Source organism: Vulpes lagopus, chromosome 6 (assembly GCF_018345385.1).
Source record: "Vulpes lagopus strain Blue_001 chromosome 6, ASM1834538v1, whole genome shotgun sequence".
Classification (NCBI taxonomy): domain Eukaryota; kingdom Metazoa; phylum Chordata; class Mammalia; order Carnivora; family Canidae; genus Vulpes; species Vulpes lagopus.
In genome coordinates this window covers 25,811,842-25,933,155 of record NC_054829.1, presented here as the reverse complement: position 1 = coordinate 25,933,155, position 121,314 = coordinate 25,811,842, and the positions used below count along the sequence as shown (strand labels likewise).

General features: G+C 47.5%; 3 protein-coding genes across 11 annotated transcripts; 1 reads left to right on the top strand and 2 right to left on the bottom strand.

Annotated features, from left to right (window-relative positions):
- Positions 1–7,228: 7,228 nt before the first annotated feature.
- On the bottom strand, positions 7,229–34,049 carry ABCD4 (ATP binding cassette subfamily D member 4). 9 transcript variants are annotated; one of them, XM_041759791.1, is made up of 20 exons: positions 33,933–34,049; positions 24,534–24,828; positions 19,880–19,998; positions 19,610–19,737; positions 18,332–18,471; positions 16,871–16,987; positions 16,388–16,513; positions 15,734–15,784; positions 14,224–14,318; positions 13,843–13,964; positions 13,644–13,735; positions 13,383–13,472; positions 11,417–11,625; positions 11,145–11,236; positions 10,584–10,620; positions 10,162–10,211; positions 9,478–9,530; positions 9,120–9,196; positions 8,374–8,489; positions 7,235–8,193 (listed from the first exon to the last, which is right to left on the bottom strand). In XM_041759791.1, the coding sequence occupies exons 3-20, from the start codon at positions 19,911–19,913 to the stop codon at positions 8,125–8,127; spliced, it is 1,698 nt and encodes a 565-aa protein (XP_041615725.1). In that variant the 5' UTR covers positions 19,914–19,998; positions 24,534–24,828; positions 33,933–34,049; the 3' UTR covers positions 7,235–8,124. The 9 variants fall into 9 exon arrangements, 7 of the variants coding, with proteins under 7 accessions (XP_041615728.1, XP_041615729.1, XP_041615724.1 ...); XM_041759790.1 differs by lacking the exons at positions 24,534–24,828; positions 33,933–34,049 and adding an exon at positions 22,505–22,637 and having other exon boundaries at positions 7,233–8,193; positions 13,843–13,894; positions 14,224–14,323; positions 15,738–15,784; XM_041759788.1 differs by lacking the exons at positions 24,534–24,828; positions 33,933–34,049 and adding an exon at positions 22,505–22,637 and having other exon boundaries at positions 7,239–8,193.
- A 25,719-nt stretch (positions 34,050–59,768) lies between these two features.
- On the top strand, positions 59,769–61,850 carry VRTN (vertebrae development associated). Its single transcript, XM_041758058.1, has one exon. The coding sequence runs from the start codon at positions 59,769–59,771 to the stop codon at positions 61,848–61,850; it is 2,082 nt and encodes a 693-aa protein (XP_041613992.1).
- A 22,548-nt stretch (positions 61,851–84,398) lies between these two features.
- SYNDIG1L (synapse differentiation inducing 1 like) lies at positions 84,399–102,609 on the bottom strand. Its single transcript, XM_041759479.1, has 5 exons — positions 102,485–102,609; positions 87,522–87,687; positions 86,855–87,336; positions 85,613–85,753; positions 84,399–85,456 (listed from the first exon to the last, which is right to left on the bottom strand). The coding sequence occupies exons 3-5, from the start codon at positions 87,272–87,274 to the stop codon at positions 85,298–85,300; spliced, it is 720 nt and encodes a 239-aa protein (XP_041615413.1). The 5' UTR covers positions 87,275–87,336; positions 87,522–87,687; positions 102,485–102,609; the 3' UTR covers positions 84,399–85,297.
- Between the last annotated feature and the right edge of the window lie 18,705 nt (positions 102,610–121,314).

The window sequence follows — 121,314 nt, the reverse complement described above, 5'->3', positions numbered from 1 at the left end:
CCTGGTGCTTGGAGGATTCCTGTCAGCCTCCAGACTTCTGTGACAGAAGCAGCAGGTGGCCTTAGTATAGCTCAACCTGCCTGGCTTGGACCTGGAAGGTTATGTCCAGCTCTTCCAGAACCAGCTCCAGTGCCAGCTGTAACACCAGATCCAGAGCTAGAGATGGCTTTGGCACCACGTCTAGCTGTAGACCCACAGGCAGAGCCGACTCTAGAGCTAGAACAAGCCCCTGCCCAGATCCAGTGCTAGCTCTACCACCAGCTCCAGAGCTAGAGCCAGCTCTGGTGCCAGCTGCAGAGCGACATTCAACTTCAGTGCCAGCTCTAGAGTTGATCAGCTCCAGATCCAGTGCCTTCTCCAAAGCTAGAGTGAGCTCAGATTTCCACTCCGAAGCTAGACCCTATGCCAGCTTCATTACCAGCATCTGACCAAGCACCAGTGCTAGTTCCAGTTTCAGAGCTAGAAATAGCTCTGGCACCTACTCCAGCACCAGATCTAGAACCTGCTCCCAAGCTACAGCCATACTGAGTGTTAGCTTTAGAGCTAGAATAAACTTCAGCACCAGCACTAGAACCTGTTCCCAAGCTACAGCCAAATTGAGTGTCAGAACCGGAGCCAGAGCCAGCTGCAGAGCCGGAGCCAGTTAGAGAGCCATTAACTGGACAGAGCTAGCACCAGCTCCAACCCCAGCTCTACCACCAGAGCCAGAGTCAGCTATAGGGCTAGAACAAGCTTCAGAGGTACAGCCAGTTCCTGGACCAGTTCTAGCATCAGGTGCAGGGCCACATCAGCTGTAGCTCCAGCTCCAGCATCAGTTACAAACCTAGAGCCAGTGCCAGCTCCAGAGCTAGAAGCAGCTGCAGCACCAAGTCCAACACTAAAGTCAGGTAGGTCCAGAGCTAGCTCTTGGGTTTCCTCTAACTGAGCTCTTGGTTTCTTGGGTTTCCTCTATCTGAGCAACTTAAGACAGTTGGTTTAAAGCTTTGTCTAGTAAGACCAATATCTGGACTGGGCTTCCTCATAGATGGTTTCTGTCATTCCCCCCCACCCCCAAATGGACCACAATCCTATTTCTTTGTATAATTTGTTCTTGTTGAAAACTGGGTATCTGAATATAGTAACTGGAACCCAGTTCCTTCCTTTAAAAAAAAAGATCTTAAAAAAAAAAAAAAGAAAAAAAAAAAAGGGCAGCCCCAGTGGCTCAGCGGTTTGGCACCGCCTTCAGTCCAGGATGTGATCCTGGAGACCTGGGATCTAGTCCCATGTCAGGCTCCCTGTATGGAGCCTGCTTCTCCCTCTGCCTGTGTTTCTGCCTCTCTCTCTGTGTGTCTCTCATGAATAAATAAATAAAATAATTTTTTAATAAATAAATCTTTTTTTTAGATTTTATTTATTTATTCATGAGACACACACACACACACACAGAGGCAGAAACACAGGCAGATGGGATGCCTGGGTGGCTCAGTGGTTGAGCGTCTGCCTTTGGCCCAGGTCATGATCCTGGAGTCCTGGGATCGAGTCCCACGTTGGGCTCCCTGCATGGAGCCTGCTTCTCCTCTCTCTGCCTGTGTCTCTGCCTTTCTCTCTGTGTCTCTCATGAATAAATAAATAAAATCTTAAAACACACACACACACACACACACACACACACACACACACACAGGCAGAGGGAGAAGCAGGCTCCATGTAGGGAGCCCAATGTGGGACTCTATCCCGTGAACCCCAGGATCATGACCTGAGCCAAAGGCAGATGCTCAACCGCTAAGCCACCCAGGCGTCCCACCCAGTTCCTTCCATTCCCTTCCTGAGTTTGCTGTTTTTGATTACTAAAGGCTGCAGACATCTATTTTGGAGACTTTCTCAAACTAGTTTTGCAAAGACTGTCATCCTTGTCATGTGTGGTTACTTAAAGTCTCTGTTCAGCCAGTATTTCTTTTTTAAAGATTTTATTTATTTGATGGGGGGGGGGGCCACGTGAGAGAGCAGGAGCGGTGGGTGAGGGAAAGGGAGAGGCAGAGGCAGACTCCCCACTGAGCAGGGAGCGTGATGCGGCTGGATCCCGGGTCTCCAGGATCAGACCCTGGGCTGCAGGTGGCGCTAAACCGCTGAGCCCCCCGGGGCTGCCACCTCAGCCAGTATTTTGACAGAGATTTCCCTTAATGCCAGGAGCCCAAAAAACGTACCTCTCTCCCAGTCTCTGAAGACTGGCTCAGTGCTAGGGTACCCCTAACACTGAGCCAGTTTAACTCCTTTAACTATACCTCAACTTCCTACTTGGAATGAGCCCAGAGACCAGCCAGAGGGGAAAGCTCAGGGTCTTCTCAGGTCTCTCCTGAGCATGCATCCTGTCCTGGCCATGCATGTGCCTTTCTAAATCCCCTAGGACAGACACATGGTCACATTTGGAACACCCTAATGTCCCAAAGAAACTCTCTCCCCAGCAATTCTTCATAGACTTTGGGTAGTCTGTTGTATGTCTCAATCATAATCTTTTGCTTCAGGTGGCTGCAAGTTTTGTGCACCTTTCAAACCTTTTGAGCAATGCCCACTACTTTTCTGCCCAGTGAGTTCTGAATCGGGCAAAACAGAGACGAGCACCTCATGTCTGTCTTCCTAGCACCAAACAGGTTAAAACAAACACAATCATTTGGGAATAAGGTCTGCTTTGCTTTCTCTGGAACCAGGGTCTAGGGTCCCACATGGGCAACATGAGCTGCCCTCTTCAAAACTGCCACGGAACCCAGGAACCCAGGAGATGAGGCGAGGGCAAGGAAAAGCACCATGAAGCTTTCCTACCACTTTAGTTTTTTTCTTGGTTGTTTGCTTGTTTCCTACAAACCTTGGACTATTCTCCGGTTCTGACAAAGTTGGTTCTGATGGTTTCTGCTCATCTTTCGATGTTTCTTTGGAGGGATGGATGTTTGGAGCCATCTAGTCCACTATCTCGCTGTCTCCTGATAGTGTCCTTTGATACACAAAAGCTTTAATTTCGATGAAATCCAATACGTTTTTCTTTTGTTGCTTGTGTTTTGGGCATATTTAAGAAACCATTGCCAGGGGATGCCTGGGTGGCTCAGTGGTTGAGTGTCTGCCTTTGGCTCAGAGGGTCATGATCCTGGGGTCCTGGGATCGAGTTCCTCATCGGGCTCCCCACAGGGCTCCTGCTTCTCCCTCTGCCTATGTCTCTGCCCCTCTCTGTCTCTCATGAAAAACATAAAATCTTAAAAAAAAAAAAAAGGAAACCATTGCCAGATCCAAAGTCATGACTTTTTTTTTTTTAAGATTTTATTTCTTTATTCATGGGAGAGGGGCAGACACACAGGCAGAGGGAGAAGTAGGCTCCATGCAGGGAACCGGACGTGGGACTCGATCCTGAGGTTCCAGGATCACGCCTGGGCTGAAGGTAGCGCTAAACCGTTGAGCCACCCAGGTGTCCCAATACAACTCTTAAAACATCTTCATCGGGCAGCCTGCGTGGTTCAGAGATTGAGCATCCGCCTTTGGCTCAGGTCATGATCCCGGGGTCCTGGGATTGAGTCCAGCATCGGGCTCCCCACATGGAGCCTGCTTCTCCCTCTGCCTATGTTTTCTGCCTCTCTGTGTCTCCCATGAATAAAGAAAATCTTTAAAAATTTTTAATTTTCATTCATTTTGAGTTTTTGCATCTGGTATAAGGGTTCACTTTCATTCGTTTTCATGTGGATACTGTTTTCCAGCCCCATTTGTCAGACTGTTTTTCCCCCATTGAAAGGTCTTGGTACTTTTGACAAAAATCATTTGACCACAGATGTATGGGCTTATTTCTGGACTCTTAATTCTATCCCATTGCACGGCATGTCTCTCTTTATGCAAATACTACAATGTGTTTTTTGTTTTGTTTTAAAGACTTTATTCATTCATGAGAGACACAGAGAGGCAGAGAGGGAAGCAGGCCCCATGCAGGGAGCCCGACATGGGACTCGATCCCAGGTCTCCAGGATCAGGCCCCAGGCTTAAGGGGATGCTAAACCGCTGAGCCACCTGAGCTTCCTGCAAATACTACAATGTTTTAGTTACCATAGCTTTGAAGTAATTTTTGACATCTCAAAGTGGAGAGTTCTCCAACTCTGTTCTTTTTCAAAGATTGTTTTGCCTATTTGCGATCACTTGCAATTCTGTGTGAATTTTAGGATCCGCCTTTCCATTTCTGCAAAAACAGGCCATTGGGATTTTGGTAGGGATTGCATTTAAGCTGTAGATGGCATTAGGGAGTATCACTATGATAAACAGGCATGTGATGGGGATGACAAAAGACTGCTTTCCTGCCGCATCCCACAGCCCTAGGAATCCTAAGAGGGACAAAGGGAGAGAATAACCTTTCTATGTACCATCTACTGGATCTGTGTAGTTCCCTGAGGTAGAATGAAACTTTAAGTTTGGGAGATTATTGGCCTGGTTGATCTGAAAACATTTTTTTATTATTATGATTTTTAAAGATTTTATTTATTTATTCATGAGAGACACAGAGAGAGAGAGAGAGAGAGAGAGGCAGAGACATAGGCAGAGGGAGAAGCAGGCTCCATGCAGAGAGCCAGATGTGGGACTCAATCCCGGGTCTCCAGGATCACGCCCTGGGCTGAAGGTGGCACTAAACCGCTGAGCCACCTGGGCTGCCCTATTTTTATTATTTTTTTAAAGATTTTATTTATTTATTCATGAGAGACACAGAGAGGCAGAGACATAGGCAGAGGGATAAGCAGGCTCCATGCAGGAAGCCGGATGTGGGACTCGATCCTGGAACCACAGGATCACGACCTGAGCCTAAAGCAGACACTCAACCGCTGAGCCACCCAGGCGTCCTGAAAACATTTAAAATAAACATTTTGGGGGAATCCCTGGGTGGCTCAGCGGTTTAGCTCCTGCCTTCGGCCCGGGGTGTGATCCTGAGGTCCCGGGATCAAGTCCCACATCAGACTCCCTGCATGGAGCCTGCTTCTCCCTCTGCCTGTGTCTCTGCCTCTCTCTCTCTCTCTATCATGAATAAATAAATAAATCTTTAAAAAAATAAAAAATAGGGATCCCTGGGTGGCGCAGCGGTTTGGCGCCTGCCTTTGGCCCAGGGCGCGATCCTGGAGACCCGGGATCGAATCCCACGTCGGGCTCCCGGTGCATGGAGCCTTCTTCTCCCTCTGCCTGTGTCTCTGCCTCTCTCTCTCTCTGTGTGTGACTATCGTAAATAAATAAAAATTCTAAAAAAAATTTTTTTAAATAAAAAATAAAAAAAATAAATAAACATTTTGTCCTTGTTCTATCCCGAGGACACATAACTTGACTTCTTCATGCAGGTGTGTATGGATTGATCCGAAACTCTCAGTAGCCTCCTTCTGAGACGAATGATAGGTAAAGGTGGGGTCTGCCCCTAAGAACAGCTTTCTCCTGGCAGAGCTTCTACAAGAGTGAACACTGAGCATTCACAACAGAAACAGTACTAGGAACAAGTCTGAGGTGGAGGACACAGAAAATACTAAGACCTCAAGTTAGGTACCAACTTAGTCCCTCAAGTCATCTGCTAGCAGCAGCAACTGCAGGAAGGCTCTGGAGCTAAACCATCTAGTGAGGAGAAACCAGGTCAGTAAGGCAATGCTATCAGCAAAAAGGCTAGAGGGGAGCTTCAGCTACATTGAAAAATATACAGAAATTAAATTATTGAGGAGGATCCTTCCACACCCGGCCCTCACAATTTAACACACACCCAAGGGGAGACAGGTTTCCCATTAACCTAAGCAAGAACTGTCTTCGTTAGAGGGGTCCAAGGATGGGTGGTCCCGTGTTAGATGTGTTTGACCAGGGGCCAGAAGATTGCCTGGTGGGATGCCGTTGGGAGATTCAAGGACGGGAAGGCTCCCGGAGCAGATGCCAACCTTGAGGTCCCTCTCAGCCCTGTGAAAGGGCTAGATACTGGCTGCAGGACTTCCATGGGCCTTTGTAAAGCTGATAATCCTGTAGGTCCCTGAGAAGGCTTCACTGGGGATCTGACCAGCCATCAAATCTGGTCAGGGGGCCACCTTAGCTCTCTCAGCAGGGTACCTTGATGCACTGCTCTAGCGCCCCAACAGGCCTATGGGCTGGAGCTGAGGAGGAACAGACTCCTGGCCTACAACACTAGTGGCCTACTTGCCAGCTGAACCAGGCTGGAGAGGCTTCAGCAATCCAGACAGCACTTCCCCAATTTCCATTTATAATTTCCCTCCCACCCCACATCTGGCATAATTTTCAGCAATACCAAGGCAGTAAATAACATCAAGACTTAAGAGTGAGTGGGGAACCTGGGCCGCTCAGTGGTTGAGCGTCTGCCTTTGGCTCAGGTCCTGATCCTGCATCAGGCTCCCCACAGGAAGCCTTCTTCTCCCTCTGCCCATTTCTCTGGTCCTCTGTCTCTCATGAATAAATAAATAAAATCTTAAAAAGAAAAACAGGCTTAGAGTAAGAAACTTGTTTCCTTACAGTTCCTACTCTGGGTTTTTAACTTTGTTTTTTTTTTTTTTTTGGTTTCTAACTTTATTAAGAAAATTCTAAAAAAAAAAAAAAAAAAAAAAAAGAAAAAGAAAATTCTAGGGCAGCCCCGGTGGCGCAGTGCTTTGGCGCCACCTGTAGCCTGGGGTGTGATCCTGGAGGCCTGGGATCGAGTCCCACGTCGGGCTCCCTGCATGGAGCCTGCTTCTCCCTCTCCCTCTGCTTGTGTCTCTGCCTCTCTATGAATAAATAAATAAAATCTTTAAAAAAAAAAAAAAAAGGAAAGAAAATTCTCACTTGGGTGCCAATGTCTGACTCCCCTATGACATCTCTTACCCTCCCCCTCTATGAAAACAGAACAAGACTCAGGCTCAGAGTCTTTGCAGGCACAGTATCAAACTGCAATTTCATGACATTATTTACATTCATTTTTTTACATTCTATTTATATCAAGTATAAATTTTTCCTTTAAAATCAGTTAGGTTAAAAAAATAAAAATAAATAAAAATAAAATCAGTTAGGTTTGAAGACTGAGTTAATTTTAAAAATATTAAGTGGGCAGCCCGGGTGGCTCAGCGGTTTAGTGCTGCCTTCAGCCCAGGGCCTGATCCTTGAGACCCAGGATCAAGTCTCATGTCGGGCTCCCTGCATGGAGCCTGCTTCTCCCTCTGCCTGTGTCTCTCTCTCTGTGTCTCTCATGAATAAATAAAATCTTAAAAAAATAATAATAAATATTAAGTAATTCACAGTATAAGAAGTACAGAGATCTGACAAAAATCATGAATGTACTACTCTGACAACTCAACTCTGGGGAACACTATTCTAGAATAAGGGCTTTGGGTTCAATCTTTTTCCATCTCAAGTCTTCATGCTTCCTGGATTTTGTCTGTTCCCTTTGGTTGTTGCTATTCCCTAACAAAGATTATTTTTGAAAAATCTCTAACCTTATTTTAGCTGACTGAAGGGAAAAATTGATTTTTACCTTGGTTAGGACAAGAAAAACAGAAGGGCCTGGAGGTTAGTGACTCAGGGATAACTGGCAATAGGAAAGTGCAGGTATGGAATGGAGTGAAAAGCCAGGTGCAGAAGGTTCCAGTATAGTGGAGAGTGCTACTCCCTTCCCCCGAGGCTCCTAAACAAATGTCTGGGGATTCATTGTAAAAGGTCACCTTAAAGTGGAGAAGAAAAGGAAAGGGAGAAAACTGCAATCTTTAATAAATGTTTATCTTTTCTTTAAAAAAAAAAAGTTATAAAATGTAAATAGTTGATTAAAGGTAAAAATATATTGTTACAAAATTTAACAGATTTAAAAGATTTCTGGATCTCTTGACTTTAATCCCAATATCCTCTCTCCATTTGATTCTACATTTCTCATAGATCCCATTTTCAGGTTTTTCTTTAGCAAGTGTAGGGAGCTCTGGCGGAGGTAGCAGGAGGTGCCCTGGCAGGACCAGGTGGCCATCGCCCCAGGTGTGCCCCCCCTATTGCCAGCATTCTCCAAACAGGGCATGTGAGGCAGGTCAGGGGTCTCCCGTGCCCTGCAGGCCCCTTTTCTCACCCCTTGTCTCTCTGGGGGAGTGCCAATCTGCCCTGAGCTTGGCACCTCCCCAGCAGCCAGCCCCACACATGGCTTCACTCCACTTTGATTCTGCTCAGTTCCCATCTTCCTTCTCCGTAGAGTTTCAGAACCAAGGAGTGAAACTGCAAGAGACCAGCATGACACAGAGATCAGGCTGCCTTGGCCCCAACAACAGGAGGCCATCCATCCCCTGCCCTCTCTGCCACCCATATCCCCTATCTGGAAAGGCCCTTGGACTTGGTCAGGCCCCACCGTTGGGCTCTTCTTCCTCCTCCTGAGACCACCTGTATGAGTTTGGGTACCTTCTCAAGGCTATGTCGATGTCCCACACTGATGAAAGTCAGGCCCAGCTGCTGGCCAATGCGGTAGAGCTCACTCTCTACCTCCTCGGTCAGGGCACTGGTGGCTTCATCAAGCACTGAGGGAAGAATCCGGGGGGAAGAGATGGGGTTCTGCCTCTGGCCCACCTCTGCTCCTCCTCCAAATCACACTCACCTCTGGCTGGTACCCAGGGGGAGACGGAAAGCTGCTCTTAGGAGACCCCTGCCGTCGAAAGAGCACGGGCCAAATGAGCAGGGGGCTAGGCTTCACCCAGGAAGCCTTCTAGCAGCAGTAGGACAAAATTCCCCAGCTGCCTACAGTAAGCACAGTACTGCCTAGAACCGCTCACAGCAGGGATTCTCACCTCCCCCAAGGATGTCAGGCCCTGAAGAAGTTCACACCTGCCATTTCTCTGCCAGGCAGAACTGGGAGTGTTGCCCACTTATGAATGGCAGAGCCTGAGGCGCATAAAATCACAAGCTTTCAAGGCTGGCTCCAGCTGCTGCAATGGTGATGCTTATGGACTGGTGTGTAACACATCCAGAACTGCTCTGAGGATGCCAACCTTGCTGCCGCGTGGGCAGAGCCCTGCCATCCTCTCCTGTAGGGACAGAGATGTCCAGCCATGCACAGCGGTGCTCTCCTACCCATCTGAATGCCTCCCCAGTTATACATGAACACACACACGCGCCCTTGTGAGCACACAGTACCTGGCATGCACACTTACCTGCATACTTTGGCTGTAGGTAGAAAAGCCGGGCAAAGGAGAGCCTCTGCATCTCTCCTGGGGACAGAACATCATACCTGAGGAACGGGAGTAAGAGGACTGCTAGACGAGGCTATAGCTTGGCTTTTGTATAGAATGTGTCTAAGCAAGAAGAGGTTCTTGTGGCAGGGAGGCTGGCCCCAGGACAGATGGACATCACCCTCCTCTTTCAACCACTGTCTAGACCTGTTGCCCACATGAGATGAGGCCAAAACATTGCTCCTGAAGGCATGAACATGTCCCTGATGGAGCAGCAAATACCTGGAACCCACTGTCTTTCGGGAGAACTGGCTCTGGAGCACCCCGACTCCCTTCTTACCAGTTCCAATCGACTTGCTTGTCCAGACCCTCTGTCCTTGTCACCAAACTGGACTGTAACACACCCAAAAGGAATGCTGTCCGTGAGAGGGCCCATCCCTGCTTCCTGGCATCCCATCACACACATCTCTGAGACAGAGCTACACCCCTGTGGGGCACTAGCAATCCTCCTCAGGCAGAGAGGAATAGCCCATCTACTACATTGTTTACATTTGCTGGGGCATGATGACAAGGAAAAGCAGACTGACTTAGTTTTATTGTCATTTTAAAATTTGATTGGGGGGGGATCCCTGGGTGGCTCAGTGGTTTGGCGCCTGCCTTTGGCCCAGGGCGCAATCCTGGAGTCCCGGGATCAGGTCCCACGTCAGGCTCCTGGCATGGAGCCTGCTTCTCCCTCTGTCTGTGTCTCTGCCTCTCTCTCTCTCTCTCTCTCTCTGGATGTGTCTCTCATTAATAAATAAATAAAGTCTTTTAAAATAAAATAAAATTCGATTCAGAGAATGTACCCCCTTTGTTGCCTGTAGCTGGCCAACTGCTGCCATCACCACTTTATACCCCCACTCCCACCGTCCAGGCTCATACTTCTAGTCTGGGGCCCAGAGCAGTATGCCAGCTCTGCTGGACCAGCACTCGTGGTCAGGGCTACCAGGTGAGCTCGGACCTCAGGGACCCTGCCCGTACTCACCAGGCCTGCCAACTCCAAAAACCTCAGGATCCTCTCATCATCAGTAGAACCTGCAAAACAGAGAAGCCTTCCTCAAGAAGTCATCTCCTTCTGGGTACCCAGAATAGATGGGATACATACTGCAGGGGGCAGGGGTGGGGGCGCCAGAATCAGGGCTAAGGCTCTGCAGTGACAGGGTCATAGCACTTAATACATAAGGGCCAGGCAAAGGAAGTAACCCTTCCCTTCCTCCAATGGGTGTCTCTCCTCAAGGAGGGGAAGACAGAACAAGATGAGGTCAGGGTACAGACCCCAAAATCATAAGCACTTGAAGGAGGAGAAGAAAACGGACCTCAAACTAGAGGCCTTGCTGGAGCCTCTGCCAAAAGGCAGAGCAGGGGCAATTTAGTTGGGAGGACATGCCCCAAGGAGGCCCAGCTCACCTGAGTCCGGGTAGATCTCCTTCAGGGGATATATCACCTGATAAAACAAAACCACACAGGCCTAAGGTGAGGGCAGAGAGCTGGTGCTGTACACAGCCTAACCTCCCTCAGAAACAGCCCCAGGGACTGCCAGAGGCCAGGCTCCTCTCCCCCTGATGACGGTAAGGAACACCCTGGCCAAGGGTCCAGTGGGAGAGGCTGGGCCAGCAGACAGTGAGACAGGGTCACTGCAACCTTTGGATGTGTGGCTGCAGAGAAAGGGTCTGTGAGACTCCTAAGGACCTGGCCGCCAGAATCCAACCTTGGTGTTGAACAAACGTATGTGGTATTTGGTTTTGGGCTCCACAGGTTAACCCTGCCCCCAGGAGCTGCTCTAACTACATGGCCCAATCCACGGATGTGAATAAAATGTTCTTAGAGCCAGGGAGTTCCTGGGCAGGGAGAGCTTTATTACCTCACCTTCGGCCTCATAACTCTCTAGAGCTGAGACCTGGGGCCCAGGGCAGTCATATTGCCAGAGGTCTTAGTTACAGTAGAGGCAGGAGAGGGCCCCAGGCTGACCTGCTCCCGCAGGGTCCCATCAGTGAAGAATGGTTTTTGTGGCAGGAACAGCACCCCATGGGGTCCAAAGTCCGTCAGCATCTGCACTGAGCCTGTAAAGCCCACAGAAACCTCTATTTTGAGATCTCCCAGAGAAAGGAAATGCCTCTCATTTCCTTTCCCCGACAAAAATGCCTGGATTTTTACAGATCCACATACACACACACGTACAAGCACACACATGCACGCCACCCGGCCACACCGGCTCAGAGGCAGGGAGGGCCGATTCTCACCCTGTGTGCTTGCCCAGAGGCCACCTAGAACCCTGAGCAAGGAGCTCTTGCCGGTGCCTGTGTTGCCCGTGATGAGCAGGCTCTGCCCCTCAGAGATCTTCAGGCTCAGATCCTTGATTAAGGGCTTGTGAGAGGAGGGGGCACAGACGGAAACCCGCTGGAGGAGAAAAGCTGTGTCTGCTGGCTCTGCGGCTGGCCACCCTGGGGCCCTGTGTTCAGAAGATGAGGGGAGTGTGGGGAAGATAAGTGGTGTCAGTGCTGCCAAGGGGCAGGGTCTTCTCCTTGGGGGCCTCACCTCTCTCTGGACAAGGGGTTGTTATGGGCTTAACTGTGTCTTCAAAACAGCAGGCAAGTCTCAACCCCTAGTGCCTCAGAATGTAACTGCATGTGAAGATGAGGTATTTAAAGGAATGATTACATTCAAATGAGGCCATTAGGGTAGAGCTCTAATCCAATACAGCTGATGGCCTTTTAAGAGGAGGGAGACACCAGGGACGCTCGCACACAGAGAAAAGGCCAGGAAAGGACATAGCGAGAAGACGGCCATCTGCAAGCCAAGGAGAGAGGCCTCAGGAGAAACCAACCCAGCCAACACCCTGATCTTGGACTTCCAACCTCCAGAACTGTGACAAAATAAATATCTGTTGTATAAGCCACCCGGTCTGTGGTATTTTGCTGTGGCAGCCCAGGCACACTAACACAGAGGTAGGGCTGTGCGGTAGGTAGGGCTGTGCGAAGCCCCATCGTAACTGATGTTAATCACCTAGAGATCACAAATATTCTCCCTACTTCGCAGATGAGGAAACCAAGTCTGGCAGCTAAGTAACTCACTCGGTGTCACGGAGCTGAAGCTGTCTAACTTAAACACTAGTGGGTTTGCACAGCGCGTGTGACCAGCAGGTATAGCAGGATGGGCGTGGTGGTTGTAAAAGGACCTGGAGTTCCTGGCTCTGCACAGATGCCCCTCTCCCCCAGAGAACAGAGCCTCTGGTCTCCTGTGGTCTCCTTACCATCTCCCCAGGCCCAGGCCCAGAGTGGCATAAAGCCTGAATTCTAAACAGGGACAACAGTTAAGGCTTTAGTCCTTAAGGAGAGAGCTGTGTGTAGCCCTGGACCTCAGGCTGTTTCCATTTTCAAAAGCTTACTCTGTGGCCACTGTCCAAGCACTTTCCATGGACTATGGTATCTAATCCTCACAACCACCCTGAGAGGAAGGTTCCATTACTGTTCCTCTCACAGAGATGAAGAAAGTGAGACACAGAACAGTTGGGTAATTAGCCCAAGAAAGCGAGGATATGGGCAGCCCGGGTGGCTCAGTGGTTTAGTGCTGCCTTCAGCCCAGGGCGTAATCCTGGAGTCCCAGGATCGAGTCCCACGTCGGGCTCCCTGCATGGAGGCTGCTTCTCCCTCTGCCTGTGTCTCTGCCTCTCTCTGTGTGTGTCTCATGAATAAATAAATAAAATCTTAAAAAAAAAAGAAAGAAAGAAAGAAAGAAAGAAAGAAAAGCGAGGACATGAAACAAATCCTCAGTGCACAGAAAGGTCAGAAACATCAGAGTGCATGCAATGAGACACGGGTAAGGACACATGTGGGTGTGAGCCAGGCCTGGGAAGGAGAGAGCTGGCATACCCCAAGGCGAGGGGCAGGTGGCAGGGCTCAGTGGGAGATACCACTCAGATTTGTTTTCTCATCTCAGGTCCAGGCAGGTGTGTGCACTGTGCTTCCAGCAGCTGGGGGAAGGTGTAAATGACCACAACAGGTGCCAGATGCTGGAACACATGCTGGAACAGTATCACTGCCTATGAATACCTGTAACGTGCCTGGCACTAGGCAGGCAGCCCTGGCATCTGCTCCACAAAACTCTTCTGCCCAGCTGGAAAGGGCACAGCTCCAAGGCAACCCCAAGCTGAGGGCACCCAGAGTTGCCTCCCCCACCACCGTGCTGCCCTGCCAGCCTGGCACCCACCTGTCCATGTTCCACTCACTCTCATCCAGGATCTCGCCACCCTGTAACTTCAGGGACATGTCCAGCAGGGTCTCCTGGAGTTCCCCAATCCTAGGCAAAAAGTGAAAACCTGAGTTTTCGGGGGGAGGGGGGGGGCAGGCAAACATGTTATTCCTTCTCACACCCACTAGCATATGGTTTCCCTCTTTCTTTTTTCATTCAGTTACTTCTCACGGCACATGCTTTCCTCAGGACCTGGAGAGGGGCCGGACACAGCCTTACCTGTGTGTGTAACCAGCCACATCTGAGAGTGTACTGGAGAGGTCGATGAGCCGGGTGAAGCAGCTGATGAGGTAAATGCACACAAAGGCATTCTGCACAGGACAGTGAACAGTGAGCGCAGGCCTTGGCTCCAAGGCCCTGGGCGCCAGGCCAAACGGCAGAGGGGATGGCCTGGAGGGTCACTAGAAGGGATCCTCACCTTGCTGACCAGAGTGCTAAGCTCTGTGGGGCTCAGGTCTCCATAGACACCACTGAAAATAGGGATGGCGATAACAACGTAACTCAGGATGCTGCCCAGATAGTCAAACGTGTTGACCCCGACTGCAGAGGACAAAAACACCCAGGGTAAGAGACCCAGGGACCATCCTCATGCTCTGAGGGAAGAGGAAGCCAAGGAGGACCAAGCTATTCCCTGGATCCTCGTTCTCCCAAAGATGCTCATGGCAAAGGCAGTGGCTCCCTCTGCTTAATTCCTTCACCACAGCTAACAGTAGTGCAGAGAGACAGCAGGGAGGTGTGCGAAGGGAAGTGGACTACCCCGCTCCTGTGGCTTCTGCCTCCCAGGGCTCCCTCTACCTACTGTACAGCCAGAGCTCCTTGGACATCAGCTCCCTCTGGGTCTGAAGGAGTCTCTGCAGCCTGCGATCTGTCCTTGTGTGCTCCACGTGCCCAGCTCTGAAGAGAAAGGCTGGGATGTGGACAGGGCCTGGAAAGCCTCAGCCGGACTGGGGGACACTCCATCCCTCATTACACTCTCCTTTAGGGACCAAGCTCATGCAAATGGTCTTCATCTCAGACCCTTTCTGAAACTAGCATCCATTCACTGCTTCATTTACTCAGCAGTATTGTCTGGGGAAAGAACATGAACTCTAGATTGGGTAGACCTGGTTCAAATCCTGGCTCTGGCCAATTACTAGCTGAGTGATACTGAAAAGTTACTTAAGCCTCAGGGTCTCAGTGTCTTCTGTAAAATGGGGCTAGTAATACCCACAAAGTAAGTTAGAGTGAGAATTTCTAGATAGAAAGCATCAGGCTGAAGAGGGGCCCTCAATAAATAGCACGTGTTATTAACAACTATACACGGAGCAGCTGCTATGTGGTAGGCTCTATGCCAGTTAGCCAGTGAGATAAACAGGTGGATAAAATAGTCCCTGCCCTTGATCTCCCAGTTTAGGTGGGCAGGCAGACGCACTGCATTCTTCACCTGCCATAGAAAGTGTTAGAGGGACAGAGAAGCCACGGAAGAAGCAATCCAGAGCTGCAAGAACCAACCTGCTTTCCCCAGAGCCCAGAACTTCACCAGAGGCTGCAGAACCCCAAAGCCATTTAGCACAGCCCGGGCTCTGTCATCACACAACCAAACCCCACCTCATAGATTCCTGTTATCCTTGGCGCCCCCAAGTGGTAGCAGCTGCAAAATGCAGCAGACATACAAGCGCAAAGGTCCCAGGGCTATTAGACCCAGGTGATCTAAGAACAGCTTCCAACTCCTTCAACACACACTTGTGGGGCCTGAGCTATTTTTCTGGGGCCAAACAATGATTCCAGAGGTCTCAAAGAAGGAAGGGCGCAGGGACCTGCCCTGACCTTGAGGGAAGGAATGAGATTTTACAATGCTGCTGTCAAGAGATCAGATATTTGTTCTACTTGGACAGTGTTTGTGGGGAGCAGGTCTCCTGATCTCCTGAGACTTCCTTTCCCTCCTATCCTACAGAGACAAAAGATCAGTTTTTGAGACTCTGATCAGCCAACAGGCACTGGCAGAAAGCCATTTTACAGATGGAAAAACAGGCAGAGGCAATGCCTTATAGTCATCACCAAGACAGGAAGCATTCACTTGTTTCATTCTTGGAACAAATTTAGGCCCCATGCTGAGCCACTGGAACAACCAGCTTCAGAAGCAAATACCTGGACCTAAGGATGAGGCAGAGACAGTGAGAGACATGGGGAGAGGGTCATAGCCAAGTGTAAGGACGCTCAGCCCCTGGGTTCGGCGGTGGTGGGAGAGCCACATGATTCACCTTTCCTTTTCTGCCATCTCCACCATCAGCTCTGATGAGACCAAAGGAAACTCTCCCCACCTGACTCACCTGAAAAAAGCAGCAGATTCAGCATTCACCCGGATTTGCATGTGCTTGAACCTGGGCAGACCAAAGGGAAATGTGTGCTGACAACGTGCAGTATTGGCCCCTGAGGAAGCAGACCTCCAAAGAGGAACCTGGTTCCACCTTGAAACTGGCTGCCTTAGCCCAGCCCCTCCTTGAGCTGTCACAGGCTGGGAATCCCAGGGCCTGGGTGGGGTGGCAGGAGCTCTGCAGACAGGGCAACCCCTCACCTCCCTAGAGGACAGGTGCATCCCTGCCCGTGCCACCTCCTCCCAGGGCCCATCCTGAAGGAGGAGGTCAAGAAGCACAGCACAGGGGCTGGATCTGTTGGCTGAGCCAAAACGGGGAGGTTGGAACAGAAACACACAGAAGGCCAAGGAATGATGCTGGCCAACCAGACACAGGTCTCAGTGCTGCACAGCTATAATCTCAGTAATGCCCCTCACAGTCCCCTCTGAGGGCAGTACTACCATCCCCATTTCAGAGATGGAAAAACTGAAGTTAGGGAGGTTCAAGACTCACCAAAGAGCACAAGGCTAGTAACTAGCACAGGCTGCGATTCAAAGAGGCTGTCTTACTCCGGATCCCATTCCTTAACCATTATGATCAGCCCAGAAACCTCAAGCAAGAGAGACACACCTGAAATCCCCCTCCAGCTTCTCCTGCTGCACCAGCTTTGCCACGATGGGCCCCATCAACGTTTTGTTCACCAGGGTTCCCAGGATGAAATACCCGAAGATGCTCACAGGCCCGAGCCAGCCTGTGCTGGAAGGCAGAGAGAGGGAGGGTTGGGGGTGTCACATATTCCCGCAGGCCTCAGACCGGCTTCTTGCTCACTTTCAAGTAGCCCTCATCCAATTTCAGCCAGCAGTCCTGTGGGACCTCTACTCCTGTGTGGGGGTATCTGGTACCCAGTCTAGGTTGTCAGAGTACCAGAACCCCTGACACTGAAATGCTACATGTCCAAAGGGAGCGTAGGGGCCCGAGCACAGGACACAGGAAGCCTTCCTAGGCTGCAGGTGGGAGGGAGGGAAGACCAGCCTCTTCTGGACCCTGACCTGGGGAGCGTGTTTGAGTGAGGGACCTCGGGGGAAGCAGCTGGCCAGGGAGGAGAAGCTTCACCTTTGGAAGCACTGGTAGGTGTAGTAGATGAGGGTGAAGGGGGAGATGATCAGCTTGCTGGCCATGCTGCTGAGCTGCCGGCAGAACCGTTCCACATCCTGGCTGATGCGCTGGTCCCTGGAGCCAAGAACACAGAGTCTTCCAGCACTGTTAGCCACAATCCAGGAGGAAGATGGACCCAGACAAGCACTGGTTTTGCTAGAGGAACTAAGATCCTTTAAGGGCCTTTAAATAGGGTTCTGAAGGGCAGCCCGGGTGGCTCAGCGGTTTAGCACTGCCTTCAGCCCAGGATGTGATCCTGGAGACCCGGGATAGAGTCTTGTGTCGGGCTCCTTGCATGGAGCCTGCTTCTCTCTCTGCCTGTGTCTCTGCCTCTCTCTCTCTGTGTCTCTCATGAATAAATAAATAAAATCTTAAAGAAAAAAATAAATAGGGTTCTGAAGAGTTGCTTCACAGGGTACCTCAGTTTACCCCTCAGGAATAGTAGCAAACAAAGGGCCAGTACTCAGGGGTCCTGAGCCGGTTCTGAGTAGCACCAGAGAAAGACCTGAGGGTAAATGAGCTGAGTTTCTGGATGAGCAGGAACGTTAGCCCCTCTATCTGGCTCCTCCAATCTCTTCTGTGAGCCTGAGCCTGCCCCTATTTTAGCTATCTGGCTGCAGAAGCTTCATATGGGTTGAGTTATGGAGAAGCCTAGAAGAGAAAGATAAGAGGCAACAGGAATCACAAGAATCTCTGCTGCAAAGCTCAGCTTTGGCTGATGAAAGGTCACCCCAGGCAACAAAGTGCCTGGGGTTGATGAGTGGAGAGAGAATGAGCATGAGGAGAGACCTCTTATGGCCCACTGCACCACCAGGGCCACACTGACTCCCATTTCCACTGAGACATGACCTTGGACAAGTCACTTGCATCCTCTGGGCCTTTTTCCTCGCCTGGAAAGTAACAAGTGCTCATATTGGAACACTTGCTACATGCCAGGCGCTGCATATATGTATTGCATGAATCTCATTTGAGATATTCTTGAGATAGGAACTCTCCTCCTCCCCACCCCCAAAAAAAGGGACTCTCCTCCCCATTTTCCAGAAAGGGAACCTGAGGCTCAGGGACAGAATGAAGATCTGAATCTTACATTGAGTCCTAGGCAGCAATAACTTTTTACTGCTGAAAGTCTAAAAGCTGGTTTGCTAGCAAGGATGCTTTCTTCAGAGGTTAGGTTTGCCTGGTTTGGAAGCACAGGATATAAAATGGACAAAAGGGAACTGCTCCTAGTTCTCAGTTCCCTATTCTCAGCCCTACAGCTGTTCCAGGGCTCCTCCACAGGCTCCCCTTGCCATAGGGTGCTGATTAATGTTTGCAAGTAACTGCAGAGGGACTCCAGGGGCCTGTCTCAGGGACTCTCCGGGGTTAAGCCGGACCAAGAGGACCCCGCAGAGGGCAGGGGGACTGAAAGGGGGCTCCTACGGGTTATCGACGTCATCCCGCAGCACGTTGAGGGTGTAGTACACGCGGCCCTGGAAGTAGAGGTGGTGAAGGTGCTCGGTGAGGTCCTTTCTCCAGCTCACATACAGCAGGTTGCAGGTGAACTGGTCAAAGCTCTTCAGCTGTGCAATGGGGGAAGCAAGAGGCAGTGAGGGAGAGCGAGAGATGGCTTACTGCAGGTCTCAGCGAGGAGCTCAGCGCTGGCAGAAAGCCTCTGCTGACCAGTCCCAGCCCACTCTGATTATTCTCCTTCCACTCAGCACTTCCGCTGGCTTAAAGTGTCAGGTCAGGGGATTCTTTCCTCTTATGCTCATTCCTCCACCACGGGCTAAGGGGCTTGCCAAAACTAAGGCCCTTTGGCCTCTTTATATTGTACTGTCTTATTCTGAGAGCAGGTGACCTTCTGGAGACTGGGGATGGCATCTTCTATGCCATTTATGTTCTTACTTTTCTGTTTCCCCAAACTTGGGACAGGCTTCTGTATGCGTGCTTAATGCCAGAAGACCCATCAAAAGCGCCCAAGGGTGATGAGGAGGGGCTTCCTGAAGGAAACAGGTAGTACAGGCAGACAGAACATTAGGCGTGAGTCCTAGCAGAGGCCTGACTCTCATGATTCACCACTGATGGAACACCTGCATGCTAAGCCCAAGGCAAGGCAAGGACAATAAGCTCAGTGTGGCAAGGAAACAATTACCTAGGTGTGAGGAGTGCTACAGCAGAGGTTAACTCAGTATTAGTTCCACAGAGAAGAGGGCAGAGTTTGGTGGAGGAAACATGGAGAAAGTTGAGTAGGACTTGAAGGAGGTGACAATAGCAGAACCTTGAACAGTGAGCAGGCATTGCCCAAGTGAAGGGGTGGGGAAGGAGGAGGCTGTGAGGGAAAGCAGCAGGTGCAGAGGCTGGGAGGGGTGCCATGGCACCAGGCTGAACCACGGCCTCAGCCCCAGAGAAGCAATAGCCCCCTGGCTCACCCCAGTTTTCAAGTGCTCGGAGTTCCCTGAAGCAAGACCTCTGGGAATGGAAGGGACGAGATCATTTCTGCTGTATTCTGAATTAAACCAGAACCTCATGGCCTAGCCCTGGGAGCTTGAAACATCCAAGGAATTGGGACCAACAGCAAAATCAATGCCCTGTGCACAGTTCTGACCTCCAGTTCCCAGAAAAAGGGAGGGAACATACTCCCATAGCTTGATTCCTGCTTCCTAGCATTCTGCTGACCCTAGGCTGGAGAGGAAGAGAAACACAGGGAGAAAACCTTACCATGGAGTTGAGAACGATGAGCATGACAGCCAGGAATGTCAGGGTTTTAAACCCATCCAAGTCTTTGTTTCCCAGGACCCCATAGTACTGACTGGGGATCAAGCCAACCTGGTATATCACCAGTTGTTCTGGGGTGGAGAGAGGGGCCAGAACTCAGTGATGAAGGGTCAGAAAGGCTTCCCCTTGAGTCCTTGCCTTATCAACTCCCCAGAGAGAAGGGACCCCAAACCAAGGCTGCCCTCCCTCTGGAGCCTGGGATCACTCACTCACCCAGTAGGGCCACAAACAATAGGGTCAGGAACATCAAGGCATTCTGTGATGACCAAGAGGGAAACAAAACCTTCTGTATCTGCAGGAACCGCTGGAGAAATTGCAGATCTAACCTGGGCCTGAAGAAGAGATGTAAGAGAAGTCGAGAGAAACCTAAGAGGGCAGTTAAGCCTTAAGGAGCAGTTACCAAGTTTATCAACATTGTTCTGGGGAGGGGTCCACACCATGCAGGAAGAATGGCTTATATGAATGCTGAAGGTAGTAGGCTGGAAACAGACCAGGGAGAAAAAAGAACTTCTTTAAGCTGGTAAATGCTATAAAAGGTTATTTACCAAAAATTTACAGCAAAAAACAAAAAAAAACAAAAACAAACATAGTCAATGAAGAAACTTTAGCCACATCCTCTTTATGGTCACAAACACAACAAGAAAGCCCATCAAGGATTTTAAGGTCCTGGCTAAATCAATAAAGGAAGAAAAATAAATGAAGCAAAAGAATTAAAAGGGAAGAGATTGTCTTTATTTGCAGATAATGTGATCATTTGTACAGCAAGCAGCAAATCAATAGACAAATGCTGGATATAAAACGAGCTCAGCTAGGAGCTGGGTGGCTCAGTCTGTTAAGCATCTGCCTTTGGCTCAGGTCATGATCCCAGTGTCCTAGGATTAAGCCCCAGGTCAGGCTCCCCGCTGAGTAGGGAGCCTGCTTCTCCCTCTCCTTATGCCCCTCCTCCCTGCTCATACCTCTAATAAATACATAAAATCTTAAAAAAAAAAAAAAAAAAAGGAGTTCAACTAGATACATGGTTAACATACAAATATCAATAGTGTTCTATACCAACAATAACCAACTGGAAAATACAAAGAAAATAAGATGTCACTTACAAAAGAAATGCATTAAAACAACCATGAAACATCCAGGAATTAACTTTTAAAAATAACGTATAAGGGATCCCTTGGGTGGCGCAGCGGTTTGGCGCCTGCCTTTGGCCCGGGGCGCGATCCTGGAGACCCGGGATGGGGTCCCACGTCGGGCTCCCTGCATGGAGCCTGCTTCTCATTCTGCCTGTGTCTCTGCCTCTCTGCCTCTCTCTGTGTGACTATCATGAATAAATAAATAAAATCTTTAAAAAAAATAAAAAAATAAAAATAACGTAGAAGATTTTTTTTTTTAAAGTAGGCCCCATGTCCAGCATGGAGCTCAACATGGGGCTTGAACTCACAACCCTGAGATCAAGACCTGAGCTGAGAGCAATAGTCAGATGCTTAACCGACTGAGGCACCCAGGTGCCCCACATATTTTTTTAGATTTTATTTTTAAGTAATCTCTATACCCAATGTGGGGTTCAAACTCACAATCCAAAGATCAAGAATTGCAGGCTCTACTGAGCCTGCCAAGTGCCCTAGTATAAAGACATCTTAGAAAAAAAATGAAAGCTCTATTATAGGATGTGAAAGAAGACTTAAATAGAGTTGGCATGACTTAACATTATAAAGACTTCATTTCAAACAAAAGTAGTCTATATAAATTTAATATAATACCAATCACAGGGCAGCCCAGGTGGCTCAACGGTTTAGTGCCACCTTCAGCCCAGGGTGTGATCCTGGAGACCCGGGATCAAGTCCTGCGTCAGGCTCCCTGCATGGAGCCTGCTTCTCCCTCTGCCTCTCTCTCTCTCTCTCTCTCTCTCTCTCTCTCTCTGTCTCTCATGAATAAATAAAATCTTAAAAAACAACAACAACCCAATCACAGCAGAACTTCTCTGAGGAACTTTATATGGAAATATATAAAGGCCCATAATAGCTAAGGGCAACTGTGAAGAATAGGAAAGGAAAAGGAGACCCAAACCATCAGTTGTAAAATAATCTGGGGTGCCTGGGTGGCTCAGGTGGGCATCTGACTCTTGATTTCTGCTTAGGTCGTGATCTCAGGGTCCTGAGATCCAGCCTCATGTCAGCCTCTGCACTAAGTGTGAAGCCTGCTTAAGAGTTTCTCTCCCCAGGACACCTGGATGGCTCACCAGGTGAGCGTGTGCCCTTGGCTCAGAGTGTGATCCTGGGGTCCTGGGACTGAGTCCTGCATCCGGCTCCTTGCATGGAGCCTGCTTCTCCCTCTGCCTGTGTCTCTGCCTCTCTCTCTCTCTGTGTGACTATCATAAATAAATTAAGGGATCCCTGGGTGGCGCAGCGGTTTGGCGCCTGCCTTTGGCCCAGGGCGCGATCCTGGAGACCCGGGATCGAATCCCATATCGGGCTCCCGGTGCGTGGAGCCTGCTTCTCCCTCTGCCTGTGTCTCTGCCTCTCTCTCTCTCTCTCTCTCTCTCAGTGACTATCATAAAAAATAAATAAATAAATAAATAAATAAAAGAGAAAAAGAACGAAGGGAGGAAGATGATAAATTAAAACACAAAGACGGGCCGTGCAGCGGACCGCAGTGTCAGGAACTGAGGAGGACCAGCCCAATTCCGTGCAGCGAGGCTCTGAGCGACAGGATCCCGCACCCCGAGCGCGGGAGGCCGCCGCGCATCGCCGGCGGGTCGGCGCCCCTTCCGGAGCTCCTCCTTCGCGGGGGCCGCGGCTCCTCAAGCCACCCAGCCCAGCTCGCCTCCCCAGCCGCCCTGCTCACCTGGCGCCAGCCCCGGCCGCGGGCCCCCGGGCCGCCATGAGCCGGGTTCCACCCTCGGCGCGGGTCCCGCTAGTCCGGAGTCGGCCCCGAGAAAAAAGTCCAAAGAGCACGCCTCCCGCCCAAGAGGGGCGGGGCCACGGCGACCACAGAGACGGGCGGATAGAGAGGACGGCGCCGGGAGACGCGGCCGCTCCCGGAAGCGACCCACGGAGGTCGAAAAGAACCAAAGAGGGCGGAGCGTCACATTCTGTCGACGCGGCGCCTGCAGCGCCCCCTGCTGGATCGGGGAGGTTTCCTTTTTGACAAGAATAGCTGAGGACCGGGACTATTTGATTAAAGTATTTTAGACTCGGAATTTTGTGTGTGTGTGTGGTTCGCTGATTCCTTTATTTATTTAGGAGGTAGGGGGAGGGACACGGGACAGAGGAAATTACCTACAGGGAAAGAGTTGGGGAGGGTCTGCAGGGGCTGGGCTAGAAAGCAGTAACACTGATTCTACAGTTGAAAAGGAGTAGTGCACATTTGTTAAGTACCTGGTGGGAAAAAAAAAAAAAAGTACCTGGTGGGAGTCTTGTAATAAAACCTACCTTATGAATAAGTACAGTGGAATACTACTTAGTACATTCATACATCTTTCTACCATCTTAACATTTTTATATATACAGTATATGATCGGTTTTTATAAATGTACAGCTTGAAAGAGAGATCCTTCTTGTAATAGGTACAGCATGAAACAAAACCAGCATGGGCCAGCCACATTCCAACTGAAGACCCAGAGTAAGCAAGGCCAAGAGCCCAGCCCCCCGCCCCTGCTCAGCCCTGCAACCCGAACCATCCTGGCGAAGTGGAAGCCAGCGCCCCTCTGCACCTATGGGGAATATAGATGTTTTGTATATTCTCCCAAAGCCACAGTGATCTTTTATCTTTTTTTTAAGATTTTATTTATTTATTCATGAGAGACACAGAGAGAGAGGCAGAGACACAGGAAGAGGGAGAAGCAGGCTCCATGCAGGGAGCCCCATGTGGGACCTGATCCCCAGACCTGGGATCAGGCCCTGGGGCCAAAGGCAGGCACTAAACCGCTGGGCCACCCAGGCTGCCCACCAACTAGATTTAAGTATGACCTCAACTATGAAAATATACATGTAAATACCTGCAAAGGAAAAAGGAATAACAAAATGCCATATATATCATATCATTCATTAATATATTAGTTCATATTTGTAAATTATCTACTAGATAATTTTCAACTATTTAATCCAGGAGTGGGGATAGTGGGAAACCCGACAGAACACTATAAAAAATTTTGAAGTAATTCCTTAATAGCAAATATACTGTCAAATTTCTAATTGTCCTCAGCTGTGATTTTTTTTTTTTTTTAACAGTTAAAAAAAATCAAGATCCAAGGGTGCCTGAATGGTAGTTGGTTAAGCCTTGGACTCTTGGTTTCAGCTCAGGTCATGATCTCAGGGTACTGAGGCTCCATACTCAGCAGAGTCAGCTTAAGATTCTTTTCCTCTGCCTTTTCCTCTCCCTTTGTACTTCAGCATTGTGCTCCGGCACTCTCTCAAATAAGTAAAAGCTTAAAATCAGGATCCAAATGAGGTCTACACATGGCAGTTGATTGAAGCATTTTTGGAGACTCTTTTACGCTATAGGTTCCTCCTCCACCACCTAAGGCCTCCTAACTGGTTTCCCCACTTAAATTCTTGTTCCTTGGCTAAACCAGTTCCTTCATAGCAGGAAAGAAATCTGCAAAAACAAAGGAGATCAACACCTCACTTAAACCTTTCAGTGCTTCAAAAGGCTCTAGGGCAAAAGAAAAAAACGTCTCTAGGGCCTTGGCCCCACCTACCACTCCAACTTCTTTAAGGGCCAGGAAACAATCCTGTTCCCCTCAACGTTTCTGTTAATTTCTACTCTTCCTCCGGTCTCCAGCTTAATGTCTCTTCCCCAGAAGGTCCTCTCCTGACCACCCTCTCTAAAGAAAGACTCCATTATTCCCTCCCATAGCACTCCATTTTCTCACCTGATAGCACTTATTGAACATTGTTGTTATACTTTCATTCTGTGTTAACTTCATTAACGCCTCTCTCCACAGACTGTCCGCTCCATGAAGGCACCCACCATGTCTGTGTGTTCACCATGACTCTGTCTCCATTGTCCAAACACACTCAGGAAGGGCACAATAAATATTTGTTGAGCAAAGATGAGCTAGGCAACTTCACCAAACACAGGTCAGTGTCTCTGTTCATCCTCTTTTCAGCTAAGACGGACCTTCCCCCTTTGTAGCTACTGGACTTCTGGGCTACTTCCTCATTCTCCTACATAGACAAGGGGAGAACAAATTGGTTAAATAAAACAAAGGGAAGTAACTTGGCAATAACTACCAAATTTTAGATGATGCAGTGGTTTCACTTCCAGGCTTCTCTTAGAAAACTATTTACTCAAGAGCACAAAGGGTTAATCACAGGAGTGTTTCCACAGCATGGTACTTAATTGCGAAATCCCAGAAGCAACCAGAATGCATATCAAAGGAGGACTGGTTAGATAAAGTGTGACACAATCACTTTGTAGAATACGCTTTGCAGCCCTTAACAGGAGAGCCCTGTCATCACCAAGATGGTTTAAGAGCATGGACTTCAGAGCCAGGTTACATGGGTTCAAATTCCTACTCCACCACCTAATATCTGTGTGACCTTGGGCAAGGTGCCTTAGTTTCCTTATCTGTGAAATGTAATAATGATTGAGTGTTGTTGTGGGAAATTGTACATGTGAAATATGTAAATATGTAAGGTACTCCATTCCCAGAGGCCAGGATCACACCCTGAGCCCAAGGCAGACACTCAACTGCTGAGCCACCCAGGCGTCCCTTAACTAGCTTTTTAATTGAAAATTTAAACTGAACACTTTCTATGTGCCAGGCACTAGTTAATTGGGGTGCCTGCCTGGCTCAGTAGAAGATGTGATTCTTTTTTTTTTTTTTTTTTTTTAAGATCTTTTTTTTTTTTTAATTTTTTTTTTATTTATTTATGATAGTCACAGAGAGAGAGAGAGGCAGAGACACAGGCAGAGGGAGAAGCAGGCTCCATGCACCGGGAGCCCGACGTGGGATTCGATCCCGGGTCTCCAGGATCGCGCCCTGGGTCAAAGGCAGGCGCTAAACCGCTGCGCCACCCAGGGATCCCAGAAGATGTGATTCTTGATCTCAGGTGTTACGAGTTTGAGCCCCACACTAGATATAGAGATTACAAAAAAGGGATCCCTGGGTGGCCCACACTAGATATAGAGATTACAAAAAAGGGATCCCTGGGTGGCCCAGCGGTTTGGCGCCTGCCTTTGGCCCAGGGCACGAACCTGCAGACCCAGGATCGAATCCCACGTCGGGCTCCCGGTGCATGGAGCCTGCTTCTCCCTCTGCCTATGTCTCTGCCTCTGTGTGTGTGTGTGTGTGTGTGTGTGTGTGTGTGTGTGTGTGACTATCATAAATAAATAGAAATTTAAAAAAAAAATCTGGATTTCCTCCCTCAAAAAAAAAAAAAAGATTACAAAAAAAAAAAAAAAGAGGTGCCTCGAGAGCTCACTTGGTTAAGTGTCTGCCTTTGGCTCAAGTCATGATCTCAAGGTCCTGGTACTGAGCCTAGCATCCTGACTCCCTGATCAGCAGGGAGCCTGCTTCTCCCTCTCCTTCTGTTCCTCCCCCTGCATGTGCATTCTCTCTTCCTTTCTCTCTCAAATAACTAAATAAAAATCTTAAAAAAAAAAAAAAAAAAAAAAAGGAAGAAAGAAAAATGTTAAAATGCATAGTGAAAGAGTTCATTCAGGATGATGGGGTATATAATGAAAAATAAGTCTCTTCCATCCCAGAGACAACTGTTTATGGTTTCTAGGAATTTTTCCAAAAGTGTTTTATCTCTATACAAACCTATGTGTGATTATTATTCTCTCTCTCTCTCTCACACACACACACCCATCTTTTCCTTTTAAATACTCTGTCTTGCAGTTTGCAGCTTACACTTTAAAAAAAAAGATTGATTGAGAGAGAGAGAACACACACATGCACATTGAGTGGGTGTAGGGGCAGAGGGATGGAGGAGAGAGAGAATCTCAAGTAGACTTACTGCCAAGCGTGTTAGCTTGACTTGGGGCTCAATCTCCCGACCCTAAGATCATGACCTAAGCCAAAATCAAAAGTCCCACAGTTAACTGACTGAGCCACCCAGGCACCCCAGCTTTTTACGCTTTATAGTTTGGAGATTGTTCCATACTGTTGTGCCCAAGATTGTGAATCCGAGAAACCACCAAGGAGCCGACACTGATGAGGGTTTATTTACAAGCTCGAGCTTGGGTCCAAGTATACCCGACACAGTGGAGCAGGGACTTGGACCCCGAGGTGGGTTTCAGCTTAGTTTTATGGGCTGGTCTAGGGGACCTCCAGAAGGGGTGGAGGAGTTTCTCAAGTTCTGCTTACATTCTGATATGGGGATTTCAAGGGCATTGAGCTCTGTTCTCATTGTAATATGGGGCTTCCTGCCACTGGCTTGGGCTCTGTTCTCATTCTAATATAGGGCTTTCTAGGGCGTTAAGCTGTAAACTGTTTTCTTCCTGTAACTGAAGTAATGTAAATTTCAGCTCTTATTCACAGGGGCCTGGGATGGCTGTACTTGTGCTAACACAGAACTTAAAGTGGAACGGCCTTCATGTTCTCAGCCTCCACACATACCATACATACCTATCTCATTTTTTTTCCACTGTAAAATATACAACCTAAAGAGGAATTATTTATGCAGCTTCCCACTGATGGACATTTTATTTTATTTATTTATTTAAGATTTTATTTATTTATCCATGAGAGACAGAGAGAGAGAGAGAGAGAGAGACAGAGACACAGGCAGAGGGAGAAGCAGGCTCCATGCAGAGAGCCTGACATGGGACTTGATTCTGGGTCTCCAGGATCATGCCCTGGGCTGAAGGCAGGTGCTAAACCACTGAGCCACCAGGGGTGCCCACTGATGGACATTTTAGTAGGCTATATTCTCTTACTAAAAAATAGACTGCAGCAATGACTATCCTTGGATATAGCCAAAATATGGTTAGGTTTAAAAGAAGCCATAGTCCATATTTTTTTTTTTTTTATGATACACTTTTCTGTGTGTTTGAGTATGTACCCATTGAAAATAATTGGAATCTGGGGCACCTGGGGGCTCAGTAGCTGAGCATCTGCCTTTGGCTCAGGGTGTGATCCCAGGGTCCTGGGATAGAGTCTTGCATTGGGTTCCCTACAGGGAGCTTGCTTCTCCCTCTGCCTATGTCTCTACCTCTCTCTGTGTGTCTCTCATGAATGAATGGATAAAATCTTAAAAAAAAAATAAAGAAATAGAAAGAGGACAGTTTGGGGCAGCCCCGGTGGCGCAGCGGCTTAAGGCCACCTGCAGCCTGGGGTGTGATCCTGGAGACCCAGGATCGAGTCCCACCTCAGGCTCCCTGCATGGAGCCTGTTTCTCCCTCTGCCTGTGTCTCTGCCTCTGTCTCTCTGTATCTCTCATGAATAAATAAATAAAATCTTTAAAAAAAAAAAAAAAAGAAAGAAAGAAGACAGTTTGAACAAAAGAGCCTGTATGTTTAAAGTGGGTTTTTAGGGCAGCCCGGGTGGCTAGGCGGTTTAGTGCCAACCTTCAGCCCAGGGCCTGATCCTGGAGACCCGGGATCGAGTGCCGCGTCGGGCTCCCTGCATGGAGCCTGCTTCTCCCTCTGCCTGTGTCTCTGCCTTTTTCTCTCTGTGTGTCCCTCATGAATAAATAAATAAGATCTTTAAAATAAATAAACAAAAATAAAGTGTTTTTTTTTTTTTAAATGTTACCCACACAATAAAACCTTCCTAAAAGTTGTCTCCCAATATAGAAACAACCACATCACCTTCTAGTTCTCCCAGCTCTCAGTTCACACCTCTGTTATAGACAGTGTTCCTTGCCTATCGCCCCTGCATGCCTGCCTCATGATCCTCATTTCCTGCATCACCCAGCCCAGTGCCTGGCACATAGAAGGTGTTCAGTAAATAGTAATAAATAAAGTTAATCATCTAACCCCTAATTTCCCTGTATATAAAATTAGGCTAGTAAAGTGGACCTGCAGTTCATAGACATGAAATCACTGAGCCATGTGAATGTTCTTGAAAAAGATGAGACAGTGTGTAAAAATACTCAAGAATTATCACTTAATCTGAAATGTATCCTATGGGCTGACAAGGTTGAAACACCTGCAGTGTAGCTGGTTCAAAGGCTGGAAGGCAGCTTTCCTGTATGACACCAGCATGTTAAATTTGTTTCCAGACAAAAAGAGGACAGAGCAAGAGGAATAACATTGTTAGTTGAGCAGAGCCCTGCTGTCAAGTCTTCTTGATTTGAAGCCATCTGGGCCTGTTCCCACTCCAGAAGTCAATCATATTAGGAAGATCAGATCATGCCCCTGAATGGCCATGTCTGTTAAAAAGTTGGAGCCTTCCTATTCAAAGTCACTCAAGGATTCCCTGACCCCAGAGTAATCTTAGAGTAGTGAGGAGCTAAGATTGGGGATGAGAATAATTCCTTCAGGGGTGCCTGGCTGGCTTAGCAGGGAGAGCATGCGCCTCTTCTCTCTGAGACAGGAGTTCACTGGGTATAGGGCTTACTTAAAAAAAAAGTTAGGGATCCCTGGGTGGCTCAGCGGTTGGGCACCCACCTTCGGCTTAGGTCATGATCCTGCAGTCCCGAGACTGAGTCCCATATAGGGCTCCCTGTACGGAGCCTGCTTCTCCCTCTGCCTGTGTCTCTGCCTCTCTCTGTGTGTCTCTCATGAATAAATAAACAAAATTTTAAAGAATGTTAAAGAATAATCCATTCAACATTCAATTTAGTGTTCACCTACTCTGTATATGTGCCTGGCATTGTCTAGGTGCCAGAGATACAGCAATTTCAAAATGAAGTTCCTGCCTTCACAGAGTTTCAGCAAATCATACAACAAACAAATAAAATGAATTAAATATAAGTCTAAGAAAACTGTGTGGGCGGGGGGCACTTGGGTGGCTAAGTGGTTGAGCATCTGCCTTTGGCTCAGGTCATGATCCCAGAATCCTGAGATCAAGTCCTGCATTGGACTTCCTGAGGGGAGCCTGTTTCTCCCTCTGCCTATGTCTCTGCCTCTCTCTGTGTGTCCCTCATGAATAATAAAATAAAAATGAAATCTTAAAAGAAAAAGAAAGAAAACTGCACAGGGTGTCATCGGTGGAGACCTCTGACACACAACCCCTGAGATGTTTGGCACCCTGAATACCCTTGTATCACACCTGTGCAAGGGGAGGAAGCAGGATGGGGCAGAGGGAGAAATCAAGCAGAGAGGCAGATCTAATGACAGCCTCAGCCAACTCCATGGGGAACTCCAGAGCTAAAATGACCCATCTGAGTTGCCTCCTTTCTACTTAACCCCAGTCAGTTCTTGGATGTGGGCTACCCAGGGAAGGTCATGAGCTTCGGCAACTCTCCTCTGGGGACTATGAGCTGAAAGCTGTCTGCTGACTGTACTCCCAGCAGCTGGGCAACAAGTCCCTCCTCAAGGAAGGGGAGCTGGGCTGCACATCTCCACATTCATCACACAGAGTGTGGGGATGGCAGTGCCAGTGGTCCTCGAGATAAGGTGGTCAGGGAAGTCCTCTCTCTGGAGGTTTAAGTGGCAACCCTCAATGAAGTGACGGAAGTGGCAGATTCTGAGGGATAGCACCCTAAATAAAGGGAACAGCAAATGCAAATGCCCCAAGGGAAGGATATTTTTAACATGTTCAAGGTGGAGCAAAGAAGTCAGCATGACTGGAGTATAATGAACAAAGGGGTGGGGTGGGGGAACCAGCAAGGGCCAGACCATGTAGAGTGTTACACACCATCATAAAGATGTTGGGTTTTATGGGTAAGGTTATAGTAAACCAATAGAAGGTTGAAAAGAGAGTGAAAAGAGTTGCCTTATGATTTAAAAAGACTACTCAGGGCAGGGGTCCCTGTCTGGCTCTAACAGTAAAGCATGCAACTTTTTTTTTAAGATTTTAATTTATTCATACACACACACACACACACACACACACAGAGGCAGAGGGAGAAGCAGGATCCACGCAGGGAGCCCACAGGGAGCCCGACGTGGGACTCGATTCAGGTCTCCAGGATCACACTCCGGGCTGCAGGCAACGCCAAACCGCTGCGCCACCGGGGCTACCCAGCACCTTTTTTTTTTTTTTTTTTTAAGATTTTATTTATTTATTCGTGACAGATACAGAGAGAGAGAGAGAGAGAAACAGAGACACAGGCAGAGGAAGAAGCAGGCTCCATGCAGGGAGCCTGATGTGGGACTCAATGTGGGACTCATCCCCAAGACCCCAGGATCACGCCCTGGGCGGAAGGCAGGCAATAACCACTGAGCCACCCAGGGATTCCCAAAAGCATGCAACTTTTTTTTTTTTTTTAAGATTTTATTTATTCATGATAGTCACACAGAGAGAGAGAGAGGCAGAGACACAGGCAGAGGGAGAAGCAGGCTCCATGCAGGGAGCCCGACATAGGACTCGATCCCAGGTCTCCAGGATCGCACCCTGGGCCAAAGGCAGGCGCTAAACCGCTGTGCCACCCAGGGATCCCAAAGCATGCAACTTTTGATGTCGGGGTCATGAGTTCATGATGAGCCCCACATTGGGTGTGGAGCCTACTTTAAATAAAGTAATTAAAAAAAAGATAACTCTGGTTGCTACTATATGGAGAAGAGGGAGCCAGAATGTAGGACAGAAAACCAGTTAGACTATTTGGTAAGAGATCATAATGGTCGAGACTATGGAATGATATAGCTCTAGAGATGTGGTTCTTAACCAAGGTGATTTTACCCCACCCTGTCCATCCCTTACTACACAGGGACATTTGGCAATATCTGGAGAGATTTTTGGTTGTCACAAATAGGAAGATGCTAGCAGCATTTAGTGGGTAGAGACCAGGGATGCTGCCAAGCATCCAACAATAATGCATAGGGCAGTCCTCACAACAAAGAGTTACCTAGTCCAGAATGTCCAATGTATCAAAGCTAAGAACCTTGCTTCATGGGACGGCTGGATGGCTCAGTGGTTGAGCCCTCTGCCTTTGGCTCAGGGTGTGATCCTGAGGTCCTGGCATCGAGTCCCACGTTGGGCTCCCCGCATGGAGCCTGCTTCTCTCTCTCTGTCTCTGCCTCTCTCTGTCTCTCACGAATAAATAATAAAATAAAATAAAAAAAAGAAAAGAATCTTGCTTCAGAGAAAGTGAGAAGTACTAGATTTGGGATATTTTTTGAAACTAGAGTGAACAGAATCTGAGTTTGGATGTGGGGAATGAAAAAGGAATTAAGAGTGATTTTAAGGCTTTTGGTCTGAACTACTGAGTGAATGATGACATGGGAAACTCTGAAGGAAGAACAGATTCTGGGTAGGGACAGGTGGTAAGTCATGAGTCTGTTTATGGACAGGCTGAATCTAAGATGCCTACTGAACACCCAGTGGTGATGTTACATAGGCAATTGACTGCTTAGTCTTGAGTTCAGGAGAGATATGAGCTGGTGCTATCAATGTGGGAATCATCAGAAGAAAGGTGGGATTTTAAATCAGTAGATTACAAAAGATCACCAAAGGAGTGGATATAGACAAGGAGGAGAAGAGGTCAGAAATTGAGCACTGCAGGACTTCCACATCTAGCAGTAGGACCAGGAGAGGAGGAAAAGCCATCAAAGGAGATGGAGAAGAAACAGCAGGGAAGGAGGAGGAGAGAACCAGGTGACTGTGGTGTCCTGAGAGCCCAGGGAAGCAAGCACTTCATAAGGTATGGCCAGATCAACTGTGTTGAATACTGCTATAGAGTTTTAGAGATAGAAACAGAATTGCCCACTGGGAATGCATTGTGAAGCTTATCTGCAACTTTGCCAAGAACAGGTTCAATGGAGCAGGTTCAGGAGAGAGGAGGCGAGGAAGTGGAAACTGGCAATGAGGAATACGCTATTCTTTCTGAGTTGTGCCAGAAAAAAGGAACAAATGATGTACCAGTAGTTTGAGGAGGATATGAGGTCAAGGATGGGAAGATATTACAATACATTCACACACACACACACAAAAGATATTACAATACATTTGTAGGCTGAAGGAAAGATCTAGTAGAGAAGGGGAAATTGTTGATGGGAACCTCCATTGCATACTTACTACTTTTCAGGAGCTGCGTTAGGCAATTTACATAGATTGCATAATTATACACCAAACCAATGAGGAGGATAATGTTGTTATCTCCATTTCATAGAAGACAAATTGAGGCAGGGAGAGGACAGGTTAGTCATATGGCCACAGTCTTAAGGCCAGTAAGTCAGTGGAACTTGTATGTTAACCAAGATGTCTGACTCTGGACCCCTTGTGCTCACTTTCTTCTTCATCTGAATTTATTTCTTATTGCGAAGCATATCCATTATCCTGTGTTATATCCCTTCAGAGGAAAACAAAACTATGGATGCTTCAAGACTTGGCTAAAGGGATGCCTGGTTGGCTCAGTCAGTTAAACATCTGCCTTTGGCTCAGGTCATGGTCCCAGGGTGCTGAAATTGAGCCGTGTCAGGGCTCCTCACTTGGAAGGAAACCTGCTTCTCCCTCTTTCTCTGCCTGCTGCTCCCCCTGCTTGTTCTCTCTCTCTCTTTTTTTTTCTCTCTCTAATAAATAAATAATGTGTTAAAAAAAAAAAAAAAAGAAAAAAAAAGACTTGGCTGAAGCAAATCTCCTAGAATTTGTATCTGACTGCTCCCACCCCCACGTCCTCTGTTTTGGACCAAACCTCTGTCATGGTCTCCACTATGCTGCTGCCCAACCCAGCCCCCAGCCCCTGCCTCCAGCCCCCACCGTAATGTATCTGTTTAGTTATCAGTCCCTGCAGTGTAGCAGGGCCTCTTCAAGGACAGGAGCTGCATCTAATTCATCTTTCTATCTCTGGCTGGCAGGACAGGCCCTCCAACAGTAAATATTTGTCAAGGAGTTGAATGGATGGATGATTGAATGAATGTAAAGAGTCACTAGCAAAAAAAAAAAAAAAAAACTAGCTCTAGTCACTAGCAAAGTTGGTAACCACAAGACAGTAGAATACGGGCATCTAAATTTGCAAGCTGGATACTACTAGAGTGCTCTCAAAATTCAGAGTGCAAGGGACTTCCTGAGGAGTAGGGGATTGTAGTTGAGGGTGCTTGTTATGGATATTCCACCCCCAGACATTTTATTCAGCATATCTGAGGCGGGGCCCAAAAGATAATACAAGAGGGGAATTCTTCCCTTTTCAAAGAATTCCATGGAAGTACTCTATGGTCTTAACCACTGGAACACCGGGGAATCAGGAGACTTGGATTCCAGTCCACATTCCCCACTTACCATGTGGATAGGGTTGCCAGATAAAATGTTGCAAGTAGGATGCCTGGTGCTCAGTCAGTTGAGCATCTGCCTTCAGCTCAGGTCATGATCCCAGGGTTCTGGGATTCAGCCTTATGTCGGGCTCCCTCCTCAGAGTCTACTTTTTCCTCTCCATCTGTGATCTCTCTTGCTCTTGCTCAAATAAACAAATGAAATCATAAATATATATACACACACACACATATATATTGCATGCAATATTTGTGGTAGGCTATACTAAAAAAATCATCATTGATATGAAATTCAAATTTAGCTGGACCCCTACCTGTTTTTTCCCCCCCACCTGTTTATTTGCACAATCTGGCAACATTCTAGCTTGGTGACCTTGGCCACACTACATAATAACCCCTTTGATCTTTAGGCTCCTTATCAATAAAATGGAGATGTTTGAGCTTTCCTCATTATCATGAGGATTAATAAAGGTATTTATGTAAAGTGCTTCATCAGCGGATGACACATGATAAATGCCCAAAAAATGAGCTAGTAGAATTTATAACATTTATTTTAGCTTCCTTTTCTCTTAGAGTATTAAAATACAATCCATCAAATTAGATTTATACACAGCTTCTCAAAAATGCATCAGGTAAATGGTCAGTTAACGTGAATGCCTACAACTGGCTGGGATGGTGAGGTACGGAGAGACACAGTCAGCCATGGGGCCCAAAGAGAGGGTTAATGGAGGACATCTAAATTTTCATTCAGCTGCTAATTTCTCAGTCAGATCTTGGAGTTTTCCCAAATCAGTCAACCAGTAAAAGAAAGATGTGATCCCTCCAGATACCAGTAGGTGGGAGTGTGTGCATTTGGGCACAGAAGTCAGACGTGGCAGGTTTTTACATTTATTTAGAGAACAAAGGAGGATCTGCGAAAGCCCTGGGTAGAACACTGGTCAAGGGGAGAGTTCCTGAGGTCCCCAAACTGCCAACTCAATCAACCTATAGAGGACTCACCCTTATGGGCAGGTTTGGACATACACCATGTAGAAAGAAAAACAGACTCTGTATGTTGAAAGACAACAAAAAGCCCAAAGCAGGGTACCTGTCTGGCTCGGTTGGTAGAACACTGGCCTCTTAGTCACAGGGTTGTGAGTTCAAGCCCCACGCTGAGTGTGGAAATTACTTTAAAACTTAGGGAAAAAAAAAAGCCAAAGCTAGTGACAGACCAAAAGAAAAAATCTGCAAACTGTATTAACAAAGAATTTCAGAATGTATAAAGATGTCCCACTGTCCCACCGATCATTAAACCAAAGACCAGGGCAGCCCTGGTGGCGCAGCGGTTTGGCGCCGCCTGCAGCCTTGGGTGTGATCCTGGAGACTCGGGATCAAGTCCCACATTGGGCTCCCTGCATGGAGCCTGCTTCTCCCTCTCCCTGTGTCTCTGCCTCTCTCTCTCTGTGTGTCTATAAATAAATAAATAAATAAAATCTTTAGAAAAAAAGAAAGAAATACAAATGGCCAACATACATACGAAAAAGACTGATCTCTCTAGCAACAGGGAAACACAAATGGAAACCAGACCGTATGATTATTAAGGGGAATAACTTAATACTCACTGAGCACCCATTCTGTGCCAGGTATTGTGCTAAGAGCTTTCGAAACATTAACTTAGCATTTATTTTGTACAAAAACTTTGAGAAGGAGGAACAAAGGGAATTCCCATTTTACCTACAGAGAACACGAGCTTGGAAAGGTTAGTGACTTGCCTTTTCTGAAAGCCCTCAGCTGGGAAGGGCAGAGCAGGATTCGGACTCAGGTTTGCGTGGGTCCAAGTCCTTTCTCTCCCCACACTGCTTTTTCTGAGACTTCAGAAACATCGAATGCTTGAATGCTTGAATGTGGTGCTTTGGAGAAGGCCCTGGAAGCCAAAGAGGAGCGGAAAAAGAAAAACAAACAAAAACCTTAGAAAATCAAACAGGCTTGGGAATGGGCCTGGCGAAGAAGCAGCGTTCTTTGGCAGAGCGTGCAAAGCTGGGATTTGGGAACTGGGGAGAGGGGAGCTGGGAAGGCCAATTGGGGGGCGGGGAACCAGTTCAGGGCCACATTCAAAGCAGGATGGAGTCTGGCTGGCCTGAAGGTTCACAGCCTTAGAGGCTGGAAGCTGAGGAATCTGTTTGTCAGTCCACTGCATGCTGAGTTGCAATTCTTATTTCTAAACCTTCCAGGCCAGAGTCCGCATCTCCCTCCCCCATTCTCGCACCTGCTGGCAGCAGGGGGCTCCAATGAATGGACAAGTTCCACAAATCCTTGCCCCTTCCCCCACCTTTTACATAGCCAAGACCTGGGACAAAAGGCGCCCGGGGTCTAGGGCTCCCTCCTTGGGCTCTTGCCAGCTCCGGTGAGTGCCAGACAGCTGGAGCCATGCCCCACACCGCACCATTTACATTTTTTACAGCTTCTCCACCGGCATTAGCACTCTCCTCTTTTCCCTCTTGGCCACGGCCAGGGCCACAGGTCCACCAGACCTCAAGACCCTCATCACAGTTCTCTGGAGGTTGAGGGTACTTGCCTGAAAAACATAGCCAGGGCAGCAGGAATACTGGCAGGGACTCCATGCTCAGGTCCCCGTGCTAGAATCCTGGGCTGAGAGAGCAGACCCTTTGTCCAGGATAAGACATCCCACCAGCAGCAGCACATGTTAGTTGCCTTCCTATTCCTGGAGGATATTGGTCCCTATATTTTTGCATGGCTTCTTAAGCCACTAATAAATGCAGCTGCTATTTATTAAGCACCTCCTGTGTACTAGGACAGTGCTGAATGACTTTATATCTCTTCCCTCCTGTATATCTCAAAACAATCCCAGGTGAAATGAGTAGGGGCCACATTTTCCAGATGAGGCCAGAGGCTCAGAGAGGAAAAGCTTGCCCCAAGCCTCCGCACAGTCAGCTGGCAATCAGCCAGACAGGCCAGGAAAAGTGACAGTTATTCCTTACCTCCTGGGAGAAGTCCTGTCAAGATTCAAGCATGGCTCAGATTTGCTGCTCCCTGGCCCTCTACATTTCTTTTAGACCTTGTCCCTGTGGACAGGGCCTACCTTCAGTCCAAATAAGTGCTGGTTGATTCTTACTGGCATATCCCACCTCTTATGGTAATTCCCAAAGTGCCTCCAACTTCCTAGGTCATGGGCTAACACATCAAAAGGCACCCTGTGGGGAAAGGAAGGAAAACTGCACCCTGGCCACTTCCTGCCTCTGATAGAAGAGCTGAAGCATAGCCCTGGATGTGGTCAGTGGTCAGTAGACTGGCAGCTTTCAACCTCAAAGGGCCAAGGACCCCATCTTCAAAAGCCACTTTAGGGAGGGGATCTCTGGGTGGGTCAACAGTTTAGCACCTGCCTTGGGCCCAGGGCATGATCCTGGAGTCCTGGGATAGTGTCCGTGGGCTCCCTGCATGGAGACTGCATCTCCCTCTGCCAGTGTCTCTGCCTCTCTCTCTCTGAGTGTGTCTCTCATGAATAAGTAAATAAAATCTTTAAAACAAAACAAAACAAAAAAAAGAAACACAGAAATAGATACATAAGTATGTAAATACTCATCTACATATTATGTTCTTTGACTAAGTAATTCTACTTCATGAATCTTATAAAAATATTTGTACAATATGTGCAAATATGTCTCCTGCATATTGTTTATAATACAGAATGACTGGAAACAACCTAAATGTCCAATTGCAAGGGATTGCTTAAATACATTATTGTAATCCCTACAATAAAGTATCTGGTAGCTGGGGTGTCTGGGTGGTACAGTCAGTTAAGCATCTGACTCCCGGTTTCAGCTCAGGTCATGATCTCAGGGTCCTGGGACAGAGCCCTGCCTCCAGCTCTGGCTCAGCACAAGTCTGCTTGGGATTCTTTCCTTCCCCTGTCCTTCCCCTATATATATTCCGTAGCTGTTAAAAGCGTGAGATAATTGGGGCATATGGATGGTTCAGTAGGTAGAGTATGTGACTCTAATTTTTTTTTATTCATGAGAGACACAGAGAGAGAGGCAGAGACACAGGCAGAGGGAGAAGCAGGCTCCATGTAGGAAGCCTGATGCGGGACTCGATCCCAGGATCACACCCTGAGCCAAAGATACTCAACCGCTAAGCCACTCAGGTGTCCCAGCTCACATGTTCTATTATCTCTAAGCAGAATGACCCCAGATGACTTTGGTCACATCCTCCCTTTCTCTGGAGGCATATGGAGAGTGCATCTGAAAATGAGAGGGCTAATCACAGTTATTTCCCAGCCCCAAATATACCTAACAAGTGACAGTGTAGGGGTGCCCAGCTGGCTCAGTTGGTAGAGCATGCAACTCTATCTTAGGGTCTTGAGTTCGAGCCGCATGTTGGGCGGAGATATTACTTAAAAAAAAAAGATGTCAATGTTTGCCTCCAAGGTTTGTTTGGGAGGATTATGGGATAGAATGTACAAGTCCCTAGTACTCAGAGATCATCTCTGAGCTCCCTCCATTCCTGAAAAGTCATCTGGGGTGCCTGGGTGGCTTAGTCAGTTGAGCATCTGCCTTCAGCTCAGGTCATGATCCCGGGGTTCTGGGATGGAGCATTGCATCAGCTCTCTGTTCAGTGGGGATCCCGGTTTTCCCTCTCTTCTCTCTTCCCCTTGCTTGTGCTTTGTCTCTCTTTCTCTCTCTCTCAAATAAATACAATCTTTTTTTTTTTTTTTTAATGTATGATAGTCACAGAGAGAGAGAGAGAGAGAGAGAGAGAGGCAGAGACACAGGCAGAGAGAGAAGCAGGCTCCATGCACCGGGAGCCCGATGTGGGATTCGATCCCGGGTCTCCAGGATCACGCCCTGGGCCAAAGGCAGGCGCTAAACCACTGCGCCACCCAGAGATCCCCTAAATACAATCTTTATATATATAAAGCATGTATGATTTATTTTTATTAAGAGAGAGAGGGCAGCCCAGGTGGCTCAGCAGTTTAGCGCCACCTTCAGCCCGGGGCCTGATCCTGGAGACCCGGGATGGAGTCCCACGTTGGGTTCCCTGCATGGAGCCTGCTTCTCCCTTTGCCTGTGTTTCTACCTCTATCTCTGTGTCTCTCATGAATAAATAAATAAAATCTTTTAAAAAAATAAAATAAAATAAAATAAAATAAAAATAAAAATAAAAGAGAGAGAGAGAGATTGTGCTAAAATGTGATTCTAGAAGACCTGAAGTAGAAGCCGCACCATGAAAGAAAGGGAGACTTCTATCTCTGAGCCCAAGAGGAAGTTTTTTTGTTTTTTTTTTTTTAAGATTTTATTTATTTATTCATGAAAGACACAGAGATATAGGCAGAGGAAGAAGCAGGGTCCATGCAGGGAACCTGACGTGGCACTCGATCCTGGGACTCCAGGATCACAACCCTGGGCCGAAGGCAGGCGCTAAACCACTGAGCCACCCAGAGATTCCCCCAAGGAGAAGTATTAGGGGCTTTGGGCATTTGTTCTGCACTGCAGATGGATCTGGACAGAGGAATCCTCCCATTTTCCAACCCCAAACCTTCCATTCCCTCCTCCCTCAAAACATCTGCTGCTTAACCTGGCGTTCACAGCTGTTTCCTGGCCTGGCAGGCAAGTTGATCTTGCCACCTTAGAGGATTTGGTTCTGCTGATACTCTCACTTTTCTTGAAAAAGGAAGGTGCCCTTGGGGATTGTCCTATTGTCTCTTCCTACCCCTTTCCACACTACTAGAATAGAATAGTCAAAAAACTGGGCTTTATTGAGCACCCTCACCAGACCCCAGCAGTGTGGGTAGGATGTCAGCTCTGGAGAGTCTGTCTTGGATCATCCATGGCTCCCTCCACCTGGAAACCCTGCTCCGTCATCCATGTCTCCTGGGCAGTGTGGCTCCCATGCCACCTTCTCTGGGAACCCTCCTTATATCTCAGCAGCTCTGTGTCCTCATGGCACTTGGACATCTTTCAAGCATGGCTTACCATATTCTGTACTTAGGTTATAGCTATGTGCATGTGTGTCTCCCCCACTAGACTGAACATTTCCTTGAAGACAGAAATTACCTTTTGTTTATCCTTGTATTTTTTAAGCACTGAACACAGTGACTGGTATATTAAAAAAATATATTTTTAAAAAATATATTTAAAACATATATATTTATGTAGTTGTTTGCTTATATTTTTTCCAAAAAAAGATTTGAAATATCTTACTAAAATACATATAGAGTTGCAGAAATGGGGCTGAAGAAATGTGAGGGTAGGGAAATCCGAGAATGAGAGCCAATAAGAACAATAACAATAATAATAATAACAATATCGGGCCCCTGGGTGGCTCAGTTTGTTGACAATCTGACCTTTGAGGGATCCCTGGGTAGTTCAGCGGTTTAGTGCCTGCCTTCAGCTGTGATCCTGGAGTCACAGGATCGGGTCCGCATCGGGCTCCCTACATGGAGCCTGCTTCTCCCTCTGCCTGTGTCTCTGCCTCTCTCTCTCTCTCTGTGTATCTCTGATGAATAAATAAATAAAATCTTAAAAAAAAAATCTGACTTTTGACTTTGACTCAGGTCATGACCTCAGGGTCGTGGATTCCAGCCTCACATTGGGCTCTGTGCTCAGCGGGGGAGTCTGCTTCTCTCTCTCTCTCTCTCTCTCTCTCTCTGCTCTCCCTCTGCTCCTCCTCTGGCTTGTGCTCTCTCTCTTTCTAAAATAAATAAATAAATACATCTTAAAAAATATATAAATAATATTTGGGTACTTAGTATATGCTGAGTACTGTTCTAATTGCTTTATTTTTTTAATATTTAGAAAAGTTTTTTTTTTTTAAGATTTTATTTATTCATGAGAGACACACACAGAGAGAGAGGGTGGGGGGGAGAGACACAGGCAGAGGGAGAAGCAGGCTCCATGCATGGAGCCTGACATGGGACTGGATCCCAGGTCTCCAGGATCAGGCCCTGGGCTGAAGGCGGTGCTAAACCGCTGAGCCACCGGGGCTGCCCAAAAAGTTTTCTTAAGTAAATTTGAACTTGTGACCCCTGAGATTGAGAGTTGCATGGCCTATGGACTGACTCAGCCAGGTATCCCTGTTCAATTTTTTTTTTAAGATTTTATGTATTTTTTTTTTAACTGTTGCATCAGGTACAGAAAAAAAAAATCGTTCATCAACTTTGGCGTGATTTGTGTAAATGGCTCACATTTACACAAATGTAAGTGAGAGACCCACAGAGAGGCAGAGACACAGGCAGAGGGAGAAGCAGGCTCCTCATAAGAAGCCCAATGCGGGATGTGATCCCGGCACTGGGATCATGCCCCAAGACGTTCAACCACTGAGCCACTCAGGCATCCCCAGGCACCCCTGTTCTAATTGCTTTAGATGCTGGGGCATCTGGCTGGCTCAGTTGGTGGAGCATATGACTCTTGATCTTGGGATTGTGCGTTTGAACCCCATGTTGAGTGTAGAGATTATTTCAAAATAAAAATTTAAAAATAGGGATCCCTGGGTGGTGCAGCGGTTTGGTGCCTGCCTTTGGCCCAGGGTGCGATCCTGGAGACCCGGGATGGAATCCCACCTCGGGCTCCCGGTGCATGGAGCCTGCTTCTCCCTGTCTCTGCCTCTCTCTCTCTCTCTCTCTCTCCCCCCGTGTGTGACTATCATAAATAAATAAAAATTTATTTATTATTATTATTTTTTTTAATAAATAAAAATTAAAAAAAATTTTTTTAAAAATAATAAGAATTGCTTTGGGGGGCACTTGGGTGACTTGGTTGAGCTTCCAGTTTTTTTTTTTTTTAAGATTTTATTTGTTTATTCATGAGAGACAGAGAGAGAGAGAGAGAGAGAGAGAGAGAGAGAGAGGCAGAGACACAGGCAGAGGGAGAAGCAGGCTCCATGCAGGGAGCCTGACCTGGGACTCGATCCCGGGTCTCCAGGATCACGCCCTGGGCCAAAGGCAGGCACCAAACTGCTGAGCCAGTCAGGGATCCCCTCATTTTATCTTTTGATCTAATAACTATTTCTTTAAGATTCCATTTTTAACCAATCTCTATACCCAACATGAGGTTCAAACTCATAACCCTCATATCAAGTGTCCCATGCTCTGAGCCAGCCAGACACCCCCTAGTAGAAACCATTTTAAAGGACACCAATATTAACTGAGCCTTTTGTCACAGTCACTGTACTAAATGCTGTTATTTGCATTTCCTCATTTAATCCTTATCACAATCTATGAGGTAATTATCATTATAATCACCATTTTACAGATGAGGAAACTGAGCTTTAGAGAGATTAATTTGTTCCTGGGGCTAGAGCTGGGTTTAAACTCTGGTTTATTAGGCTCTGAAGCCAGTGCTTTTTTTTTTTTTTTTTTTTTTTAAAGATTGATTTATTTATTTTCAGAGAGAGGGAGAGAGAGAGCATGGGTGAGCTTGAGGGGAGGGGGCAGGGAAAAGGGAGACAGGCTGACTCCCCGTTGAGCGGGGAACTGGCCAGGGCTGATCCTAGGACCCTGAGATCAGGACCTGAGCGGAAATCAAGAGTCAGAGACTCAACCAACTGGGACACCCAGGTGCCCCTAAAGCCAAGTGCTTTTAATCTTAATCTCTACAGCCTCAGAAATTCTGAATACAAGGGCACCTGGTTGAGTTGGTAGAGCATGAGATGCTTGATTTATGCTTAGGAGTTCGAGCCCCACAGTGGGCACAGAGTTTACTTAAGTGTTAAAAAAAGAGAGAGAGAAATACTGAATATAGATGGCTCTAACCAGTAGTTTCTCATCTTTTTTTTTTTTTTTTTTTAAGATTTTATTTATTTATTCATGGGAGAGAGAGCGAGAGGCAGAGACTTCCATGCAGGAAGCCTGACGTGGGACTTGATCCGGGGACTCCAGGATCACACCCCCGGCTGAAGGCGGCGCTTAACCACTGAGCCACCTGGGCTGCCCAGTTTCTCATCTTTTACAAATCTTTTTTATTTACAAAAAGAATGTGTACTTATGGTAAAAAATGCTAACCAAACTGAAGTGTGCGAGGTAAAAAAGCCACCTCTTCCCACAAATATGCTCACCACGTTATTCCCCTATTAGTTTGCTCTCTTTAATGTTTCTTCTCACTGAACAAGTGTAGGTACATATCAATTAGATAGGCTTTGCAAAAACGGGACCAGAAAATACATTTTACTCTGAACTCCCTCTTTAACATGGCTATTTTTCTGAATAGGTTTACATAGACCTATTTACACATTAGAATCAAGTATCATGGGACGCCCGGGTGGCTCAGCGGTTGAGCGTCTGCCTTCTGCCCAGGGGATGCTCCCGGAGTGCTGGGATCGAGTCCCGCATTGGGCTCCCGCATGGGATCCGCTTCTCTCTCTACCTGTGTCTCTCTTTGTGTCTTTCATAAATAGGTAAATAAAATCTTAAAAAAAAAAAAAAAAAGAAGAAGCAAGTACCACAATTAACGACTTAACTCCTTTCTTCTTAAAATAGTTCTCTCAAGGGTAGCCCAGGTGGCTCAGGGGTTTAGCGCCGCCTTCAGCCCAGGGCGTGATCCTGGAGAGTCCCTGGATGAAGTCCCACGTCAGGCTCCCCTGCATGGAAGTCTCTGCCTCTCTCTCTCATGAATAAACAAATAAAATCTAAAAAAAAAAAATCTCTCAAAAAAGAAATACCTCTCTCTTGATTTTTCCTTCACTTTGTTTTTTCTTCTCCAGCCGACTCTATGGGGTGGTCCCTTTCCTTCCTCTTGTTCCTCCTATCTTCTTCCATTACCTGTTATCACTTCCACTCCCTTGGCTTTAGATCTTATCTAAAGTTGTTATCTACATGCTAACAACTCCCAGGCTTGGCTTTTTACCTGGAACACTTAGCAATTTTCCTTAATTTTCAATTTAGTTTGTTAGTTTTAAGCCTATCCGAAACATACTTGGAGGGTGTTTGTGTTTGCTTGTAATTACAAAAAGAAACTCTGGAAGGAAACTCATAAAAGTGTTTACCTGAGTGTGATGGCGGCAGTGGAAGGCATTGAGAATTGACCCAAATCAAGGGCATCTGGCCTGAGATTAAGACCAAAACAATTGAGTGACCTTGGGTTCGCCCTCTTTCCAGATGAAACAGAGGTGATAGAAGAAATGCAATGAACTTGTGGGGAGAGGACCATGAGCCCTTGAAACCTTGCTTGAGGCCGGGCTGTTCTCCTAGTTGGGTGCCTGAGCTTGTTCCCTTGGGGCCAGGGGAGGGGCTAGTTATCCAGAAGCCTTCTTCCGACTCCAGGTAAATTCCCTAAGGACAGCTGCTGTGTGAAGCCCATTACTCTAAGGGCACCTAGCAAAGGCCCTACAAAGTAAATGTCAATCCCTAAAAAAAAAAAAAAAAAAAAAGTCAATCCCTGCAGCCAATGACCAGTGATTTCTTTTTTAAAAAAAACTGTTCAATTAAAAAAAATAAAATAAAATAAATTGTTCAATTTTGCTTTTTTTTAATACAGATTTTTATTTATTTATTCATGAGAGACACAAAGAGAGAGAGAGAGGCAGAGACACAGGCAGAGGGAGAAGCAGGCTCTGAGCAGGGAGCCCAATGTGGGACTTGATCCTGGGACTCCAGGATCACGCCCTGGGTTGAAGGCAGGTGCTAAACTGCTGGGCCACCCAGGGATCCGCATATTTCACCTTTCTATTATAAAATCTATGAAATACACTAAAGAATAGCATAATGAATCACTCTGAATGAATGGTAAAAACAAAGCTCTGATTAATTTTTTAAAGATTTTATTTATTCATGGAAGACACAGAGAGAGAGGCAGAGACACAGGCAGAGGGAGAAGCAGGCTCCCCTAGAGGAGTCCAATGTGGGACTCAATCCCAGGGCCCCAAGATCATGACTCGGCTGAAGGCAGATGCTCAACCACTGAGCCACCCAGGTACACCAAAGCACCTGATTCAATAATAACTATCAGCCCTTTGACATATGTAGCTTACCCTTTCCCCTTCTTTTACTATGGGCTTAAAAAGCAAATACTTGAGGTTCTATCATTCCATCCCTAATTTCTTGTATGTATATCTGAAAATTTGTGACATATTTTACTATGATCGCTTTGAACAAATTAACATTTTTTTAAAAGATTTTATTTATTTATTCATGGAAGACACAGAGAGAGAGAGGCAGAGACACAGGCAGAGGGAGAAGCAGGCTCCCCACAAGGAGCCCGATGCTGGACTTGATCCTGGGCCAAAGGCGGAGCTAAACTGCAGAGCCACCCAGGCTGCCTGAACAAATTAACATTAATTCCTTAGTATATGCTAAGATACAGTCCATATTCAAACCTACCACAAAACTGAATGACTTTAAAGATATAGATAATTCCAGACTGGAGTTGCAAATGAAACCAGAGAAGCCAGCAACAGCCTGACAGCCTACTCAGCACAGGTCTCTGAGCAAGTCCAGTGTCCAGGAGTGAGCAGCTCAAAAAACACTTGTTCCTTTCTTTGGTAATAACAAGTAATGGCAGCTCTTCTGGGGTACTCACTATGTCCCCACCTGGGCTGTGGCTTCTGCCTGGAAGAAACTACATTAGCCCCTTATGTGTCTTTCATAGCACTGAGCACATCTGCATAGAGTAGTTGCTCAACCCATTGTGATTTGAATTGATAATCCTATCTCCCTGGTACTAAACATTTTTTGACAGCCAAGGAGTGACATCATGGTTTAATTCAATCATTAGAATAAAGTAGATACCATCTTCATTTCACAGATGAGGAAACTAGGGGTCAGATTTGTTTAAGTTTCCTTAACTTGGAAGTAGAGGAGCTGAGAGTCAACTCTGATGGGCTGGACTCCAGAGTCTGAGCTGTTATCTGTCTTTTGGTAATCACCAGGGGACTCTGGTAATGGTAGAAAAGGCCTGGGCAGAGGCAGAGGAAGAGTAGAAGGGAAGAGTGATGGGGCGGATGTGGAAGGGGGAGAAGAAAAGGAACCAAAGGTGATGGCTGAGTGGCTCAGTGGTTGAGCATCTGCCTTTGGCTCAGGTCATGATCCTTGGGGCCCAGGATCAAGTCCTGAGTTAGGCTCCTCACCAGGAGCCTGCTTCTCCCTCTGCCTATGTCTCTGCCTCTCTTATGAATATATCAATAAAATATTAAAACAAAAAGAAAAGAAAAGGAACCAAGGAAAAAGAAAGGAAACTGGGAGATTATGACATCATGGAGTAACTGCTAGCCATTGGATGTAGGGCTTTCTCGTACAGTAAATGCAAGAATAGGTGTTTATGGTGGTATGTGTGGAACACTCGAAAAGATTGTTGAGCCTCAACCCTTGGACTCTAAAGTCTAGAGGCAAGTCTGTAGACATCACTATCCCTGTATCCTGGCATACAGTAGGAGCTCAGATATCTGCCAGTATATGAGCAAACATATGAGTAAGTGAACAACAGAATAAAAAATGATTGAATGCATGATGAACTAGTATATAAATTATTTAATAAGGTACTGAGTGGTTAAATTAATCGAATGGAGAGGGATGAATCCTTTAAATCTCTGTAGAGAATGAGTAGTATAGCTAGATGGAATAGCAGTGTCGTTTGCTGAGTCTTTATCATTAGACGTGTGCTAAGAATTTCATAAGCCATTTTTCATTTAATCCTCATAGCAACCTCTCCAGTATTATTCTCATCATTTTTTTAAGTGAGGAATTAGATCTGGATACATGAGAAAACTTGTTCAGCAGCACACAAGGGTGGAGCTGGAATTTCAACCCTTCGGTGACATCCCACGGCTCTATTCGGTTATGCACTGCCTAGCCAGTGCTAAATAGATGCTCAGTTCAGAACTTATTTTTTTGTAGGTGAGGCAAATGCAGGTGACCCCCCACTTATACAAGTCCTGGACACCTCTATGTTTAAACCCAGTTAATTGCTTATCTCAATTCATTATTTGAAGGAAGCTTTTCTATTGTATGTCATTTATTTATTTGTTTGTTTGTTTAGTTTTTAAAAGGTTTTATTTATTTATTCGTGTGAGAGAGAGAGAGAGAGAGGCAGAGACACAGGCAGAGGGAGAAGCAGGCTCCATGCAGGGAGCCTGATGTGGGACTGGATCCCTGGTCTCCAGGATCATGCCCTGGGCCAAGGCGGTGCTAAATCACTGACCCACCCGGGCTTCCCTGTATGTCCTTTTATAAGTGAAGGATTACTCCCGACTCATCTGCTTCTTAAATCTGAATTTTGTTCCAGGCAAGGTACATATTAACTAAAGATGGCTACTTGTAAGGATTTGGTTTAATTATTGCTGGGAATCTGGGATTTTTGGTGTTTGGACACCTGATGACCAAGACTTTAATTTTGTAATACCTAATTTTGACAGTTTAAATAAAGGTAAATTAAAATTTCACCAAATCTAGAATCTATTAAAGAAAAGCAGGTATAGGGACGCCTGGGTAGTTCAGCGGGTGAGCACCTGCCCCCCCCCCCTCAGGGCATGATCCGCGGTCTCAGGATGAGTCTCTGCCTTTCTCTCTCTGTGTCTTTCATGAGTAAATAAATAAAATCTTAAAAAAAAAAAAAAGCAGGTATGGTCAATGGTCAATATATGTAAACATAAAAAGATTTCTTCAGGATAAAAACTACCATAAGCAAAGTCCAATTATAAACAACAAAATTTAAAAAAACACATTATTTATTCATTTGTTTATTAAAAAGTTTGTCTTAATATTTTATTTTATTAAAAAATATTTTAGGGATCCCTGGGTGGCGCAGTGGTTTGGCGCCTGCCTTTGGCCCAGGGCGCGATCCTGGAGACCCGGGATCGAATCCCACGTGGGGCTCCCGGTGCATGAAGCCTGCTTCTCCCTCTGCCTCTGTCTCTGCCTCTCTCTCTCTCTCTCTTTCTGTGACTATCATAAAAAAAAAAAAAAAAAAAAAAAAAAAATTAAATATTTTATTTTATTTATTTATTTTAAGATTTTATTTTTAAGTAATCTCCAGATCCAATTTAGGTCTTGAACTCACAATCCTGAGATCAAGAGTTGCATGCTTTACTGACTGAACCAGCCAGGTACCCCCAGAAAAAAATGTTTGTTGGGATGCTTAGGTGGCTCAGTGCTTGAGCATCTGTCTTTGGCTCAGGGCATGATCCTGGGGTCCTGGGATGGATTCTCACACTGGCCTCCCTGCATGGAGCCTGCTTCTCCCTCTGCCTATGTCTCTGCCTCTCTCTGTGTCTCTCACGAATACATAAATAAAATCTTAAAAAAAAGAAAAAAGAAAAAATATTTGTAATTTCTACCACGGACCAAAGATGATCTTTATACAAGACTCTCATTAAACGTAAGAAAAAGGTTTATAATCAATAGCAAAATGGGCAAATGAGATTGATTCATAAGGAGCATGGGATCCCTGGGTGGCGCAGCGGTTTGGCGCCTGCCTTTGGCCCAGGGCGCGATCCTGGAGACCCGGGATCGAATCCCACATCAGGCTCCCGGTGCATGGAGCCTGCTTCTCCCTCTGCCTGTGTCTCTGCCTCTCTCTCTCTCTCTCTATCATAAATAAATAAAAATTAAAAAAAAAAAAAGAGATTCATAAGGAGCAAAACCGAATTGGTTCAAAAATATATGAAAAACGTTCTCTTGAAAAAAAAAAAGAAAAGAAAAACGTTCTCTTGGGCAGCACTGGTGGCCCAGTGGTTTAGCTCCTGCCTTCAGCTCAGGGCACGATCCTGGAGTCCTGGGATCGAGTTCTACATCGGGCTTCCTGTATGGAGCCTGCTTCTCCTTCTGCCTGTGTCTCTACCTCTCTCTCCCTGTGTGTCTTTCATGAATAAATAAATAAAATCTTTAAGAAAGAAAAATGTTCTCTCTTATGATGAGGAAATGGACATTAAAACCACACCGAGGGGATCCCTGGGTGGCTCAGCAATTTGGCGCCTGTCTTCAGCCCAGGGTGTGATCCTGAAGAACCGGGATCGAGTCCCACATTGGGCTCCCTGCATGGAGCCTGCTTCTTCCTCTGCCTGTGTCTCTGCCTCTCTCTCTCTCTCTCTCCCTTTCTGTGTCTCTCATGAATAAATAAATAAAATCTTAAAAAAAAAAAAAAAAGAAAAAAGAAAACCACACCGAGAAACTAATTTTTCACCTATTAAACTAGCAAAGATAAGACAGTGATAACATTTTGTGCTGGCCCAGGGGTAGGGAGATTGCACTTCCATACTTTGTTTTTAGGGAAATATATTGGTGCAACTTCCAGGGAGAGAAATTTGGTGAAAATCTATACAAATTACTACAGTGTACTTTGAAAGTATAGCTATACCTACATATGTGCAAGATTACCCATTGTAGCTTGTTTTAAGAGCAAAAGATGGAAATGATCTTAATGTTCTCCAATAGAAGTCTGGATAGTACATTATGCTAATTCATAAAATGGAATTCCTGCTACATCTAGATATGTACTAGTACATTTGCTGCCAGCTACATATGGCTATAGAACATTTGAAATGTAGCTAATTCTACATGAGATTTGCCTCAAATGGAAAATACATTGAATTTTGAAGACTTGGTACAAAAAAAGAATGTGAAGGATCTCATCAATAATTTTATGTTAAAATAATTTTATATTGATTTCTGTCAAAATGATAATATTTCAGATACATTGGTTTAAATAAAATATATTGTTAAAATTAATTTCACCTGTTCAATTCAATGATCCCTCCGTCCATTCAGTTTAAGTCTTCTAACTGTGGCTACTAGAAAATGTAAAAGTAGTGTGGCTTTAGTGTGGCTACTAGAAAATGTAAAAGTACACGTGTGGCTCTATATCATTTTGTTGGACAAGGGTGACTTGATAAAAAAATAAAGTGAGGGACAGGACACCTGGGTGGCTCAGTGGTTGAGCATCTGCCTTTGGCTCAGGGTGTGGTCTTGGAGTCCTAGAGTCCTGGAGTCCTGGAGTCCTGGGATCAGGTTCCTCATTGGGCTCCCCTCAGGAAGCCTACTCTCTGCCTAGGTCTCTCTGCCTCTCTCTGTGTGTCTCTCAGGAATAAATAAATAAAATCTTAAAAAAAAAAAATAGGGCAGCCTCGGTGGCCGAGCAGTTTAGCGCCGCCTTCAGCCCAGGGCCTGATCCTGGAGTCCCAGGATCGAGTCTCTCTGCATAGAGCCTGCTTCTCCTTCTGCCTGCATCTCTGCCTCTGTGTGTCTCATGAATAAATAAATAAAATCTTAATAAAAAAAATAAAATGAGAAGAGCAGATGAGTAAAAGGATTTAGTGTACTACCCTTTGTGCTTCAAAGAGAGGAAAAAAGCACTCTCTCAGAGATTTGCTTGTTTATGCATATTTCTGGATGGTACCCTAGAAACAACATTGGCTGCTTTGGAGAGGGAAACTAGAGACAGGGCTGAAATTTGAATCCTGAATCCTTTTGTAAATTCTTGAACCAAAATTTACATGCATTTTGAATAATGTTATTTTTTAGGTATATAAAATATAATGTATATTAGTCAAAAGCAGTTTTTAAAAAATGTGTAATATAGAACAAAAATATGCATAGAAAGATCAGAAACTTATACGCGTTGTAAATGCACAGAAAAAGAACTGGCAGATAAGCATAGTGAAGAGAATGTGTTAGGAACCGAAAGGGAAGACTTGCTCAATTTACTCTATTTTTTACTCTGTACCATTTGGATTTTTTGGAAAGAGAATATTTAATTTGTTTAAGTCTAAGAAAAAAAAAAACTAGATTAGAAAGAAATATACCAAGATGTTCACAATAGCTGTCTTTGGACAATGAGATTATAGGTAACTTTTTGTTCTTTCTACTTTAGAAAGTTTCCCAATTATTCTAAATTTTCCCAATTAGTCTACAAAAAAGACTTGTACCTTGGTGATGGAAGCACCACACAAACCTTTAGTTCCTTTTTAAAATATTCTTTTAAAGATTCCATTAGCCTTTTAAAGAATTTGAAAATGATCTTCATTGCTTTTTAAAATGCTAGCAAGGAGCGTAGATGCCTTATAAAATGTCAACACAAGAATGATAATTTGGAAAGCTAAAGTATCCAATTCCTTCGACAAGATAACCACTATTTTCTGAAACTTTTAAAATTCCACATTTATATTAAGGACCTAAAAAATAATTAAAAATTAACTGGAGGGGCTGAGGAGTGCAACAGACTCTCGGAATGCCAAGCACGGACCTGAATGCTTTACATCCATCATCTCGTTGCATCTATGCCTGCAATTCTCTGCGGCAAAGGTGGTGCCCCGGTAACCTTTAAATCTGGGCTCCAAGGGTTGAAATGATTCGCCTAAGGCCATACTCCAGTAAGGGGCAGGGTTGGCATTCAAATCCAAGTCCAGGACAGGTCTAAGCCGCTGCCTGGGGCGGCTGCCATCACGACGGGTGGGGCTGGTGTGATTTTGATCCAGGGACTGGATTTGAGCTCACATCTGATGGGCCCCTTCCTTCTTCCCGTGCTCTTGGGAGCCAGTGATTGATAGGATTTTTGATCTAGGTGGTAAGTGTAGGGTTCAGGATTGGCAGAGGAGGAAATGATAATTGTGGAGCTCGGGCATAACCCACACTGGTTTGTTGTGTGTGGGGTGCATTTTACATTGGTAGCCAGGGGTCAGGCTGTAGAGGGGAGGTGGGTGGAATGAAAGCCCAGGAGGGTAGCAGCTAGCCCCAGCACTCCAAAGGGTTAAAGCTGGGCAGGAAAGCCCCTGGGGGGAGCTACCACCAAAGCCTGCAATCCGGCGGCCTTCACCTCCCCCATCAGCAGGGACTAGACGGGCGGATAGGACTGGTTCCTCTGGGATTATCTGAGGCCCCTAGGCTGAGATGAGCTGCAGGAGGGGACGGAAGCCCAGATACTACTCGCCCCCGCCTTCCTATGGGGCTCTGAAAACTAGGTGTCCTGGGATAGGCACCTTGACCCCCTGAGAGAAGCAGTTCTGGCCCAGTCAGGCTTTGGGAGTAAGAGGTGTTGAGCCCCACGCCTGGGGGATGCTCAGAGAAAGGTGGTGGGAATGGAGCCCTTGGAGAAAGTCCTTTCTGGAAGGAAAAGGGGCCTGCACTGAGGTGGGGGCAGTGAGCTCTCCAAAACCTCCCTATTCAGCACCACCAGGGATGGGGAGCTGCCTCAGGAAGAGATGCATCCTGGGGGTTCAGAAAGCCCCAAAGTCTACCCAGTCATCTAAGGCTAGTTTCTGGGCTCCAGCCATGCTCCCCCACCCCTACCTTCAAGGCTAGCCTATAGACTTTCTTTCCCTGGGTCTTTCTATCTGAACCTCCCCAACCCCTCCCCCCCAAACTCTTTGGAAATCTTTCAACTTTCTTTCAAGTTTTCCCAGGGCAGTTTGGGGTCTGTTTCAGAGCTAGGTCTGGGCGCTTTAACGCCCCCAGCTGGGTAGAGTGGACCAGACAATAGCTGCTATCACTTTACCATTGGAAGTGACCCCCGAATTTGCACTTCTTTCATCTTGGGACCAGAGCACTTGAGGGTGGGCGATTTCCTGGGGGGAGTGGCTTAAACTGCTTCTCCACCGGCCAGTTGGCTGTAGACGGTCCATGCTCAATGGTCCACTACAGATACGAAGCCAGTTCTGGAGTGAGAGTGGCGCTCGGCTGGGGACGCTGCCGCAGGGTGACTTAAATGTCCCAAGCTGGAAGCTGGAGAAAGAAGTGGACGCCCCCGGGGCTCTGGGCCACCCTCGAGGTCAGTAAACTAGCTTCCTCAAAATTCGGAACAGTGGGTGCCCTGCACGGCTTGGAGGCCCCAGGGGAGTGAGGGCTGGCCTTGGGACGGCCAAGGGCCCAAGAGTCAAGGAGTGACTCCGTGGACATGCTGCAAGCATGTGTGTATGCGTGCATAGGTGTGTGGGTGTGTGTGTGGAAGGGGGAAGTGAGGCATTGTTTCAAGTTCTTTCTCCCCACCCCCACCTCCAATCTCATCCCCACCCCCACCCGCCTGCCTAGCTCCCCTCCCAACCCTTACACAATTGTCCGTCCCCGGCCCCACCCCAGGCTCTCAGCTTCCCTGGTTGGGTCGCTTGACTCAAGCCCCGGGCCAGCCAGCTCTCTCCCTAGCTGCCCTTTGCCTTCCTGGCATCCTGAGGGGCGACTTTTGGCCTGCGCTGCTTCCCCTCGTGGGCCACACTCCCCCTTCTACTCCTCCGGACACGTGGTCCACAGGAACAGCTAAACTTGGAAACTCCAGAACTCCCTGAGGCATGGTTGACTTGATGGCCCCAGGCCCACTCTGGAGCCCCCAGGCACTCCTGTTACCCTTCCTTGGGAAGTCACAGCTGATGAATTCTCCTGCCACCAGCCAGCCCCCATGGCCGCCCCTGCCCTGCTGGGCCTCCTGGAAACCAGGGAGAGAGCCAAGATGGCTGGCGCTCCCTCGAGCCAGGGACCTAACCTGGGCAGCTGAGAGGGCAGGCCAGAGAGGCGCGGAGTCAGGCCAGGTGAGATGCCAGCCAGTTTACCATGGTCTTATCCGGTCTTGCCGAGGATTGAGGCCTGTGTGGCACTGCCTCCTACTTGTTGAGCCTGGTTGACTGTAGAGACTGCAGAGCCAGCCTACTTTATGAGGGATGAGGAGAAGGCGGGATGGGGAGAACATGGGGTACTTGGTGAGCAAACACAGAGCCCAGGGTGAAGCTGGCAGAGAAGCAGGTTGTTCTAGAGGCCAGAGGAGACTTAAAGCAGGATTGTGTTATCAGAGTCATTGGCCCTTCCTTCCCTTGCCCTGCCTAGAACCCTGGATGACCCCTTCCAAAATGGAAGGGGCAGAGTCCAGTCCTGGGTTCTGAGACCCCATCTGCTTGAAATAAGGAGATGGAGGGAAGAGGAAGCTGGCTTTGGTGAAGGTAAGGCTTTGAGTCTCTTGCAGAATTGCCGATGTCCCTTCAATTATTCCTTGGCTCCAGAGCCCTTTCTAAGTGCTAAGATGCTGGCGGGGTGCTTTTTGGATACCCTGTTTTTCCTCCTTCCAACCTCCAACGGGGAGATCCTGTAATCAGGGGGACTTGCCTCCTTGGTTTCATGCCTTTTCTGATTCCTTCCAAGAGCTGTGGGGGCCAGGGAGGCCAGTTGAACAAAGCCCATAGATTACCTTTCACCTTTTGCACCTCATTCCATGAATGCACCTGGCAATTGCCAGATCTGCTTTGCATTGCACTTCCAGGGAGGCATTGTTGAAAAGACTGTCGCACCTGAACCCCATCAACCAATTGTCTACTTAAGGATGATTAGATTCCCTGCACGGCCTCTGGCCTTTCCCTTACTGTCCTCCGGTCGTCCAGACCTTCTTGGATGGATGTGGGGTGCAGAGCTTCTCCAGGGAGCTGCTTTTTCTCAGTAAGCTTTTGAGGAGAATCAAAGTGGGGTATTACCTACTCACACCTCCTCTTACCTCTTTGGGGAAGAGGAAGTAATGAGCTTGGGTGAAGTGGAGCTGGGTGGGACTGGGACGGTACTGGGAAGAGTAGGTAGGGTGGGATAGGTTAGGGAGGGGGATGGGGGGTTTGTGCAGAAGGAAGTGTGGTATGTCTGGACATTTTGTTAGAAGATATCCAAATACTGCTGCTTGAATTCAGGCAAACCATCTGTACCTTTCTGGACCTCAATTTCCTCAAAGTTCCCAAGAATTCATGTGTTTCTGGATCCTTCAGCTAATAAACATTTTGGGTGACGCATTCCCCTGGGTGGTGGAATTACAGTGGTTAGGAGGGGCATTCTGGAATCCCTTCACTTAATTTTATAGCTTTAATAGCTGCGTGGTCTTGGGAAAGTTGTTTAATTTTACCCCAAGCCTCCATTTTTCCAGGTGTGAGCTCAGATTAGCCATTTTAGCAATGGTGCAGGTGTGATGGAATTGTGGTTCACGTGGAGGGAAGGTGAGAACCACATATAAACAAAATCACCTCTAAAAAGGCATGAAATCCAAACACTCACTCCTTGTAAAGCCCAAAGGAACATCATTGGAGGGAATATGGTGCTTTGCTCGGGAAAGAGACTGGGTGGCAGGGCAGGAAGAATCACTGAACAGTTTTTTTTTTTTTTTTTTTAATGTTTATTCATGAGAGACACAGAGCGGCAGAGACACAGGCAGAGGAAAAAGCAAGCTCCATGCAGGAGCCCATTGCGGGACTCGATCCTGGAACTCTGGGGTCAATTTCTGGGCTGAAGGCAGATGGTCAAACCGCTGAGCCACTCAGGCATCCCTAATTTTTAACTTAAAAAGAAAAAAAAAATTTAGAGTAATCTCTGTCCAGCATGGGGCTCAAACTCACAATTTTAAGAGTCACACCCTCTACTGACTGAGCCAGCCAGGTGCTCTGATTACTAATTTTTGAAAAGCTTTTTTGTGATTATCAGGTAAAATTCTAGTGGTACTCCTTTGGTGCTAAAACCTTTTTTTCAAAACTTTACTGAACCATCATTTATACTCATGCATTCCCTTTTAAGTGTGCAGATTGATGAGCTGACAAATGTATACACCCAAACCCAGTTTTTTAATTTTAAAAATTATTTAATTTTTAAAAAAGACTTTATTAATTAATGAGAGACACAGAGATAGAGAGAGGCAGAGACACAGGCAGAGGGAGAAGCAGGCTCCATGCAGGGAGCCTGATGTGAGACTCGATCTCGGGACTCTGGGATCACGCCCTGAGCCAAAGGCAGATGCTCAACCACTGAGCCACCTAGGAGTCCCAACCAAATCCAGTTTTTAGACCTCAGGCTAATCTAAAACAATTTATTGAATTCTGAGAACAAAGAACAGAGAGGACAATGGTCTCCTTTTTAATTTAAAACCAGTGTCCAAAAAAAAAAAAAAAAAAAGTGTCCGAGAACCATTACTTTGCTTTGCAATGCAACAATGAAAATGTACCAGTAATTAGGATCATTAGTTTTGTGTTGAAAAGGTGGCTGGCAGTTTAAACTGGAGATGAATCATAGACCTTAAAGCGTCTGAGTCCAAGCAAAGGTACTGGCTGCATCACTCGTATGACCCAGGGCAAATTAGCCTAGGTTGGGTTTTCTGTTTTCTCATCTCTAACCTGGGAATGATCATGTGCCTATACTTTAAAGTATGGCTGTCAGGCTTAGGACATTGCCTGGCGAATACTGAATGCTCAGTACATCCTAGTTATTAGATCCATGTTAGCAGAGTGACTAGGCTCCTGCCACCCCTTTGAAAAGGCTTTTTGTTTCAGGGCAATAGTTCTCAAACTTTTTGGTGTCAGAATCCCTTTAAAACTTGAGGACCGCCCTGGTGGCCCAGCAGTTTAGCTCTGCCTTCAGCCCAGGGCGTGATCCTGGAGACCTGGGATCAAGTCCCACGTCGGGCTCCCTGCATGGAGCCTGCTTCTCCCTCTGCCTGTCTTTCTGTCTCTCTGTCTCTCTCTCTTTCTCTCTCTCTCTCTGTGTCTCTGTCTTTCGTGAATAAATAAATAAAATCTTAAATAAAATGTATATTGTATTAAAAACTGAGAAATTTAGAAAATATGAAAAAACAAGTCTGTTACACAATAAAAAAATAACACAATTTTATGAAAAACAATTTTTCCACAACAACAAAAATGTAGTGAGAAGAGTGCATTCTTTTACATGTCTTCAAGCCTGTAATATCTGGCTTTTTTTTTTTTTAAATTTTTTTATTTATTTATGATAGGCACACAGTGAGAGAGAGAGAGAGGCAGAGACATAGGCAGAGGGAGAAGCAGGCTCCATGCACTGGGAGCCTGATGTGGGATTCCATCCCGAGTCTCCAGGATCGCGCCCTGGGCCAAAGGCAGGCGCCAAACCGCTGCGCCACCCAGGGATCCCTGTAATATCTGGCTTAAAAGGTATTCTCCTGTCTCTGTGTTCAGTTTGTTGTGATACATTTTTTAATATATTTTTAAAATATTTTATTTATTTATTCATGAAAGACACAAACGGGGGGTGCAGAGACACAGGCAGAGGGAGAAGCAGGCTCCATGCAGGGAGCCCGACGTCTGACCCTATCCCGTTGGACCCAATCCGGGGTCTCCAGGATCACGCCCTGGGCTGAAGGCAGCACCAAACCACTGACCCACCTGGGCTGCTCGTGATACATTGTTTTGATAGAAGTGTATGAAGAAAATTCAACTTTGTCCAGATATGTAGATGGAAAAAGGAAGAGCTTTTCTTTTTTCTTTTCTTTTCTTTTCTTTTCTTTTCTTTTTTTTTTTTTTTTTTTTTTTTTTTTAAAAACTTTTTTTTAAATTTTTATTTATTTATGATAGTCACAGAGAGAGAGAGAGAGGCAGAGACACAGGCAGAGGGAGAAGCGGGCTCCATGCACCGGGAGCCCGATGTGGGATTCGATCCCAGGTCTCCAGGATCGCGCCCTGGTCCAAAGGCAGGCGCCAAACCGCTGCGCCACCCAGGGATCCCTCTTTTCTTTTCTTTTCTTTTCTTTTCTTTTCTTTTTTCTTTTCTTTTCTCTTTTCTTTTCTTTTCTTTTCTTCTTTTTTCTTTTCTTTTCTTTTCTTTTCTTTTCTTTTCTTTTCTTCTCTTCTTTTTTCTTTCCTTTCCTTTCCTTTCCTTTTCTTCCTTCCTTCTTTATTTCTTTCCTTCTTCTTTCTTTCTCGATTTTATTTATTTACTCATGAGAGACACACAAGGAGAGAGAGGCAGAGACACAGAGGGAGAAGCAGGCTCCCTGCAGAGCCCAATATGGGATCCCATCCTGGGACTCCAGGATCAGGCCCCTGGACCAAAGGCAGACACTCAACTGCTTAGCTACCTAGGTGTCCCAGGAAGAGTATTTCAATAGCTTGTTCAGTGAATATTCTTTGAGAACTATATCAACACTTGATAAATAGTAGTTTTTTTTAACTAAGTTTTTTTTTTTTTTTTTTTTTTTAAGATTTTATTTATTCACAAGAGACACAAAGGCAGAGACTTAGGCAGAGGGAGAAGCAGGTTCCTCGCGAAGAGCCTGATGTGGAACTCCATCCTGGGACTCCAGGATCACTCCCTGGGCCGAAGGCAGGTGCTAAACCGCTGAGCCACCCAGGGATCCCCTAAGTAGTAGTTTCTTAAAGCTTAGTTGTAATGTAGAAGCTGAAACAACACTCATTATTTTTTTGTTCCTCGTTATAGTAAAATCCATTGTTTCCTTTTATACTTTGAGTGAATCTTTTTTTTTTTTAATTTTAATTTTTTTTAAGATTTTGTTTATTCTTAGAGACACAGAGAGAGAGAAGCAGAGACACAGGCAGAAGGAGAAGCAGGCTCCACACAGGGAGCCCGATGTAGGACTCGATCCTGGGTCTCCAGGATCACACCCCAGGCTGCAGGCGGCGCCAAACCGCCGTGCCACCGGGGCTGCCCTTGAGTGAATCTTTTACCTGTGTGTGACTTTGTAACATCACCCATTGGTTTTGGAAAATCTAGTTCATTGATTGATGTAGATCTTCAAATGTTGACAAGTCCATTACACAGTATAAAAAGTTACATTTGTTAGTGTCACTACTGATCCCATCAGAAAAGTCTTTAGGTATTGGGAAGCTGTCAAGCTCACTGTAGTGGATACAGGTTTTCCAAAATTACGGTTTTCAAATGAAAGTTCAAAATTTCACTGGCAGCAAATAGTCAACAGTTTTCTTTGAAGTGACAGGCTCGTCTTACTCATTTTTGAGAAAATGTCTGCCAAACATACCCAAGTCTAAAGAGTAATGTCTCAGTTTTTCTTTCAAGTTAAAGTGATATTCCATGATAAAAGTGACTAGTTCATCATATAAACCAAACAATTGTCATGTGAGATTTTTGTATGCAGCAGAAATGAGCATATCCTACTTTGCCTCTTGTAAGATTGAAAAGTCATATATTTAAGGGCTGTGATTAAATCAAAATAAAAATCTTTACTGCTTCATTAAGGACATTCTTGAGTACAACTAGTGGGGTGTTTTTTTTTCCCTGTGAGTACATGGTGGTACATAGCCACCCAGGTGCCCCGAGATTGTAACTCTTTTTTTTTTTTTTTTTTTTAATTTTTACTTACTTATGATAGTCACAGAGAGAGAGAGGCAGAGACATAGGCAGAGGGAGAAGCAGGCTCCATGCACCGGGAGCCCGACGTGGGATTCGATCCCGGGTCTCCAGGATCGCGCCCTGGGCCAAAGACAGGCACTAAACCGCTGGGCCACCCAGGGATCCCGAGATTGTAACTCTTAACAGCTATAGAGGTACAGGTACTATGGAATATGTAATGTGTAATAGCTAACTGACGCTTCTACAGTACTTTCCTGTGTGCCAGGCACTGTTCTAAGGAGTATATGTGTGTGTGTGTAGATCTATATATCTCCATGTGTTCATTGTCCCATTTATGCCCACAATAGTTGTATAAGGTGGATGCTTTTATCGTCCCACTTTACAGAAAACGAACTAAGTTTTTTAGAAGCATGGAGAGCTGAAGTAACTTGCTCAAGCTAATATTAGAACCAGGACTCAGAGCACCTAGGTGGACTCAGTCAGTTAAGCATCTGCCTTTGGCTAGGTCGTGGTCCCAGGGTCCTGGGATTGAGTTCCACATGGGGCTTGCTCCCTGCTCAGCTGGGAGTCTGCTTCTCTCTCTGCCCCTCTCTCCACTCATTCTCTCTGTCTCTCTTTGTCCCTCTCTCTCTCAGATAAATAAAATAAAAAAGAACCAGAACTCAAAGCCAGGTTGCAGAGACCCAGCTCTTCCTCACTACCACTGAGTGATTAAAGCCTGGGAGGCACTTAGACCCTATGGAGGAATGAGAGTAGGTGGGCACTATCTTTAGGTGAGAAGGTGCAGGTCTCCATTGCTGGGTGTCTGGGCACCCTGTCCTGACTCTGCCCTCTGTCCTCTGTCCTGGCAGGATGACCTCTCGGGAGCAGCTGATACAGCAGGTGCTGCAGGAGCTGCAGGAGGCGGTGGAATCAGAAGGCCTGGAGGGTCTGGTCAGTGCTGCTCTGGAGGCCAAGCAGGTCCTGTCGTCCTTCACCCTCCCCTCCAGCCGGGAGGGGGGCTCCAGCCCCCAGGTGCTGGAGGTGGACTCCGTGGCCCTGAGCCTGTACCCGGAGGATGCTCCCCGGAACATGCTGCCGCTGGTGTGCAAAGGCGAGGGCAGCCTGCTCTTCGAGGCGGCCAGCGTGCTGCTGTGGGGTGATGTGGGGTTCAGCCTGGAGCTGCGGGCCCGCACCGTGGTGGAGATGCTGCTGCATAGACACTACTACCTCCAGGGCATGATCGACTCAAAGGTGATGCTGCAGGCCGTGCGCTATTCCCTGTGCTCTGAGGAGTCCCCTGAGATGACCAGCCTGCCGTCTGCCACCCTGGAGGCCATCTTCGACGCGGACGTCAAGGCCACTTGCTTCCCTAGTAGCTTCTCCAACGTGTGGCACTTGTACGCCCTGGCCTCTGTCCTTCAACGCAACATCTACTCCATCTACCCCATGCGAAACCTCAAGATCCGGCCCTACTTTAACCGGGTCATCCGGCCTCGCCGCTGTGACCACGTGCCCGCCACGCTGCACATCATGTGGGCCGGCCAGCCCCTCACCAGCCACCTCTTCCGCCACCAGTACTTTGCCCCCGTGGTGGGGCTGGAGGAGGTGGAGGCCGAAGGTGCCGCTGGCCCTGCCCCGGGCCCTCTGGCCCCGCTGCCGGCCTCGGCCAACACCCTGGAGCTGCTCAACCGCGAGCCTGGCCTCCGCTACTCCCACCTCTGCCGGCGCTACCGCGTCACCAAGACCACCTTCTACCGCTGGCGGCGGCAGTCGCAGGAGCAGCGGCAGAAGGTGGCCGCCCGCTTCTCGGCCAAGCACTTCCTGCAGGACAGCTTCCACCGCGGCGGTGTCGTGTCGCTGCAGCAGTTCCTCCAGAGGTTCCCCGAGATCTCCCGCTCCTCCTACTACGCCTGGAAGCAAGAGCTCCTGGGCTCTGGCACCTGCCCGGCCCTGGCCCCCCAGGAGGAGCAGGGGGCCAAGGGGCTGGGAGGCTCCTCGCGGCCGTCAAGCCCTGGAGTGATCTTAATGCAGCGGGCCAAGTTGTACCTGGAGCACTGCATCTCCCTGAACACGCTGGTCCCCTACCGTTGCTTCAAACGCAGGTTCCCCGGCATCTCCCGGTCCACGTACTACAACTGGCGCCGGAAGGCCCTTCACAGGAACCCCAGCTTCAAGCCGGCACCGGCCCTGTCCACCCCGGGGGCTCCCCAGCCAGCCTCTGTTCCGGAAGAGGCTCTGCTCTCTTGGAAGAGTGAGGTGGGAGAGGGGGCAGGCAAAGCAACAGTGGGGGGACCACCCGCCCCCCACGAGTTTCTGCCCCCAAAGGTGCCCCTGTCCCGTTGGCAGAGGCGCCTGCGCAGGGCTGCCCGCAAGCAGGTGCTCAGTGGGCACCTCCCCTTCTGTCGCTTCCGCCTCCGCTACCCCAGCCTCTCGCCCTCCACCTTCTGGGCTTGGAAGAGTCTTGCCCGGAGCTGGCCCAGAAACCTGTCCAAATTCCAGATGCAGGCCCCCACCCTGGGCAAAGTGGGGATACAGGCAGCTGAGGAGAAGCAGGAGAAAGAAGCTGGTGGAGATGTGATTGCTGTGAATGCCCCCCCTGCTGGGGCCCCCCTGCAGGTGGGGGCTTCTCCAGGAGAGGATCCAGGGAAAGCCCAGGAAGGGCCTTCCAGAGAGGGGGCCATCACCCAGGGCCAGCCCCACAGCAGGTTCCTGTCCAGCCACCCTGTGGCAGAGGCAGCAGCGGGTGGCAGGGACGGCCAGGTGCTGGTGATGGACATGCTCGCCACCACAAAGTTCAAGGCCCAGGCCAAGCTGTTCTTGCAGAAGCGCTTCCAGTCTAAGAGTTTCCCCTCCTTCAAGGAGTTCAGCGCCCTCTTTCCGCTCACGGCCCGCTCTACCTACTACATGTGGAAGCGGGCACTGTATGATGGCCTCACTTTGGTGGATGGCTGACGAGGAGGTGTGAAGGGGGCTGGGAGGAGAGGGGGCCCATTTGGACAGGGTCAGGGACCTAAGTTCGCCTCTGGCTTGGCTATGATGCCCTTTGCTCTGGTTCCCACAGTGTCTACCTCAAATCCAAGGGTAGCTTTGTGCTATCTCCTGGCTCTAAGGCAGACGGAGCCAGAAATGAGCCATCTGGTCTCTTGCAGAGAGCTACAGGACCAGAATTGTTCTCTTCGGTTGTTTGCCATTGTTGCTTTTTATTGTCTTGGTTTTAGTTTTTTGTTTTGATTTAAGTGGGTGGGCTGCCCGCCCCACCCCCCAGCTGGTATTGGAAACTGTCTGTGTTTGGGGGTTCTGAGGGGGTTTGTTAGCTAAAGCTGCTTTCAACTTCTCCTGGGGATGAAGGAAGTACTGTAACCTAACATGGCTATCTGTCCCCTTAGGCAGAATATATGTCTTTGGTTTCTTTTGGGGGTTGACACCCTCATTACTCAAAGATGATTTCCAAAGAAACAATGGGAGTCAAAGGTGGAGCAGGTCAGTGGCTTCTTTCTGGTACCCCCAAGGAAGAGGGTGCCAGGCTCAGCATGAGAAGTAAGGGTATAGAGGAAGAACCTCTAATGGAAGGCCTTGAGCTAGATCACTGAGGTGCTGGCCTGTCCCTTGCAAGGAGCTGGTAAGGGGCTGGGGGAGAGGGTCGAGTCTCTGCTGGTGCTTGGCCCATCTGCTGTGGAGCCTCTAGTCCTCTGCCAGTCTGGATGGCTCTTGGGGACACTCGTCCTTCTGTTCAGCCTCTCCCCTGAGCCTGGGCCCCATCAGTGAGGGATCATACAGTGACCAGGCAGGCAAGTAACTGAATTTGCATTGTCCAAGAGTCAAGTTGGAAAACCAAAGAAATAAAGAGTTGTGGTACCCATAGCCCTTGGTCTCTGGTGTTTGATTAGTCAGGATGTGCCTGTTCATTTCCACATTCCTTTTGGTTTAAGGGCACCAACAATGACCATTTCTCTTTGGAGGGGACATTCCTGGGTCTAGGGCTTGGGGGATGGGGAGGGATTGCTCTGGGGATTCCGTTTAGAATCTGATCTAGAGGTGACCTGGGGGTGCATCTCCAGCTGGGGATAGGGCTATGGCCGCCTGGAAAAATACTCCGATGAGGTGTTCTCGCAGGCTAGGCCAGCACAAGGGTCAGGTCAGGTCCTTGTTAGGCATTCTCTTTAGTGTTCATCCTGCGCCCAAGCAGGCTAGGCCCAGGCCTAGGTCCAGGTCAGGACAGGACACTTGTGAGCCTCAGAGTGGCTAAACTGCAAACCCCCTCTGGTGGGCTGGATTTTAAGGCTTGTTGAGGTGTGGCATCATTGGGGAAGACATTTCTGCAATGGCTGTCATCCTCATCATCTTGGGGAGTCATTCTTGGTTCTATTTTTTTTTTCACCCCCACATCCAGTCTACCATCAAGGCCTGTTGACTGACTCCAAAGTGGCCCAGAACCCTCCCTCTGCTGTCGCCATCCCCACCGACTCACGTCTCCACCTCCTGTCTGTCTCCCTTCTGCTCTTTCCCAGTACAATTCATGGTCCTTAGAGCAGCTGGAGAGTGCTTTAAGTGAAATTGCATTCTTTCACATTCCTGTCTAATATGTGTCCGAGGCTTCCCCTTCACCCAGAATTCCCTGCACTGCCTGACAAAAAAAGCCTTTGTAGTCTGGCCCCTGACTAGCTCTGCCTGCCTCTTGTCCCACCGTGGCCCTTCTCCAGCCACACTGGCTACCTTGGGTCTTAAACATGCTGCACTTCTGTTAAGGGCCTTCTCATCTGTTCCTTTGGAACACCTTTACGTGGCAGGCTCCTTACCATTCAGATCTGAGTCTCTATTGCATTACCCTTTTAAATTCTCCATGTGGTGTTTATTCCCATCTGATAATTTTCTTGTTTATTTGCTTATTTGATTACTTCTTACCCCCACTCACCCCATTAGAGCATAAGCTCAATGTAAACCAGGGCTTTTTATTTATTTATTCACGAAAGACACACACAGAGAGAGACAGAGACATACATAGGCAGAGGGAGAGCAGGCTCCATGCAGGAAGCTGTATGGTGGCACTCGATCCTGGGACTCCAGGATCACGCCCTGGGCCAAAGGCAGATGCTCAACCGCTGAGCCACCCAGGTGTCCCCTAGCAGGAAGATTAGTTGCTGGCACATAGTAGGTGCTGCAGCGTGTTGAAAGAAGGGATGAACGTAATGGGGCCACTATGCTTTTCCTGCTGTTGGCCTTTGGGGTTAGTGTTACTAAATCTAATCAATTGTACTTCCTAAATATCTCTCATTGGCCATTTTTCTTCATCCCACAGCAACCCCCTAATCTAGGTCAGTGGCTGCTCTCCTCTCCATAACTGATTCTCTCCTTTCAAACTATCGCATACCGTCCATCCTGACAAATGCCAGAATGATCTGGCTAAATCTGTCCTGCGGTGGCCACCTATAGCCAGCAGGTGGCGATCTGGTGCAGCAAGAAACCAGTGAGTTGCTGGTAGACCCAGCCTGGTCTGGCTGATTGGAACCCCCAGCCTACAAGCCCTTACTGCCTTAGCTGTCAGGGTGGTACCAACCTCCCTCCTGAGAATTCCCCTAGCTGGGGCTCTGGATTCTGTTTGTCTTTCCCATGTGGTCTCAGAACCAGAGCAGATCTGATGCCTGAGCAATATCTCAATGGGATCTAAAACGCACCCGGATCTCAGTCCCTGGGGGAGGTGGTTAGGAACTCCGATTCCAGAGCCCCACCCAGACCTACTGATGATAGTCTTAGACATTGGAGAGACAGCATGTGCACATGGGTGAGCTATACCTTGCTGTACTTCACTTTTCCATCTGTAAAATGGGGATTACAGAGTAAGTCCTAGATGAGCATTTACTATGGGTAACAATCATGTAGAGTTTGAGACTCTAATTCCTGTTTTCTTGGAGTAAGGTAATGCCCAGGGAGATTCTTGTTCCAGATTGCCCAGCAAGATACTCCTGCTCCAAGACTGAAAGGTCCTTTAGTCCAAGGCCAGCCCTGAGTCTCAAGGCCACAGTGAGATACTTTAGCTTCTATTGGAAAAAAATAAGATAGACATGATATGTCAATATTTATTGATTTGGAGACTTTTATTAGTACAGTTAAATTATTTTTGTGTAGAAAAATCGTTTTCTCCATAATTGCTTAGAAAGGCAGATTATACCTAAACAGTGAGACTATATTTGCTAAGAATACTTCATGGTGGTTTTGAAGTTGACATTTGTTAAAGTTAGTTGTATGTTTTGCACCACTTTCTCAAAGGCAGATGTAGAAAGAAATTCCAGTGAAATGAACACTGTGAATAAAGGAAGAAAACAATATGTGAGAGGCTGGCTCTACGTCTTCTAACATTCTGTGCCATTGTAGGGTAATAGCTGGTTCTACAAATTTTGAATGTAAAAACTTCATCCTAAAAAGTGATTAGGTGAAAGGTGAATAAATTTTTAATTTTTTTTTAATTTTTTAATTTTTTTTAATGAAAATTTTTATTTAAAAAATTGTAATATATTTATCCCCTGGGGGAAGGAGTCCTGTATTTTGGTAGCGATTATCTTTCTACCTTGCTGCATGAGGCTGCTCTTCAAATATTTCTCTGGAGGCCAGCACTTGGGCCCTTGGGTGGCTCTTGAGCCCTGAGGAACCCTCACCTGCCCCTCCTGGATGTTTCACCAGCACCTCAGCCTCACTAACTGCCAATCTGGGCTCATTCCCCACCAACCTGCTCTTCTCTTGAGTATTTTTTAGGCTGGTTGCTGCTGGCATCAGGTTAGCAGTTGAACTGGACAGAAAGCTGGGGGTCTTCCTAGAATTTTCTCTCACATCTCCATCTTGCATGACCTGAGGAACACTGCAGACTTCATGTGGTTCCACACTGCTAGATTATCATGAGGAAGGGACTTGGACTGTCCAGGCCATCCTCATCCTCTCCTCTGAGCACATCTCTCCTGCCAGATCATATCTGAGGCTACTCCTTGCGCAAGTCTGGTCCAATTTTCTGGCTGTGCTGCTAGGTCATACTTGCTCACATAGGGTCTGGCAGATGTAACGGGCTCCTGTCCAGCAACCCAGGACAGGCTGAGCCCTATGCTGTGAGCTGAGGGTACAAGTCATTTGGCCTCAACTCTTGTCCTCACAAAGGCTTCCATTTGCTGGCAGCAATATGATAGACACTTCTCTACAGGATGCACAACAAAGTGCAGTGGGTTCACAAGGAGGCATATGCCGGCTTTGGCATCTCCTAGCTCATCCTGACCCCGCCAACTCATAGCTCCCAGGGTCAACTTTTCTCAGAAATGTTGAGTCCTTGGAGGGGTCTCTGGGAAATGCCTCAATTGCTCCTCAGATGACCTCGGTCGCTGGTTGTAAACACTTGTCCCAGTGTAGTGGCTGTCATGGGAGGATGAAGGACAGGTAATCCGACAAGGCAGTTATTAGGGTGGGGCTGGAAGGTGGAGAGGCAAAGCTCCGGAGTGTGTGCAAGTGCAAGGAGAGCCTGCTTCTGCCCCAGGGGCTGTCTGCCCATCTTACTGGCCTGACTTCTAACAGGCATTTTTAGTGTGATTTCTCCTCCACAACCTTGGCTCATGATACCCCAGGACACCCTTAGAGTATCACTAGCAGGTTCCTAAATGTTCCCATTACTGGTTTATCTCATGGAAGAGAAGGAGGAAGCTTTCAGGGAGATGAGAAGAGCAGCAGAAAGTAGGTTTAATGGTATAAAAAAATTTCCATGGAAAATGACTTTGAAAATAGCATGAAATCCGCTTAACTCTAGCGGCTCCTCCCTGCAGGGCAGAGCTGGAGGGGGGTGCAGGGGGACCTAGATCTGTGGGGAGCCAGGAGGAGGCTAGACAGGCATCTACTCACGTTATTACCTGCCTGAGGAGACGGGATGGTGGAGGGCAGGAGGGCTGCAGGGGATCCTCCCCCATGCCTCACCTATTCCAGGCTGCAGCCCCCACCGTGCAGGCTGGTGGGAGGCCATAGTCTGGGAGGAGGGAAATACAGGCTGGTGGGAGGTATTCAGAGAGCATCTGAGTAGCTTTGCCTTCCCCTTGCCCCAGCGCAGCCCTGCTTAGAACAGTGTAGTTCTGTGGCTTGTGCATGTTGCTGGTTAAGCTCAGCTCCTAGTTTCTCTGGCTTTGGGTAGAATTATCTGTTGTCACCTAAATGTGGCTGAACATTATAATCATCTGGGTCTATCTATCTAATTTTTTTTTAAGATTTTATTTATTTATTCATGAGAGAGCGAGAGGCAGAGACACAGAGGGAGAAGCAGGCTCTATGCAGGGAGCCTGATGCGGGACTCAAACCCAGGACCCCAGGATCACGCCCTGGGCCAAAGGCAGGCACTAAACTGCTGAGCCACCCAGGGATCCCCTCTATCTAATCTTTTAAGTAACCTCTATCTGCAATGTGAAGCTCAAACTCCTAGCCCAGAGATCAAGAGTCTCATGCTCTACCAACTGAGCCAGCCAGGTGCCCCATCTAGGTGCTTGTAAAACGATGTTGGTCCAAATCCAAATGCAGACCAATTAAATCAGAGAGACTGCATGATCTCATTGACCTGCCCTATGATTATACCTTCTAAATATCTCTAAAATCTATCCACTTCTCACTTCCATCATCACCTATTGGACTGCAGTATATGCTGATATGGTCTTTCCCACATTCATACTGCACCCAGAAGGGCATTTTTGTAAATTTATTTTATTTTTTTAAAGATTTTTCTTTTTCCTTATAAGAGACGCAGAGAGAGAGGCAGAGACAGGCAGAGAGAGGGAGAAGCAGGCTCCCTGCATGGAGCTTGATTCCAGACTCTATCCTAGGACTCCAGGACCATGACCCTAGCCAAAGACAGATGCTCAACCACTGAGCCACCCAGGTTCCCCCGGGGTGGGTATAGTTGAAATGCACGTCTAAATGAGTCACTTGGGATGCCTGAGTGGCTCAGTGGTTGAGTGTCTGCCTTTGGCATGGGGCATGATCCTGGAGTTCTGGGTTTGAGTCCCACATCGGGCTCCCTGCATGGAGCCTGCTTCTCCCTCTGTGTGTCTCTCATGAATAAATAAAATCTTAAAAATTAGTCACTTGCTTAAAACCCTTCAATGCCATCCCTTCTCTTAGGAAAAGGATCAAAATAGTAACTTTTTACAATGGAGAAACCTGACAGACACCAGTGAAATCAAGAGATAGAGCTTAACAATACTGGTAAGAAGGCATATAACTTCTGTGCAATTCTTGCCAGAAATTTACAACTTCAATCCAATCCTGAGAAAACATCTGACAAGCTAAAATCAAGAGGCATTCTACATATGCTCTGTATAATAAATGAGCAGTACTTCCCAAAAGTCTGAAGGTCATGAAGAATAAAACTGAGGAACTGTTACACGTTGGAGGAGACTAAGGAGAAACAGCAAACAAATGCAATGTGGCCCTTGGATTGGATCCTGGAACAGAAAAAGGCTAGTAGGGGATAGGGCAGCCCCGGTGGCTCAGCAGTTTGGTGCCTGCCTTTGGCCCAGTGTGTGATCCTGGAGACCCAGGATCGAGTCCCACGTCGGGTTCCCTGCATGGAGTCTGCTTCTCCCTCTGCCTGTGTCTTTGCCTCTGTGTGTGTGTGTGTGTGTGTGTCTGTCATGAATAAATAAATAAAACCTTAAATAAATAAATAAAAAGGATAGTAGGTGATAGAACCTTGACTTAGTCTCCCCACTTATTAGCAGGGAGTCTGCTCCTTCTCCCTCTGCCCCTCGCCCTCCACTTGTGTTCTCTCTCTCTCAAATAAAATCTTTAAAAAATAAGACAACCTAAAAGAGTGGGAGAATTATTTTCAAATCATATTATCTGATAAGAGTTTAAATATATGGGGCACCTGGGTGGCTTAGTCGGTTAAGGGACCAACTCTTTATTTTGGCTCAGGTCATGATCTCAGGGTTGTGAGATACAGCCCTATGTCAGGCTCCCTGTCCAGTGGGGAGTCTGTTTGAGATTCTCTCTTCCTCTGCCCTTCCCCTATCCCATGCACATGCATGCTCTTCTCAAATAAATTATAAATCTTTTTTTTTTTTTTTTAAGATTTTATTTATTCATGAGACAGAGAGAGAGAGAGGCAGAGACACAGGCAGCGGGAGAAGCAGGCTCCATGCAGGGAGCCCGACGTGGGACTCCCCGGGTCTCCAGGATCACACCCTGGGCTGAAGGTGGCGCTAAACTGCTGAGCCACCCGGGCTGCCCTCAAATAAATAAATCTTAAAAAAAAAATTAATATCCAGTCTCTATAAAAAGAACTCTTACAAATCAAAAGCAAAGAGACAACTTAATGTTTAATTTTTAAAAAAGATTTATTTATTCCAGAGACAGCATTCACGCATGTACATATGAGTGTGGGGTTGGGGGGCAGAGGGAAGGAAGAGAGAATCTCAGGCAGACTCCACACCGAGGTTGGAGCCCCATGTGGGGCTCAACCCCACGACCCCGAGATCACAATCCAAGTGGAAGCCAGAGTCAGACACTCAACTAACTGCACCACCCAAGAACCCCAAGACAAGGTAATTTTTAAAAATGAGCATTTGAATAGACATTTTTCCAAAGAGTTAAAGATGGCCAATATGCATATGAAGACCTCTTCACCCTCATTGGTCATTAAGGAAATACAGGTCAGAATCACAATGAGAAATTGCTTCACATTCACTAGGATGCTTATATTAAAAAGGAAACGAATAGAAAATATCATGTTTTTGAGGGTGTGAAGAAATCAGAACCCTTGTACGTTGCTGGTGGGAATGTAAAGTGGTGCAATCACTGTGGAAAACAATTTGGTGCTTCATCAAAAGGTTAGAATTGCCACATCTTAGTTCAGGCTGCTATAACAATTTGCTATAGACTAGGGGACTTAGATAACAAACATTTATTTCTCACAGTTCTGGAGGCTAGGAAAGTCTCACGGTTGGGTTCTGGTGAGAGCACTTTTTCTGGCTTGTAGACAGCTCCCTTCATGTTGTTTGTTCATATGGCAGAGAGAGGGGAGTGCTGTCTTGTGTTCCCCTTCTTGTGTTCACTAATCTCATCATGAGGGCTCCACTCCCAGGACCTACTATTTTACAAATGTCCCACATCCAAATGTCATCACAATGGGGGTAAGGGCTTCAAAATGATTTTTGAGAGGTGCCATTCAGTCCATAGCACTGTATGACACATAAAACTCATTCCTAGGTATATATATCCAAAAAATTTGAAAACATACTCAAACAGATACTTGTATTCGAGCATTTATAGCGGTATTATTCACAATAGCCAAAAGGTGGAAAAGCCCCAAATGTGTACCAATAACATGAATAGATAAACAAAATGTATATTCCATACACTGGAATATTATGTGTCCATAAAAAGGAATGAAGTTCTGATACTTGCTACAAAATGGATGAACCTTTATAAGGTGGCCCAATAGCCAACTACAGACCCTGAAAACACTTCTCAGTCCTCAGGGGCCCCTAGGATCTCTTCCTTAATTCAGTCATATTTGAATTCATTCCTTTATCAAGTTACCTGCTATGGATCAGATTAGATCCTGGCCCGTAGGTTGCACAAAACTTGCGTGGGCAAGAAGATGGGAACAGATCAAATACACAAACTGTAATGACATGCAACACTTACCCTGGATGTCAGTAGGAATTGGAAGATGTGATTAAATGTGCCTGGGGGGGGGGTGGTAAGGGAAGAGGCAGCTTCTGAATGATGATGAGGAGGATGCAGAACTCCTGAGAGGAAGAGGGTATCCCAGGGTCAAGAACAAAGGGCTGAGGCACATGGCTCTGGGAAAGGAGGGTGATGTGGGCAGAGGTTGAGGCTGGAGCAGGTGGTGGAGCCAGATTGTGCATGGCAGGTGAGGAATCAGAGCCACATTGTGGAGGTCATAGTGGACAGTTACAGCAGGTTTTGTGATCTGGGGTGGCCTTCAGGGGCTCTGGACCTGACTTGAAGCTGTGTACAATAACATCGTGTGTTGTTACTGCAATGCATCGTGTGTGCATTTTTCTGGGGAGGGCCCTTAGCCATCATCACATTCTCAAAGGGGTCTGTGTCCAAAGAGGTTAAGAAGTTGATTGTTAGCCAAGCTGGTTATCATTGCTCTTCCCCAATACCCTTGGTCCCAGCCAGGCTGGGCTCCTCTCCACTCCGCGGCATGGTGCTGGTGGCAGGCCCAAGTTTACTGTCTGAACCACCTGTTCTCCACTGGTCTCCTGTCACACCCTACCCAATCCTGGAGCCATCCCCAGCAGCCTTTAGTCCCTAAGCCACCTCTGAGTCACTGCTGTTTGGCTCCCATGTTTGTCTGTCTCCTCTGCACAGGAGGGCCACACCTACTAGCTTCCCCATCTGAACCTGCTACGGTCTTGTTCCACCTCTGTCCTTTCCTGACACAGCTCTCAAATGCCACCTATGAGTGATGAGCGGTGTCCCAGCTGCCAAATCTGAAGTCATCTCGGGATACTGCCTCTTCCACTTCCTCCTTCTCATCTTCTGAAAAGCTCCCCTCTTTTGACCTCCCCGACACTGCACCTGCATGTTTGGAATCTCTTCCTGCTTCTTAGATCACTGCTTTTCTGTTTTGTTTTTGTTTTTGTTTTCTGACTTTTCCGTGTTTTTCTTTACCTGTCAGCTTGTGAGTTTAAAAAGATAGGTAACTGGGGCAGCCCAGGTGGCTCAGCGGTTTAGTGCTGCCTTCAGCCCAGGATGTGATCCTGGAGACCTGGGATCGAGTCCCACATCAGGCTCCTTGCATGGAGACTGTTCCTCCCTCTGCCTGTGTCTCTGCCTCTCTCTCTCTCTCTCTCTCTCATGAATAAATAAACAAAATATTAAAAAAAAAAAGGTAACTCATGCACATGAGAAAGAGTCAAACAGAGCAAAAGAACGTATAGTGAAAGTTACTTCTTCTTTCCATGATTTTAAATTCTGCAAAATCTCTTCTCAGGGGCAACTATTATTACCATCCTTTGAAGTCCCATATGATAGCCGATAGCTATACTGACTATTGAGCACGTAAAATGTGGCTAATTTGAATTGAAATATATATATATATATATATATATAGGGGATACCTGGGTGGCGCAGCGGTTTGGCGCTTGCCTTTGGCCCAGGGTGTGATCCTGGAGACCTGGGATCAAATCCCACATCGGGCTCCCAGTGCATGGAGCCTGCTTATGTCTCTGCCCCTCTCTCTCTCTCTCTCTCTCTCTCTCTCTCTCTCTCTCTGTGACTATCATAAATAAATAATAAAAAAAGAAAGAAATATATATATATATCTATATAAGATTTATTTATTTTACAGAGAGAGAACGAGCATGGGGGGAGGGGCAGAGAGAATCTTTTTTTTTGAGTCTTTTTTTATTTATTTTTTATTTTTAAAGATTTTATTTATTTATTCATGAGAGAGAGAGAGAGAGAGGCAGAGACACAGGCAGACAGAGAAGCAGGCTGCATGCAAGGAGCCTGATGTGGGACTTGAACCTGGGAATCCAGGATCACACCTTGAGCCAAAGGCACCACTCAACTGCTGAGCCACCCAGGTGTCCCGAGAGAGTCTTTTTTTAAAGATTTTATTTATTTATTCATGAGAGACAGAGAGAGAGGCAGAGACACAGGCAGAGAGAGGAGGCTCCCTGTGAAGAGCCTAATGTTGGACTTGATCCCAGGACTCCAGGATCACCCTGAGCCGAAGGCAGATGCTTTAACCGCTGAGCCATCCAGGTGTCCCTGGAGAGTCTTAAGCAGACTTTTAGCTGAGTGTGGAGCTGGAAGCAGGGCTCCAGCTCATGACCCTGAGATCACAACCTAAGATCATAATGTGAGCCTGACCCAAAGTCAAGAATCAGTTGCTTAACTGACTGCACCATCCAGGTGCCCCCGAAATACGTTTTAAGTGTAAATATATGCAAGATTTCGGGCACCTGGGTGGCTCAGTGGTTGAGCATCTGCCTTTGGCTCGGGTTGTGATCCTGGGGTCCTGGGATCAAGTCTCGCATCAGGATCCTCACAGGGAGCCTGCTTCTCCTTCTGCCTATGTCTCTGTCTCTCTCTGTGTGTCTCTCATGAAAAAATAAATAAAATCTTTTAAAAAAAGATACATGCAAGATTTCAAAGACTTAGTATTAAAAATATAAAATATCTCACTGGCAGTAGTGCTTGGTGAGGTGTGACCAAGAGGCCAGTTGAGTGCCCCAGGCAGCACCCTGGTGGTTAAGGGTTCATCCTCCTGATCCAGATGCCAACTCCACGACTATGATTGCCTACGTGACCTTGAGCAGTACATTGTGTCTAAGTTTCCTCACCTGAATGAGTTGTAATCATAGTCCCTACCTCAGCAAGTTTGAGGGTGAGGGGTGAAAAGATAAAGCATGTACAATGCTTTGACTGGGTCCTGGCTTACTGTAAGTGTCCAGAGATGGAGGTCGTGTCTGTGGGGCCAGCTACAAAATTGTGCAATCAGGCCCTGGAAACTGCGAGCATCTTTTTTGTTATATTGTCCCTATTTTACTTTATTTAGTTATTAAGATTTTATTTATGTATTTGAGATACAGTAGGAGAGTAGGGGGAGGAGCAGAGGAAGAGGGAGATGCAGAAAATCTAGAGCTGACTCTATACTGAGCCTGGAGCCTGACTTGAGACTTGACCTCATGACCCTGAGATCATGACCTGAGCTGAAACCAAGAGTTGGATGCTTAGCCAACTGAGCCACCCAGGTGTCCTGCCCTGTTTTATAGGCTTTTGTCTATCAAAGATATTTTAGTCAGAGGGTATGGTCTTACCACAGGTGTGGAAAAGCTTTTCAAAGTAGCTCATGGTATCAGTGAATGAGAGGATAAACAGATTATGGTGTATCCATACAAAGGAATAGTATCCAGCCATAAAAAATAAGTACTGAAATAGGCTACAATGTGGATGATTCTTGGAAACATTATGTTAAGTGAAAGAAGCCGGCAGATACAAAAGGTCACATACAGTACTATTCCATATGTGAAATATTCCTAATAGGGAGATCCACAGAGACAGAACTCAGATTGGTGGGTGCCAGAGGCTGGAGGGAGAGGGCAAGGGGAGCAGCTACTTAATGGGTATGGGATTTCATTTTGGGGTGATGACAATCTTTTGAAACTAGAGAGAGGTGGTGGTTGCACAACACTGTAAATGCACTAAATGCCACCAAAATGTTCACTTTAAAATGGTTAATTTCATGTTATGAGAATTTTACTTCAATTAAAAAAAATAGCTCATTGGCCCTCCTTCCCATCTTCCTCTGATGACTCTTAGGGATTCCAATTAAGACTTTATTAGAAAGTCTTAACCACGAATCCTTTCACATTAAAAAGGGAGATGAAGGGGGAGAGGCTCTTCTGGGGACACAGAATAGAGCCCAGCTAGAATAGAGCCAGAACCCAGATCCCATTCATAGAACAGATCTTTACTGAGAGCTAGTCCCTGTCCTAAGCACTGAGGATTCAGCCGGCCATGAGTAAGACCCAGGAGTCCTTTTTGCAGTTTGAATTGCCAATGGAGGAAAGCTGACAAAAGCAGGTAATAAAATGTCAGGCAGGGACAGAGCTATGAAAAAAATGGCAGGTAAATGGCTAGGGGTGAGGTGGCTAGGGAGGGCCTCTAAGAGGAGGTGACTTTTCAGTGAGCAATGCAGAGCAGATATCAGGAGATGTTTCTGGTGGAAGGACCCGGGCCAGTAGGTCACACTAGGCAGGAGCCCACTTGGTGTGTTAAAGGACCAGTGGGGAGACTGTCTCTAGGTGTGTCATTTCCGAAGAAAAGAGACTCATTTTACTCTGGAGAACATAGTAGACTGTTCTGTGCTTAATAGATGCTGAGTCAATATTTAACTGATGGAAGGATGTGGGGAGGCTGAGCAGAGTCTGGGGAGGAAGTTGGAGCTACACAGGCTTCCTGGCTGGTGGGGACGTCAGTGCAGCTCCCAGCTCACCAGCCTGGCTGCTGGCCCCTGACCCCTGAGTGGGGAGCTCTTGGCAGGCAGCTCCCTGAGGCTTCCTGGGCAGACTGCTAGGGTGGGAGGGGGGGCGTGCTTTCGGCAGCACTGAGTCCAGCAGCTCTACCAGGATGCTTGTCTTTAATTGGCTTCTCTGAGTGTGGCATCCTCCATATGCCACCCCAGGGGGAAGTACAGCTGGAGAAAGCTGCTCATTGCTCCTCCACCTGCAGGCTTGGTGGGGGGGCAGGGAAAGAGGGGGTCTGGAGCTGGTAGGGGTGCTGGGCAGAGGGCTGGTGAGCTCTGAAATGTTTCTCTGCTCAAATAATGAGATGCAGCTCCTGCCCAGATTTGGGTAAAGAAGAAACCAGAGAATTGTTGCAGCCAGGAATGCAGGCTGATCTCTGCTCCTGTGCATTTGTTTTACTTTCCTACTCATCCTTGCTGAGTTGAAGGGATTTGAGGTGCAGAGGGTTAAAGACTGAGGACTTGACAATTAATTTTAAGACTTCCCAACTTCCCAGCTGGTAGGGTGATTTGCCTTCTCTCTCTGAGCCTCACTTTTCCTGTCTATAAGATATGGGCTAATATGAAAAAGAATAAGTCCAGTAATTGGCATGTGGTGGCACTCAGCAATCCAAGTCTAAAACCTGAGGTTGCCTTTCATTTTTTTTTAATTTTTTTTTTTTAATTTATGATAGTCACAGAGAGAGAGAGAGAGAGAGAGAGAGAGAGAGAGAGAGGTAGAGACACAGGTGGAGAGAGAAGCAGGCTCCATGCACCGGGAGCCTGATATGGGATTCGATCCCGGGTCTCCAGGATCGCGCCACCAAAGGCCAAAGGCAGGCGCCAAACTGCTGCGCCACCCGGGGATCCCTGCCTCTCATTTCTTGTCCATGGTTGAGAAGGTCCCTACTTCATCCCACCTAAGCAGGCAGCTCTCCATGGGGACGTCTGCTCCAGCACCATCTCTCTTCCAACTTCTTTTGGTGACACACAGGTCCTCTGCATGGGCAGGGTGGCAGTTGGCCTGTCCCTGGGCATGGGGCAGCATTTTGGGGAATAGGATGGAAACAAGGATCTGTCCTCATGCTCCTGTGTCTCTGGCTGCCACCATCAATCCTATCCATGACCACTTACCCCACGCCTCAGGTCCCAGTGGTTTTGTTTCCTAAGATTCCTGCCCCCTTTCTAGGGGTCTGTTCTGGATCCCACCAAAGTGGGCTGTAGGCTCCTATGGCTCAGTCCTCCTTGCTTCTCACTGGCCGCTCAGAAGGGGCCAGAGGCTGTTCTTGTTCTTCACCATCTACCAGGATTTACAGGTTCTGGGTAGATTTACTGGGTTTCTTGAGTTACAGGAAGTAAATATTCCTTAAAATACATGTGGGTTGCACGCCAATGTTTCTAGCAGCAATGTCTACAATAGCCAAACTGTGGAAGGAGCCTTGGTGTCTGTCGAAAGATGAATGGATAAAGAAGATGTGGTCTATATATACAATGGAATATTACTCAGCCATTAGAAATGACAAATACCCACCATTTGCTTCAATGTGGATGGAACTGGAGGTATTATGCCCAGTGAAGTAAGTCAATCGGAGAAGGACAAACATTATATGGTCTCATTCATTCGGGGAATATAAAAAATAGTGAAAGGGAATAAAGGGTAAAGGAGAGAAAATGAGTGGGAAATATCACTGAGGGTGACCGAACACGAGAGACTCCTAAATCTGGGAAACGAACAAGGGGTGGTGGAAAGGGAGGTGGGTGGGGGGTTAGGGTGACTGGGTGATGGGCACTGAGGGGGGCACTTGATGGGATGAGCACTGGGTGTTATGCTATATGTTGGCAAATTGAACTCCAATAAAAAATAATTAATATAAAAAATACATGTGGGTAAAACAGGTGGTTCTCTTTCCATGACCCTAATCCCTGACCAGTGTCATTTAGGGAAGGGAGGAGGAAAGAAGCAATGGGAGAAGAGAAGGAGGGCAGAGATATATACCTGTGACTCTGGTGGCATCAGACTTGGGCAGGATAGGATAATGTCCAAGGCATGTGGACGGTGGAGCCAGACAGCCTGAATTTAGATTCTAGCTTTCCATTTACAAGCTTGTGACCAAGGACAGTTTCTTATTTTTTTTGGACCTCAGTTTCTTTTTTTTTTTTTTTTTAAGATTTTATTTATTTATGCATGAGAGACACAGAGAGAGAGAGAGAGATAGAGAGACACAGGCAGAGGGAGAAACAGGCTCCATGCAGGGAGTCTGATGTGGGAGTCGATCCTGGGTCTCCAGGATCACGCCCTAGGCTGAAGGCAGGTGCCAAACTGCTGAGCCACCTAGGCATCCCAGGACCTCAGTTTCTTTTATTTATTTTTATTTTTATTTTATTTATTTATTTATTTATTTATTTATTTATTTATTTATTTATTTTTAAGAGAGAGAGCGGGCAGCCCGGGTGCTTTTCAGTGAGCAATGCAGAGCAGGTTAAGGAGTTTGGTTATCTAACAGATCCTTTGAAAGCTTTATTTTAAAAAATATTTTATTTATTTATTTGACAGAGAAAGAGAGAGAGAGAACAAGCAGGGGGAACAGTAGAGGGAGAAGAAGCAGCTTAGCAAGGAACCTGATGTGGGGTTTGATCCCAGGACCCTGGGATCATGACCTGAGGCACTCAGGCACCGCACCCCCCTTTTTAAAAAAAGATTTTATTTATTTATTTATTCACGAAAGACAGAGAAAAAGAGGCAGAAACATAGGCAGAGGGAGAAGCAGGCTCCATGCAGGAAGCCCAATGCAGGGCTCGATCCCGGGACCCCGGGATCACACCCTGAGTTAAAGGCAGACGCTCAACGGCTGAGCCACCCAGGCATCCAATTGCTCCTCCCTTTGAAGGCTTTCATCAGGCAGGTTGACTTGACCAGATTTGCCTTTAGAAAAGTTCACTCTGGGCAACCCGGGTGGCTCAGTGGTTTAGCACTGCCTCCAGCCCTGCAGCCCTTGGCAAACAAATTCTACTTTCTGTTTTTGTGAATTTGACTACTCTAGGTACCTATAAAGGTGGCATCCTGCAGGGTTTGTCTTTTTGTAACTGACTTATTTCACTTACCGTGATGTCCTCAAGGTTTATTCACGTTGTAGCGTATGTCAAAACATCCAGGAGGCTTTTGCAGAAGCTTCAGTGAGAGCTGATGAGACTTGGATTGGGGCTTGGCAACAGAGAGGGGCAAAGTAGACAAATCAGAGATTGTGGGGAGGTAGAGTTGCAGAATTTGGTGAAAGATGGGGATGTGGTGAGGCCAGTTAAGCTGTGCTTCTGCCTCCAGCCTTGGCCTTCGAAGGTGGCAGTGGACAGGTCAGTGACACTCTGACTTGTGTGCTCCTTTGGAGGATGGGGGTGGAAATGACCCAGGGCCTGATTTGGGAGCAAAATAAATGGAGAAGAAACCTCTTCCTTTTTTTTTTTTTTTTTTAAAGATTTTATTTATTTATTCATGAGAGACACAGAGAGAGAGGCAGAGAAACAGGCAGATGGAGAAGCAGGCTCCCTGCAGGGAGCCCAATGTGGGACTCAGTCCCCAGACCCCGGGGATCATGACCTGAGCCAAAGGCAGATGCTCAACCACTGAGCCACCCAGGCGTCCCAAGAAACCTCTTCTTTGTTCTCAGCTCAGAACCTTGAGGAGACCAGACGGGATGAAAGCAAGCAGCCACTCTGGCTTCTTTATCCCCTTGGTCATATCTTCCCTACAGAGTACAGACCTCACCACTGTCTTCAGGACATTCCAGATGAAAGATGGAAAGTGTGTACAAGTCCTATGCTCTGGCACTATCCACCAGACTGGCCACTCTGAGGGCCTACTCTGCTGTCTCTGGCCTGTTTTATCCTCTACCTTCCCACCTAGAGACCCCCTACCCATCCCACTCTTATCTCCTCCAGAAGTGGTCGGTTTTCCCCCCTGAGAGAGAAATTGCAGCAGAAAGAATCCTGACCTGGACCCTCTTTGGCTGTGTGGCATCTCTGGAAAGCAGGTCCCGCAGCACAATGAGAATTACCTTTGGAGGAGCAAACAGGTGACTGATGTGCTGGTTTGAATAGGTGCCCTGGTGGTTCAGGAAAGGGGCAGTTGGTTCTATTTGGTTTGGGGGTAGATGTGTGTTTGTGTGTGTGTGTGGGGGTATCAGAAAGGGCTTACAGAGGAGATAGGATTTTCTAGAACTGCGTCTTGGAAGAAAAGGTCAGGGAGTCAAGGCAGGGATTACAGGCAGAGGGAACACATGAAACAGGCCCGGGTCTTCGGCTTGCTACCAGCTGGGGTCTGCTGAGAGGTCCACAAGGTTGAGGTATACCAGGATTTTGGTTTTAAACTGTCTGGTTGTGTAGGGGTGGGGATAGGGGGGCAGTGAGGAACTTCTGGCAGGGAAGCCATTTAGGGTGGTGGTCAACTGGAGATAACTGAAAACATTTCCCACAGAGCACTTACTAGAGATCCAGGGTAGCTATAGGAGCCATTCTAGTGCTCATTCGTGTAGCAAGCACAGACACCCTATGAGGTGCTCACCACCTGGATCCCAATCTTCCCGATGGGAGAATGAACACCCACAGTTGCACAGAGGCAAGGATTTGAACTGGGCAGTCTGACTCCAGATCAACCACTGTCATTGGCTGTGTGTCCCAGGCAGCTGGGACAGGGCTGGAGGGGATGAAGGGGGGGAGGTGTCCAGGAGTCAGCTTCAGGAGTTGGGATGTGGAAGAAGCGGTGGAAGCAAAGGGGGGGTGCGGTTGGGGGTAGGGGGAGGCTGGGGACTGATGAAGATGTGGGAGAGTAGGGGATGGGCAGGTAACACCCTGGTACGGTTCATTGAGCTGTGGAACCAGGAGGAAAGAGGGCCTTGCCAGCCTCAGTCTCTCCATCTGTAAAATGGGGACAGAAACAAGCCTGCCCTGCTGCTTCACTCTGGGCTCTGCCCACCGTTGTACACGTTTGCCACCCCCTCTGCTCCCTTCCTGGCTGCATGTCAGGTGCCCTGTGCTCTGGCAATTTCTTTCTTTGTTATTTCCTCATGGAGCTAGAAGTGGCTTTGAAGCCTGCCTGGCTCTTTAGAGGGAGAGAGGTAAAGGCAGTTTAAGGGATGTAGGCTGGAAATGCAGATGGGCGGCAGCAGCACGGGGTTTTTTTGTTCAGAACATCTGAGTGTCTCTGTGGGGCACTCCCACCCCTGAGAGTCTTGTCTCCCCTTGTTGCAGAAAGGATGTGAGAGCACCAGGGGAGGGGGTGTCTGCTGCGTGCTTGGGGCGGGCAGGCTAGGCGAGACTGTCATCTTCCCGCCCCACCCCTGCCATTCCACCAAAATAGAAGGACCCAAGTGTCAGTCCCAGGGAGGGAAGCCTTTGAAGCAGGAAACAGCCTGGGAGGGAAGGCTGAGGGAAGCAAGTGTGTTAATATTCACGGGGCAGCAGCGGTCATCCCTCGGTTTTCTGTGTTTTCATGGCAGGCAGACAATCACTAGCCTCGCTTAGCAATTGCATGGCCTGGAAGGCAAGGCCCGGGCTCGGCTTCCAAATTGCTGGGTGTTGGGCAACTCACCTCCCTCTCTGGGCTGGGTTGTCTTATTTGTAACATGAGGGACTGTGACATTCAGGATTAGCATCCTTGACAACTTGGCCATGGACCTCGTTCCTTGGCACACCCCCTCCCATCATCTGGGTGGCCTAGGAGATGTGTTGAGACTCCAGCAGGGACAGATGGATGCGCATCACTGAGGGGTGGTGGGTTTGCCTAAAGCCCCCTTTCTGGGAGGTGGGCAGGGCCACATCCAATCAGGGTAGCCCAGGCATGGCCCAATGCATTTAGGGTAGGGGGCTGCTGCGTCAGCTGTTAACCCTTCTAGCTGGGGGTTCCAGGGGGGGACTTAGGGTGTCAGGAAAGGAAAACATTTGGGGGGGCTTGGGCCTATTTATCAACTGGCACAGAAATGTGTCAACATTTTGACAACCCTTGTGGATGTATGGGAGACCTGCTGTCTGTCTGCCCCGAGTGTGGAGAGAGGGACAGGAGAGACTGCTCAGGCCCTAGGACCAGTTTTCTTGCTGTTTCCACCATCAGAAAAATCCGTTTCCCTCAGAGTGGGTGGCCGGTCACTGTTTCCACTTGGCCCGGCCTCCCCAGGCCTGTGGCCACAACGAGGTAGGCTTCCTCCCTGCCACTCCTGTCCACACAGCCCCGTGGCTCCAAGGCCTGACCAGGGCACTGCATACCAGCTGGGCGGCCTCGGCGCTGGGTCCTCTGTGGCTGCCTCCCTCTGGCCCCCCTCCCCGTGGGGGCCTGTTTGGCACCTCAGCCTCACTCCTATCCCCCCCGCCCCCCCGGACGAGGACCTTTCCCCTGGATCTGCCTAGATCTAGCAGAGGAGAAAGCTGAGGGGGAGTTGCAGAGGTGGGGACAGCAGGAGCAGGGCCAGTACAAGGGCAGCTGGTGGCTGGGGGACCACGGGTTCTTGGAGCAGGGCCCCCTTTCCGCCTGCTGCCCTGACTTCCCTGTGCAGCGATCTCGCTTTCTATTTTAAACAGTTTGGGTTGGTTGCTTCCCTGCCTTCCTGCTGGGTGTTTATAGTGAGGAAAATAATTGGTAATATTTGCACAGATGTGCTGGCACTGCAGCTCATCACGGGCACCTTTACCCAGGGGACCCTCCCTGCCCCCAGCCTCTCCCTGCCAGCCTGAGGAGCCAGCCTGAAGCGGGGTAACAGCAAGCTCCCCCTCCTCCCAGGAGCCTCGGGAGGTGAGGCTAAGGCAGATCTGGGAAGCAGGAGGCCCGACGTGCCCCGCAGGCGCCCGGAGGGAGGCCTCCGCAGGGCAGCACGGGGTTGGGGAGGGCCCTGCCCCTGCTGCCCCTGCTGCCCCTGCTGCAGGGACTGATCTAGAGAAGTCCGGGGCCACCTGCTGGGCCCCTCCTGGGGAACTGTGTGGGAGGGAAACCCCTGGGGCTCTGTTTCTGATTTCATCTTCTCCTGCAGAGCCGGGCTTTGCTTCTGGGGTAAAGCCGGGGAGCAGGATGGGGATGAACATAGGACATCATGTGGTTCTTCTCCCCTGTGTCTCAAGGCCTGGAAGCAGCATTCTGGAGGGCTGGGAAGGAGGCAGGTGTCATCTAGGCTGGGAGGCGGCCTGCCCACCCCAGTGGGGCCCGGACAGCAGCCTGGGCCTCCCTTCGCCCATTCTGGGGCCCAACCAGGCTGGTGACGGTGAGACTGCACAGCAGGCAGGGCCGCGTGACCCCCTCGGGCACCATGTCTCTGTCACCCCTCACACGTGCGGGTGCACCTGTGAGTGAGTGTGGGCCTGAAGTGTTTGTGTGTGTGGGGGCTGTACCTTCGTGTGTGCACACGCATGGCTGCATGCCTGGGCCCGCGGGTATGTGTATGCACATGTAGGTGCATGTGTGTGCACGGGTATGCTACACACATGTTCCTCTGCATGTGCATGCATATGCCTCGGTTTGGGTTCCCCCAGAAGCCAACCCAGAGACAAAGATTCAACTGCAGGTAGATGACCCCAGATAGCACGGTAGGTAAATGACGTAGAAGGAGAGGGAAAGCAGCCAGGGAGGGCCATGGTCTCCAGTATACTGCTGCCAGGGCCACCTGAAAATCAATCCCGCTGGGGAGTCATGGGAGCCAGAGGGCAGAAAGCCCACCAACTCCCATCGGTCACTGGTTGAAGCCTCCTGACAGGGCTGTTGGCTCTCTGGCACTCTGGCTTGGCCTTGGCCTAGTGTCGCAGAGTTCCCAGGTAGCAGCCTTTGTGTGTGGAGGTAGATGCTGAGGGCATCTAGGTGGCACCAGAGGGTCTGCTGCTGTGTGGTGGATGTGGCAGGAGTGGTGACACGCCACTTGGGGGCCCTGCAGGAATGATGTTTTTTTTTGCCTCAGGGCAAGCCTGCTGGCTTGGGCCACTCTCCTTTTCTGGGTGGCCCATATCCAGTGACTATTTGCTGAGGGGTTACAAAAGTCTGGGCTTTGTCCCAACTCGCATCAACCCTTGAGGGTATCCTCCTGGCTCTATCCCCACTACATTTGGGCCTGCCCCAAATGGGACCTCCCCTTGCCCAGATCTGTCTCCTCCCTTCCTCAAATAATAGCCTGAGAGCAGCCCCTAATAGCCACCTGACAGTAATCTCTGCCTCAGGGGCATCCAGCCCACGCAGCATGCGTGTATGGAAGCGAGCAAAGCTGTGTCTTGCCGGGAGGCGCATATAGGTGTGAGGTGTGCATATCCTACCTCCCCCAGGGTCTTCTGTGCACAGTAATCTAGAAACCAAGCCTGTCCCTTTGCTGGCCCAGGCAGGCTCATGGGGGCCAGGAAGCGAGAGGATATTGGAGATTTGGTGCCACGCCTGGGGGCTGAGGCAGAGATGGCTTCCTCCCCACAGGTTTGAGGGACTCAAAAATGAGCACCAGGGGAGTGGGGCTCCTTGGTGCCCCCCTGGCCCTGCATCCAACTCTTGATAGCTGCAGGCAACTCAGTGGAGGCACACCCACTCTTCCTCTTGACCCACAAGAGCTTGAGCCTAGAAGGGATTTTTCTTCACACACAGGCATTGTCTCTTCTGACATGGAGTCAAGTGCACCCTAGCACTCTACACCCAGGCTACTCTGAGCAGAGAAGTCCTGGGGAGGGTGGGTGTTCTGACTACCCCTCCTCCTGAGGCCTTCCTGGGAATACTACTGGGGACCCAGAGCAGCAGACATGGGGTTGGAGCCCAGTCTTGGAGGACAGCAGGCTGCAGGCAAAGGTGGAGGCAGGCAGGGACACTAAGAGGCCCAGAGGGCACCTAGTGTTACAGAAATGTTTATTACAAGGATAAATATATACAATAATGGGATATTAAAACTGCTGATCCTAGGCCTGTGGGGTTTCAGGAGATGTGGGGAGCAGTGGGTGGGCCAAGGTGGGTCAGTGGTACATCCACGGCCCTGGGCTCTGGATGTGGCTTAGGAATGACCAAGTCCCAAGATCCCCAGCACAGTTGGGTCTTTTGCTTGAGCCCAGACAGGCCTGCCCTCCCAATGTATTACCCTTCTGGTTGCCTCTAAAATTCTGGATGTTCCTTAGTGGCTGGGGGTGTCGAGAGCAGTTCTGGGCAGGGACTGACCAGGGTGCCACCACTGACCCCAAGTATTTAGAAGTAGGAAAATATCACTGGTCTTTGAGAGATGTGCTGCCCAACCATCTTCTCTGAGTTGGTGGAGCCCTCAGAAATGGCTACAGTTTGCCTCCAGCCCAGATGCTTGAGGCATAATCCAAATAGCTTGGGAGACTCCTGCCATGTCCCTGGTCATGAATACTAAGGGTTATGGGAAAATGAATCCCCTAGATAAATTCTCCTCATCCTTTTAGGCCTTACTCAAGGAACACCTCTTCCAGGAAGCCTTCTGGGCACTGCTAGCTGCTTAGCAGCCATGCCAGTCCTAGATCCCTCCCTTCATTTATACTATGTCCCAGGGTCTTGCCTCACTGGTTTCCGACAGGGATGGGTCTGGGGCCCTATGCTTCGTGGCTGGTGGGCTGATGACACTCTCTCTTGGGATGGCATTAGCTCAGGGCCACCTAGGAGGAGCCCAGAAGAGGATGGTGGGGGCAGGGACCAGGAAGGGACTGGGGAGGCCCATGGGGTCTGGCAATATTTCAGGACTCTGTCATCACATCTGCCTTTAGTTCCTGCACGAGGAAGCTCTGAGAACCTGCCCTGGCTGCACTTTACATGCCTGAGATGCTCCTTCACTATCTAGAATCTACAGTGTCTTACAAACCTACAGGAGAGAACCAGAAAGAGCTCGGGGCCCCTGTGTCTTTGTATTTTCCTCCTGGTTGGCTGGGGTCTTGGCCTCATGGGGCCAGAGAGTGGAGTTGGGGAAGCTCAGATTGTCCTTAGAGTGGAGACTTCTAATAGCCAAAAGAACTGGGTCACATTCTTGCCCCTAGTTGTCCTTTTCTCTCCCAGTAACCTCTTGCTTTTTCTCTGTAGTGAGGCTGACAGAGTTGGGGAGTGGGTTGCTGGCAGGGAAGGTGACCCTCTAGGGGTGGGCAGGATAGGCTGAACTCCTAGCCAGCCTCAAGCCAGAGGTAGGTCCTGCCTGGATGGCTTGGTGGGCAGCCCTACCCTCTCCTGCTTCCTGACATAGCTAGAGAGTGGTGCCCCTGGCTCTGCTCTGGGGCTGGGGGCTGTGGACAAGAAGAAGTGATGGTGGAGCCCTGCAGGCTGCAGCCTGGGAGGCCTCCCCTCAACAAGCTGGGGTTGCAGGTTGTCTTGAGGGGCCAGGGCTCTCCAGAGGGTCTGCAACCCTAAGCCCCACGGCCTCCTCAGGTGGAGCAGGCGAGTCAGGATGCCAGGCCCTGCTGGCCACTAGCCATGGCCATTCTGGGACATGTAAGCTGCCAGAGCCACTACCACAGCCACATAGAGACCGGCGCCCACAGCGATGGAGAGTGTGGCCAGGAAGAGGGCCCTACGGGAGGTGGTGCTGGCCAGGCGGAAGTCTCCCTTGGAGATGGCCTTGCTGGTCTAGGGAGAGAGAGGTGCTAGTGAAATGGATATCCCCACCGCAGGCAACACAGCCCCAGCCCACTGGGTTCCAACCCCGTCCCACACACCCATTGTTAAACCCTCCAGTGGAGGGAGTGGGCTGGAACTGATGCCCTATGCCCCTTGTGCTCTTACCCCCTGGGAAAAGTAGAAGGCAGCAATGCCCAGGGGCCAGAAGCAGCAGAGCATGGAGAAGATAGTAAGGCCCAGGTGGTCCCTGGGGGGCAGCGCCACGAAGTTGTCTTCACTTTCACTGTCTGTCGAGGTCATATCACTCTGTAAAACACAAGTGGGCTTTTGTGACCAGGCCCAAGATCACCAGTGGCAATGATGTGGGGCCACAGGTAGTGTTGTAGGTTGGGCTCTGCACTCTCTACCCAGAGCCTTAACTGTGACCCCCTGATTCCCTCTGTAGCCCACTTGTACAAAGAAAGATTGCAAGTACTCATGTACAGGCATGTGCATCATTGGATGGTAATTGTGAAAGAAGAGAAAGAGTCCTGATGCTCAATGACCAGGGGATTGAGTAAACAAATGGTGGGAGAATGTGCAACAGGACACCAGGGAACCCTTAAAGATTGTGTCGTAGACAAATAGTAAATGATTTGGAGCAATACTGAAATACGTTGCTTAGAGAGAAAAATCTGGTGGTAAAACTGTACAGCAAGATCTTTTTGGAGGAGTAGGGTAGGAGAAAAACACTGAATGAGAAAAGGCTAGAACGTCATCTACTAAAATAATAATGTTTTCTTCCAGTGGTTTTCTGTATTTTTAAATTACTTACATAATGAAGAAAACGAGAACAATAAATGCTATTAAAAAATTAAGTTGCGGGACGCCTGGGTGGTTCAGTGGTGGGGTATCTGCCTTGGTTCAGGGACTGATCCTGGGATCCCGGATTGGGTCCGCATGGAGCTCCCTGCATGGAGCCTGCTTCTCCCTCTGCCTGTGTCTCTGCCTCTTTCATGAATAAATAAATCGTTTTTTTTTTTAATTTTTATTTATTTATGATAGTCACACACACAGAGAGAGAGAGAGAGAGAGAGAGGCAGAGACACAGGGAGAGGGAGAAGCAGGCTCCATGCACGGGGAGCCCGACGTGGGATTCGATCCTGGGTCTCCAGGATCGCGCCCTGGGCCAAAGGCAGGCGCTAAACCGCTGCGCCACCCAGGGATCCCTGAATAAATAAATCTTAAAAAAAAAAAAAAGATTAAGTTTCCAGCCCAAACTTGTGTTTCTCAAAGTATGGACAGCACCTGTGCCAGAAGTACCTTTTCTTTGGTAACGATACAGATTCCGGGGCCCCATACCAGGCCTACCGAATCTCAACACTTAGAGGCTGGCCTGGAGTCTGCATTTCAAACATATGCACTCACCTCCTCCTCCTCCTCCTGGTCGTTCTCCTGGCCCTGCAGTTCCTCTTGAACCCCGTAGGACACAGTCTGGATGGTGATATCCTCTTCTACTTGGCCAGGTTCTGTGGAGCGCTCTGTGGGCCCAGCCTGGAGCTCCCTGTTCTCTGTGAAGCTGGTCTCACAGCTGCTGGCTCTGGGTTCCTTGACCTTGTCCCTCCCCAGGAGGCAGCTGGGCCTGTACCAGGCCTCCACGGCCAGCTGTAGGGATCCTGGATCCAGGAGCTGGTGGGTGCGAGCAGAGCCAGCACCACCCAGGAGGTAGGAGTAGAGCTTCTCCTGGCATGACCAGCTGGGTGAAGCCTCGGGGTAGGGGTAGGGGCCATGGAGGGGGGTGGGGGTCCGAGGCAGCAGAGGGTTCTGCAGTTCACTCAGACTCTCCATGGTTCCGGGGGCAGCTCTGGGGAGGGGAGACTGGGCCAGCTGAGCCGTCCTCAGAGAGCCTGCTGGGCGAGCAAGACAGACAGCTGCTGAGTCCAGGGTGCTGGATGCAGGACTGGAAGTATTTAAGAACACAGGCCCTCGGACTCTGCCTTTGCCACTGGCCAGTTGCAGGGCCTTGAGCTGGCTACTTCTATTCTCAGAATGTCCTTTTCTTTGTCTACAAAGTGGGCACAGCAGCAGTACTTACCTCATAGAGTTGGCTCAGTCATCTATCCTGTCAACATAATGGTCAAGCATCAGCTCCTTGCCAGGCACCGTACAGGTGCTGCAGACACGAAGGCAAGAAAGGCAGGGAACAGGAAGAGGACAGAGGATGCACGCTGTCTTCACAGAGCTCACAGTGGTGAAGATACCTGTCCAGAAAAGGAAGGATGGCAAGTGGAGTGAGAACGTGCAAGGGACAGAAGTGACACAAAGGTATAGGGAAAGCTTTGGCATCGAAGGTCCGAAGGAAAAGGACCAGTTGGCAAGGCAAGGGGAGGGGGAGCACATTTCATGCAGAGGCCAGATGGAGGATGGTGGTTCTGAGAGCCTGGGAGAAGGCTGCATCTCTCAGGGTACAGAGATAGGGTGTGGGGCTAGGGGGAGCAGCCCCGTTTAGGTCTAAGAGGGCTTCAGGGATCTTGGCAGGAGCGATAGGATGGGACTTGGGTCTAGAAGTCTTCCTGTGGCTGTGTATGGGGATTGGCTTGGAGAGAGGGCTGGCTTACTACACCCGGAGGGGGCTTTGCTACAGCCTCAGGTCAGCTGAGGACAACTGGAACTCAATAGTGGGAAGATAGTGACAGGACTTGGTAGTAGGTGGGATATTGGGTTGAGGGAGGGTTTGTTTGAAGGTTGGATGGGACTGCACTTAGCTCAGAGCTCAGTGCTCAGTACGGGCCATGTGCTCACAGCTGTTGGTTTTTTCCTGGGGGGGGGTGCTTTTCCCCAGTTATGGTCTTTTTTTTTTTTTAAGATTTTATTTATTTATTCATGAGAGATACAGAGAGAGAGAGAGGGAGGCAGAGAGAGAAGCAGGCTCCATGCAGGGAGCCTGACGTGGCACTTGATCCGGGGTCTCTCCAGGATCATGCCCGGGGCGGAAGGCAGGCGCTTAACTGCTGAGCCATCCAGGGATTCCCCCTAGTTATGGTCTTAAGAGGGTGCTCCTTAAAAAAAAAAGAGGGTGCTCCTTAGACTAATTTCCCCTCTGAGGCAAACTGTGGTTTTGGACGTCCTGTGGGATCTAAGGCAGGGCGTCCTGGGCACTAAAGACTTGTACATCCCAGCTGGAAGCGTAGATACACTCATAGGCTAGCGTGTAGATACCATGTAGGGCTACCTCTTCCTCCTTCAGCCAGCCCTGAGAACCTGGGAAGGGCGCATAGTAGGTGCTCAGGACCAGCCGAAGGAGGGAAAGGCGGCCTGTGAATGTGTCTACAACAAAGTTACACACACTCTGGGGTGTGGCAGGTAGAGATGGGATATGGAGAGAGAGGAGGGGCAGGCCAGGTGACCCCAGGGACCCTACACTCTCCCTCCCAGACCCATCATGAGGCTAAAGGGTGAGAGGAGCATGTCTTATCCTGGATTTTTAATCTGAAGATTGAAGAGTTGGTCCTGCCCTTGATACTTTGGACCAATAATCATGCTCTTCTGGGTTTCCTCATCTGTAAAGTGCAGATGATAATCCCAGCCCAACCCACAAGGTTCTTCTGAGGATCCAGACAGATGGCTGAGATGCCCTTGCAGATTACAAGTAGGAGGGGCTGCTGTGCTGACTTCCAGGCTTCAGTCTTTACCCACCCAGGGTCATTTCTGCCTGATGGTAAAGGGAAAATGTGGGGAGGGATTTCCCCTTCAGGGATGAATTTGTCTAGGCCCCCTCCCCAGTCCCACTCCCCATCAAGAATCCACAGCCAGAGCCTGACCATTTCTCTTTCTACCTCAAGAGAAGTGGCTGGATTCTAGAAAGCCAGTTTTTGGGAAACCTGAAGACAGAGCAGGGCCCCAGGAATAATGGAGAGTGGAACAGAGGGAAGGAAGGGCCAGGCAAGACTGAAGGAGGGTCTAAACAGTGAGTCCATGGGGGGGCCAGGCTCCCCTGGCTGGCCTGCTATGAGGGAAGAGGAAGGCAAAGGAGCAAGAGGAAGCTCCCTGTGCCTCAGAGGCTCTGAGCCCTGACAAATGTGGCCTCTGGGGCTGAGGCTTCAAGGATGTGAAGAATCATGGAGGGACCCAGAGAAGAGCATGTATGGGATTCTAGACATGGCTCCCGAAGGTCCCCTAGCCTTTCCTCCAGCTAGTCTTAATCAGTGTCCCCTCTGCATATAGCCTCAAGGGCCTCTGTTGTCATCCATGTGGGCAGAGGTATGTAGGGGCCTTCTGGCAGGTTGGGGGGGGAAGGACCAGCCCCATGCTCCTCCAAGCAGACTCATGTATCAAAGTCACCCTTGCCCTATGCCCTGAAGGAGGGATAGGAGGCCTTGGCAAGGCACCTGTCCGATTTCTCAGAAAGAAAGGAAGGATAACTTGTGGTCAGGCATCAGGCCCTGGAGCTCTAGAGACTTGTAGGGGCATTTGCAGGGTCCTTGTCCAAGGCAGGCGGGGGCAACTGTGTCCTACCTCATCCCTCTGCTCTTGCTAGCCATCCTTTCTTGGTCAAAGCATACCCAGCTGACCTACTGAAGCCAGCCACACAGTCTTTTCCTAGATTATAGTCCTCTCCACTGAACTCTGATTGTGCCTTTGGGCAGGGCTTCTCAGCTTCGTGTACAAAGATACAGGATCCTGGGTTTCGACAATAGGGACAAACTGAAAGCCACCTGAATGTCCAACAATCAGGGACAAGTTAAATAAATGATGGTACAACAAGCTGGTGGTACAAGGCCTTCAAACTGGTTTACAAAGAGGAATGACATGAGAAAAATGTTCATTGCAGCTTCAGTGAGAAGGAAGAAAAGAAAGTGGTATGCACATGCAATCTAACTCCACCAAAACGTCCATAGTGATTATCTCCAGCAGTGAGTGCACAGGTGCTTTTCATTTTCCTTTTCACACCATATTTTCTGTTTCCCATGTTTATTTTTTACATTGAGCATGTATTTCTTTTAAACCAGGAAAAAATTAAGTGCATAAATTTCTTCTGAGCCAAATTACCTAAATTGGTTTTAAGCCTTTGCAGACTTGAGAGTTCCTTCTGGGTTTAAAGGCTGAGCACAGCATCAAAGCCTACCCAGAGACAGATAGACAGACAGGCAGACACATGTACACACACCCCTCCACTTCCATGAATCAACCAAGTTATGGGCTACAGAACCTCCTCACAGTCCAGCCAGGAGTCACAGTTCTTGAGCAAGGCCACATGAGAGTCCACCAAGCTGATCCTGGGAACCCAGCGCTGAGTCCTGGCCAGAAGGATGGGGTGGCAGGTCTCCCAGCCCAGGCTTCTCTGCCCTTAGCCTGGCCTGACATTTTGGCCTGTTGCTCAGAGTTGCCTCTCCCTGTTCCCTCTGCAGTAAGAGACCAGTGTTCAAAGCAGAGTAATTTTCTTTTCTTTTCTTTTTTTTAATTTTTATTTATTTATGATAGAGGCAGAGACACAGGCAGAGGGAGAAGCAGGCTCCATGCACCGGGAGCCCGATGTGGGATTCGATCCCGGGTCTCCAGGATTGCGCCCTGGGCCAAAGGCAGGCGCCAAACCGCTGCGCCACCCAGGGATCCCGCAGAGTAATTTTCATCTCCACTTTTGCCTGGTCTCACCTGGGCTGTGTGTGACTGCTGTCCCTGTCTGCTGTCCGTGTCATACTGTATGCCTGCATTCTTGCTGGTGAGCATGCAACTGTGTGTGTGTGTGTGTGTGTGTGTGTGTGTGTAGTTTCCTTCTGGAGGGAAGACATGCGATGTCAGGGATTCTGAAGCCAAGGAGCTTGCTCCAGATTGTGCAGCTGGAATCAGAGGTCCAGGCCCCATGAGAGGGAGGAAGAGGAGGATGTGGGAGGCCACAGCCCCTGGCTTGTAACCTGGGAGGTGAGAACTAAGCTAAACCCTAAGGTTTTCCACTCCCTGATTTAAAGACGGAGAATACACATACTGGCCACCTCCAGACCAGGGACAGGAAGCCCTCCAGGAATCCATCCACCGAGGTCCAATTACAGCCTCAGTTTGCTTATCTATAAAATGAATGGGAGGGTAGAAGGGGTTGATTTTTAACAGCTAAGATCAGTATGACCCTGGGATTGTACTGGGAGAAGAAGAACAGTAACTTGACATTTATTGAGCTTTTCACCATGTGCCAAGAGCTGAACTGCTCTAAATGTTCCTCTGACCTGTAATTTCTAGTGGGAAAGTCACAGTGGGATAGGGGCTTCCTCCCCTAGCTGTGGCAGGCTAACCTGTGTCACACCAAACTGCCAAGAATTGCTAGAAAAAAACAGGGAAGAATATGAAGACATCAAGGAATCACCAGGGGAGCAAGATCTCAGGGGAAAGAGAAACACTGAGCGGTGAGTTCCCACCCTGGGCACCACTCTGGCCTTCCAGCAGTATCAGGCTGGGGAGATAAATGGGAGTTCAGGGCCTCTTAAGGTGGGGCCCCAGCAAACACCCCTGGTTTTATTGGGACCTCTTTAGGGTATCCCAGAGGAGCAGGAGCAAACCAGACACAGACCAGCCCTCACAGGCACAGAAACCAGGCTTTGAACCAGCTCCAGTCTAATCGGATTAAGGTGATCTGCACACAGCCTCACTGCCGGCCAGAAGCAGAAGTTGTCCGGGGCAGGTGGTTCCCCATCATTTGTGTGCGCTAACATCACCTGCAGGACTTAACCCAGACTGCAAGGCTCCAACCTCACAGCTGATGATTCTGAAATGACCCTGAGAATTTACGTCTCTAACAACTTCCTGGGGTGTTGATGCTGCTGGTCCAGGGACCACACTTTAAGAACCCTGCTCTAATATAATCACTGAAAGAATAGTTAAAAAAAAAAAAAAAAAAAAAAGGTGGGACGCCTGGGTGGCTCAGCGGTTGAGCGTCTGCCTTAAGCCTAGGGCGTGTCCCAGAGTGCCTGGATCGGGTCCCACATCGGGCTCCCCCCAGGGAGCCTACTTCTCCCTCTGCCTATGTCTCTGCTTCTCTGTGTCTCTCATGAATAAATAAATAAAAGATCTATGGGCAGCCCTGGTGGCGCAGCAGTTTAGCACCGTCTTTGACCCAGGGCGCGATCCTGGAGACCCGGGATCGAGTCCCACGTCGGGCTCCCTGCGTGGAGCCTGCTTCTCCCTCTGCCTGTGTCTCTGCCTCTCTCTCTCTCTCTCTGTGACTCTCATGAATAAATAAAATCTTTAAAAAAAAATAAAAATAAAAAAAATAAAAGATCTAAAAAAAAAAAGCTTTAAAATAAATAAACAAAATCTTTAAAATAAAAGATAACCAGTAAGCTAATAGATGCAGAATATGAAATAATAGGAATATTTGATTTATTCAAAATGGGGCAAGATTAAAACAGGAATATGGAACAGGCAGTGAGACAAATAAAAAACAAATAGTAGGATGTTAGACTTCTACCCAACTGTATCAGTAATCACATTGAATGTAAATGGAATAAAATTGCTGTAAAGAACAAAGATAATCCACTGTGTATGAATCTATTTGTATGAAATTCTAGAAGACTGGCTGCTAATGGGGGAGAAGTGGGGGGAAGGGAGTGACTGCTAAGGGCCTTGAGGACTTTCTGGAGAGACAGAGTGGTTCTGATCTTGATTGTGGTAGTGGTTACATGACTGCATGCATTTCACAAAACTCACTGAATTGTGTACTTAAAATTAATGACTTTCATTATATGTCAAAGCTGATTTTTTAAAAAACAAAGACTGGATCTTTAAAAGAACAAAAGTCAACTACAAGCTGCTTATAAGCAATGCATGTGAATTATAAAAATACACAAAAGTTCAAAGTAAAAGAATGAGGGGCACCTGGCTGGCTCAATTAGTAGAGCCTTTGACTCTTGATCTCAGGTTGTGAGTTTGAGCCTCACATTGGGTGTAGAGATTACCTAAAAATAAAATCTAAAAAAAGTTTAAAAAACCCCAAAGTAAAAGAATGAAATAATAATAGCACCTCACACGTATTAAGTTTTTACTGTGCTCCAGGCATGATTCTACATGTTACAAATGATCTCACTTGATTCTTACAGTACCCTCTAGTAACCCTCTAAAGTCTATGCCATCATTATGCCCATTTTACAGATGAAGACATTGGGACATGAGAGACATAAGTCCTCAAAGGTGCACAACTGGTGAGGGGTTAGCTGGAAACACACCCTGGAAGCCTAACTTCAGAGTCACTGTGTGCTAGTGCCACTATGTGTCTGTTACCATTTGTTTTGTGCCTGCTTTGTCCTGAACGCCATGTCAAGTGCTTCAAATGCAGTATCTCACTTAGGCCATCTTCTCTCACATGTGGAAGGACTGCAGCACAGAGAGCTTAAATAGGTTTCTTTTTTTAAAAAAAAATATTTAAAATTTTTTTTTTAAATTTTTATTTATTTATGATAGTCACAGAGAGAGAGAGAGAGAGGCAGAGACACAGGCAGAGGGAGAAGCAGGCTCCATGCACCGGGAGGCCGACGTGGGATTCGATCCCGGTCTCCAGGATCCCGCCCTGGGCCAAAGGCAGGCGCTAAACCGCTGCGCCACCCAGGGATCCCTAAAAAAAATATTTTATCTATTTATTCATGAGAGACACAGACTGAGAGAGAGAGAGAGAGGCAGAGAGACACAGGCAGAGGGAGAAGCAGGCTCCATGCAGGGAGCCTGATGTGGGACTTGATCCCGGGACTCCAGGATCACACCCTGGACCAAAGGCAGGTGCCAAACCGCTGAGCCACCCAGGGATCCCCCCCCCCTTAAATAGGTTTCTTGAGATCACACAGCTGGAAAGTAGCAGCGCCCCGTTTGCCACAAGTTTGTCTGATGGGAGCTTATCCTGGCCTGAATGGCACCAGGTTTTCAGGTTGTTGTGTGTGCTACCACTGGGCTCCGAAGTTCTTGGGAAGATACCTTGTAAATCCTTTAAAGGAGGCCACAGGGACAGTGTGATACATGTCCCAAAGTTTGAACATATCCTTGGGATGGGACCCTGTGGAATAATAACAGCTATGATTTACTGCAGCCCTATGTGAATGAGCCAGGTGTTTCATATGCTTCATTTCAAAACTGTACGATGGCCAGTGGGGCTGGCTATTATTATTTTCCATTTTTCAGATGAAGAAACTGAGGCTCAGAAAGGTCAAGCTACTTGCCCAAGATTAAACAGTGATAAGGACTGGAACTGAACTCAATTTTAATTGAATCAAAAGCCTGGGCTCTCACTACACATTTCAGAGCCTACCTTAGCATGGAGGGATGTGATAAGTGGTGTGGGTGTGATAGTGCTGAGGACCTGGTCTTGCATAGGTTAAAACAGAAGTATCAGTGAAGGGGATGGGAAATAGAAGCTTTATGAAAAGATCAGGAGATTTGGGGTGATCTAGCAGCCCAGGGGTGGCTGCCTAGATAACCTCAAGGTCTGGATTCATATAAATACAGAGCCATTGCAAGGATGCTTAGATCCTGACCGACCACTATCTCTCAGTGAACAAGACTGATTGCTTCTAAACCGAAAAGATAAAAGCAAGTTCTTCCTGGTAAGGCAGAGGATTAAATAAAAATGATTAAAAGCCAGGGGAAAGGTGAAATCTTTAAGACTAGGTGCTAGGCCATCCTCTCATCAGATAATACTGTAAACCATTCTGCAAACTGTGAAGCTCTGTGACTATGGTGGTTGTTTATAGATGGCTTGGGGCTGGATTTGATGACCTCTGGTCTAGCATCATGGCTGCAGCTTGCTGCGCCTCACAGTAAAGAGAGAAAGCCAGGGGTCAGGGGTTGGGAGTGGGGAGAGGCCAGAAGAGTCGGAGTCCTTAAAAATGAGAACTTAGCTTTCTTTGCTTCAGTTTGCCTCTTCAGGAAGCTAACACAATTGATTATCCTATCTCCTCTGCCTTCAACAGCTCCTAACTCCTGATCCTTCCTAATGACACTTAAACATATTGTAGTCTTTCTCGCTTAAAAAAGAAATCAATTGTGATGATTGTAAAACCCAGCTGTAAATACTTTGATACTCCTCTGTTTGAGAGGTGGGGGGTCTAAATCCCTCCTCTCTAATCGGAGTGGGTTTGTGACAGTTGCTTCAACCACAGGGCACAGCAGAAGTGATGCTGTGTGACTTCAGAGGCCAGGTTATAAAAGGCCATGCATCTTTCACCTTGCTCGCCGAAACACTCACTCTCAGAACCCTAAGCCACCCTGTATGTAGCTGGACTACTCTGAGGTTGCCATGCTGGAGAGGCCATGTGCATAGAAGCTCTAGGCAATGGAACCTGCTGAGCCCAGCTTTCCAGTCATGCCAAGATGTCAGACATGTGAGTGAAGCCTTTTTGGACTCCTCATATCAGCCCATCTGTCAGCTGAATACCACTCAGAGACCTCTGTCCATGCCACAACGAGTGAAATAATCACACAGCTCAACCCTGCATTAATTTCTGACCCTCAAGGTCATGAGGTATAAGAAAATGTCTTTAAATTAAAAAAAAAAGTGTCCTTATTTTTAGCCACTAAGTTTTGGGGGTATTTAGGCAGCAACAGATACCTGGAACATCTTTCCTCAGCACCATTTCCCTCCTACAGCTCCTGTCCTCTCTCTCCTTCACCTCACAGCCGTGTTTCTCAGAAGCATCGTCTCCATTCACATCAGAATCCTTTGGCTCTCAGCTCAAAAGTCACTTCCTCAGGGAGTTGGCCTAATGTCCTCAGGCCAGATTTAGGCTCCTTGGTTATCTACTCTCCAGCCTCCAACTCCTTCTCTCAAAGAGCTTCTCCCAGTCTCTATTTCTATATGTGTGATTTGTTGATTAGTGTCTTTCTCCCTCACCAGGTTGGGAGCTTAAGCAAGTGCAGATTGTGTCTTCCTCATCCCTGCAGCCCCTTATCTAGCATATAGTAGGCATTCAGGAAACAGTTGATCTCATAAATAAGTGAATGAATTAGTGAATGAGTGGGTTAGGTGTGCTAAGGCTCCCTCAGACTAAAGTACTTTTCAGGATCTGGGATGGATGGAGCACTTCTGCACAATTTCTTGAGCAGTTACTTCAGACCAATTCTTGGGACGCAAGCATAAGCAAGAAATGGTACCCACTTTGAGAAGGAATACGGACTAGCAAATATGAAATTTCAGTTCAATGGAGTAAGGTGTGCTAGCCACAAGCAGAATGCTAGGGACACACTGATAAGGGACTCCTACCCTGGGACTGGAGTGGAGGCAATAGTGGGAACTAAGAAGAGGCTTTCAAAGCAGGTGACATCTGAATTGAGTCTTGAAGGAAGAATTTGAGCCTTCCAGGTGAGACAAGGAGGTGTTTTCCAGGTGAGAGGAAAGGGAGAGCACAGAAGCGGGGAAGTGGAGGGGAAGCCAGGGTGGTTTGGTATAGATGGAATGAGGTAGGAAACATGGGATGGCCTTCTATTCCATGCAGAGAAGCTTTCTTCTGTGGGAAGTGAGGAGCCAATGAGAGTGGTGGCAAGGATGTGATATGGTCATATGTGGGTTTTAGAGCTCTCTGGCTGGCAGCAACAGATGGAAAGGATTTGAGGGGAGTAAGAATGGAGGCTAGAAGTCCTGTGAAAAGACTATTACAAAAATGCAGTCAGGAGAAGATGAGGACTTGATCATCATCTGTGGCAAAATACATGGAGAGGAAGAGTCATATCCAAAGAGGAGTCAGGAGTCCGAATGAACGGGACTTTGCGGCTAACTCAGAGTGAGGAAGAGAGAGGAGCCAAGAATGACTCCTGGGCTTCTGGCTTTGTCAACTACGTGGAAGGTGATGCCACCAGCTGAGACAGAGAATCCTGGGCAGAGGCTGCTGGTTCAAGAAGGCAGCCTGAGCACAAATGACCACGTCTTCTCCTTTTTAAGGTTGTATTCAAATGATGGACTTTTTTTTTTTTTAAAGAACAAAATCATAACAAAATTGGGAAACAAGAATGTTATCAGTGGACCAGAAACACTGCGAAATTTCTGGGAGATAAAGAGCAAATGAAATTCCTTGGGGAAGAAGTCAGTGCAAAGGCACCTGTGGCCCCAAAGAGAATAAGGAGAATAAGTTTCATGCAAAGGAGAAGTCTGCTAGGGAAACAAACTTACCCAGCTTGGGAGGAAGTCCACACCAGCTGCCTACGCTAGTCAGTACCTTCCTTTATTTGTAAGTCTGACAGGACGCCAAAGGATATGGAAGAACAAGTATATGAAAATAAAAGAGAAAGATTAAATACACAAGTAGAGCAATTGATTCAGTAAGATCTACATCGTTCAAGTTACACAAAAGATCTTTCAATTTTTTTCAATTTATATCCTCTGAGAGACAAAAAAAAGAGGACTTTGCATCCATAAAATGAGAGCAGACTGTATGAAAAAGGAGCAGAGAACATGACTGTGTTTTGGAAAATGAAAATAACTGTTTCAATTTTTAAAAATTAAATGAAGTGGGGCATCTGGTTGCTCAGTTGGAAGAGCATGTGACTCTTGATCTTGGGACCGGGAGTTCGACCCGGAGTTCACTACCCACGCTGAATGTAGTGATTACTTATTATTTATACAATTTAAAATTATTTTTTAATGGAGAGACCAGATAACAGGATGGACACAGAGACTAACTTTTTCATGTGAAAGAAAAAGTTAATGGAATTTCCCAAAACATAGAGCAAAAGACAAAAACATGAAGCCTATGAAAGAAAGGTAAGAGACAGGGAGGAGCATCTCAGAGGTCCAACAGCCGTCTAATAGGAATTTCAGAAAGACACAACAGAGAGACGGGGCAGGAATAACAATTAAAAGAATAGAAACAGGAAGTGTTTCCTGAACTGGAAAAAAAAAAGAATATATATATTTTTTAATTTTTTTTAATTTATTTATGATAGTCACAGAGAGAAAGAGAGAGAGGCAGAGACACAGGCAGAGGGAGAAGCAGGCTCCATGCGCCGGGAGCCTGATGTGGGATTCGATCCCGGGTCTCCAGGATCGCGCCCTGGGCCAAAGGCAGGCGCCAAACCGCTGCGCCACCCAGGGATCCCCAAAAAAAGAATATTTAAATTAAAAAGGTCCACCAAGTATCAACCTAGTAAAATGAAACTCTCTCTCTCTCCCTCTCTCTCTCTCTCTCTCTCTCTCTCTCTCTCTCTCTCTCACACACACACACACACACACACACACGCACTCCACAAGGAAGAGCAGGATGAGAAGTGGATGAGTTGATCTTAAAGTGCCTTTGGGTGTTAGGGCAGAAAATCCACCTGGCAATTAGATGTATGCAGTTAAAGCCTTGGGTCATGGTCAGGGCTGGAGGGAGACTTAAGAATTGTCAAAAGACTTATGAAGAAAAACAGAGGAGAGGAAAGGAGAGCGGAGGAGAGGAGAGAGTGAAGGAGGGAACCCAGGAAAGAGAGAGAAAACAGCTCCTGGGGAGGCTTCCTAGGCACTTCCAGGGAACATCAGTCTGCCTTTTTTTCTATCTGCTGACACCCTGGGCTCCCATGGGCTGGACTGGTCTCTCTCTCAGAGCGTAGAGTATTGGCCTGGGGATGGGTTTGTAGCTGACAAAGGTGAAAATTGCTGGGAGGATTGGGACAGTGGCACCACTCCTTAAATCAGTCCATTTTCAGGCAGAAATCAAATCTTTATTCTTGCTGAAACAACCTGTCTCTTCACTGAAGCAGCTCGTTTCCAACCACTTAGAAGCAAACAGTGCATCTAATGGTGGAAGATAACACACCTAATGGAGAGGTAGAGCATTGGATCCTCACTCCCTGCTGCTTTGCTTGGAGGAGGGGGTGGTGGGTGCTGGTGCCAGCTGCAGGCAGAAGGGAAAGGAAAGAATAAGGGAGGAGTAAAGAGAAGAGAGACCTGAGATCAGGCTTTATTGTCCCCCATGTGGCAGCAGAGGGGACCTTGCTCCAGGCAGGATGCCCACCTATCCCCTGAGAAGAAAAGATGGTTAGAATATGCCAAGGGTTTAGAGAACTGGGATATTTCTTCTACTTTCTCGCTGAAATGGTGTACTTTGGGACTGTAAGTCCCTCTAGGATACAAAGATGAACTGGCCTTTGAACTTGAAGGTAATTAATATTGTGCAGATGTCTCTAGATATTATCTTATTCTCTGCCTCTGTCATTTTGTGTGTGAAGGGGAAGGGACTTTCATGTACGTATTTCAGTGTTTCAGTCTCACGCGTGCACACACACGTCATTTCTTAATGACCATGTTATATTTATCTCTTCATCTTCCTTAGATCTCCCCTTTCCCCAGCCCCAGATAACCAAGATCACCAAATCACGTGCCAGAGTTGACTCTGTTCTTCCCTTTGAGGCATTGCAGAGGGGGTCAGAGTCAGATCCTCAGCAGGGAGCTGGCAGGAGGGGAACACAAAGAGTTGCCAGTGGGTAGTCTTCCCTGGTTGAGAGAGGAGCCAGATGCGTCTGCCTAGGTTACCAGAGATGTCCTGTGCTCTGGAGGCAGGGTGTCTACCCAAACAGCTGCAGAAAGTGGCTGTGCATTATTCTAGACCCAGACAGGAGGCCAGCACCCCTACAGACCAGTCTTGCAGAAATAAAGCCCTGCTGCTCTGTGGCTGCCATCACTTTGTTATGAGGGTTAGTGATTGTCCATTAACTCTGGAGAGCTGATTTTTGCCAGTGCTGCACCAATAGCTAGGAGCCAGAAAGTGCTGACAAGGGGGGTGGGGTTCACGTGGCAGTTGATCCCCCATTCTGGGCTGGGTGCTTGCAGGGTAAGTCAGGGAGGTCACTGGCATGGCTTACTCAGCTTTAACCAAGTGCCAATTAGCTAAGGTTTTTCTGAACATTGGCTGGGTCTGCCACAGTTGAGGAAAATTATTGTCAGAGAAGCTCATTTTGTTTTTATATAAAAAAAGCTCTCCCCAGAGATGGATCTTTCCTGACTGTCCCCTCCTCCAGTCTTCCTAAGAGAGGCGATCTAGCCAGGCAGAGTCCCTGGGAGGAACTGGCCAAGAATTGGGTCTCTGGCCCCCGGCTACTCACAAGGGATGTTGGGGGGAGTGCTTTCTGGCCTCTTGGCCTGGAGGCAGGGACCTTCGGGCTCAGCAACTCTATAAACACACATGGCTTTCCCAGGAAAATAAGGGAGAGAGGGAGATCTTAAGGAAATATCAGAAATAGAAATGTTTTTTTCAGGTTCCTATTGCTCCCTTCCACTCCATTCATAAAATCCAGTTCTTTGCTGAAAGGACATTAACCTACTCTTAAAACCAGGTTAATGAAGCTGGTATGCTGTGTTCAAGAACTGAGGGATTTGTGGTCTCAGGATGGCCCTCAGAGAGGTTCACAGAACATCGGGAATGTTAGAACTCATCTAGTTCAACCCTCTTTTACAGATGAGAAAACTGAAACCTATAGAGGGGAAGAGACCTGCCTGAGTCAGTGGAGGATCTGGGGTCAGAATGCGGGCTCCAGACTTTCAGCCAAATGCTTTTATTTGGAGGTATTTTAACACTACATTCTCTTGTTTTACACCCAATTACTGAGTCCTTACTATCTCCCAGGTGATATGGGGGAGGGGAGATGTGCAGGGCGGCAAAGAGATGAAAACAACACAATCCTTGCCTTCAAGGAGCTATTTCCCTAGATCTATGATTCTTGGGGGAAAAAACAACAACAACATCAAAACTGTGAATCAGACTCTCACTCTATATTATTTTCTATAGGTGATGATGAAAGAGAAACAGAGAGGGAACCCTTTTGCTCATAGAGATTTATAAGTTGGGTTTCACGGACCGTGCCCCAGGAAGGCCAAGGACAAAGGAAGCCAGCCTGGGAGAAAATGGGGGTAGAGGTAACAATGATCAGGTCACTGCCAGCAGGCCTGGCTGGTGATGGGAACAGTGACAGGAGCTCACACTAGTATGGTGACCTACAGATGACAAGCCTTCAATCAGGTACATAGTTTCATTGAGTCCCAAGGCAGTTCCCTGAGGTAAGCAAAGCAACTGCCTTATCCTCACTTTAGGGATGAGGAAACTGAGGCTTAGAGAGTTTAGGTAACTGGCCTCAAGCTGATACATGTCAGTGCCCAGCCAAGAACTCCTAGTTCAGTGCTTTTTCTATCACCAGGGAGGTGGGGAGGTTGCTGGGTCCAAAAGATGGGGAGAAAGCAGTGGTCAGCCACAGCAATAGGCTGATCTTCCTCTACGCAGTTTTATTTTGATCACTACATCCTGCCACTCAGAGAACTCTGCTCAGAAGAATTGGAAGCACTTTGCAGGCCTGAATGAGCTCATTCACCACACTCTTGCCAGAAAAAGGGAGGACTCCAAATGGAGGCTCTGTCTAGGGTGACCAGCATTTAGGCACATAATAGAAAAGAAGGCTCAGGTTCCCCCACTCTTTGCCCTCATGCACCAAGCAGTATGATGCAAAACCAGCCTCCTTCTGTTAGAGTCAAGAGGGCCATGGGGAAAAAAATGAAGGTATTTTCTGATACCTCCTTCCTTCCCTGGAGAAACGGGTTAATTGGTCCTAAGGGGCCTGGCCCATCCTTGGCCCAAGGGCCATTTCAGGGCAAAGAAATCTTGAGGGTGGAATGGGGGTGGGAGGACGACCACAGCCACTCCAGTCACCCTGATGAGCAAGCTTGGGGAAGAGAGGGATGCTTAATGAATGAAGCTGGCTCAGATTTCCCTAGTGAGCAAAATCATGGTAGGGACTAGGGTACAGGAGTCTGGGATACTCTCCTTATCATTCTTTGCGGGCAGGGTATCTAAGAGCTGCCTCAGGTTGGGGTCAAGGCCTGGTGGTATGGGGTCAGGGTGCCCAGGTGCCTACCTGGGCCCCAGTTCCTCAGACCCCCGCCCCCCAGCATCCCCAGCATGTAGGGTGAGGGTAGGGATAGACTTGGCGCGATCTCCGGCGGAGCGCAAGGTGCAGTCTGTAGGGAGGCTGAACCCTCATCCCAGAGAGGGGTCTCACTACCCTCCCCAGCTCCATCCAGCCTCTGCGCCTGGCTCTGGGTTCCCGCTGCGCCCCCAGACGGCCCCTTACCTGTCCCGCCGAGAACGGTCCCGCCTCCTCCGCGGGGCTCGGGGGCCCAGCATGGGCCGGTGAACGACGGCGCCCCCGCCTTGCGGCCGCGGTGGAGCTCCCAGGAGGGCGCCTCTGCTCCGGGCCCCGGGTCCCTGCCACGGCCGCCGCCGCCGCCGCCGCTTCAGCACCGCGGACAGCTCTCGCCCGCCGCCCGCCGCCGCCGCCCGCCCCGCCCGGCGCGGTCCCGGGAGCCCCGCATCCTGGCCCGGCCCCGCCGCCGCCACGCAGCCCTCAGTCCGGCCCGAGGCGGCTCCGCGCAGACTTGGGAGAGCAGCAAGGAGGATCCCCCTCCTCCCTGCCTCCCGCCGCCGCCGCCGCCTCTCTCCCCTTCGTGCTCCTTTCCACGCTCGGGAATCAGCCCACCAGGCACTCCGGACCCAGCTCCGGGGCGGGGCGGGGCGGGGCGGGGCGGGAAGTCAGGGGAGCCCGGAGGAGGCGGCGGAGCGAGGGGCGCGCAGCTGGAAAGGGCTCTCCGGGTCCCGGAGCCGGGCTCCCTCACCCAGTCCTTCTCCTTACCCTATTTCCCCATTCCCCCAGAGGCGATGGGTGGCCCTTGGGCTTCCTGAAGTATTTTGGAGCCCCTAGGTCCCCAAGCCCTGAGTTCTTAATATTAATCTAAAAAAGGAAAAAAAAAAAAAACAAACAAGCAAACAAAAATCATTTATTGAGCGCCTACTATATACCAGACCCCATGCCAGGTTTTTATGTTTTCAACCAATATACTCTCATTTGATTTTCTTAACAGTTCTATGAGGCAATACGATCCGCCCCCTCACTGCCACCTCCCACCTCCGTTTTCCACACGAAAACGCTAGGCTCGCAGAGATTAAATCTCTTGATTTGGAGACAACAGGCTCTGCTGCCAAATGCACGGGCTTTGAAGACCATAGGCCTAAGATTTGGTGCTAGTGTCCCACTGACTGTCTAACCCTGAACAAATGGACCTCTGAAAGTCTTGGGGTTTTCTCATCTGCAAAATGGGGGAGCTGTATCTGCTTCATAGGGGTCATATGAGGACAAAGTGAGATGACATATGTGACACATTGGTCCCAAATAGGCCCTCAGTTGGCATGTATTTTCCTCTGTTCTCTCAGAGGGCGATCTGAGATCTGAGCCCCGAGCTTCTGTCTGCTTTATCTCCCCCACTGTGCTGCTTTTTATTTGCCACCCCCCCATCCTACTTTCTTTTCCTTTCCTTTCCTCTTTCTTAGTTTTTCTTCTTTCTTTCTTTCTTTCTTTCTTTCTTTCTTTCTTTCTTTCTTTCTTCTTTCTTTCTTTCTTTCTTTCTTTCTTTCTTTCTTTCTTTCTTTCTTTCTTTCTTTCTTCTTCTTTCTCTTTCTCATGAGGATACCATCATCTTGAGTGTTATGAGTAGATGAGGCTATTTTCCAAGCCACATACCCTGTCTCAAGTCTCACCACAGTACCAGGAGGTTGGGAGGGGAGAGTATTCTCATTTTCTGAAAGCACATAAAGGCAAAGCAAACCCCAGGGTGGACTGTAGCTAGGCTGGGGGGTGGAAGGAGACACTGGGGACCAGGCTCTGGCAGTGGGAGTCATCTCCCCCCTCATCCAAGGATGTCATAGCACAGTGACCCCCTCACTCTTCTGGACCAGTTCCTTTTAGTTCCCAGCATGCACCATAGGAGCCAGGAGCCACCAGCATGGGCTTGGGTTCTCTTCCTTTCCTCTGGACAGAGAACTCCCTGAGCCTTGTGCTGGGTCTCAGGGCTGGGCTGATATTGGTTTTGAACCTGTTGGATACTAAAGGTATACTTGCTTTTCTTGCTTTTGCTGCATCACAGAGTAGAGGCCTTGACGCTGGGAAGGCTCTTGGACCTCGTAAGCTTTTGGGCCCTTAAAGCATCTACAAATATTCCCTCCTCCCCCCTCACACAAGATACTGTCCCTTGGGTCTATGCACCCTCTTGCACCTTTGTTCCTTCCTGGCCTTCCCCTCACAGGGTCTCATGTCCCCCTACTTGGCCTTGGCTTCCCTCTGCTCCTTCTCTCCCTACCCTGGCTTTGCTCCATGCCTGGGCTGCATACCGAATTACTAATCAAAAGGATAATAAAAAAAGCCAGTGAAGCAAAAGCTGCATATAAATTCCAAATACTAATGTTGATAATTATATGCTGTTGCCTGGAGGGAAAACTTGCAGAGCGGCCATTGGTGTCATGTCAAGGACCCTGGCCTGGGCACCAAAAGACCTAGGCTCTGATCTGGTTTTTGTTGTGAATTGGCACAGCCTAATCTCCATGGCCTTTTGCTCCCTCAGGATTCTGAGCTTCCTCAGCAGCTTTGAAGACACTGTAGGGGCAATCAGCACCACGTGAATTTGTGACTGAGAACACGGGCTAATGCAGCCATGAGTGCTTCTTTTAGGGAGATTATCCTCACAAGATATCGGGGGTGGTTCAGGAACAGAAGAATCTACAACTATGCAAACTTTCCATTCCACGTCCCACTCCCTTCTATTCTCCCTCCCTTTTTTTCCCTATCAGGCATGTCCTGCTATGTAATGAAGGTCTGCTCCCTTGCTAAACCCTAAGAATACAAAGTCTAAGCCATAGTCTGGGTCCTTGATGGAGATGACAAAAAGGGTGGTGAGGTAGATAAACATGTTAACCAGCAATGCCACCGTAGTGAAATAAATGCTATCATAGGATGAGTGAAAGGTACATGGAGAAGGAAACGATTAACTTTGCCTGGGGAAGTCGCAGCAGGCTTCCCGGAGGAGGTGACATTTGAGTTTTATTAGACAATGAGACATTCACCAGGAAGGCCAGGAGAGGAGGAAATTCTGGTTAGGAAGGCTGGAGAGAAGAGATCACCCTGGAGGACTGGCGAGGAAGCTGCAGCAGAGTCCAGGAAAGAGATGATGAGAACTTGAACAAGGCAGAGTCAGTAGGATGGAGAACAGGGGATGGGTTTGAGATTTCTGGGGGAGAACAGTAGAGATTGGTTGTGGGGAGGGGGCAAGGCATTAAGAGTAATATTGGGGCCTTCTGCTTCTGGGTATCTGATGCTACTATCTACAATGGCATTGGGAGGGGAGCAAACTCTGCTCACCCTGAGTAATGCTGCTATGCACCATAGACTCCTCAGTTTCTAGGCTTTTACATTCTCAATTTTATTCTCTCTTTAGTTCTGAGGAACACTCTCAAGCCAAAACCAAACCAAAACAAAACAAAAACAAGCCTTCCATCTTATCTTGATTGTCTTAGTAGGAAAGAGAATGCCTCAGGCTTAAGCCAGGAGAGCTCAGTGGGACAGAACAACCCTGGAAGTCTTCTCGGAGGAGGCAGCAGGTGTCTTAGCTGGAACTAAAGCAAGATTCATAGAGAAGGGAAGGAGTAGGCATTGGGTGAAAGTTTGGGATGAAATGCCTTCATGTCCTGTTCTGCTCCTACTTTCCTGACATTCCCCAAACAGAATCCAACACAGTGGACTCTTGTTTATGTTGGCATCAACTCTGTTGCTAATTTCTTTCTACCTGGGGATTTCTCTCCATAAACTCTTTTATGATCAAACTCTTAGTTCTTTATATAAGGAGTTGATTTGCTCACACCATTCCCTAGGGGATGTCCATCAGCACCAAGTGTGAGATCTCCTTCACGCACTATATCAATAGGCCACACAATGGAAGAGACTCTCCCCATAAAGGGGAAGGCAGGTCTCACTCCCAGCATAGTGGGCTCAGTACCTCTGAGTCAAACTCATGGTCACATAGCTGGGACCCACAAAACCCTGGATAATGGGGCAGGAATGAGACAGGCTCATTCCTGAGTGCAGGAACAAGTGCGCCTTTGGGCTCCCCATCAGCCAAATCCTGTCTCCAAGGATAACATGGCTCCAAGAAGGAGTTCATTTCTGCATATAAGCAGGTAGTGGGAATGAATTCTTGACTCTGTACTCAAGAGAGAACCCTGGAGATCCTCACTGCTTCTGTCAGGCCCTTTGGTTAGAGGCAGACCACCACCCCTCCAACAATGAGGTCTGTAGTCTCTCTCTTAAACTTCTTTGGTCGGGGTGGGGGGCGGCGCTTTAGAAGTTCCACAACTACCCATTTCTGTCCATAGGAGATTGGCAAAGCTTAGGATGAGACAATTTCTTTAGCAGCATACCAATTCACTGCAGGGAAAGAAGATAGAGCTCTCAGCACCAGTCCTGCTCAACTTCTTGCTCTCCTACTGAGCACAGGCTCATTCAAGCCTGAGAAGGAGAATGGGTGTTACTGCAGCTTTGAGAGGCAAAGCCAGAGCATAAGGTGGAGGAATGCAGCAACCACAGACCGCACAGCTTAGAGCTCCAACAGCATCCACTCTGGCATCCACAGGCTGCCTGAGGGGCATGCGAGCATTTGCTCACTGGCAGAGGAACCTGCACTGTTGGCACTTTCCCACTGTGCCCGAGCACGATGTATGACTGTATATGTGTGAGGGGGCGGGGAGGGGCGTGTGGGGGTGGGGGTGGGGGGCGGGATGGAGGAGGTTTATCAGACCATCCAGGTCTTTCCTCTGACGCAATAGTAAAAATGAAAATGAATGGAGGAATAAAAATGCTTTATATCTGCCCTTCCTTTACAGTTTTTGAAGCATCTGCTCAGCCATTATCTCATTTGACTCTCATAAACGTGTGTCATTCCTAGGCGACAGTGAGGAAAATGAGTCCCAGAGAAGTTAAGTAACTGCCAACTTGGAAGAAAAAGTCGGAGATCAGGCACTGAGCTGAAGTAAAAAGAAATGAAACTGATACATGATGTTGCCTTTTTCCTGCCCTCAAGGCTACAGTTAGCCAGGGGAGGTCTGTATGGGGACACCTTCTTTGCCTTCACCCCAAACTGAGACAGCGCAGACTGGATTCCAGACTCTTCCAAGGCCCTGCCCTGGAGCTCTCCAAAGAGTAATATGGTCTGAGACCAAGGACAGCTCCCATCTGGGAGCAAGAGTGGTGTGTGTGTGTGTGTGTGTGTGTGTGTGTGTGTAGGTTGGTGTGTGCTTGCCCTAGGTAACTTCCTTTTCCTTTTCAAGGTTATTTATGTATTTAAGTAATCTCTACATCCAATGTGGGGCTCAGAATCATGATCCCAAGATCAAGAGCCACATGCTCCTTCAACTGAGTGAGGCAGGCACCCTGACTACAAGGATAACTTTCTCTTTCTTTCTTTCTTTCTTTCTTTCTTTCTTTCTTTCTTTCTTTCTTTCTTTCTTTCTTTCTTTCTTTCTTTCTTCTTTCTTTCTTTCTTTCTTTCTTTCTTTCTTTCTTTCTTTCTTTCTTTCATCTTTCTTTCTTTCATCTTTCTTTCTTTCTTTCTTTCTTCTTTCTTTCTCTTTCTTCTCTTCTTTCTTTCTTTCTTTCTTTCTTTCTTTCTTTCTTTCTTTCTTTCTTCCTTCCTTCCTTCCTTCCTTCCTTCCTTCCTTCCTTCCTTCCTTCTTTCCTTTCTTTTTTTTTTTTTTAAGATTTTATTTATTTACTCATGGGAGATACAGAGAGGGGCAGAGACATAGGCAGAGGGAGAGCAGGCTCCTCATGGGGATCCCGATGCGGGACTCAATCCCAGGACTCTGGGATCATGACCTGAGCTGAAGGCAGATGCTCAACCACTGAACTACCCAGTTGCCCCTACCCACAAAGGGCAACTTTCTGGCCTAGGAAAGGAAAGAATTTTCTGCCTCTATGTGTAGCAAGACACTTCATGGCTCCCTCCTGCCTATGTCTCTGTGTCCAATGTATGGATGAGAGAAATGATCCTTCACTCTTTCCCAGATCAGGGTCTAGAGAGGCAGGGAACTGGAAGGCAAGAGGGCTATTGATGCTAAGAAAATGTTCCTAGAGAAGCTGGAGTACTTTTTATATTCTTCAACTCAGGATAAGCAGGAGAGACCCATTCTGGGTGCCTACTCTGTGTCAAATAGCTACCTTTTAATCTTCAGAACAATTAAATTAGATTGTTTTTACTCAAGGCTCATGAAGGTTAAGTTAATGTGCCAGATGCATACGTCCAGCAAATACAGATTTGAAGCCAGTTCTCTCTGATGCCAAAGCTGAGTCTTCTCCACTCTCTTCCCCAGCAACCCTGCTCATCTCCATCTTTGTCCAAGGAATTGGGTTATTTCATGAAGGAGCAGAAAAAGAAACCAAAGGAAACAACCTTGAAGTGTAGAAAGGGCCTTTCCAGATATTCATTTCTTCTCAGATGGAACTGGAATGGCATGAGGCCCCAAATTCTCTGCTGGATCAGGAACCTATACTTGCCAAGCTGTAAGGCTGAGGATTTTCATATGCTTTCTTTGTTTATTTCCCTTCTGTTCTTCCTTAATCTTTCTGATGTTCCCTTTGAAGGTCCTGGACTAACTCAGCTGGGCTAAGGGGACCTAAGAGTGAGTGGGTTGAGGAGGAAGGACAAGTGGTAATGCAGCCTTGAGGGCTAACAGGGCGTGCCAGCAGAGAAGAAAAAGACAAATTCCAGGGGGAGGTGAAATACTCAGTCTGCTGTTTTTCTCTTACAGAACGCCTCTCCCAAGAGCCCTTCTATTCTCCTACCTTGGAAGGTGTGTGTGTGTGTGTGTGTGTGTGTGTGTGTGTGTGTGTGTGTGAAAGGGACAAGAAATAAGTCCTCAGAGGCCAGGTTACTTGCAGTTATCAGCTTCTTGATCCCTGGTCCCCCCGTGGTCCCAGTAGTACTTGGGGGCACCCACATAAGGCCCTGCCTCACAGTAAGCACACTTTTGGTTCCACTGCAGTCCATGTCCCATCTGTCATTCACATCTTGATATTCAATCCTCCCTCTTCAGCTCTCAGGCTTGTTATTCCATCATAAACTTTGGGTCCTGACTCCAACAAAATGGCAGGGCTCTGCTGTGTCAATGAGACTGTCAATAATGAAGGTGGTGAAGGCATATTGTGCCAGCTTGGGCACTGGAGAGCTAGCAGGAGAGAAATCCAGTAGATGACAGAAAGACAGCTGGACAGATGGATGGATGGGTTCACAGATAATAGGCTGAGCACTACCATGTGCCAGGAACTGGGCTAGGAGTTTTGTATGTATTATCTCAATGATCATCTATTAAATATACAAAAGAAGCATTCACTCTACAATACAATTTGTATTTATTCTCAAATAACTTAATAGGTGCCAGACATTGTGCTAGATGCTTTCTATAGTCTTAATGATAACCCATTTCTTTTGCATTAAGAGAATAATTACTGCAGGGATTCCTAGCACATGCCTGAAGAGGTATTATAGAAGGGGTAGTAGAAAGAGCATGAGCCTTGGCATAGGTCGGGCCAGAGTTTAATTTAAATCATGGTAGATTTGTCAGTACAGATTCATTCTTTTTTTTTTTTTTTTTAAGCAATTTGGCACTATATATCAAGGGCCAGAGTAAATCCACTACTGGTAATCTACCTTAAGGCAATACTAATAGCTAATATTTATTGAATAACTACTACATGCCAAGAACTGTTCTAACTGTTTTAGATGAATCATCTTATTTCATTCTAACAGCAACCCCAGGAGGGGGGTACTATTGTCATCCCTATTGTGCAGATATGAAAACCAAGATATTAACCTACCCATCCTTTGTAAGGGTGGAGCTCAGATTCCAATCAAAGCAGCTGGGCTCCAAAGTCCCACTCATGAACCCTACACCATATTGACTGTATAAACTTTGCACATAAAACTGCTCATCAGTAAATTAAAAAAACAAAAAATAAAACAAACAAACAAACAAAAAAACTGCCCATCAGCACCTGGGTAGCTCAGTTGGCTAAGCATCTGCCTTCAGCTCAGGTCATGATCCCAGGGTCCTGGGATGGAGCCCCACATCAGGCTCCCTGCTCAGCGGGGAATCTGCTTTCCCTTCTCTCTCTGTGCCTCTCCATGCTCTCTCTCTCTCTCATAAATAAATAGTAAATAAAATCTTGGGGCACCTGAGTGGCCCAGTTGGTTGAGTGTCTCCCTATGGTTGGGGTCGTGATCCCGGAGTCCTGGGATCAAGCACCATGGTGGGCTCCCCTCTCAGTAGAGAGCCTGCTCCTCCCTCTCCCTCTGCCCCTTCCCTGCTTGTGGTCCTTCTCTCTCCTTCTCTCTCTCTCAAATAAATAAAATCTTAAAAAAATCCCAAAACACTGCCCATCATAGTATAATTATCATTATAGGAAATTTGGAACACCTATAAATGTCCAAAAAAGAGGGCAAAGAGTAAGCAAATTTAAATAATGTTTTTAAAGGGTTTACAATACCATAAAGGAAATGTTTATGCTATAATACGAAGTAGGAGAAAGTAGGTTACAAAATTGTATATACAGTAAAACCATAAGTATGCAGAAAAGCCCAGTAAAATAGCCTAGGATGAATTAAAGTAAAATGCTGTTAAAGGTGATTTCTGGGTAGAGGCAACTATGATTCACTTAAATATTTCTCTTTTTTTTCCCTTTACTTTCTAAGTTCTCTGCAGTGTCCATACAGTACCTTAAAATTATTTAAAAACTTACATGAAAACAAGTGTTTACTGAATAAATGATTGGTCTGTTGGGTGCCTTTCGAAGACTCATTGGGACTCTTTTAATCCCACCACTGACAGCAGGAATAACAGTGGGGTTGAGGGGGTGACCTCTACCCCTGGCTTGCACTGTGGGAGAATTATAGTAAATGAGGTCACATTTCTAAAGGGTTATGTTCCCCTTGCAGCTGGGTGGATTGAAGCCCTAGTGATCCTCATAGAAAAAAGGAAGGCAAAGAAGAGAACAGCAGGGAGGATGTAGAGAGCAGGAGACACAATGGCAGGAGAGAAGGAGGAGGTGAGGGAGATGGCTTGGGGGCCAAAGGGGAAGAGATAAAAGAAAGCTGGAGCCCAGAGAAGGGTCAGGTTGCTGGGAGGGGTGAAAAGGCCTGGTGTGGGGGGGTTGGTGGGCAGATAGAGACACACATGCACACACACACACACACACACCACAGTAATCTGGTAAAAGACTTAAATTCTTTTCACCAGTGTTCCTGCTACACTGCAGACAACTTCCCCAGTGTTACAGAAACCATTTTCTGTAGTTAAATGATGCTTCCATCTAGGGGAAGCCTTTCTCTGGGCTTGCAGCTTGAATTCCTTCCAGCTGTCAGCTACTCCCCAGTCCTCAAGGCTCTAGCCAAGAAGGACCTCTCTGCACCATAGCCACTGCAATTTGCCAGGGATAACTAGACCTACCCCTGCTGCAACCCTGCGATCAATGCTGGGAGGAAGCCTTGGTACCAGTGGACACGACTCATGATGTAAACATGGGATTATGGACTCCTGGGTGGCTCAGTGGTTGAGCATCTGCCTTTGGCGTGATCCTGGGGTCCCAGGATCGAGCCTCACATTAGGATCCCCCCAGGGACCCTGCCTCTCCCTCTGTCTGTATCTCTGCCTCTCTCTCTATGTCTCTCATGAGTAAATAAATAAATAAAAAATACCCAGAGGGGTGCCTAAGGCTTCTATTCTAGTTTATAAACTGAGGTATTAAAAAAAAAACTAAAACCCAAACCTATGGAATAATGTGAGATCTTTGATGGTCATCTGTAGAAACTGCCACAGGGAAAGAAATGAAGCCCAGAGCTGGCCAAGGCCAACAGCTGGTTGGCAGGGGGAGTTTGGGCTTTCTGACTCTTTACCCAGTAGACCAAACACTTGTGAATGGTATTTTTTGTGTTTTCAAAGGGCTTGTTATGATCCTACCCTTCTTTTACCCTTGTAATATGCCCTTGAGGTAGGTAATCCAGGAATCAGCTCTTGTCTAGTGGGTAGAAAATCTGCAGCTCAGAGAAGCCATGGAATTCTCCAGGATTAGTGGGCTGATTGATGATGTGCTGGAGCTCAAACCGAATCTTCTCAAGAGCATAAATGCTAGGCCACACACTTTCCTGAGGAACTTTCCACCATGGGAAGTCAGGAGCGACTTCAATTTCTCCAGTTTGCTGGAGTCCTTGGACCAAAGTTCCTCCTTGGAGCAGCCCAGAAAGTGTTAGAGGTGGAGTGAGTGTGTCCCAGTTTCTGCTGTGGCATTCTGATTTCTACCATGAAATCATCTGCATGGCTACAGTTCTGATGTGAGGCCTTAAACTCATTATCATTGATAAAACGTTGATCAAGCACTAATTGTATACAGGGAACAGAGTAGGTTCTGGGGATACACAGAAATATAAGACATGGCCCTGGTCATCAGAGACAAGATTATCTTAGCTTTGGAATAAGGCTAAATACATACAAATACAACAAGATGACAAGTCTGAGGTCTCTCACAGTGGTCTGCCTTCGCATGTACCATTCTTCTTTGACATTCCCTACTGCACCCACCTGCACAGCTCGGGTGTTTCCCTAGATTCCTCAGCCTGGAATAGATTCCTCTCTGCTGGCTTCCTATAATATCCTGCATTTCTCTCTACCACAGGACTCAGCACACTGACTATACTTATCTCTCTCTCTCTGACCTGACTCTCAGCTTTGGGGGAAGAAGATGGGACTTCATTTTCCATCCTTGTACCTAGTTTGTGCCTGACACAAGCAGACACTTAATAGTTATTTGTTGAATAAAGAAAAATGACCATTCTATTTTGTTGCTTCCAGCATATAAGCTCTAAGGTCCCTTATGCTTGCCCCTTGAAGCATTGTATTCAGTGACAGTGGTCTCAATTTCATTGAGGCTGGATATGACTTCACTTAGTAGTGAAGGAAGTCACCTCACTCTTTCCCTCTTCTCCTAAAGGACCTAATGATAATATGAGCATGAACAACAGTGGGAACCTGTGGCTTATTTACTTCCTTTTATTAGAATGATGGGGCCTGGCAAAGTCCACTGAGAACTTTCTGTCCACTCCTGGCAAAGTCTCTGCCTAGTTACCTGGTTGCTGGGCAGGTGAGGCTGGGAAAATCCAGTGGCTAGGCAACACTGAACTCAGGAAAGGAAACCAGCCAGAAATATTTGTAGATTAGAAAGGCAAGGAAAACTTGATGGAAACAAACATTCAAAGTACCTGCCAGGCTTTCAATAATGTCAAAGGAGAAGAGCCTGGAACCAGCTGGAGGAAAAAGATAAGAAACACATTTATTTTCTGTGCCCAGACCACAACTGCCACCCCCACACCCTCATACCTTGTGTTTTACTGTTAGAAAACAATGGTCACATTTCTCAGGCAAGCTGCATTGTTGCCAATCTCTTTCTATACTTGGGAAAACCGAGTCTAATATGTTAGCAAATTCATTTGGTAGCAAACTTGGGATGTGCTGCTGTCCATGGTTCTGAGTTCCCACTGGGGCCCTGTGGCATCTGAGTCTTAGCCAGGTTCTTCTACCCCCAGAGATGACCCAGCTGATGAATGACAGGAAGAGGTTGGGCTGTGGACAAAAGACTTCGGAGCTTGTCTGGATATTCAGGTCCACAGTGTATTATCTGAGATCCTTGGGGTCAGATGTTTTTCAGAATTCTAAATTTTCAGATTTTTAACAAGGTAATATGATGTGTCCACTGTATTATGTAAAATCCTTAGTGAGGTCCAGGGCAGCATCACATAATCAAGCACACTGATATTTCCTCAGAAAAATGTGTGACTAGTCATCCCAAATGTGATCGATAAAGACATTAAATAGCTTCACAGCAACTCAAGATCTTCCTCCAAATGATTTTATTTGCATTAGACTTGTGAAAAAGCTTCTGGTCTTAGTGTGTTTTGGATTCAGAATTTTGGTTAGGGATTGTAGTCCCACAGTGGCATCAGCCTTTGGATTCCACCTTGGGTCCAATTGACCTGAAAAATTCCTATGGTTCATCAAACTTTCTAAGCTTGTAAATTTCCTGACTGGGGGGTCAGGCAGAGGATAGATGAAGAGTGAAATGAAACCAAGGAGAAGCAGCTTGAACCATCTAGTCCTTAAACTTCACCACCCTCAAAGAATCACAGGCATAATTTTCTCTTTAGGAGAAATAGCTAATAACTCTTAAAGTATGTAGCTGGAAATCTTGGGAGTCACAGAGATAGCACACAGAATGGGAGGAGGGGGCCATTAAGTCCTTTTTTTTTACCCACCAGCCTGACTATCCCTTGATTCTGGGCAAGTTCATATTTCCTACCACATAAGCACAAACATAGTTGGCATGTCTGTGATGGGGAAAGAAAGTTTTGTTATCAGGACATAATAATGGTTCATAGACCTATGGACTGCCAACTACCTGCTAGGCTCTGTACCAAGTATTTGACATGCATTAGCTCTCTTATCCTTAACACTATCCTGTGAGGCAGGATTGTCCCCATTTCACAGATGAGGAAAGATTAAATAGCCCAACTAAAATCATAAGCTGGTAAATGGTGGAATCAAGGATTTGAACCTTGACCAGATTCTCATGTACCTGCACTGCTTTACCTCTTCCTTTGCCTTCATTGCCATGGGCATTGGCTTGAGTGTGAATAAGGGGCTTAAATTGCTGCTAGTATTGAATCAGGTTAGATTGTGGTGGGGTTTTAGTTAACTATAACATGAAATGACCTATGTTTACAGTATATGTTTCAAATTTTAGTTTATTTTTTAAAAGATTTTATTTATTCATGAGACACACACACACACACACACACAGAGGCAGAGACACAGGCAGAGGGAGAAGCAGGTTCCATGCAGGGAGCCTGATGTGGGACTCGATCCTAGGTCTCCAGGATCACACCCTGGGCTGAAGGCGGTGCTAAACCGCTGAGCTACTGGGGCTGCCCTATGTTTCAAATTTAAAAATTGTAGGAATGATAATTGCTTGAGATGCTTGGGTGGCTTGGTCGGTTGAGCATCCCACTCTTGATTTCAGCTTGAGTCATGATCTAGGGGTTGTGAGGTGGAGCCCCAAGTCACACTCACGTGCTGAGTTTGGAGCCTGCTTAAAATTCTCTCCCTCCCTTTCCCCCTACCTCTAACCCCCTCGCCTGCTCAAAAAAAAAAAAAAAAAAAAAAAAAAGGTAATAATTGCTCATGTGGTGAAGGAGTAAAGTGTAGAAGACTTCTTTTTGCTTATGGTCTCCCCAGGGCCACTCCCAACAAATTATGGTTTATTCTGTATTCTTCCAGCAGTATTTTTTTTTAATTTTTTGTTAACTTTTATTTATTTATGATAGTCACAGAGAGAGAGAGAGGCAGAGACACAGGCAGAGGGAGAAGCAGGCTCCATGCACTGGGAGCCCGATGTGGGACTCGATCCCGGGTCCCCAGGATCGCGCCCTGGGCCAAAGGCAGGCGCTAAACCGCTGCGCCACCCAGGGATCCCCTTCCAGCAGTATTTATGTACTTTTCAGTACATATAGGACATCATACATAGTCTACCATGACATTTTTTTTTTGCCTTAGTAATACAACTTTCCATATCTGAACATACTGAATACCTGATGTTTATTATTATTATTATTATTATTATTATTATTTAAGATTTTATTCATTTATTCATGAGAGACACAGAGAGAGAGAGGGAGAGGCAGAGACACAGGCAGAGGGAGAAGCAGGCTCCATGCAGGGAGCCCGACCTGGGACTTGATCCCGGGTCTCCAGGATCACATCCTGGGCTGAAGGCGGCGCTAAACCACTGAGCCACCCAGGCTGCCCCTAAACTAGTTTTTAAAATGAAATGATAGGGGATCCCTGGATGGCTCAGTGGTTTAAGGCCTGCCTTTGGCCCAGGGCGTGATCCTGGGGTCTCGGGATCGAGTCCCACGTTGGGCTCCCTGCATGGGGCCTGCTTCTCCCTCTGCCTGTGTCTCTGCCTCTGTGTGTGTGTGTGTGTGATGAATAAATAAATAAAATATTTTAAAAAATGAATTAAATGATAGGGGCACTCGAGTGGCTCAGTCAGTTAAGAGTCTGCCTTCCACTCAGATCTTGATCTCAGGGTCCTGGAATTGAGCCCCAGGTTGGGCTCCCTGCTCAGTGGGGACTCTGTTTCTTCCTCTCCCTCTGTAATCTCTCTCACTCTCTCTCAAATAAATAAATAAAATAAAATAAAATAAAATAAAATGATAAATGTGCTAGGCAAACAGCAGTGGAAAGAATGAGTTTCTGATTACTAAACTTTAAGACATGTACACAGGGCTGTTTGTTTGGGTTTTTGATGTTGTTGTTTTTTTCTTTTTTAAAGATTTTATGTATTCATTTGAGAGAAAGGGTGAGAACAAGCAGGGAGAGGGGCAGAAGGAGAGGGAGAAGCAGGCTCTCTGCTGACCAGGGAGCCTGATGTGGGACTTGATCTCAGGACCCTAATATCGTGACCTGAGCTGAAGACAAACCAACTGAGCCACCCAGATGCCCCCATGGCTGTTTGGTTTTGAAGGAGCTTAGTATAGTGGTTAAGAGCCTAGACCTAGAGCATTTTGGATTCAAGTGTCTACTCTGTTCTGCATAAACTCTGCAACTTTGGATATGTTACTCAATCTTTCTAAGCCTCAATTTCTTTATCTGTAGAGTGGGCTTAATCATGATACCTCTTTCGTGGAATTGTATATGCTAGGCAAGAAATACACGTAATAGGTTTTTTTTTTTTAAGATTTTATTTATTTATTCATAGACACACACACACACACACACACACACACACACACACACAGAGGGAGAAGCAGGCTCCATGCAGAGAGCCGGACGCGGGACTCGATTCAGGGTCTCCAGGATCACACCCCGGGGCTGCAGGCGGCGCTAAACCGCTGCGCCACTGGGGCTGCCCACGTAATAGGTTTAGTGTTTTAGTACAGTCCCTGGGACAGAACAAGGTATGTATATAGTTCAAATCTGAAGCAGCTACATTCCTACTGCTAGAGTAGATGTATAGGGATCTTCCTATATTTGCTTGTAGGATGGCCTCTAATTGATAGCACTGAATTCTTTTTTTTTTTTTTTAAGATTTATTTATTTACTCAGAGAGAGAGAGAGAGAGAGAGAGAGAGAGAGAGAGAGAGAGAAAGGCAGAGACACAGGCAGAGGGAGAAGCAGGGTCCATGCAGGAAGCCCGATGTGGGACTCGATCCCAGGTCTCCAGGATCACGCCCGGGGCTGCAGGAGGCGCCAAAACGCTGCGCCACCGGGGCTGCCGGCACTGAATTCTTTTATCCTGGAAAGTGAGAATAGGTAGGTCCAGGGATCTCTTGCTCTCCTCTCCTCTTTCTCTTATCACAAAATGACCATAGTAAAAAAACTTTGAAGATCACCGCTCTTGTCAGATTGAACCCTGGACCTTGGACACTTAAGCTCTTGCCCTGGGGAAAGGAGGCAGGATGGATATGTGCAATTCAGCATATAAAGCACTGAGTTTGGAGTTCAAACTTTTACCCTTAAATCTGCCACCACCTGGCTATGTGACTTTGGACAGATGGCTTCTCCTCACCAGAGAGCTTTTTTTCTTTTTTCTTTCTTTCAAGGTTTTTTAAAAAGTTACTTATTTATTTGAAAGACAGAAAGCATGTGTGTGTGTGTGGCGGGGGGGCACGGGAAGGGCAGATGGAGAGGCCAAGGATCTAAAGCAGACTCCCAACAGAGTCCCACTTGGGGCATGGGGCTCCACATGGGGCAAGGGGCTCCATCTCACAACCCTGAGATCACGAGCTGAGCCAAAACCAAGAGTTGGACACTCAACCAACTGAGCCACCCAGGTGCCCCTCCCCAGAGGATTTCTAAATCCCATCCAGCTTTAGGATTCTAGGATCCTGTTCTGATTTCCAGGATTCTGGTTTTTGATTTCCAGGATTAAACAGATATGGCTACAGGGAACTGATGTTCTTAGAAAGCTGCTGGCTAGTCTGGCTTTGGTGGTTGGTCTGCTTGGAAAGCAGAGTGCTGTTTAATTATTAAAGGTTCTAGAATCAGAAAAGCAGGTTCAAATTTTGACTCAGCCACTTCTTAACTGAGCATATTATTTAACCTACCTGAGCCTCAACTTCCTTATTATGTAAATATGGGGTTAATAATAGTACCTATCTTAAAATAATACTTATGCTTTTTGATCCTTTATTCTGCAAATATTTGTTGAGTGTTCACTATGAGCCAGACGCTGTGCTAGGCACGAGAATACAATCATGAGAAATAACAGATGGAACTTACAGTCTAGCATGGAACACAATGACACAGTAACTACACTAAGAAATATAAAATCACAGCTGTGACAAGTGTGGCTAAGATTTGCAAAATGGTGTTATAAGAACCTATAACAGAGGGACCTGTTGTGATAATGAATTTCAGGTAAGGTTTTCCTGGGAAGATGATATTTGCACTGAGCATTTAAGAGTGAAGATAGATAACTAGATAAGAGGGGAAACAGGGTGTGCAAATGTCCTTTAGTGGCAGATAATAAAGGAGAAGGCCAGTGAGGCTGGAGGGAAGAGAATAAAAGGCAACCAGGGACCAAGTGAGGATGGAAAGATAAGCATCTAAGTTTTGTTTTAATCCTAAAATTAGTAGGAGACCATTCAGAGTTTAAGTAGGGTACTACTATTCATGTTTGCTTTTAGAAGAAATCTCTGAGAACAGATTTAAGGGAAGGTGGTAAAATGAGTTTAGGTGCATCAGATATGAGGCCACTACTGTGATCTAGGTGAAATAATATGGTAGCTTAAAATGGGTGGGAGTAGAGGAAGTTAGAGAGAAGTGAACTGATTAGAGAGCTATTTAGCAGAGAAAATAAAACAGGATTTGGTAATAGATTAGATGGGGTGGAGTAGGGGCTAGTGAGGGAGAGGACTTAGTCATGAGTGATGCCCAGGTTTCTAGTTTGAGCAATTGGACAGCTAATGGTGCCATTCTCCAGGAGAATGAAACAGGTGTAGGGGAATGAGCCTGAGTGAGTTTGCACCTGTTGGTTCGTGGTGCCCTTGAGACATTTAAGTTGAGTTGTTCTGCAGACACCTGGATATGTGGGTCTGAATTGGAAACAAAAATTTGGGGAAAATAAGCAGAAACTACAGTTGAAGCTGTGCACATGAATGAGATGTCCCAGGAATCAACTATAGTATAAGGAGAGAGCCTTGCAAACTCAAGGAAACCCAACATTTAATTGCTGGTTAAGAAGAATGAACCTCAAAAGGTGAAAAGGGGGCAGGGGAAGTGAAACCAATGCTAGAAATTGAAGGTCACAGTGAAGTGAATGATTCATGAAAGAGGAGTGCTCAGCTATATGGAAAGACGATGAAAGGTTAAGTAAAATGAGGACTGAAGACATTCATTGCATTTAACAACACAGAAATCACTGGTGACCTTAGCCAGAGCTGTAGATATAGAGTGATAAGGTGAAAGCCAATGTTGAGAAGAGAGTAGGAAGTGAGGAAATGATAATAGGGAATATAGAATAGTATTTCATAACTGTGGAAGGGAATAAAAAGATTGAGTAGTAAGTACCCTGATTCTTGGAAGTTGTGAATTATATGATGTGTATAAAATGCTTAGGGCAGTGCTTCAGCCAGAGGAAACTGGGACTGAGGGTGTTTGCCTTGGAGAAAAAGATGTGACTTCTTTGAAAGACCTGGGTATTTCGCTTTAGTGCTTCTACATAAAATCAGTGAAACTTATGTTCTAGAACTACAATATGGACTCAATTTTTTTGAAGGGGAGACCTGGAGGACAGCTGGGAAGAGAAGAGATTAAAACTATTTCCTTCCTTCTTTTTTTTTTTTTTAAAGATTTTATTTATTTATTTTAGAGAGAGAAAGAGAGAATGAGCAGGGGGAGGGGCAGAGGGAGAGGGAGAAGCAGACTCCCCTCTAAGCATGGAGCCTGAAATGCAGTCAATCCCAGGACGCTGAGATCATTACCTGAGCTGAATTCAGATGCCTAACCAAATGACTCACCCTAAAGCTACTTTCTTTAGGAATCATATGGTCCCAGGGTCAGGGTCAGGCAGAGTCAGTAACTGTAGTTAGGGGTGAGGAAGGATGATTTCCCTATAAAGGTCCAAACCTTCAGGCATCTCTCCTTTAGCACATCTCAGTCAAAATCCATGAAGCTTTCATCAGCTACTTCAATTCATTGACTTCTTTGAACTCCTATAGTACTTATGGCCCTATATAATTTATCAGTTGCTTATTGAGGCTCTAATAAATCAGATAATATAAAATTTATTAGAAGGAATTTATTTTATACATTCATTTTTTACTTATTTTAAAATCAGCAAATGAGAAAAATGTGGCTATTCTAATAACGGAAAGAGAAGAAAGAAAGAAAGAAGAAAGAAAGAAGAAAGAAAGAAAGAAGAAAGAAAGAAAGAAAGAAAGAAAGAAAGAAAGAAAGAAGGGAGGGAAGGGAGACAAGGAGGGCATGAGGAAGGAAAGAAACCAGGAGTTCTATTGGCCTCAGAAACCAACCTCTTGAGATGCCTGGGTGGCTCAGCAGTTGAGCACCTGCCTTCAGCTCAGGACGTGATCCTGGAGTCCCTGGATTGAGTCCCACATCAGGCTCCCTGCATGGAGCCTGCTTCTCCCTCTGCCTGTGTCTCTGCCTCTTTCTCTGTGTCTCTCATGAATAAACAAATAAAATTTTAAAAAGCCAACCTCTTTCTTTATTTTATTTTGACTAGAAAAGAACTCTCAAATCCTAATTCATCTGGTAGTTGCAGGTTATAACAGTTTTACCTTTCAATATCAGGATATTCTTTAATTAATCAAAGAGGAAAGAAGGAGTGTTTGGGTGGCTCAGTTGGTTAGGCATCTGACTCTTGATCTCAGCTCAGGTCTTGACCTTAAGATTGTGAGTTTGGACCCTGTGTTGGGCTCCACATTGGATATGGAGCCTGCTTAAAAAGTGGGAAGGGGG

Coding starts and splice junctions, on each gene's coding strand:
- VRTN (XM_041758058.1), top strand. CDS start 59,769: ATGACCTCTCGGGAGCAGCTGATACAGCAGGTGCTGCAGGAGCTGCAG.
- ABCD4 (XM_041759788.1), bottom strand. CDS start 22,542: ATGGCGGCCCGGGGGCCCGCGGCCGGGGCTGGCGCCAG. Junction 11,237..11,416: donor CCTCTGGGCAAGCACACAGG/GTGAGAATCGGC, acceptor TGGGCTTTACAG/GCTCAGTGCAGATGCTGACG. Junction 8,490..9,119: donor CCTACAGCCAAAGTATGCAG/GTAAGTGTGCAT, acceptor TTCTTCCCTCAG/TGCTTGATGAAGCCACCAGT.
- SYNDIG1L (XM_041759479.1), bottom strand. CDS start 87,274: ATGGAGAGTCTGAGTGAACTGCAGAACCCTCTGCTGCCTCGGACCCCC. Junction 85,754..86,854: donor ACCAGGAGGAGGAGGAGGAG/GTGAGTGCATAT, acceptor TGTGTTTTACAG/AGTGATATGACCTCGACAGA. Junction 85,457..85,612: donor CCTTCTACTTTTCCCAGGGG/GTAAGAGCACAA, acceptor CTCTCTCCCTAG/ACCAGCAAGGCCATCTCCAA.